This window comes from Cyprinodon tularosa, unplaced genomic scaffold, assembly GCF_016077235.1.
Source record: "Cyprinodon tularosa strain WSP-4 unplaced genomic scaffold, ASM1607723v1 ctg223, whole genome shotgun sequence".
Classification (NCBI taxonomy): Eukaryota; Metazoa; Chordata; class Actinopteri; order Cyprinodontiformes; family Cyprinodontidae; genus Cyprinodon; species Cyprinodon tularosa.
In genome coordinates this window covers 350,761-472,656 of record NW_024038833.1, presented here as the reverse complement: position 1 = coordinate 472,656, position 121,896 = coordinate 350,761, and the positions used below count along the sequence as shown (strand labels likewise).

The 121,896-nt window shown below is 37.4% G+C and overlaps 3 protein-coding genes across 4 annotated transcripts; 1 reads left to right on the top strand and 2 right to left on the bottom strand.

The window, feature by feature from the left end:
• The first annotated feature begins 3,255 nt into the window (after positions 1 to 3,255).
• Positions 3,256 to 7,613, top strand: LOC119784296 (mitochondrial glutamate carrier 1-like). Its single transcript, XM_038286271.1, has 9 exons — positions 3,256 to 3,414; positions 3,810 to 3,935; positions 4,041 to 4,096; positions 6,062 to 6,152; positions 6,244 to 6,362; positions 6,473 to 6,668; positions 6,792 to 6,949; positions 7,081 to 7,156; positions 7,240 to 7,613. The coding sequence occupies exons 1-9, from the start codon at positions 3,392 to 3,394 to the stop codon at positions 7,397 to 7,399; spliced, it is 1,005 nt and encodes a 334-aa protein (XP_038142199.1). The 5' UTR covers positions 3,256 to 3,391; the 3' UTR covers positions 7,400 to 7,613.
• A 6,590-nt stretch (positions 7,614 to 14,203) lies between these two features.
• LOC119784317 (CD9 antigen-like) lies at positions 14,204 to 32,106 on the bottom strand. Its single transcript, XM_038286303.1, has 8 exons — positions 31,920 to 32,106; positions 22,022 to 22,124; positions 17,112 to 17,209; positions 16,963 to 17,037; positions 16,791 to 16,874; positions 16,634 to 16,690; positions 16,439 to 16,522; positions 14,204 to 16,359 (listed from the first exon to the last, which is right to left on the bottom strand). Exons 1-8 carry the CDS (start codon positions 31,986 to 31,988, stop codon positions 16,294 to 16,296), a joined length of 636 nt encoding a protein of 211 aa, XP_038142231.1. The 5' UTR covers positions 31,989 to 32,106; the 3' UTR covers positions 14,204 to 16,293.
• Positions 32,107 to 41,510: 9,404 nt separating this feature from the next.
• Positions 41,511 to 77,106, bottom strand: LOC119784351 (nerve growth factor-like). Of its 2 annotated transcripts, XM_038286358.1 has the most exons (3): positions 76,899 to 77,105; positions 44,147 to 44,254; positions 41,511 to 43,257 (listed from the first exon to the last, which is right to left on the bottom strand). In XM_038286358.1, the coding sequence occupies exon 3, from the start codon at positions 43,244 to 43,246 to the stop codon at positions 42,383 to 42,385; it is 864 nt and encodes a 287-aa protein (XP_038142286.1). In that variant the 5' UTR covers positions 43,247 to 43,257; positions 44,147 to 44,254; positions 76,899 to 77,105; the 3' UTR covers positions 41,511 to 42,382. The 2 variants fall into 2 exon arrangements, with proteins under 2 accessions (XP_038142286.1, XP_038142287.1); XM_038286359.1 differs by lacking the exon at positions 44,147 to 44,254 and having other exon boundaries at positions 76,899 to 77,106.
• Positions 77,107 to 121,896: the final 44,790 nt, after the last annotated feature.

Here is a 121,896-nt window from a genome sequence, read left to right as displayed (position 1 = left end):
TATAACACATTTCACCAAAATTAAATATCAAGGTTTGTAAATATTTTTATTCTGTGTTAATGCTTTGTATTTTACAAATGTTTTTGTTTCCTCTTTCTTACACATTTCTGTATCTCTCTTTATTTAGCATGCTTCTGTTCGTTCTGAAATGCACTCTACTTTTTGCACTCATGGTTGGAGAGGTGCGCACCTGTATGCTGAAGAATCACACCATATGGATTGAGAAGAAAAACTGTTCCCAGTGTGTGGCAATCAACACAACCATCTGCAGTGGCTACTGTTACACAAGAGTAAGAACTGCCTCAGCCCCTAACAGACAGACTAATGTTGTTTTATCATTATTTCTATTGTGTTATTGCAAAAGTGCATTTTTTTAGTATTAGATAAACAGGGGCTGCACTGTTGTGACACAATTGTAACATTTTTGCATGTTGCAGGGAGGTCATGAAATCTTTCTGCATGGCGTTTTTAATGTTCTCCCTCTGAGAGTAAAATAATGCATGACTGTTGGTTTATTTGATTACTCTAAAATGGCACTTAGAGTGTGTGTGAGTGTTTGCTTTACGTCTCTGTTTTGCCCTTTAATGGATTGGCAACCTGTCCAGGATGAACCCAATATCTGCTCTTTCCTGCCATTCTGCAGGAAAGAGCAGATGTTGGGTTAATCAACATCTACTCTGTTGGGTTCATCAATATTTATTGGACTGTGTGATGTTACACAGTCCAATAAATCTTTGAGATACTAGGGAATTTTGTAAGGTTTTTTGAAGTTCTAATTAAAAATGGCTCTATCCATCACAGTCCTTCTTCCTGTGTTCCAGGATACCAATCTTAAGGGCCACTTTGGAAGGGCTTTCATGATTCAGCGGAGCTGTGTGCCTCTCTCTCTGGTGTACCGTCCTGTCTTCATACCTGGTTGTCCTAAGGATGTCGGCTCACAGCTTCATTATCCCTCGGCCCGCTGCTGCAGCTGCAGACGCTGTGACACACGCATGCACCACTGTGTACAACCCAGACCGTATTCATACGATCAGTGCTCCTTAAAACTTGGTGGTGATGAGAAAGAGAAGTCGAAACCCTTGGGAAACCTGACAACATGCTAACAAAGCCAGGCAGCAACATGCTAAGTGGATTTATAGATTGATGAGTAGTGTTTGTGCTAATGTTTCTGTATTTTAACATCGCATGTAATGTTTTCTGTAGTTTGAAAGTGAAACAGTAATAAAACTCTGTTTTGAGCATGTATTAACATCTCTGAATAATACTTCATCAATGGTCATGCTCGTGGTTTTACTTTGTTGATAAAAAACTGATAAAAATGAGATAAAAAACTGAGAGTTACGCTTTGCAGCTCAGGTCTATTTCCACCAGCAGATCAGTGGATCTGACAAATCTGGCAACCATTTTCCAACGTCTTCCCAGCACTATTCATAAACAAGACAGAAAGATAGTTAAACTCATCTTGAGGCAGAGACTGGCTGCTGTCCAGCAGCCCAGACTTTTTAGGAGAGCTTCGAGCAGCGTCATTGTTTAATATTCTTTTACTGTTTTAGACTGAAAGGACAAGGTTTCAGTTTTTAACCTTTGCAGTGATGACATTTTTGGTCCTCACAAGCTATTTTGCCAAGGGTTAGGTTTAGGACTTACGTAGGTGTCAAGTGGGTTAAGGTTAGGTATGTAGTACTGGTAATGGTGGCTGCACTAGTTTAGAAAAGTTATATTTGATAATATTGCTAAACAGAGAGCATATATTAACATGTACAGTGCAAGTTCAAGACATATGGAATATATTTGTAAAAAAAAAATAATTAAGTGCAAACATATCTAAGAGAAACTAACTCAGGCAATAGTTGTGTTTCGGACTGTAGGATGTAGTCATAGTACTAACAAAGAGCATGTGATTACATGGGAAGAACATACGTACTCCATGCAGAAACAATCTTTGGCTTGGATTTGTACTCAGGATGTTCCAGCAAGGTAACAGGCCTAAGAACTGCCATCCACACATTCTACCAAATGTTTCCAAAAGCTAAAGTCTTTGTCTATGAGTGCATTTTCAAACTGTATTTGGAGTATGTTTTCTTCCTTTTTTGTGGTCTTTTTTTCTATGTCGGTATAAGACTTAGCACTGGACTAATGCAACTGTGGTTAATCTCTATTCCAAGCTTCAACCATCACATTCACCGTTGGCCTTTCCCTTCAGTTCTGAGGTTAATAAAGATATTTTAGTACCAAGATATGTTTATCCCTGAAGCGCATACCCCATCTTCTTCCAGAACAGTGTGAAGGATGCTTCCTTAGTTGCCATCCTTGTGTATTGTTTAAACAAATAAATGGGGGCATCCTCAGGCATCTGGAAACCGGAAGCATAACTGCGGCTCATAATTTGTTCACATATATTACAAATAGTATTTTTTTATTATGTCACACTACAAAGAATAATAATCAAGGATAGTTAGCCTAATTTATAACTTTATTTTGATTGCAGTGACAAATAACATTTATGTACAATTAAATTTGCAATGTACAACAGTTGCATTCTGCATTAACCGACCAGTTTGGGAGCAGAATGCAACCTGCAGCGTCCAGGGAGCACTCAAAGGCTCAATGTCTTGCTCAGGGGCCAACAGGCAGTCAGTAGGGTTTGAACCTGATATGTTCAGCCTTCTCATACCCAACAGACTGCCTCCCTGGGTCCCTGAGGAAGAAGGAAGAAGATTGCTTAAAGTGTTGACTTAAAAAAAAAAAAAACATCCAGTGGTAGGCTTCCAATCAGTAATGTTTTCTCATTTAAAATCTGAAAAGCTTATAAAACTGAATCTTTATCTTTTAAGTGTTTTAAAATTATTCAAAGGTATAAAAAAATATAATGTCAACTTCTGAATCTAAACAAACTATGGAAAAAGTTTTCTTATTATTGTTAGCTAAAATAAATGAAGATAATCTTAATACTATCTGACATCAAAGACAAAATGTTTTCTCTGATCTAGTGTGATCAAAACAGCATATGTTAAAGTTGGTTTTAACTGTAAGGAGTATTCCATTTGTTCTTATGTAAGTTTGTTTTATGCTGGAACAGATGAGCTACAGTAGTAACCGGTTGTAAATAAAGTTAGTTCTTACATGGCTGAAAGGTCTATCCTCCAAAGGGGATTTTGCTGAGGTTACAGCTAACTCTGGCTCAGTTTTCTGGCTGTAGGGGATGTAGGTGGAGCTAGATGTGATTTATCCTAAATCCAGCTGGGCTGGGTTTCCCTTCCCTATATATAATCCTGAACATCTTTCAACTCTTGCCTTGCTCTGTGTCTCTCAGGGACTCTCAGCCTGCTCTCCTTCCGTGGCCTGCTTTCTATCTCTGACCAACATTTGCACGCACAAACAACCAAGAACCATGGCCCAGCAGCAACAGATTAGGTATGAACTTTACCAGCATGATATGTTGGCTGTATGCGGATACAATATTTTCTGGACTAAATATTTAAGATGAATAAATATGAATATAAAGTCCTGAGTTTGAGAGGCATTAGATTTTTAATACCAATGTGTAGGATGTATGATTACCCTTGTCAACAAGTTATTTTTAGATGACCGGATTCTCAGAAGCACAGTTAAAATAAAGCATGACACACTATCCATAGACAACACTACAGCACTGTAAAGAAAATACTTCGTATGACTTACTTTTTTTAAATCAATACTTCAGTTTTTTATTTAGCTTAATTAGTATGTTGAACCTTATCCTCCTGTAATAATCAACTATCACCAAGCCACATTACTGTAAACATCAGCTTTGACTTCTCTTTGTACAGCTTACCTGCCAAACTAATCAATGGAGGGATTGCAGGCATAGTTGGAGTCACCTGTGTGTTCCCAATAGACCTGGCCAAGACCCGCCTGCAGAACCAGCGCAGTGGGCAGCAACTGTACAAGAACATGTAAGAAAAAAAAAAACTGCTCAAATAAAGATGGTAAAGTCCTTATGTTGTGTTGATTTGATAATATCAGCCATCATTCACTAATCAGTTTTTGTTTCATTTTAGGATGGATTGCCTTGTTAAAACCGTTAAATCAGAAGGGTACTTTGGCATGTACAGAGGTACGTTCTACAATACCTTGATTGAGACATATTGCAATTATAAGTCTGTTTGAAATGCACATCATTTTATTAACTAGTTTACTGGCTTGTAGCTTAAACTAGCCTTTCTCGTCTCAACAGACACTTTAAAGGGGCATAATAACATTATATGCTTACTCACAAAAACACAAAAAAAAACATTCGATCATGATAATGTAAGGTTATATACACCAAGCATCCATCCTGCTAGTGTTTTCATTCTCTTTTTTTTTTATCCTAAATAGAATTCCATCTGTAGGTTGACTTAAAGGTATTTTGGAGGATTTTCTCACATTTTTTAAAAGACCCTTCCTCTCCAATTTAAAATAAAAATGTGCGTGCAAGAGCATGCACAAACCCATTTCTCCTCTGTTTAAAGGTTGCTGTTCCCATAGCTCATACAATCTTAATGTGTTTGAACGTCTGCCGTAACCCCTAAATCCCTCAATCACTATATAGAGCGGGGACTATATAGTGAACTCAGTCAACTTACTGTTCGGACAAATAATCACTTCTTCGTTGGTCCACTGCGCGATACCTGCACCATCTTTGTTATTAGTCGCCGCTGTTGAGCAGCGACAGCCTATGGCAACAGCGGACTGCTCTGACAGCAAATTTCATAATGCTTTGCGAGGAAAGCTCTCCGTGCATAACATTCCGGGATATATCTGCCTCTTCTGAGGGCTTTCTTTTCTTCTCATACACTTCGTAGACACTTTTTCTCCTATGACCCTCGGCCATTTTCAAAGAACCGCAGTGAGAAAGGTGAGCTTCAATTGTCTGAAACTGTAGCTGACCACAGATATACGCCTGAAAGTGTGCATCCGCAGATAAACATAGCTAACGGGATGAACACGTAGGGCAGCCTTATGCAAACATACCTGCAGAATGATTGACAATTAGGAGGACCATCTATTTAGAAGATTCACCTGGAAATAAAAGATCATCCTCTATACCTTTAAAACAGATGTGGCACCAGGTTTGAAGCCGCCTCTCAATAGATCCTGACCATCCTGTATTGCCTCAAAGTAAAGTGTTAGCTCAAGGTCGTCAAAGACCAACTAATATGAATTGAATTAGCAAATCTATAGCAATTCTAAGTTCTAGTGAATCCTCCTACCTGAACATCATGGAAAAAGAACATTCCCTTTCCTACCAAATGCAAATAGGGTCACAACAGTAATGCAAAAATTGTTTTAAATAAATAAAGTCCTGAGCCGAAGCCTTTTTAATTAATGCAAATTGAATGCATTAAAATTATGTTTCCATTGTAAGTGCATTGTTAAAGGGGACAGGAAACAGCCTTCCCTGTCTTGATTTCAAGAAATCAGTTAGTCTATCTTTAATTTATACTTAGACTGTAGAGACTAAGAATAGCATTTCTCTCACTAGTATCAGTATTACAAAGGATGTTTGCTCTTTACTCATGCATCCATCAACTCCGCAGCAACTGCTTAATACCTACACAGCTTAAGCTTCAGTGGACAACAGTGTTAGTACTGTTAGTACTCTTATCCTTCTTGGAAGTTTTTCTTTGCTCTTTTCCACACTGAATCTTTCATTTTTTAAATTATTTTCATAACATTTGTTGGAAGGTGCTATGGATTAACCCCATTACTCCCTTGTTTACCCATGCGGAAAGTCACAGTATCCTACTTCCAGTCATTCTGCGTTGTTATTGTTAATATACATGAAGGGATTTGTTTAATAACAAATTTAGCAAAAATAAAGCACGAAACACAAAGATAAAAACTCAGTGCCATAAGAACTTTCAGCAAAACTTTGTGTTCAAAGAGAATGAGCTACTGATGTATGCCATTTAAAAATGTGATATAATATGACTAGGCCCTTTTAAAAATCTTGTTTCCTTCTGTTCGGATTATATTAACTGTTATCAAAAATGGTTAGGATTGTAAAACTGCATTTTGTTCTGTAATCACTCTGCAGGTGCTGCAGTAAATCTTACATTAGTAACCCCAGAGAAGGCCATAAAACTAGCTGCTAATGACTTTTTTCGCCACCAACTCAGCAGTGATGTGTAAGTAGATTAAAACAAAATCCTTCTGATATTTGTTTTTGTTAATCAATATTTATTTATTGGATATTACTAAACATGTTAATATCCTTAGTGGAAAGCTCACGGTTTTCAAAGAGATGCTGGCAGGATGTTGTGCAGGAATGTGCCAAGTCATCATCACTACTCCAATGGAGATGCTGAAGATTCAGCTGCAAGATGCAGGCAGGATAGGTAAAAAAATAAATAAGTACATAAAAAAAGCAAAGCAATGCAATCAGTTATGACTCACTTCTTCGAAATGTTTCCTATGTTTAAAGATGCTATGCTTGCTGTTTTTCCAGTGGCCCAGCAGAGAGTGATGCCCGGTGTTGTAACACCATTAAAGATGGGGGGGACCAACACTGTTCTCAGTCGTTCCTACAACACCGCCCCTACACCTCTAGTAAGGCGTATGTCTGCTATAGAAATAACTAGAGAACTGCTGAGGACCAAAGGAGTCGCAGGGTTGTACAGGGGCCTTGGAGCCACACTGATGAGGTGAGTTGAATTTTTCTAGACATTTTCTATATATAATTTATTTTATTTTTCATTTTTAATATATCATTACTTTTGTTACTTAGAATAACAACGCCTTTTTCTTTTTTGTTTGCTTTTTTGTAGGGACATCCCATTCTCTGTTGTGTACTTTCCTCTTTTTGCCCATCTGCAGCAGCTTGGTAAGCATTCATCAGAAGATCCATCTGTGCCTTTCTATTGGTCCTTTACGTCTGGATGCCTGGCTGGATCTATAGCTGCTGTAGCAGTCAGCCCTTGTGATGGTAAGTTTCACGCAGAAATGGTTGAAAATTTAAGTAAAGCATCAAGTCATGGGGGTACTTACGGAAATTTCGAGATGTTTCTAAAACTAGCTATCCCTGCAACAAAATACTTTTTTGCTTATGTTCCTTAGTGGTGAAGACAAGGTTGCAATCGCTCAAGAAAGGACCCAATGAGGAGACCTACAGTGGAGTGGTGGATTGCATTAGGTATTTATTTCTTGATTAGTTAGGTGTATCGTCTGAAATGGGATGAGTTCACTTCAAATTCTGACATTTTTCTCCAATTGCAGAAAGATCCTGAGAAAAGAGGGTCCAGGGGCTTTCCTTAAAGGAGCCAGTTGCCGGGCGTTGGTAATTGCCCCTCTCTTTGGTATTGCCCAGGTTGTTTACTGTGTTGGAGTTGGCGAGTTCCTCCTGGGCTACAACCCCTACAACATCTACTCTACATAAAGACTCTGTTACTGGGACTTTATGAGGGCTTATTCAATTGCAGGTGCTATACTCTGTGTGATGGACCCAGCGCTATACAACTTTCTAGACTTTATTTGTTGGGGTCTAGAGTTCAACACTAAAGGGACCACAAACATGCCATACATCATACATTTAGCTTGACTGTCCTTTACAACTTAAGTCTTAAAAAGATTAACATATGACCTTAAAAAAACTAAAGTTGGGCCTTTTTAGTTTATGGGCTTCATTGTAGCTTTCTGCTTACCTCACAAAGGGCTACTGTATGTTGTATGATGAGGGATTTGCCCTGAAGTAACCAGACCTATCCCTGTGTTTTTAGATTTCAGCCTTACCTCTAAATATACCCCACTTACCCCTTACTGTAACCCTAACCTGCATACCGTATTAGCTTCTTCCTCTTGGCCACTATAGTATGATATCTTGGAACAGGGGAGTGTTGGCCTAGTGGTTAGAGCAGTGCGCTTGTGCTCTGAGATGGTTGCAAATACCTGGTTCAATCCCCACAGCCTGCGCTCTGGGTCCCTGAGCAAGACCTTTAACCCCACTGCTCCCCAGCCTGAGGTAAATTTCTCCAATGTGAGATCAATACAGTTCAATTATTATTATTAAGAGTGCTTAGAAAAAAAAAAACATACAGAAATATTTACTTTAAAACTTTAATCCTCCCATAAATGGTCTATGTAAAATTAAGGTCTGGTGCTTGATCATGCTCTTTGTATATATTGTATATTTCTCTTTCAAGTTTAATACCTTTTTTCATATAACTTCTGCAATTTGTTTCTGTGTTTGTATCCTTAAAATAACCGAACGACGAATGAGGAAAACAGATTGTTTGTGGGGTCAAAGAGTGCAAAGAATTCGGCATCTGGGCACTCTTTTCCTTAGATCACTTTTAACGGTTCTGAGAGCTTTTAAAGAGGTTTGTCCAAAATGATTTCCTGAACTATCTCTCATAGGAGGATTACTGTTATTTTAGGTTTACAAAGACTTTCAGCTGCATACTTTCACTGTGAACTGAGGATCTCAGACTAAAATGTTTTTTTTTCATGTGCAGATAACCCTTTTTTCATGAATGCGATATCTCACAGAAATGACTCGTGTGTCCTGTCTTTTTAATATTCACAGTTTGTGCATCTAAAACTGATGACTACTTCATTTTTTATGTCTAAAATTACATGTGTAAATAAAGTGTCTCGAGCTAAACATATTATGAATCCAGTATTTTGTTGTTGTTTTTTTTTATTGCACAGTATAATACGTTCTAAACATAGATTCTCCTTTTTCCTGATGCAAGCTGGATAGGTGTTACACTAATCCTCTAAGCATGCATCACTCACATGGTTTAGGTTTTGGCATCAAAAGTGCTCATGTTGCAGTGTTAGGAAACTCTAGCCTATGCAATCCTTGAGCCTCTGTTGCATTGCAGACATGGCTGTTCCTTCAACTGAGTTTTTCAGCTGTTCTTGAAACTCAAATGCTGGAAGGTGAACCTATGACATAAAGAGCATTACATTACTACAGGAGATATGAATGGCTTGGTTTTGAATAAGAAACTAAATATTAACTTACAACAGTTCCAAAGCAGGTCTGGAGTAGCTGCATGCCTCCACAGCTCAGGTGGGAGAATTTGCTGTCAGGGCATCTGTTGATTAAACTTTATTGAGAGTTACATTTGCAATAAACCATTGTTTGTTAACTGTAGCTATAGAGAAGGATAATTATGTCAAAGCAGTTCTACAGAAATTTCAGTTTTGGTTGATTTTAGCTTCCCCCAGACAAAAAAAACCAGAATATCCCAATTTCCCGATTGCCTCCAGTTGGACTGAAATAAATTTCTGTTTTCAGTGGCTGTTTGAAAGATGAATACTACTGAGGTAGGAAATCTAACTGTGGTGAAAAAATGTCATAAAAGATGATAGAAAAAAAACAAAAACGTTTAACTTTGTTTTTTTACTGTATTCCTGCAAGTTAAAATATTTATTTGTTTCCGAAGTTAACAGTATAGAGGAGGGCCTCTTATTTCCAGGTGGATCGTCTAAGTGGTCCTCCTAATTGTCAATCATTCTGGTGATATGTTTACGTAAGACCGTCCACGTGCTCGTCCAGTTAGCTATATTTTTCTGCGCATGCTCAATTTCAGGCTTCTATGTGTGGTGAGCTATGGTTTCAGACAGTCATTGAAGCTCAGCTTTTTCACTGCGGTCCTTTGAAAAGGGTCATTAGAGAAAAAGTGTCTACAAATTGTATGAGAAGAAAAGAAAGGCCTCAGAAGAGCCAGATATATCCTGGAATGCTTTGCACGGAGAGCTCTCCTCGCAAAGCATTATGGGATTTTCTGTCACAGTGGCCTGATGTTGCCATAGGCTGTCACTACCCGACAGCGCTGACTAATAACAAAGATGGCGCAGGCACTGCGCAGTTGAGGAGGAGTTATGTGACCAATGGGGAGCAAAAATCAGTGATCATCTGTGTGAACGGTAAGGTTACTGAGTTCACTATAGAGTCCACTATATAGTCCCCGCTCTATATAGTGATTGAGGGCTAAGGGCAGATGTTTAAGCACAGTAAACTTGTATGAGCTATGAGAACAGCAACTTTTAAACAGAATGTGCACAAGGAGTAATGAGCTTGTGCATGCAAATTATTTTTTTTTAATTGGAGAGGGCGGGTCTTTTAAAAAATTAGCGGAAATTCTCCACTATACCTTTAACCTCAAGGAATACATATTATCTCTGTTAGGTTGCCTTAACTGCATGTTTCATAAAATGAATAGAATGGAAATACACTAGCCCTATGTGCTATACTAGCACTAGACAAGAAGGCCTTGATTGGTCTGTGAATATTCTAACAAAACCCAATCAATATGTCTCCGAATATGTTGTTACAGGAGTGGAACCTGTTCCTGTGGATACTGGATTACCTTGCTGGTACTGGTACATACTGAAGACAGCATGTGAAGACACAGGCGTTTTCTCTGCTCTACAGGAAACTTTGCTGACACTCTCTCTGTTCCCCCTCTGCACTGCAACCTTTAGATGTTCTCTCATGACTCTGCCCCAGTCGGTCTCACAGATGAGGATGACTCAGAGTGCAGATGGTAGAAAAAGAGCTTTATAGACTGGTGCCAGCAGAATCATCCAACGCTAAATTCAGGGAAAACAAAAAGAGCTGCTGGTGGATTTTCACAGGCACAGAACCACTTTACTCAAACAGGTGAGTATTCAAGGAACCAATAACATGCTCTTTATCATGCTGTTCTGAACAATAAACTGGAATCCAAACAACAACAAAGAGGGTCAATGTGTTTTGAAGTTTAGGGGCTCTCCTCTGTGAGGAATCATCAATTATGTTGTATACAGAAGCAGCAGCTTATCTGTAGCTGAGCTGAAGAGGCAGAAAAAGCTCATCAGGGAGGCCAGCTCTGTCATATAGGTGTAGGTGGTGGGAACATATTATGTATTTGTTAGTGCTCCTTCTATGATGAGAATCTGTTAGCTCAATCATGCAATAGATATTGTAAATGGCCTGTACTTATATAGCGCTTCTTCAAGTCAGGAGACTTGACCAAAACGCTTTACACTACACTCAGTCATTCACCTATTCACGCACACGCTGATGGTGGCAAGCTACATTGTAGCCATAGCTGCCCTGGAGCTGACTGACAGAAGCGGGGCTGCCGAACACATAGATATATGGGTACTATATGTGTGTTTGAAGTAGATCAAAAATGCTTATACAAACTTTCCTTTTTTTGTTTTCATATACAACATGTCAATCTGACTGGGCTATTCCCAAAATAATTATTTATACCCTCCGCAAATTTCATAGTAATGCTTTTAACTTTTGTGTCTTACAAGCAGAAGTAACACCAATGTTTGGGATAGACCCAGAGGTACTGATTAGAATAGAGAATAGTTGAAGATTGGGTAATGGCAAAGGGAATCAAAGACTCTGAGTCAGTCAAAGAGGAATCTTGAAAAATGCCAGAGGGAAAATCCAAAGAACTGATAGAAAATGAGTAAGAAGGGTTTTATTGCTGTAACTGCCCCACCCCTGAAAAAAAAAAAAAAAAAAAATTACTTTCCACATAATTGTGTGTGGCTTTAATTTTTTTTTTTATGTTATTCCCATAAAAAAAGTAATAACAAAAAGGTAAATGTTTTTTTCCCCCAGAAACTGACACTGAATTTTTTCCCCCACATATTTTGATAGATGACTGTGTTGTTTTCTATCGGAAAAAGAAATTATTTGAAGAAAAATAATTTCATATCTAAGTCTTTAATGTACATGAACATTTTTTTACTTTAACTGGAGATGCATAAAATAATAAAGAACACCTCAAAAGACTTGTGTAGCTGTAACTAGGTTTTTACTGAGGTGGGATTAAAATAAAATGCATCCTGCACTTTCTAGATTACTTAAAGAAACCTTTTTAAAGTAATGTGTTGTGTTCTTTCTATTTCACAACTATGTACTACTATTTGTGCAGACTAAAGTTTGTGGCTCAAAAGGAAAAAACATTAAAAGTATTTTTATGCTTTTTAGCAACAATTTAGCACGATACTGTACTCTGTACAATATCTGGAAGCTGACTCATTACATTTTAACTTCATCACTTTTATTTTTCTATCTATCTATTGTAGTGATATACTTTTCTCTGATAGCTTGTCATTTTCTTCTGATCTTTACAAAACTTGTAATGAACTGCATCATTTTTCATATTAAGATTTTTTTTCCCCTATTCAAAACCAAAACAATCTCCACCCCAGTACTAACAAAACATAACCTCATTTATTTTTAAACCATCAAGAAAAAGACAGAAGACACAGGATTGTGTAAAATATTTATTAAACCTCAGACAACTACGTTCCTGAGAGGCCTAACATTGGACTAAATTAATTGCCAGACAACAATCTATGGGCTTGTGCATACTTTTCATTTTTAAGGGGTCGCATTGTGTCACAGCTCTAAAATTATCGAGAGAAATACAGCAACAGCTTTAGGAGTGAATAGCAGTAAATACTGAAACTCTGCTCAACCAAATGGCATTTTAGTGTCTCTCTTGTGTGTCGCCCGATCGTGAGAGTAAACAGTGCCATCTGGCATCCCAAAATAGGGTGGAAGCTTTTAGTTATTGTTTTTATACTGGAGCCAGTCTTACTTGTATGAAAAAGGCAAAAGACCCCAGTTGATTGGAGCTTTTGCCAAACAACCAATTTGCCAAACAATCAATTTGACCTTGATTAAATTAAATTTTTAATCTTTTTGGGTCAGAATACTTACTTTACAGCTGTAAGAAATCCTTAAACCTTTACAGTTTCATATGAGGGGACAGTGAGGAGTGCAACATTTTAACAACTTATCAAATGTGAGCAACAAGTACTGTGTTAGCAGTCCGACTCTACAAACATATGCACACTTTGCTACATTTATTTGCTACTTACAGACATTACCTGCAGTTCTTTAAATACATGAGGCTTGTGATCAAAGAAAGGCACATCAATATGTTTTGTATCAGTTACTTCTTGTTCCGAATTGCTAAAACTGACATCACAATATCTCTGTACAACTACTTCAAATGTGCCAAAATACATCATGTTAAATAGTCACTACCACATCAGCCACAAATAATTTACAACTAATAAAGTAAAAAACAAAAAAAAACAAAAAAACAAATATATTTACACACTGGAGTCCTGAACCTCGAAATAACCGCAGCAGCAGTTAGAACGCTTTGATTTAAATCAGATAAATGTAAACAATTTCACATTGGTCAAGCTGATTCAATCCTCGAGTACTGGATCTATGAATGAGGGACACATGAACTTAAAAGTTGTTTTCCCTGTTAAATTGTGTGTTTTTGTTTGATAAGTATATTTCTAAGGCACAAAGACAATAATCTGAGATTAGACATTTATTGTTCAAACTGTGAATGAGAGTTATCAGTTAACTAGCTCTGAAAAAATTGTTTAACTTCTGGTTGGAACATTTTTAATCTAGAAAAGTTCTAACTAAAAGAAAACTCCCGGTTCATTAGGGTTGTTTAAACTTTGTTTCTTAGCGCTGGTCCTCAGGGCTCACTGTCCTTTATGTTTTAGATATCTCTACTCCAGCACACCTGATTCAAGTGATTGCATTACCTCCTTGGCAGCTATCAAATGCTAAAAAAGCCTGCTAATCACCTTTTCATTTGGGTCAGGCTCGTAGAGGCAGGAAACACCAAAAACATGTAGGACAGAGGGGCCTCAGGACCAGGGATAAGAAACCCTGCTTCAAATTACCTCTATGTTCTGAATGCATTTCTGAAGCAGTTATTTCCTTTCTAAAACTGTTCATGTGGTCATGTATAAATGTTTTATATCTGTACTTTTACATGCATTATTTCACCAAAGCAAACATATTTTTGCTGTTATTCTAAGTATTAGCCCGTCTTTACATCAGAACAAGACTGTGGCTGGAACAGGACAAAACTGGGATTTCTGGCTCTTTAAACACAGGCATGTACAGAGTCCCTGTACATATAACAGGTTTCTAAATGTCCACTATAAGTTACTTTTAAGAGACCAAGATAAACAGCATAAGAGGATGCAAGTGGGCGGCTTTATGTACAGAGTACTGCACATTACCAAGCATACCATATGGATTTCCCCCTGTGCGCGTAAGAATTTTTTTTTTTTTTTGTGCCTATGTCAGTAAGAGCAGCCATAGTGACAACTGCACATAACCTCAACTATTTGTTTCTATGTATTGGAATCCCACCCTAAAATCTTTTCTTTGCTTTTCCATTTTTCCCCCAATGTTTCATTCCAGTGTTGGTGCAATCTGTTGCTGCCTCAACAGGAGTGAGCTAGAGTGGCACTTATATCAATATTGACCAGTTAGTACAGAAGGGATCAATGTTGCTGTCAGGCCTCTTCAGCCAGTATGTAGAATCATAATCTTAACCGTGATTAACTATTACAATGTCTAAGTGGATATCTTCATCAAATTATTTGATTGTTATGTACAGTTAAATGTAAGCTGACTGCATTGTTTATGCACCCTGGAAATCTCAAGACTACAGACCATCCATGCTCAAAGCAATGCCATTGTCTATTTTCAGAGTAAAGAGGGTCTAGAGGCGATTTCACAACAGAAATTGACTTTTTTATAATCAGTTAATGAGTTTATAAACCTTTTACAGAGAAGAAGTCAAAGCAGGCTAAAACGTGTCACTAAAAACCATTGCAGGTAGATTATGTTTGTTTATTGGTCAGTTAAGTTTGGATCAGAAGTACGTAAGTATACTTTTGATGCTGTGTTCTGAGCTATAACCAAAATGATTTAATCACATCATCTTTTGTTTCTGAGTAATATTTTTAAGCAAAAATATCTGAAATGAATACTGAAAGACTTTGAGAGGAGATCTTGAGGGCTTTATGCTGTTTACCCGCATGTCATAAAGCAAAACAAACCTAGCAACAGGAAGGCGTATGACGCGGCTTTTTGGTGCGTACACCTGCTAGCTATGTCGGATGATAGTCACAAATTCTTCTACAGTTTATATGAAAAAAAAAGTACAGTAGCAGCCATTCAAACTTTCCCCACTTTCCTTGATGGGCCCTTGGCTGGTCCTTGTCTGATTCCTTTTTTAAAGATCAATCTTTGTACTAAAATATTCTTTCTGTCATGATTTGTGGACATCAAGATCTAAAGAGAAGCGCCTTCTCCTTGTAAGACCCTGTAATTCAATGAAAGCGTTGAGTCAGAGTGAAAAAATCTCACTCTAGTGGCTGGAAGTTGGCTGCCATTCGACCGGCGTTTGACTGGGAAGAGCCATTTTGAATGGCTGCTACTGTACCACGCTCCTCCAAACAGTCTCTCTACTGTGTTTTGGTTTTCATCTTAGTGGAACTGTTGTGTGCACATTTACTCAAACGAAACGCACAAAGGGGAAAACAAGCCTGAGTCTGTTTTTAATGGACTAAACACCTTAGGGATAAAGAAATCCACACAGAAGGAAACGACTGCCTAAATGATCTTCTTGGTTAATTTAACACAGTTTTGTCCATAAACATCTATCCATCCGTCAATAGGGGGCAGTGTCTATTTCCAGCAATCTTTGTGTAAAAGGCAGGGGGTCGAGTCCATTCTTTTTTTCCAAATTTAGTAAAAACTTCTAGCACCATTTTGTTTTGTTTTTACATCCATTTACAAGCTTAAATGTCAGACAACAGGGTATGTTTGAACATCAATACTTTTTAACAAAACATCTTTTACAATCCAAATAAATAAAACTCAAAATCAGAAATAATTTCTTTACATTAGGTGTAGTTTGTTAAAAAAAAAAAAAAAAAGAACAGCTGACGGAGTCTGTGTACAGTACGTACTTTTTGACTCACCCATGGTCAGAAAAAGTTTTTTTAAATCAAGGTGGTAACCTCATGTAGTATGACAGTGGTGTGTGGGTTATGTGTACTTCTGTGTCACACATAAGCAAACTTAGACATTTGAACCTCATATGGCTCTCTAAGGCTCCAGTTTCCCACAGGAAAGAGGTCAGTGTCAATGGTGTGTGAAAAAGCACTGACACCGCTGTGACAGTATGTGGTTAAAAAAAATCTAGCAGTGGCCAAATGGTTAAGAGGAAAAAATTGTTTAGGGGATTGTCGAGTAAATATAAAGTTTCCTAACAAAGGTCTATGAACTCTATTATTCTATTTGGTTGTGAGCAGGAATTTAAAAACAGGTCAAAAGGAGGGAGCGGAGTACCAACACTAAGAGGAATTTATGAAACCTGTTCTACGTCTTGGTGTCTGGATGAGTGACAGAAATTGACATCTTATCCAAAGTGCTTTAGGGGATGGAGGGTGTAGATTGTTCAAAGACGGAGCTTAGAGGACCTCCCTGCTGTTGCGGATGGCGCAGCAAAGCACCATGCTGAATATCATCCCAATGATCTGAGAACCAGGGAGCAGAAGTCTGGTTATTTCAGAAGCTTCTTAAAGTATTCCTGACACTTCTCATGCTCTGACTCACCATGACTCCAGCGATGCCAATGCCCACATAACCGATGATGAAGAGTTTACTGTTGAAAAAATCTTCGATTCCTTGTTCACAATTCTAAGGAGCACAGACGAGAACAGTAAGGATTGCGTTTTCTTCAGCATTATTAGGATGTTATGCATTTAATCAGGACTCAATCATTAAAGAGATTGGAGAGGTTTGAGAGACCTTAGTGTTAGTTTCAGCATCATCACATGGGCTTGATGAAGTTCCACAACAGTTCAGCTAGACATGGGAAGTAAATCATAGGAGATAAACAATCAAACATCTTATCAATAAAATAAAACTTTAACTTATCTTAAAAGAATGTTTTTAGAAAACGTACCACTTTGTAGTAGGACAAGATCACTGTACTGTTGCTGTTTTCATTGTAAGTCTTTTTGTAGAAGCTCTGTACATCGTCAATGATCTTTATGAAAGAAGGGAATAAATATTATACACCACTGGCCGCCTGGTAAAGCCCTAAAATAAATGACTAAATCTGTGCTGACTTTTACCTTATCTTTATTTATGAATCCAAATACTCCTGCTGCCACCTCGGCTCCAAAGATGATCAGCAGGCAAGCAAAAAACTGAATGAAATAAAAAAGGGTTATTTATCCAAGCAATAATACGATAACCATATTAATTGTGGAATTGCACTCACTGAACCCAGCAGGCACTGAGATTCTCTAACAGCTCCACAACAGCCAAAAAACCCAACCAGCATTATCAGACTGCCAGCACCAATTAGTATGTACACACCTGGAACAGTAGGAAAAACATTGTTAGGAAAATAGAAACAAGATATTTGATATTGAGGAATATGGTAGCGTATATTAATATAAATAGTAAAGCTAAACATAAACTCATTCGCTACTTTATTAGGTACAACTATTGAACTGCAAAAGTACAACAACAATAGCAAACTATCAAGTTCATTATTCAGGATTTAATGTTGTTTCCAGCTAATTTTCTTACTACAACACTTATATAAATAAATAAATAAATAAATAAATAAATAAATAAATAAATAAATAAGAACATGAAGTTAAGCCAGTCGCAAATATGTTTTTAAGTTTTTTATTTGAAATGTTTATTCCCAGCACATACCTAAAATTAATCCAGACATATCTAAGAAACAAAGCTTGCGTTAATACCTGTAATTAGTTTTCATATTTTCTGGTATATTTTTTGTTTCTTTTGGTTACTTTATTAATTAGACAAACATATAGCAGCATTTTTTGCAGATGTAAACAAACCTTCCTGCAATTGTCAATCTTGATAACAGATGGAAGGATAACTGAATATGAGTTGGATCTGCAAAAATAATAATGTGCTTTGCTGTTATTTAGGCTTGCTAGTGGCTGCTACTGGAGTAACACGCATAAATAAGCTGGCTGATATTTTTTTTTTTCCATTTTTGTGCAACAGTATGTAAGGCATATACATTGCAGCTCGCTCAATTTGCCATCCATTGTTAATGTTTTCTTTGACTTGTTCATAATTGTTTTTTCTTTTAAATTAACACTTGTGTAACATTTGTTTTTATTATTTTATTCTATTATATGAACTGAGAAGGCAGCACAAATAGGGACGGATGTCAAATAATCGGCATCAGCCTAAAAAAGAAACATGTATCTGTTGATCTTTAGCTTTTATGCAAAAAACTGCTTACAATTGCTTCATTCAGTTTAGTAGTAATAATAATAATCATTCTCAGCTCACTATTAGACTGGCAGTCATCAGAGGAAGAACTTTTGAGGTTATTTTTTAAATAACTCTGCTGCTACAGCAAGCCACTGAAAAAAAAGGTAGCAAAAAGGTGGATTGCTGTGAGTTAAGGTCTTTAAGCAACTTAGACTGTGGTGCTGTTGTTGTTTTTGTCAGGTGATCTGGCTGGAGGATTTCAGAAACTGGTAATCTATGGGGATTTCTCTCAGGTTTACAGATAATTCTCGGAAAATAAATATTCTGTGTCTAATAGCTACAATGCCTGTTGCTGCTGACCAAAAATCTCTCAATGTTCCAAACCAAAATTGCCTCCTCTGTTGTTAGGGGATTCCAATCTTAAGATTAATTCAGATCTGCAGGAAAGCAATTCCTAAACCAGTTTGAAATCATGGGACTTAACCTCCATAACTGAATTGAGAAACATGAAAAGAATAGAACACTTTTGACAGAAAAGACTGAAGTCCAGATGTTTATTTTACCTTGTTTTTGAGTTACTATGATCTAGATCACAGCTAATCTTCACCATCACATATTGATTTAAGAAAGCTACCAGCAGATGGCAGCGCAGAGTAAAGAATTTGAGCTAACGACAGTATCTCTAGTTTCAAGAACTGAACCAGGCTTTCAAACTCTCATTAGTCTTTAAGGTGCTTCTCTACCAGATGCCTTTTTAGGACTTTATTCAATTAGAGAACTTTTTAAGAAGTGTCCTTGTAAACAGTCTGATTTGCAGGAGGCTTAATCTGGTCTGTTCATAGCCTTTTGATGCCTTTTAGATTCTCTAATAACCCACTTATTAAATAACAATCATATTAAAGTTATAAATATATCCATATATGAGAGCCTGACAAGAATGAAATGTTAGAGGCTGTTTTGAGACAAAAACTTCACAGAATAGAATAAGGGAAGATAACTGATTGCTTTTTTCTAATACTTTCTTCCATATTTCTGATGCTAAATGATCCAATTTAGGTCTTTTTCTTAACATATAGAAAATATGTTAAAGGCATGCCCATGTTTTAAAAATTGATTTTCGATACAATGTTATGTCACAAAAAAGAGTTCATGGGGAGTATATCACTGAGCCAATGAGGCCTAACAACTGTTAGGGACTCTCAGCTGTGCCTACGAGGACATGCCACTCCCTGTCCAAGCTGGGTGTAACACTACAGTCTGGCAAATCATAATCAGAGCTATACATCTTAGATTAAACTGTTGGGATATCTCTCCCAAAGACAGCAGAGAAGACACACCTTTAAGTTATTATAGGATTCGTAACAAACCTTTTTAGCTAAGTAAGGGTAGTCTACAATTAACGTAAAGAAGCAGTCCTGAAAAAACGATTGAGTTTGTTAGATTGCTGTAATCACTCACATTATTGAGTTGTTTACAAAATGTAAATTGCAGTGCAGTAATTTTTTTTGTCAGTCCAAAACTACTCTAAATATACTTTTCTTTCATTTTCTACCATATTTTCTTTCATTTCTTTTCTTAGCTCTTTATTTGTAGCTAACTTCAGCTTTGCTTTCCCTGCAAAAACTTCTTTCCATGGATACTTTTCAGTGGCTGTTCTGCTGTCTGTCTCTTTCTTTCCATCTGGGCAGAGGCAGCTTTAAAGGTGGTGTGCAGGCCTGTGGTTTTCCCTCATGGATTTTCAGTATGTGTACACCGCTCTCTCTCTCTCTCCATGGTTTCACACTCATCTTTTGAAAAAAAAGTTTAATATTCTAAAACCTTGAAAAGCACATTGGTCAATGGAAAAAACAGGCTTTGCAAAAGAGGAATACTTAATATTTGACTTGATGGGCTGGGTCTGGGTATTTTGCAGTCTCTAAAAAGTTTTCTTCATGAGTTCGTTTATTTAGATTCATCATTTCTTATCCACTCTGAGCAGCTACTTTGTCCACATTAAAAGAAAGAAGCATCCCCACAGCATGACTGTGTGACCACCATGTTTCATTCTTCCTTATTGTGACTCATACATCACAGGTGACAAAGTTTGACAAGGTTCACTGTTGGTTTCTTTCCTAAGTGGCTTTCCTTTCGATGTTATTATGGGCTTCCTGAGTTCTGTGCTGATTAACACTCTTTTTTGGCTTTGGCGGTTTGTAGTTGTTCCACATGTTTGCTTCTTATGCGGTATTATACAGTGCTTTCTGAGATGCTAAGATTATGGGATATTGTCTTACAACTTTTTCCTACTTTAAAGAGATATTATGTACATTTTTACCAAAAACTACCTTTAAAATAGCCTTTTTATTTGAGCCATTATGACTAAATCATCATTTGATGAGCAGACTGACACCTCACTAATTCAGCGGCGATGCATCGGCAGATGTGACGTCAAGCGCGTCCATGTTAATTAGGTCAGAACTAGAAAACAATCAAAGCCTTATATTCAAGATGAATTTTGTGGATACTCAGAAGAGACTGCCATCCAGCCCAACTCAGGCACCAATGGCAGCTCCAGGTAAGTTGAAAGAGTAGACAAAAAGGGGAAGAGTACTGCAGTACTGTATTTTGGCCACAGGTGGTAGTATCATTAGGAAACTCTCATTACTCTTTAAGGGCAGATTATACTTCTGCAACCGCACACATCAGATGTTGTTTGTGTCTGGTCATGAACCAGTTTTGCTGGTATGCTTCTGCAACGTCGGTCTGGGATTTCTAGGGACGCAACAGTTTCCCGCCAAAGCGCTAGGGGAAGCCTATTCAAGAACTCGTAAGAACTTTGGCAGGTGGTCACGAGAACTTCAGCGGCGCCGGTGGGAATGTTTATTTTCCAAAACAACATGTCTGAGGCATCATACAAGTGGTTGTACTTCCGAACCTACTCGATCAACCTTTCGTCGTGGTTATTCGGGGCGACAGTGGCGTTGGATGTAGGAGTTTGCCCTGAAATCGGTTTGACGGTTCAAGCCCTGACTCCGACTTTCAGTGTCCTTGTGTCCTTGGGCAAGACACTTCACCTGCATTGTCTACTGATGGTGGTCAGAGGGCCCGGTGACGCCAGTGTACGGCAGCCGCACTTCTGTCAGTGAGCCCCAGGGCAGCTGTGGCTACAATGTAGCTTGCCACCATCAGTGTGTGTGTGTGAATGGGTGAATGAATGTAGTGTAAAGCGCTTTGGTCAAGTCTCCTGACTTGAATAAAGGCGCTATATAAGTACATGCTATCTATCTATTTTATATTCATTGTTATTATTACTCCTCAGTTTTTAAAAATGGCGTGCTCCAGCACCGAATATAGAAGGACGACCACACAAACAGTCGCAAAGGCATACCAAGGACCAATCACCGCTGCATTTTGTCTTTGCACTTCCGCTTGAGGTCTGCTTGGGTTTGCGACCGTCTGACGCGTAGTCGTCGTCGCGGGGGGCGTGGTCGCACACAGAGACTGCTTTGACGGTTGCAGAGGCTATGTGTCAGAAGTCTAAATTGGCCTTTAGACTTCATGACCTTAAGGAAGGTTCATTTGTCTCAATCAAGATATCTTCTTTTTAGGAGAATTACAATAAATGAGTGAGGAAATATATGTAACCATATAATCTCTGATCTTTATGAAAAAAGAACAATAAAAAACAAAACAAAAGTGGTTATGGATACTGTTTTCCAGGACAATATACACAAATAAGATATTTTAATCATTCAGATTTAGTAAATATAAACAACAGATATTTCATCAGCAAACCGAGGAAGAAAAAATGTAGGTCTGTGGAACAATTTATAATACTAGGGTTTCATAGAGAAGAAACCTTTTCTTTTTTGTACTGTTCAACTTGTAATGAATTAAAGTCGTATTATAAGTAGAGTAGAGTAAGCTAAGGTTTAACTAGGCACTTACCAAGGAAAAATGTATATGGAGCGTCTTTGTCATCAAGAAGAGAAACAGTCTCAGGGTCAAAACGCAGCCAAAGTCCCACTGCCAGAACAAATGAGCCCATTAACTGAAAGGAAAAAGAAACATAGCAGCATCTGTTAAACTGTATAGCATAAACTTTTAAAGAATTATATCTAAACATGTTGTGTTAAAGTATTGAGGTGTTAAATTATAAAAACATCCTTATAAAAAAAGGACACAAGTGGTTCTCTATTTGTTTCTATTTGAACTTTTCTTTTAAATTAGTACTTTACTGTTTTCAGAGTTATAAATTGCTTGTTTTATCCCTGTTCTCCACTTCTTAAAGAAATGTCTTAACTGTCCTCTTGGTTTACTTATCATTTTACAAACATAGCTATGAGTAATAAGACGGGGTGTTCAAATCTGGCGGTCAGATTTTTTGGCCGGTTACATCCTAGTGCAGCGCGGTTGCCTGTCCCGATTCAACAACTCTTGTAAGCGACCGACAAATGCAGCCTTCTTTTCGTCCGGTTGTAAAGATGGGTCCGGTGTATCCTTCGTACCATTGGGGATCCCATGATTCATTGCGAGTCCAAGCAAGCCCACTGCTTCGTGCATGGAAACGGCAAAAAACGGTTTTGAATATTGAAAATACAGTCACATATAATACAAGTATGAAAATAGTTTTGTCTTAAATTAATGAAAATAGTTGTTTTAAATGGTTATTGGGTCATATATGTGATGTATAATGTTTGTTTTATTGAAAGCTTTTATCTGTCCTTTTTGCAATTGGGTTTGGCTGACATTTAAGCACAGATTCCAATATCTGTGCACCGTGGGGTCTATGTATAAATCTTATATTTGCAATGTACTGCTGCTGAAGCTCCACAAAATATAATTAGCATACAGAAAAGTAGTGAGAAGTTTTCATCCATTCTTTGCCTGCTTTTATCTTTAAATGTCACAGTTGCTAGGCGACAGAGTGTATGGGCATAGTGAGGGGCGGTGACAGCCGGAGAAGGCTGGACCTGTTTGAATCTACAGCTGAACTCTTCCGGCCTCCTAATTTTTATGGCCTTCAAAGGACCCAGTCCAGGTAGACCAGGTTCTTCTGAGGATGCAGCCGCCCAAACAGAACACACCAAGAGAGTGTGCACAGGCCAGTTAAAGATGACTTATGATTGGTTGTTTTGGACCAAAACGAAACAGTGTGGATTGGGAGACATAGAAAAACTGAACTAAGGACTCAATTAATTCTGGCAGATGATACCTTAAGTAGCGGGGAAAACAGGTGAAAGCAGTAAAACAAACCAGGAATGAAGGTGAAGAGGATTAACAAATCAAGGAAAAGTTTTCTAACAGGGAAAAACATAAACTGAATTACAAACATAGCTATGAGTAATAAGACGGTGTGTTCAAATCTGGCGGTCAGATTTTTTGGCCGGTTACATCCTAGTGCAGCGCGGTTGCATGTCCCGATTCAACAACTCTTGTAAGCGACAGATAAATGCAGCCTTCTTTTCGTCCGGTTGTAAAGACAGGGACAAACATAAACTGAATTACAAACATAGCTATGTGTAATAAGACGGTGTGTTCAAATCTGGGACAAACATAAACTGAATAGAGTCCGAAAAACCAGGAATCATGACCAGAGAGAGCAAAGACCAAATCAACTAAAATGCACGAAACGAGAAAAAAAAAAAAAAAGAAAAATACACAAGAGAAAGAAGGTACAAGAAGGTTTTAAAAGTCATAAACTGTAACAGTGAATGAGCCGCCTATAGAAATGATGTGTTTGAATGTTGTGGATCAACAGTGTCTTAAGTAAGTAAATTAAGCATTAATTAATCAAGCATTAATCAACCATGTTGTTTGCTTCCATATCAAATTGATAAAAAAGTAAGACCAAAACATCCTATGACTTTTACAGTAGTAGACCTGGGCACACCAATTCATTTAATAGTTTTAAAAGAAAGAGCCCCACATATCCTGAGCTTGTTTATAAGAATACAAAAACTGTAGATAATGTAATCAGAAGGTTCTGCTTATTTTACCTTCTTTTCTAAAACACAGCAAACAAGCAAGACCACTGTTATGTTCCAAATCACACTTCCACAGAAATCAGTCCACTTTGCTTGTCAGTTAAAATGCTGCATGTTTAATTAACTATTGAGCTGGGGAACCGAAATATGTGACGATAAGAATCTTTTTTGGGATTTTTTACAAATACAAAAAAATTTTGGCCATATGGTTTAGCTTCAAAGTTTTGACAGTTGTCTGCTTTGTTTACCAAAAATGAAAAGCAGAAAAAAAGGATAGTAGGGTATAGATTTTAGGGCAAATATATATATATACATATAGTTTTCTTAAAAAGAACATTGGTGTCAAAACAAAAGCTCAAAACCTGTTACCCAGCTTCCCTTGCAATGCATCTTTCTTCTTTCATCAAAAGATCTTAACTTTACAGTTTGACCAAAGGAAAAAAGTGCTTACCGTACATTATCCAATTGTCAAAAATGTCTTTTATTGATCCGAGAAGCTTTCAGTGGCCTCGTAATTAGCTTCATCTCTAAGAGATCAATGTTATGAGGTTTTAGTAATGACTTGACCAACAGCCTCAGAGGACAATTAAGTCTAAGAAACATCCAAACAGCATGTTGCCTTTGTGTGCACAGAGTGGTAACTTGATTTGAAAATGACTATAAATGGAGAGTATTCAGAAGTGCTTGTCACATGATACATCCGTGTCCCAGATACAATATTTAGGTAAACCACTGTTTGGGTGACTGGTTTGAGAGTCATCCAGCCTTTTCAATTCATTTAAGACAAATACAGTCAAGCAAAACTACCAAATTTATTTTCCTTTGACATCACTTGTTTACTCACTGTGCTCTAGCTTGGCCTGATCCTTTAATTTTACTTGTCTATGTTTTGTCTCATGTCTTTCATCTTTTCCTTTCTACAATTCTTTCCCTGCTGCTGATCCAGATCCACAGGTTGTATTTCAAAGCATTTTTCTGAAGTAAAGCCAGTATATTAGCTGTAAAGCATCAGAAGAGGACAGGTGGTGGGAAGCCGGTCCTCCCAAAGTCAGGATTTAGTGTCATGCAAGGTGATGTATGGGAAGGCTGAGCTCTTGGTGCTCCAGGATTACCAGGTCCAAAGTGATAAAGCACAGCGAAGTAAAGGCTGAGGATCTTTAGATTTACAGAGCATGCTGGATTAGCGTAGGGGCAGAGTCTGGATTATTCCAAGAAGATCTGATAGTGAGAAGAATCACTGAGATATTGTAGAGTGTCCATTGTGTTTGTTATAAAGTACATGCGGTTTGTATGTGCTTGGTGAAAAAGCTAAACCAATGCTAATGCAATTGCAATTATTTTTAAAAGCCTATTCAACAGCAAAAGAAGTGATTTACTAAATGCATTCCCAACTCTGGCACTCAGGAGCCTGACTATCCCACAGGTCCCATTAACACCCGCTCTGCTATCAGACCTCACTGCCCCGCCCCACCCCACTTTAACCTCGCGTGGCTCTCCCTCCCTCCTCCATCTCCTGACAACACCACACACCCCCCTTCATCAACCCCATCTTATACAGCCCCTCCTTTTCAATCTCCCCAGAGGACAAAGACCCACTGTTGTCTCTCACTGACTATGCTGTGCCCAATGGAAGTGAAAGAGGCAGACACATTGACAAACAACAGTCATTACAAAGCTCATCATCTTTTTTCCCCATTTGCCTCCAAACACAAGGATCTTTTTACACCAAAACCTAACCTCTGTCCCATTGCATGTCTGAATACTGTATTACAAGGTGGGGGTGTAAATCTTTTAGTTGAAGCTTTATTGAGCCTCTTTTTATAGTTTAAAGCAATGGTTTTAATATGGTAGTTGTGGGTTGTTTTGTTGTGAGGGGAATTTCCATGAGAACATTGGGGTCGGGGGGTGGGTAGCAGAGTTGGGACAGGGTTGTGGTCTTGGTCAAAAACAATCTGTGGCACAAAGTCTGGGGGAAAAAAGAAGCAGCAAGCTTTACTGTAAATTAAGGCAACATGTCTGTAAATATCTTTAAAGCAATCCACGAACAATTTCAGCCTGTCAAAAATATCCCTGTGTTTTTTACATGTGGGGTAAACCAGTAAAGCAGCATATTAAAAAATGATGGGCAGATGGAGAATGTAAATAGAGATGAGATAATTATGGGAGGGGGAGTAAATCCCATTGTAACTGGTGACAGGCAGGGCAAAGTCTCTCATTGAGGCCTCCACCAGGTAGTCCTGCCTGTTTGGAGGGCTGCTCTTGGCTTAGCAACAATTATAATGTCAGTGGGTGAACACTGTCTGCAATTCAATTTATGGTAATTTGATGGGCCAACTATGAGCAAAGACAGTGTTGTGACAGTACAAACTACAGACACTAAAGAAAACATCGTATTTGAATGGAAAGCAGCAGCAGAGTCGTATATTCTGGTTATTGTACCGTATAGTATAAACCTTCAGGCTATTTATTAACTTTTTGTAACAGGTTTGACTTGGTTTAACTACTATGAATCACAAGAGAGGGAAGGATTTGCAGAGTGCAAGAATAACTTTTGAAATTTTTGTTTTGTTAAATATAATAATGTGATGAAAAAACAAGCAGTACTCAAAATCTGCACAGCTGCATCCTTCACTAATTCTGCAGCTTTTATCAGGGCAGCAGTATCAAACCCAGCTAGTCTGTTCCTGTACTTGACATACTGAACGCTGAGGCAAAAAAAATTAATAATAAGAAAAATATGGGTGCACCTTCTAATGAGCTACACACCTATAACATTAAGGAGAGGCTTGTTGTATTTCAGTGCAAGTATTGAATGTTTGAATGGTAAAAAAACAACACAAACTAAAGAAATCTGACAAGTTTGTTGCAACTGATTTTAACACAAAACATCTCAATGCAGTTTAATATTTCACAGACATGGCAGTGTTGAATTAAAACAAAACCAAAAAAATTAAACCAGATGTAAAAACAATTTTGTTTCACTGAACTTTATGAGATTCACAAACAGACTTAAAGAAAAACCTGATTCTGTACATGTAATCCTAATTGGCATATTAAAGACAGAAATTTTAAACATTGGAGTCTGTTAAACAAGTAATTCATCAGTAGTTATTCATCAGACAGCTACTTCTACAGCTTTTGAACAAAATGCACCGAATAAAGTGTCCTTGAACCGTTTACCACACAGGTTTAATTTTTGACTAAAGAAATCAATAAAAGGCGTGCTGTCATTGCAAAAGAGAAAATACTGATGCAAAACAAGTGGTCTGTTTTCCTTTAACAGTTTTTATCACCAGCCTCTATCACAATCTCACAAAAACAGTGCGACAAAGCGAGCGCTATTCTAAAAGGTCATAATAAAGTGAAAATAATCAGTAACCAACACGCTATGTTGACCTTCACCTTTAATTTGTTTTGTTAACAGTCTGGGTTGCTATGTGGCAACAGCTTTCAAAGTCATCAGATTCTACTCTGCATTTATGGTCTCACAAGGTAGTTTAAGCAAAATTGCAATTTTACATACACTTTAAATCACATAAAACAACATCTTATCATCTCTGCCTCTAAATGGGAATGATCTTGTGATCATATACAGATGGTTGTGAAATGAAGGACTTAAGCACAAGATACAAGAAGAGGCTGAATAAATTATTTGCGCTTGTTGCAGTTTTTCATTATAGCCTATTGCCATTTTTTTTTCTTTTATCTTTATCTAAATTATTTCCACTAAAGGAATATGTTGGTTCCCATATTGCTGTGCAATGGGGTCCTTAAAAGATATCATTAAAAACATTTGTTTTTATTTTCTGTAACAAGTTATGAAGCCGAAAACTGTATTGCTGTTAACATCTAGTACCAATTCAGACTGCCTGTGCTATAATCTGTAGTTAGCTTGAAAGGGGTAGAGACTAAAATATAATCTATTGTTCTGTTGATGAAGGTTTACAAAAATGGGTTGGAGGTGGTACAGTATGCCGTATATTTTCTGTTGTTCGTTCACTTTTTTGAACCGGTAGAAAAAGCAGCAACTGTCCAAGCAAGGGCCGGAAACTGTCTGGCAGCACCACAATAAAAAAAAAAAAAGTGCTGACAGCCCAAATGAACCAACAAACCGACACTGCAAGGTGTGTCCCAAGTCAGACTCACCTTGACTGATTGCAGGAAGGTGAACACGTGCTACTGCAATGTCACAATAGGTCAGTCTACTGTGTTTCTACTTTTCTAGAAAAACTGATAAATGCTCCTTATGTTTTGGTGGTTTGCCATAAGTAAGTAAGTTAATTATAATTTGTGCTTAATTAAGCCTATGGTTAAGGCTCCTGATACCAAGGAGAAGATATGATTGACAACATAGTGATACATAGTCCTAATTTTGGGAAATCTAAACATGACAAGTATGCTGTATTCATTTGGCGGAATATTGCACTAAAAATATTACAAAAGAAAGCCAAGTACGTCAATATTAAACCGCTGGGAATATTAAAAGTAAAAAAACTGCAAGCCTCTCTGGAATGTGACTCTGTTATCATACTGATCTGTTTTATCTGTATCTGGGTCAAATTCCAGCCAACTGTCCCTGTTTTCCCAGTGAGCGTGCAAACATGCGCTTAAATATCTCTCTCTCAATCTCCTACTGACCCTCTTTTTTTCTGCCACTATACTTCACTGTCCTCATCCTCTTGATTTTTGTATTGCTTAAAGTCCAACCCCTTTTCAGTCTCACAGTTGTAGATCTATCTCTCCCAGAATGTTGCCTGTATCCACACTTACGTATGATAAACCAAAGATAGCTCTGTGTGGAGATGGAAGAGGCAGAATGACCGCTGGGACACAGCGAGTCCGCTGCATTCATGGATCTGACAGGTGCTGCTGCTGTTAAGCAGAGCTGAGGCAATATATAGAAATTGTGCTATTGTCCTTTGGTCACAATGGATTCATGTTGAGTGTGCACTCAGCCCCTTATCCACTCTGCAGATGCATGTTAGAGAGCCTCCCTCTCACACACATACACAATACACTCAGGTTATGTCACACTATCCTTACCGGGACCTTCCATTGACTTTCATGCATTTCATATTATTTTCTATAACCTAACCCTAATCATTACCAATATGTGCCTAACCCTAAATATAACCTGAACTGAATTTACACGTTAGTCCTAAACTTAAACCCTAACCTAAGAAGGCAAGTTTATTTGTGTAGCACAATTCAGTACAAGTACAATTCTACGGCAGCAACTAACGATTATTTTGCAAATCGATTTAACTGTCGATTATTTTTTAAATTAATTAAGTTAATTAAATACTTGGATAGCCAAAGGTTTCCTAAAGAAGATTTTTTTGAAATTAAAGCAGGTGAAACTAAAACTTTTCCGTTTGAGGGGTTCTAGTGAGCATATTGACTGGCAAAAATATTTTATCTTATCTTAAACGCAAAATGTTTACTTATATATATTTTAGGGGTGGAACAGTTCACAAAATCCACGGTTCGGTTCGGTTCACGGTTTCGTGGTCACGGTTTTCGGTTCGGTTCGGTATATGTTAATTGTTACACCGAAATCCCATAAAAATTAATGAAATTAATGAAAAAATCCAAAAAAAAATTTTAATTGTAATTCTCTTTAATGATCCGCGGAAACCCTGGATCATTTCCGCATGTTTTGCTGCTTTGAATTTAATCATCTCGCGCATGCTCTCTACCATCTCCAAGGAGCTCAGAGCGGAGCGGACGGGAGCCACAGCGGAGGCTGTAGGCTCCGCTGTGGCGGTCTGGAGCGCAGCGGAGCGGAGCAGAGCATGACGGAGTATGTGGGATTTCGGGGTTAGCATGACATGTTGGTCATGTTGCTGTTAGCATAAACAAAACGTGCTGCACAATGCTTGCACACTGTTGCACTTTTATCCACAACTTTCTTTCCGCCGTCATCGTAGGTCACTCTAAATGCAAAGCGGTCCCATACAGCAGACCTATAAAGTGCTGCTGGCGCGTCTTCCAACTCCTGTTCTTTCCCACTCGCCGTACCCACACAATTCTCAACGACAACTGATTTTTTTCTGCTACACCAGGCTACGCTGCTTCGCTTCTTCTTCTTGTTTACTACTGGTGGTTGGCTTTGGTCGCAGTACCGCCACCTTCTGCTCTGGAGTGTACACGCTTCGCCTATGAGAAAAAGGAGCAGCGCATGAACCGAACGAAACACACGCGAATCGAACGAACAGTTCGGACAGTTTTCATAAACCGTTCCATCCCTAATATATATATATATATATATATATTTATTTTTTTTTTTTTACTATTTTGGTACAATAACTACTCTAAGTGAAATGCTAAAAGCATATTTTACAGTCTCTATACTCCATTTATCAATTGATTGATTACTAAATTTGTGTACCTTTATTTCAGTAATCGTTTAATCACGATTTATCCGATTAATTGTCTCAGCCCTAGACAATTCAAAGTGCTTCACATAAATTAAACTCCTTAAGAAGGGAACTTTTACTTATTGGGACCAGTTGAATGGTAACAGATGTAACCCACACCTACATATAAACATAGATGAATTTTTGTATTTAATTTATATTGTCATAATTTTTTTCCTCAATGTCCAGTGAAAAAAAATGCTTTAATGTTCTTTACTGGGATCTTTGGTTTTGATCTTAATGTAGATCAGAATAAAAAGCCTACTGTGTCCCCTATTTTAGCTCCTTCCACAGGTTCTTATGACATTCTCTATTGGACCAATCAGAAATTGTAATACTATCTATAGTATGAGGAAAAATGTTGGATAAAGGAAGAGAATATTGTAGTTATTAATCTACCAGGGGCAGCAATAAACAAATAAGGGCTTATATGCAGCCCAGTAACCAGCATTGAGAATACCGAGGTCATGTCCTCTAAATTTTTTTTTTAATTTTTTAATTTATTTTAGGTTGGTGTAAAGATCAGCATGCATTCTCACTTTTATAATAATAAAGTCCACAATATATTATTGCAACTCATTTGATTAATTTAGTGGGCCATGCATATGCATGTTGACAATAATAATAGTAGTAATAATAATTCAATAATAACAATAACAACAACAACAATAATAATAATGATAGTAATAATAAAAATAATGATAAATCAAATAGCAAATCAAATTATCTAATTTTGGGATTTACCTCTCTTTATTCACGTTTCCAAAAATATATTTTAAAAAGTCACCATATTAGGATGTGTTTTTTTTTTTTTTTGTCAAATAAGATTTATCACAATATTTGAGCTCGATACTTCAAAAATCTTGGTTACGGCCCTGCTTATATGCATACATGATGTTTTATTATTTAGAAATATATTTAAAGGGAGGAAATGATATTATATGGAGAGAAAGCAATGGCTTAGCGTTTATGAACGCACCTGTTTTTGATGAAATAAGTAAAAGTGCGCTCCACCTCGAGCTGCTTCCATTTAAAAGAGGAAGTGTTGCGTTTGCATCGCCACTTTATCAGTTTGTTGCTGAAGCGACGTGGCGCGGAGGAAGCGCAGCAGTTTGTTTTCCATGCCCTGTTTCAGTCTCTCCCTCTGGCTTTTCATTCAGCCTCCCTTTCAGAAACACACTTCCCGGGGAAAAGGAGGGCGGGTTTTTCTTTTCCTCTGTGGAAAATCTGATTTATGCCCGGTGAGCCAAAACTAAAAAAAAACTCAGACTGTCACCGTTTCTGCGCAGCTCAGTGAAACTACAAGAAGCGTTGTTAAAGCATCTTCTGAAACTCTAATCTGATGCTTAAGGTGACTCGATTCTATTGCCACACTGTTGCACTTGCTCAACTCGCATCTCTTTCATCCTACAGCCCAGCAAACATGCGACAATCACTCACCCAGAATATAAAGTTGAAGATGAACAAAAGGTACTTCACGCATTTCATTCCGCCCTCTACCTTCCCCATGTCGGCTGGATGTTGGTATTTATCGGTGCAGAAAGCTCACACTGAGGAACAAACGGTGACAATAAGCTAACGGACCAAACGAAAGCAATGATCTCTCTCTCTCCCCCCTTCTCTCTCACCCACTCTCTCACCCTCCCTCTCTCTCTAATCTTTCCAGACCGCCCCTTTCAATACAAGGCTGCCTGAGGGGGGTTAAAACTACTCAGACCTCGTTCTTGGTTGGCCAACCTACAAAGAGGATTAAGGCAACTGAAAAAAATTTAAAGTTAACAGTTTTTTAAATTTATTTCAGTATAATTTGCGAACAAATTGAGAATTCTGACTGTAATCTCAGATTTCTGACTTTTTTCTTACAATTCTGACTTTAATCTGAGAATTCTGACTTAAATGTCAGAATTCTGACTTTTTTCCCCAGAATTCTGACTTTAAACTCAAAATTCTGACTTTTTGCTCAGAATTCTGATTTTAATCTCAGAATTCTGACTTTAATCTCAGAATTCTGATTATTCTCTGATAATTCAGACTTAAATCTAAGAGTTCTGACTTTTTTATCAGAATTCTGACTTTTTTTCCCTAAGAATTCTGACTTTAATCTCAGAATTCTGACTGAATTCTGACAGCTAACAAACATGTTGGCATCAAGCTGTAGCCATGTCTGTTTTAGAGACTAAACCAGCTCTCTTATTTTAATAACCTTCTACTCTTCCATTAATGAAATAGCATCACTCGGGACCCCTCGGCACGTAAAAAGTTGTGCACATGTACATTAAGATCCAAAATTCTGAGATTAAAGTCAAATTTCTGAGGTTAAAGTTAGAATTCTAAAAAAAAAAGTCAGACTTCTGAGATTAAAGTCAGAATTTAGATTTTTTTACCCATATTAAACTGAAATAATATTTAAAAATGAAAATAATCCCTTTTCCGTACCAAACAACATATTTTCCATTAAAAAAAGCAAACAAAACAGAAAACTCTTTTTAAAGAGCTTTCAAATTGCATCCTTTATACAGACCCCCCAGCAAAAAACAAATTTAATATATATAATGTATTTCTATAATTTAAAAAAATACAAATTTTAATTTCATTTAAATGACATGTCGTAAAGCTTGACCAGGACATAGATGACTAAGAATCTTCACAGATACATTTATCAAAATTGGTTGTTATCTGCATTCAAACTTTTTATTGAATTATAAAAGTGATGGTAAACTGATTGGTTTGCAATCACACATGGAGTACAAGGAAAAGCCGTTTTAATCTTTCCGTCAAAGATAGGCTCTGTGTATGCCCCTTAATGCTCTATCTGTCCGGTTCTTTTCCCTGAAAAGAGATAACTTGGGACAAACTCTTTAAATAACACTTCGTAACTTATATGTATTAAATAACAAGGAGACATGACAACAGATTCTGATAAAAATTGTAATCTTATTTAGATCAGATAAATTGCTTAGAATGTACAGAAGGCAGCTGCTCACCTCTGGGCTCATCTCTCAGGAAGTGGCCCCGATTAAAACAGTTAAAGAAGCATTTTATACATCTCCAGTCTGCCACATCATCTTATTTTACATCACACATGTTAGCAGATGATGAGACATCCATGGCTCCAGCCTTATCAAAATATTACACTTCCTTCTTAACTGAAGGACACCGCTCTCATTCCATTTCCAAATCTTTGCAACATACAGAATGAAGATTAAAACGATATAAACGAATGATTTTTAAAGTTTTCCAGCCAAACAGGGCTGCTTTACAATTAATTTTGACCTTGGTATTGATAAAAGAGAGAGACTTCCTGAGAGAAACATGCATCTAACCCCAGGTAATTCAGTTAAGTCCTGTAATGCAATTGGCTAATAACTGGATTTGCTTTATTTAATTTTGAACAAAAATCCAGTGTGTTCCTTTTTAGTTCTTTTAAGCAACACAGTATTTTCCAGCAATAGCTGTATAGTGCACTGTATACAGTAATCTTAATCTTACTGCTGTCTTAAGACCCATAATAATAATCAATCCAAGACTAACAGGCAGATATAAACCCTAGAATCATTTTAACTCTAACCAACGTGTAAAAAGTAAAGTGAAGCACATTTAAGAAATGCTTCTTACATTTATGTATACATGTGATTAAAAGGGATAGCCTTTCAATATTTATGCAATTTGTGATTTTGTTAAAACTATTTTTACTAAATAGTGTACTGAAATTAATTATTAAATACATTTTTTTTATGAGATAGAGTATATGCTTAAATGTAATACATTTGCACTGAAAAATATACTGTAGTCGGTAATAGTGGACAACTCCAGTCGCTCTGACACCTAAAGAGTAAGCTTTTTTTACTCTACAGAAACAATTTACTGCCTAACTGTCTCAGTTTGTTTTCAGATGTTGAGTGATACTAATCCATTACTTTGCTCTCCGCCTGCGTTGGATTTGACCTTTTTCCATGTCAGTGTTAATGAAGTCTCCAACTTACTCCAATGTAGCAGTTGCTAAGCATGAAGAACATACAAACTAGATGTGCTCCTGCTTACATAAAAAGAGAAGGGACTTTGATGGAGCAGGAAAGTATGTTCAACATAAATATTTTCCACACGGCCACAGAGCACAGAGGGATAAACGTCCGAGGAGGACTGCTGTTTTATTAGTAGCAATTAGACCATGGTTAGAAAATGTCCTTATTGAGTAACAAAGAGCTCTGCCAAGCTGATTGATGGAGGGCGGACATAGTTAGACAGGAATGGCGTGATGGAGAGGGGACAGACAGCAACGCTTGCACAAACAGGCCACTTAATGTTATATTGCACTTGCACTTTTGCACTGTTTCTGCCCCAGAGCTATTTTAGTTACAGTGCAAATTTGTACTCATAGATTTAGTGGAGGGAATTATGGAGGATGGTCAGGGAACAGAGACATTTAGATTGGATGTTGCCCAGAATGAAAGTACAAGCAGATAAGACCAATGAGTCTCAGCTTGTTTGTTGTGCCAGTGGTGGTTCAGTTGCTATGTGATTCTAAATATCTGGGGAAACATACTGTGGGTAAGCCATGGTCTTTATGAGAGTGACTAGATGTAAATAGATTACTTTGTCATTAATAGCACATGTGCCTCGTTACCCTATAAGTTAGAAATAGAATTGTAAATATACTGAGATCATATTTATGATTTTGGATTTCGTTCTTCCACCAGTGCTACTTCTGCTTCTCAGTCACATTATTCTGTAAACTAATAGCAGACCTATGGGACTATTTGGACCAGAGGTAGAAAGTACATCTGTGGCATTGCACCGCCATCTGCTGGTAACTTTAGGGCTTCCCTTTGGCAACCATAGTTCTCAGCTGAAAACATTAGTGGTTTTGGAATAATTTCTGATTGCAAAGCACAGCTTTGATTAGGGATAAGGTATTATAGACTTGTAGTTTGATAATGTTTTTTTTGTGGCAATATGATGATAATGATAAAACTAATTATTAAAACAACTATGTATTACTTCTTTGCAATCGTTTTTAGGTAAGTTTACAGCAATAATGGCATGGCATAGTGTTTAAAGCCTACACAATCCCAAGTGCTGCTTTTGGAAAACAAATTTCTTCAGCACACCAGTTAAATATACTGTGAGTTTTCTATTCCTAAACTCCAAAAAGTAGCTGCATTGAATCTGTTTTAGGTTTTATTTATTAATGCTCTAATGACATAAACAGTGGAAAAAAAGTGAAAAATAAAAATTGTGACAAGCAAGGCATTTTTATTTAGTTTTCAAACTTTATAAATAGTATTTGACTTTGGCCATGATCATTTTTTGAGTAACAAGGAATGTATCAAGCTGACAATAGTACCCTCCCACCCCTGTTTGGTTGCAAAATATTCTGTGCTTCCGTTTCTAGGCTTGTCTTAACAGCTTTTTATGCATTAATTATGGCTTTATCATATGCAGTAGTCTAAAAATAACCCTTCCTTTTTCGTATTTCTTTTTTTTTTACATCAGATAATGATAGCCTGGCTTTATTACAAAAGCAGTTTATAAATAAGTGCTTATTTTTTTAAGGGGAAAAAACAACGGATCTACATGTGAAGAAGTAATTGTTCTCTTAATATGATAACCAGTTCTGGCTTTTTTTATGAGCAACAGCTGCAATCAAGCTTTTAGTATAGCGGCTCCAAGTCTCTTAAATTTTAATTTTCTTACCTGGCAAAAGCCAAATTTATACTGTGTAGAATTCTGATTGAACTACACGTGATGATCTGGAAAGCCCCATGTAGAAAGTGTTTGCAAAAGAGAGGGACATTTAGTACAATTCTTCGAGCTGATTGGTATGTGCCTCGCATGTCAAGTTTTTAGCCAATCACAGCAGCAGTAGCAGCTTGAACGCAAGTGGAGTTAACTGATAAATCACACTTTCTATCCACAAAGGCTAATATTGCGTTCTTAAATGCTTGTTTTTCTAAAACAAAGAGTGTTTTCCCAACACTGCAAAAAATCTAAATCTATCTAAGTCATTTTTTCTTAAAATAAGTGCATTTGTTCTTGAATTGAGGAGGTAAAAGAAACATTTTGCCAATGGAACAAGACAATTTACACTTAAAATAAGAAAACACAATTGCATTGTCTTATTTTAAGTGCATATTATCTAATTATCTTATTTTAAGAGTAAAATTACTCATTCCATTGGCAAACTATCTCATTTACCTACTCAAATTAAGGGTGAATACACTTAATTTAAGAAATTTTTACTTATTTCTAGATCGTTTTTGCAGTGAATAAAACGGGCACAGCCATGTTTGTTTTTCTTCAGCCTTCCTCCTCCGGTTGAGGCAGTAACATCATACACGTCACTGCATTTCTTTGGCTCGAAACATTTCTGCATCAAGGCTATCAAATGTACTGGCCCCTGGAAAAATAACGCGACAATTCATCTTGCTTGAAAAGTAAGGAATTTTCACTCCTTTTCTTGTTTTGTTTTAGTCAAGTTTTAATCAAGCCTCATTTTAGGATTTATCTGCAACGATGTCCTGCTTTATGTCACAGCAATGCATCTGAAAGTTGATTTAAGTCTCTACGTCCTTTCTTTCTTAATTTCTCAGACATTCAGATGTGGAATTTTTGTTCTGCTTCAAATTATTATACAGCCACTGATGTTAGGTGCACCTAGAGATAAATACAGATGTCTTTTATGCGAATAAATTGTGTAAACTGGGCCTCAAGGTTTGCTATCTTTAGGTCACAGTGCAAATTTGTTACTTTTTTCTAGCAACATTTATGTCAAGCATGATACCTTTGCTCACATGGCGAGATATACAGTTAATTCATTCAAGAGTATTATCAGATCAGTATGAGCTATCAGCCAATATGTTTAACCCATGTTTTATGCATTTCTACTCTTAACAATTTATATTAATGGTATGTATTGGAACGGTAGTCAAGCATTTGTTTATTTCTATGCTGATTATTTATTGATAGTCATGTAAACACAATCGGCTGTCATTTTTTTTTTTTTTTATACATCTGTAGGTTATACTTAACATCACTCAGTCATGGTTGTTCCTTTTTAGGTTTAGCATTAAAAATAAATTAAAGGGTTGTTGTTTTCTAATGAAGGAAATCTACTTTCTCTAATCTTTACCTGGATGTAGGTATTAAATGCCAAAAACAAAATAGCTTGACATTCATATTTACATGAATTTTTCTTTGAAGTCAATTTAGGAACTTGAAAAGGGGGGGGGGGGGGGGGGGGGGTAGCTCAATTAGAGCATATTTAAAAAAACAAAAAAAAACAAAAAAAAAACAAAAACAAATCTTTTGTTTTTCATTAAACTTTAAGAAAATAGGCATTACATCCATTTCGTTACCATTAATTGACTTTCAATTTATTGAGCACTGTTTATGATCCTTATCACCAGAAATAAAAACTAGTCAGCCATTATGTTTTATGGATGCCAGTGTGTTTGACTGAATATCTGTTAAAAATAATGTTTAAAAAAATCAGTGGCTATCATTGGGTTGTGATAGATTTGTTTCTTTTAAATTATGATACTTTTGATAATTGTATTCATTGTTTATCAAGACAATCTTTTAACTAACCTGTAAAACTGAAAACAGTGAAAAAGCTCATTAAAAAAGAACATAACATACAACTCATTTTAATTCTGCTTGGCTTTCTTTTTTCATACACATTAATGCCTTTTGCAAAGTCACAGGTGCTGTTGTGGGAGTAAAAGGAAGCAGTGATCTGCCACTAACTTTCATTGCCTGTCTGATGATTCTGCCAAATAGAGAGATTATCTTTAGTTGATTACTGAAAAACAAATAAAAAAACTTTGATCAGACATGCATGGCATAATGAGGCTCTATGATAACACACTGTTATTTTTTGGCTGAGACCAAACGATAGGATAAGAGAGGTGTATGTATCTGTTTACCACCACAAGTGGGCAGTATTGCGCCATCAAAAACTGTGGTTTTTGTGAATGAAAGTAAAATGCTCCTCTGATAAACAGGCTCATCACATTAGATTAAAACATAGCTGAAAAGCAAATTTTTTTATGTTCATTCAAAATGTCTGAATGTGAGTTTCATATATTAGTTAATACTTTAGCTAATTTCTATGATCATGGTTCAGAGCAAAAAAAACCCAAAAAACTATGTCTTAAACACATTCAGATATCAAAAAACGGACTTAAAGTTCTTAAGCTGCTGCCCCCGCGACCCAACCCTGGATAAGCGGAGGAAGATGGATGGATGGATGGATGGATGGATGACTTAAAGTCCATCAGCTTGTGATGCTGCAGGGATCTTGTATAAGCTGAGGTTACCTTAATCTTAGCCTTTATATCATTACCATTATTGAGTATACTGTTCATTTTTTGTTATGTTTCTTCCCTTTTGGACTTGAGTTTTCAGTTATATGTCATTCTGTTTTGTTAATCTTTGATTTATTTTCCATTATATATTACAAATAAAGCCATGCTGCATTTTTTGAGTTAGTCTCCATTGCCCTCTTGAGCCTGTCTCCTTTCCCCTAGCTCCCTTCTAGTTACTTCTATCCACACCTGCTCCATATCAGTTCATTAGTCCTTTCTTTGTTCTGTTCCCCATATAAACCACCACTGCATTGCTGGTTTCTGGTTGTTACTTGCTCCTCATGTATGTTTTCTCTGACCCTTCCTGTTTTGCTTTTGCTGCATTTTGTTTTTGGACTTTACCTTCTGTTTCCTTTGGTTCTACATTAAATCAGCAAAAATGAATGTCTGCCTCTTTCTGTCTCTGCATTTGGGTCCTCAACCAAAGTCTGCCCAACTATGACACTCCTAATTTTTCATTAGTCCATACATGTTCTGCTGAGATCCATCAAGATGAATAAACTAAGTATTTGGATCTGAACAATACATAGGTGTCCAGCCCTGTTGGAAATTGAAATCAGCATCTTCTAATAGCTTATCAGTGGAGGGAATTTTAAAAAGTTGAGCCATTAAGCAACAGTAGAATAGGAAATGTATTTAGGAGCCTTACTTGATTATGACCTTTTAAATGTACCTATAAATTAATGGAATAAAAAAAAATAATCTTTTAACCAATGAATGCATTACATTGTCAAAATTATGTTTATATTTCTCTTCATAATTTCTAGTAATGTGTCCTTGAACTTTTTAGCTTGTCACAAATATTTGGTGTTTGCTGAACTATTATCCTCCTGTAGATTTCAGTGTTCCTAAATTATTATCTAGTCTTCCCTCTTTACTTTAAAATGCTCAGCCCAAGTTCCTCTGGTATGTTTCAAAAACAACTGTGTCCAGATGTTCCACTGTTTACCTTTGAGATAAGGTCAAGTCTGTCTCTGATTTCATTTCATATAAACCCTCCAAAAAAAGTGTATCAGCTACTCTGCTTACTAACCTTGCTGCCTACAGATGAAAAATTTAAACTAAAGGCAGCTTCCACATTTTACAGACCTTAAAGGAATCTATTCTAAAAGATTTTCCATTTGTAGGAGACACTTTATAGAGTGCCGATGCCCACATTTGTAGTGCTTTTTACGCTGGTCTTTAGGCCTCAGATTTATTTTATTTAAATTCTGTCATTCTGTCAAAAAGATCAGCCACGTTTCTGTTTATATTTTAGTATGTTCAGTAGGCTTGGAGTGTCTATTGCAGTTGGGTTTTTGAGATCTTTTCTATGTATAAAAGTATTTAAATATATACATTTGCATGCAGTTCACGTTCATTTTGGCACTGAAGTGGTTATAGTTGGTAAATAAGGTGAAATGATACCTTGCAGAGAACTGTAAAATATCCGTAATTATTGGAAATTTATGTTTGTAATCTTTGCTTTCATGCTTGTAACCAAGGTAGCTTATCAAATCAAAGAGGAAGCTATTCTTGAAAAACTGTGTATACCTCTACTAAACTGGGCTTTGCTACTGACTCCATGTGATTGTTTTCATTTTGGGAAAAAATAACCCTATAAAAGGTTGTAAAAAGGCATGTAAAAAGGCATGTAAAAAGTGAAAGAAAACTTTATGTTGCATAAAAAAATTAAGAGAAAAGAGAGCTAAAAGAAAACATAACTACCAAGAGATATACATCTCTTCAAGCCATTCCCAACTATTTTTCTTTGTGCTTTTTTTGAAGCTAAACTTTGAGGCCTCTATGCTTGAGTTTACACCATTTGATCTTTTATCACCAGCTTGTGCTGTGAAAAGAGAAATACAGATCTTTATAACCTTAGAAAGATGAAGTGTTGGTAGAAAGGAGGTGTTTAAATATTTCAAAGTACAGCAAAAAAATTTTTAAACATATTTCTTCAATTTTCATGCATTTGGTTCACTTGAATATTAGCTACATCATCCAAAAATAGTAATTTTAGAAAAGGATAACCCATATGAGAAAGAAAAGTTTTTAACATATAATTTAATTTTGCAATACAAAAAAATACCTCTACAAATAAATTGACCCTGTGTTAAAACCTAATTATCCAATATTAAAGTATGAAATGTATTTACCATACCTTTCTGTTTATTTTATCAGCAACACACAGGCCTCACTACCATACCTTTAGGGACAAGAATTTACAGATTGCACAGAAGCTGACTGACCGCAGTAAACATGGTTGCATAAATATATATCACAAACTGTAGAAAAGCAGTACTAGATGAGATGAGAAACTTAGTTATAGAGATCCATCAGTCTGGGGAGGAGCAGAAAGACATATCTAAGACTTTTGGCCTAGGGTGACTCTTGTTAAGAGCCTTTACTCCAAATGGAGAGCAACCTTACTACAGGATCACATTTAATAAACATCCAGGATATCTACAAACAAAACAACAAGGAACAAAAAGGAACCTTTATTTTGCATTTTGCATGTATTAGTAATATTTATTTTTCTAATTTCTTATTTTTAAGTTTAGGCATTTAAGTGCAAGATAAGCAGAAAAAGATGGAATCTGCTCTGTAAAGCAAGCGAGTGATGATTCTAAAAGAAAAATATCCCAAAGTCCAAAAGGGATCAAAAAGGCACAACCAGGCAGGCAAGTACTTAAGTGTTTAATAAATAAAGAGATGGACAGCACAACAACAAAAATAATAACAACATTAAACAACTCAGAATCACTTTTTATGTATGAACATACACTTATAAACCATAAATATGTGGCCCTTATAACTTAAAACTGGTAGCACTTCTTTGACTGAGGTAGGGTCAGGAATAAAAAGCAACTAAATAAAGAAATGTATTTATATGTGTGTTTGTATGTTTGTTGAATGCTGTTATCAGTGGAACTGTATGTTGGAAGTATGTTGGCAAGGAAGCTGCAGGACCAGGTAGTGGAGGCAGCAGTCTTAGCAGAGATGCCTGGACTTCCCTCTTCCCAAACACTGTCTCCATCTCCTCTTGGGGAAGCCCAAGGTCTTCCAGGGCCAGGAAAGAGATATAGTCCCTCCAGAATGTCCAGATTTCATGGTCATAGGTGAGGGTAGGGATGTAGACTGAACGATAAATTGAGAGCTTCTCCTTTTGGCTCAGCTCTGTCTTTACCATAACAGTCCAGTGAAGCATCCGCATTACGGGGAAGCCGCACCGATCCATCTGTCCATCTACTGCTCCATTATCCCCTCACTTGTGAACAGGAACTCAAGATGCATGAACTGTTCCACTTTCGCCAGGAGCTCCTTTCTTCAAGAGGGCAAGCTTTTTTTTCGTCCACGAACCATAGACTCAGACTTGTAGGGGCTGATCTTCATGCTTGCTGAAAACCATAACCAGTACATGCTCTAGGTCTTGGCTAGAGGGAACCAACAAAATCAAGTCATCTGCAAAAAGCAAAGGGGGAAATCTACCAGTGCTGTTGCAATGGGTGTTTAGTAGAAATGTGTTTGCTTTTATAGGCCAGTGCTCTCCTTCAGTCAATGCCTCAGTCTTCCTGCCCAAGACTTCCGGCTGATAACACACACACATGCAGCGTTGATACGGATGAAACGCCAGGCTGTCTGTTCCTTGAAGACGGTCAGGGCGCTAACAAATATGTGTGTGTTGGTGCAGTAGGAGTTCCAGTGGCGGCTGTCAATGCCGAGACAACCTGAACTGCCTGACTTGGAGCTTTGCTTTCCACCCCGCACTCCAGGCCTTCCACCACTCATGATTGCAGAGCCCCTGTGTGTTGGGGATCTACAGGTGGTCTCATAAAAAAGCTGTTTCTTTACTTTGTTGTTGATTGTAACATTGGAGAGTACTGTCACTTCATTTCCAGATATGTCTGTGGCTCGTGTCTTGTTTTTCACCCAGGTATTAATGCTGTCACACACTGAGTACTCTCCTCGATGCATGGTGTGTGAACTTGCCCTTCGTCTTACCCTCACCCCCCTAATCCCTTCAATGTCATAATCTTCATCATCCAGAACATCATGCGAGGGGGTTACCTCACTAAAAACAACACGGGGTGATGGGCGATAATGTCTCTTTGAGAAGAGCTTCGGGTCCACCACTGGACTAGAGGGGTCTGGAGAGGAACCTGCTGCAGAGTGGCCAATAATGGGGCTTCTGCTGTGCATGTGTGAAGCTGAACGATGTAGCCTCTTGGTCCTGTGATGGGTGGTCCTATGATTCTGCTGTGAAGTTTTGCCCTGAGAAAGATGTCCCCTGGCTGCCACTGTGTCCTTCTGCCCTGCTCTGTGACTGGCTGCTCCAGGGCTCCGGTCCAATCCCACTCCCATATTCAGTACAGCCTGGACGCCAATCAGGAGGAGCAGGACCAGTGGTGACGACCTCATGGGCACAAGTCCTGTTTCAAAGATACAAAAATGTATAATCATTAATATTAAAATGTGATTTTTTTTTTCAGCTTTATTAGATATATTTTATCAAAAAGATTAAAGCCACACTGTGTAACTTTTAACTACTAGGAGACACCTGTAAATTCTGTTTTAGGCCTCCTGAAAACAGCTGGTGACTCTTTTGCTAAATTAAACAACCTTCTTCTGTGTTTTGGAATCTGATAGCAGACCACTTTTGACCAGCAGATTCAGAAGTCATGGAGTTATTTGGGAAGACATGGTCACATTTACCCCATCATTCCGTGATGGGTCGGACCCTCTCAAGTTACATAGGAAGGTTTTTTAAAAGCGACGCCCATAAAGAGAATGGATATGCACCATTTGCCATTTATTGGCCAAAAAGATAATTTCATACATCGCAAATTAGGCAATAATTGGGTCAAAAGATATTCAGGGTTGCTTTAAATTGATCAATTATAAGTATTATTTCATTTAAACCATATTATATTATCCCTTATTATTATTAGCACAGTAAATGTAACAGCAGGCACACCTTTAGAAGCTAAAAATGGAGCAACTTCCCTTGTGAAAACAATTTGACGACCCTTTATAGTTTTTGTTCATTTAAGAGCCGACTAGCATTTTGTCTAAGTACATTATATGAAATTCCAATAGACTTCATCCAATTTTGGTTTTGTAACATGATATAATGTAGAAAGGTTCCAGGAGTGAGAATACTTGTTCAAGAAACTTAAACTACACCAAACGGAAATTATTTAATTACATAATACAGAAAAAGAAAGATGATGCAGTTTTTAATAAGGTAGGTTATCCCTCACCAATTCTTTCCCTGCTTTTTTTCTTTTTTCATGGATTGCTTTGCTAGGTTTTAAGTACCTGTGGAATGTGTCCAGCTGAAGTAGAGAGTCCTGTAGACTTTAAAGCCAAACTCCAACAAAGACTGGGCCCCTCATACCTGCCACCTGGACCCTCTGAACCACAGCTCTGTGATACACATGGAGAGTACAAAGACTAGTTATAATTAAATTTCATATTCAATTTATTCATATAGTATAATAGTAAGACAAATTATGTTATGTCTTATATCTTCAGAGAAAAGCAAAAGGTATCATGGAAAAGTAACATGGTCATCACTTTAATCAACGTTTAAACCTCAAAAAAACAAGCTGTCAAGAGCTAGCTAGACAGTATAAAGAAAAAAATCAAAAGCACTTTTTCTGTACATTTGATTTGCCAATGCAAATTATGTAAAACAATAAAAAAAAAAACTGTACCGTAGGACATATAGATATCAATATCTGTGGCATTCCACAGCTCATTAAATATAAAATACCACCTTTATTGTGCAGACATCAAGCTTGCACCACTCAAAGAATATGAACACATGTATTCAAATGTAGTATTACTTCCACCAACATATATCCAATGCATGTGTATGTGATCTGATTGTTCGAATGGTTTGCATAGTTAGATACCAAGTTGTCTATGAACATATTTCTTCCAGACATGCAAACCTTTAGGGGGTCAGGGAGGTGAGTTGAAGCTGACCTGTCAGTATTTATTTACAATGCTTTGTTGCATCTTGTTGTTACAGTGGTAGTATTGGACTGCCACAAAGTTTATGGGTGTTGCAAATATTTACCTCTGCAAGTTTAATGTTATTGTCTTGCTGTGAAGGTTGGACCCTCGTGGTTGGATATAGCTAAGCTCAGGAAGCAGTTAGTGGTCAATGGTATATTTTTTTGCAAAAACACTACCGCCTCTGTATTTAATTTTACCTTTTGAGGCACCAAAGTCCTCTGGAAAATCTTTTGCAATGTAGTAAGATCCATTAGGAGACAGTACTCCTAGCACTGTATACACCAGCTTGCAAGGACAAGCAGCTGAGACATATCAAAATGTCATTGGCTGTCTTCCCCTCAGAAATCATAACTGGGCCACAGAGGGGAGATTTTGCATTTTGAATTCCTGCTCAGGTATTTTCCCACAAGCTAGTTCAAGGCTATGATTATATTTGCTATAAACTACAAATTCCACATTTGGTAATGTCCAAGGCAGTTTTAACATACAAGGCAAAAGTTTTAATAAAACTTCAACCTTTTCAGATCCTGTTTATTTTTCTTCGATTTTGATTTGTTTTTGGAAATTGAAAAGCAATCAATCTTTGTCTAAGTTCTGTTTTATGTGCTGAATATGATAAATGGCTCTATGCTGCAAGCTTCAGTGCATGTTGACTGAATGTCACATTAGATCAACATACTTTCTTAATAAACGTTGGAATAAGGTCAGTTGCATTCATTTACACCCCTTGAATGAATAATTTTCAACCATTTTCAATGTAATTAAAGCATAAGTATATTTAAAGTAAGTTTTTACCAGCGTTACACATTTATACACAAAAGTATTTAGCCAATTCCTTAAAATTAGAAAACACATAGACAATACATGCTCAAGGCCATTTTTCCTTTCCTTCCAAAACCACAGAAAAGAACACTACTGTTGCACAGAGAGATCATGTGAGGTCAACCCAGCAACATGAAGCAAAGAGGCATATGCAAGTTACAGAGGTAGGTTGAGCTACAACATCACTGCAAAATAAAGCATGCAAGCTTGTCTATACACACTGATACATTAAACCGGCATTCTCAGATTTTTCTATTGTAGAACCTGATATCCAAAATAATAGTTTATCCTCTCGCAAAACACTGCTCAGTTTAAACAACAAAATCTACATAAAATCTCATCTTGATCTGGGCTGATAGATATAAATCTGGATATTTAACCAAGACCATTCTATCATAGTCTTGCCCCAATGATCAGGGTCATTTTCTGCTTATGGCACCAAAGTTTGTAGCAGCTTTTACATGTTGTTCCTCTGAGATTACTTTTCATTTAGCTGCATCCATCTTCCTATTTACGCTGAATAGATTTCATGCCCTTCAAAAAGAGCGGTCTCTTTACAGCATGATGTCAGGTGGCATGATGCTTCCACCAAAATATCTGACTGTGGGCATGCTAATAGTAATGTGCAGAGTTAGTGTGCTGCCACATAGAGCATTTGCAGTTTTGTTTCATCTGACCAGACCATCATCTTCCACATTTTTACCTAAATAGGGCTTGAGCCAAATTTTTGCCAATTTCTGTAGATGATTGATTCAGTCTTGCACAGGGAGATGTTAAAAACCTGGGGTATTGTCTCATAGCCAAACCCCACATAAAACTATCAATAACTTCATATATTAATAAATAAAGTTCAGGAGGTGTTTGCACTGGATTGTATTTAGATGTTTTAGAACCAAGTGGGCTTAATTCTAATTCTTGATACACTTCTTAGACATTTATTTTTAAAATGACATTTATTTAAAGTCCAAAAATGACATTACTTTCTCTTCCATTTCCAAACTATGAAAAGATGTGCAATGGTCTTTTACACAAAGTCTCAATAAAATATGTTTAAGTTTCTGATAGTAATGTGAGAAATTGCAGCAAGGTGAAGTGGTATGAATATTTATTTCGAGAACTGTATATGAAGCAATAACATATGTGGTTGTTAATGTAGTAGAGCTGTATTTCATTTTAGGGAAAATATAAACGTTCTTGAGTTTTAATTCATTATCGTACTGGTTCCATTATGAGCGAAAAAAATACTTTTTAGTCCTATGTGATAAGTTAGTGGTCAAACCTTAAATTGCAGACTATGACTTTTACATCCTGTTGCTTTTGTTTGGAAATATTGTCCAGTTTTTTCCTAGAGAATAAAAAATAATGCAATGATTCCTTTAGCAGAATCCTTTCCTGCTCTGTAACTGTATTTAGCAAATCAAATATAAACTGAAGCTCCAGGGAAGGATTAGTTTTGCATTTTATCTGCAAAACAATCAAGTAATCTTGGGTGATGCAGAGAGCTATTGTTTTGACAAACTGATTAAAAATTTATATCTTTTAACTTTACTAAACACAATCAAACACACTTAGGTTCACATATACTGAGCAGGAGGTGGTCCAAACATGCAGTAAACTGACTGATCCAGGCTGACGGGCAGCCGACTATTTACACAGCCCGAGGTGAGCCTGGAGGATCTTAATGTTAAAAATATGTGGCGTGTGTTTAATGCCGGTGGAGCCAGCGTAAACATTGGATCCCAGGAGCACAGGGGTCAGAGAGGTTTAGAGAACACCTATGAGTTATAGGATTACCTCAATACTTACTCAAAATCTCTCTGACTATGCATCTGAACCTCTCCCAATAACACTTTATACAGGCTAACAAACATGCACATCACAGAAATGTATGACATTATTCTTTAATGCAGAAAAGATACAGATGTGTTCTTATTTTTTTTATTTGTTTGCATTTATAAACTTAAAATAACATTGGACTTTGGGAAGGTGAACAAAACAGCAACATTTCCTTGCTTCCGAATCCAAAGGAAGCATTCTCTGTTATAAACTGTTGTAAAAACAGGTCACTTTGCAGCATAAACACGTAGCGTAGATAAAAACAAATGGTGCAAAAGTCAAAATTGCTAAATGTTACATCTCAGATAAGATTCTGGTTACTTTTCTGCAACAATTAAAATCTGTGTTTTACATCTCTCTCTCCCTACTTTAGGAATGAAACATTTTTCTATTTTGTGCAAAGGCATCACTTATTTGCATATTACATGACAAGAAATATCTGAAATAACAAAAGCTTGAACGGGATGACTTTGTGTCCAAATAATGACAAAGAAAATCCATAGTCCTTACAGTAACAGAAATAGCAGACAGTGTCTGAGTCACGTTTTAGCACAGTGATGCAAATAAAACAATTAAATAATAAACTCTTATGAATCATGCAATAAGAAAATGACTCCAAGGATAATTCCTATGGTGGCAGACTTTGCAGAAGCTGCCCTGCGTAGTTTACTGGAAAGTGAGGAGATTTCCCTTTTCCCAGTAAGCTTTGTGTAATGCTTTGCCAACTAGTGAATGAAAAACATTTTGATTGTGCAATTTCTCCTTTTCAAATGCCATGATGGCACAAGCATGACAAAGCACTAACAGGATAAACAAATCCTTGTTCAGGCAGGGAAACGTTACTGTAATGCCTACAATGTAAACAAGAGAAGGGAAGTTACATGTTGCCTAGCTGCTGTTATAGAAAAACATCTCCTGGACACATGAGATCAAAGCTTTTCAGATACAGACGTATCGCTTTGTCATTGGAATTGAAGCTCAGTCAGTTACTGGTACTGACAACAAATTTCTTTGGCCAGCAGGAAAGTTTCGTCAGGCAGCTAGCTATAATAATGTACTAAGCAGACTTTAGTAGCATTGACATGCAACATTACTACACTTGGCTGTAGCAAACGGTGAAGGAAACACATGTGGCTCAAACCCTGAAATGTGAGCATCACTTTCCATCATGACGAGGTTAGTTTACAGTAACTTCTCCCATCCAGGGGATGCATTAGTCATTAGTTACAAGTCCCTGTTAAAAGATGAACAGGAGCATCATGTCAACACTTCTCTCAAACAAACACAAACATCTGTCGGTGTGATGAAAACTGCATCAGATTATAAGCGGGTGAGGAGAGACTGACAGCAGCAGAGGCGGAGGTAGGTAGAGCAAAGAAAATGAAGGGGGGGTGGTGGCGCAGGGGAAAAACTGAGAAAGACAAACAGTTTTCCTGAGTCTCTCAACAGCTCAGTGTAGTGCATTTCCTCCCGCTGTCAACCACTGGTAATAATTATTGAGCGGGATGACAGCCAGGTCAGCTTGCTCCCTTACACATAAATGAGACTGACTTGTGGAGATTGTTTTACTGGGAAAGAAATCCTACTGTTTGAATATAAAATATTTCAATTATTATTCGTTCATTGCATCTTTCACTTTTTATAATGAAACTTTTCTTCTCTGCAAATAGTGTTAATATTTCAGCTGAATAAAAAGATATATGAACTGAGTTCAGCCATCAACATGCTGCCATAAACTCAGTTTTTCTCATAAATTTTATCATATTGTCTGTATCGATTTAAGAGCCTGGTGCCTGGTGAGAGGTTGTCATTAAAAGCACCTAGATGTTTCAAAAATCTTAATATTCCATAATTATAGGTTCCCTATGATTACATTAAGTTAACATAAAAAAAATCAAGCAAGGTGAAAAATATATTGCTAAATGTTAGGTGAAATCATACATTTCAACTTAAATTATAAACATATGATTACATCACACTTTGTATTGACTTGGCAATTCGCTCCAATCGATAGGAACACATCTGATCCACATTTTCAACATCTTAGCTCAAAATAAGCACATAATTTGGAAACACAGCTAAATGCATGTTTCCTCTTGTTTGAGTGAAGACTCGGAGTATGGTACATATTGTCGTACTGGTCGTCTTCTGCTTTATCTGGGACTGAGTTATTGGGGAAGCAGTCTCAGTAGAGACTCCCATACTTCCCTTTCCCAAGACATCAGGCCAGTGAAGAGACATAGTCCCTCCAGAGTGTCCTGGTTCATCCCTCGGGCCACCTCATGGTGGGATGTGCCTAAAATTCCTCCGGAGGGAGGTACATCAGACAAAGATGTCTGAGCCATCACAGCTTACTCCTCTTGATGTGAAGAACAACTAACTCTACTACGAGCCTATCCCAAATGACTGAGCTCCTCAACCCACCTCAAAGTGATTACCCAGCCACTCTGCGGAAAAGTCTGATTTAGTATCTCAATCTTTCACATACGATACAGATTTTTATGATCATCGCTGTGGGTAGGAACTTAGACCGACTGGTAAATTGAGAGATTTACCTTTTCTCTCAGCTTTCTCCTCAAGCCCAATAGTTTGGTTCAACAGTTTAATTATAGCAGCAGCTGCAGTGATGGGTCTATCAATCTCCCACTCCATTCTCCTCTAAGCCTGCACAAAACCCGAGGACAATTGAACTTCTCCACTTGAGGCAGGTACTCTCATCCAACCTGAACTGGAAAAGCCACCTTTTTCTAGTGGGGAACAATTGCCTCTGAGTTGGAGGAGCTAATTCTCCTCCCATCCGGTTACCACTTAGCTCCGACCCACCCCAGTGCCTCCTGTAGGTCTTTGCAGGAGGGACCGAATATAACCACATCATCCACAAAAAGCAGGGACCATAACCGCTGGTCCCAAAACCAGACCCACTCCAGCCCTGGGCCAAACATAGGAATCCTGTCCATAAAGGTTATGAACAGGACCTGTGACAGAGGGCAGCACTGTCAGAGTACAAAATGCGCCAAGAACAGGTCCAACTTAATGCCAGCAATGCGGACTAAACTCTTGCTCCACTTGTACAGACACTGGATAGCCCCTAGTAAAGGATCCTGACTCCGTACTCTTTGAGCGCCCCTCACAGGGAACCATGAGGCACACAGTTAGATGTCAACTCCGGGTCGACAAGATGTTCTTGAATCTTTCATTGTGGACTTTTATGTTCATCCCTTTAAAATGTGTACATTAATTGATGCTCTAGCTACATCTGATTATCTAATAACATTGATGAGTTTACTGTGAATCAAACTCAGAAGTGCAGATAAGCATGCATTGCCAGTTTAGACGATACTTTCAATCAAGAGCCTGTGTGTACTGCATAATGAATATGTTGAGGTCATGAGAGTTCATGCAAAAGGATACCAGTAAAGTAACATGTCTAGCACATTATGTAAAGTAAAGTTATATACAGTATTAAATATTGGACTTCAGGCAGTGGTATTTCGTTAAGAAATGCCAATTAAGTTTTTAATCCGTTGTAAAGGCAGATATTCTACCCAGATTTTACATGATAACCTCTATGTTGACCCAGCTGAGGTACATTTCTTTTGGACTGATTGATTTTAATGTTTTTAGTTCACATGAATGGATTTTCAAAACACCATGATTCTTGCAACTCAAATCCAAGCTAGATATTTCTAGGAACAGAAGAAATGCTTTATATGCACAAACATCTACATGTCAGAATTGATTGGAGATATGCCATGCCCTTTTGACACAACAGTCCCAGCTGTATATTCTAAAAGCACTTACAACCTTGTAACCTTAATGGATTGACATGTATGATCCTCAAAGGTGGGTTAATAGTTGTATGTTTATTTTGGAACTGTGATCTAGATGAGTCTCATATTTTTTTCTACTGAGTGTTCTTTGTTGTTCCTGTGATGGACTGCCAACCTATCATTTGTTATGTTCCCAGTTTATCGCCTGATGACAGCTGACATAGACTCTAGACCCTTACGACCCTGAACAAGACAAAGGAAGTTTGGAAAAAACTGTAGGAAGATGGATGGACTAAAGAACTTGGGCAAAAAGTCGTCTAAATTTAGCCACAGGCTTCAATGGCTAAATGACAACAGCCAACAGACAGAACAAGTATGTCTCCTACTCAATAGTTAAACCTTAAAAGTGTATGAAAGTTTCTATGATCTCGAAAATAGACCTTAATTGGTCTTTTTGAACAGAGACAGCTAAGAATACTCTTAGAATAAACCTCAATCTTACTTCCGCAACCATTAGTCTTTATTTAAAAAGTTACTTGGGATTTCTTTGACTGAAAATGGCCTTGTGTCATTTTTGCTTGATATGAACAGTTGTAGTAGAATACTGATGGTTACAGTTTCTCTCTCATTTGATTCCTTTGAATTATGGCTTTATTGTTGAAGTCTTCCAGTTTGAGGTATACATATCTGTCTGCATAGCCTAGCTTTCTCACACCAGGTAAAAGGCCCACATCCTGTTAAAACGAGAGGAAATGTCCTATATCTCATAGTAAATTCGCATGCTCTATTTTAAATCAATGCAGTTGGTTTGTGTAACCTTTTTTATAAACACTGCAGAATCTTATTAAAACCTTTGATGGAAATATAGGGGGATTATTATGTTGTGATCTATGGGTAAAGAAGGATTAAGTAGATTATCTATGATTGGGATAATCAAGTGTAGAAAAGTACAAGTGTCTTAAACAAAAGCCCTTCGAGCTGGCTTTATCTGTGTACCCCACCAGGTTTAATATCTGACATAAAACTAAAAGTCAACAGCAAAATAAAGTTACAAATGAAGCATGACAGACATGCAGCAGCAGATACAGAGGAACAAGGTAGCATCGGTTTCCAGAGCCAACCACAACTTCTCCGCAGGCTAATATGTTAATGTCAGCTAGTAAGCTTTTCCTTATTAATTATGTGGAATCTGACATGCAGGATATAGTAACTCCAAAAAGGTAAACAACACCAACAACCACCAGGACCTGTTCAAGTCTAGGGCAAAAAGAAAGGTAACTAACATCTCTGCTGACCGAACATATCCTGGTCAGGAGCTGTTAAAACAAACTCACTAACAAAGTCATGGGCAGTTTTCTTTCTCGGTCTGTCGCTGTGGTGAAAACAGTAAGTACAAAGTAAGTAAAAAAAAAAATTATATTAATTATAAAAAAATTTAAAAAAGAAAGAAAAGAAAACAGTAAGTACATCACAGCTAAGGTAGTCAGATTGTCAGCTAGAACAATAAGGGTTTATTTTCACTAGGAAGGTGATCACAACCTGACTTCTTGCTTTTTTTCTAACAAAAAATGCAGGCTTGTAAATACTGCTATTATCCTGTTTTTATTATGTCATTTATCCCATGTCCTTTGTGCTGTGGATTGCTGTCTTATTTTTGATGCACAAACACAAGGCACTCTTACATTTTGCTGAAGCACTTTATTCCCCAGTATATTATCAGTTGATTGGAGATATGCTACACAAAACCACCTTCACTATTACAAGGGTTGCAGAGGTCAAAATCAAAGGAATTTTATTTCCTTAACTTGCTTTAACTAGATGTATTTAGTTAAAGCATAGGGGGAACTTCAACCATCCTTAACTTTGTAGCCCACATGTAAGGATTTTAAAACTTCAGATTTATTTTTAATTAAACATCAAAAAGATTGGTCTTTCTGGGATTGTCTGCTGACAGAAACATTTAGATATGGTGCCTATGTATTAATTTTTCCCTGGTGGATTCCTATTTCAGCAGTATTCTGCTCATATACTTCTGAGGTAAGTTAACCAATTCCAGTAAAAAAAAGTCTTAAGAATGATGTGACTCTAATTATTAGGTCAGCAATGAATGTAATGAGCGTATACAGACAGATCATTTTCAGCAGATGTTTTTTCCATTAGTTCTGGGAAAACGAACAAGAGGTGAATCAAAGTAGCCTTGGTGCATGTGGAAAATTAAAGCAACAAACTGAGGCAGATGTTTGAGTAAAGAACTCGGTCTGTCTTGTTATATTTTGTCCTTGTTTACTTCTTTTTCCTGTCTGTATTTTATTTATCTGTATCTTCACTTTTTGCTTCTGGAATCTGACCTACTGCTATCATTTATAAGCCAAAGGTTACTTCCTGAGTACATAACAAAATCTGTGTCTAACAGAGAACAGATTTCAGAACCATGCAAGTTCATGTCTGCAGGTGGAGAGCGGTGGGTTTAAGTACCATTGTCTTGACTCAGAGAAAATTTACCTTGTTACTGTTCTGATAGTAATTTGCAAATATTTTGATATGAGACAAGACTGTAAGTCTGTATTCTATAAGAATATACCAAACATTTGCATTGTTGAAAACACACTTGTTGCTGCAAGTACCTTCAATCATGTTAAAACACATGATTTCCATAGATAAAAAGTATGTGAAAGGGATGACCTTTACACCAGGTTCACACTAGCTATGGTGCAGCTGCAGTGCACCCAAGGAACCCAAATCTTTAGAATTTCTGTGTACACTCAATGGAAGGATTCAACAAGGAAGGACACTGGATCAAGCTCTTGAGCTTTACGAGCCAAACAGGAAAAGTGAGGCACCTAGGATGGAGGGTTCCATTGAAATTCAAAATAAAATAAACCAACCAACAAATGCTTTTTTTCCTAGTGAAAATAAAATGACAAAATAGAAACATGAATAGAAAGAAGGGCTATTGGAGGATTAAAATATATATTTATGTACAGGGATCATCAGTTTTGCCCAAAACTCCTGGAAAGATCATGAGCTCATTTGGACTTCTGTTCTTGCAAGTCCGGTTCCTCCAATTGGTGCTATACTGTAGGTGGGCCAGGCTCTGTCTGTGAGTGTAAGAGTGTCTGTTTGCCTTAAATTGCACTAAATTCCAGACTGCAACCTGTCAGCATGAGCCCAGCGTTATTCAGAATTTAAAAAAATTTGAATGATCCCTTTTTTCTTTTTGCAAAAATCAAATAGCACATCTGCTTGATATAGCAAAGATCAACCATCACACTCTACTTACAGCTACAGAAAACCCTTATCTAAAGTAAGCAATTGTAAAGTATGAGTTGAGTTGAATGCGCACTTTCATCTGGTTTGGTCTGCCGCGGTTTCCGTAGACTCGTGAACGAGCTTTTAGGAAATCCTATACACTACTGTTTATGCTCTAAAAACATTCTAAATGACTTCGTTTCGAGTAAATTATGGACGCTACCCACTCAGGACACTTGGAATACATTGGACGAGCAGTATGGAGGAATATTGACACGTTTTTTGTGGACTTTTATGGACCTTTCTGCCTTGGGCACCATAGACAGCAAGAAGCCTCCCAGATCTCCAGATGCATTTGAGATATCAAAAAAGTACTCCAGAGTGTTGTTCAGCATGGGGATGAGTAGAAAATGAAGGCTAATCATGTTTTGGGTGTACTATTCCTTTAAGGGCCGGATTTATCAGGATCCAATTTTGCGTGCAGTAATTTGCGCTCGCAAACTGGAATTTTGCGCGAGGGGCTGAACCATGGTTTGCGGGTGATTTAACAAGAGAGATTGCGTAGCTGGTGGCAGGTGCAAAACTGTTGGAGACGCCCTATTTAAATGATGGTTTTGCGCGTTTTGTGGTTTGCGGCAAAGTAGTTTGTACAAACTAGTGCATTAAGAAATTTAAATCTTACAGTGACCCCCAACAAAAAAAAAAAAAAAAAAAAAAAGAATATATATATATATATATATATATATATATATATATATATATATATACAGGTGCTGGTCATAAAATTAGAATATCATGAAAAAGTAGATTGATTTCAGTAATTCCATTTAAAAAGTGAAACTTGTATATTATATTCATACATTACATACAAACTCATATATTTCAGATGTTTATTTTGTTTAATTTTGATGATTACAAATGACAACAAATGAAAATCTCAAATTCATCATATCAGAAAATTAGAATATTACTGAAGACCAATAAAAACAAAGGATTTATAGAAATGTTGGCCAACTGAAAAGTATGAACAGAAAACTATGAGCATGTACAGCACTCAGTATTTAGTTGGGCCTCCTTTGGCCTGTATTACTGCAGCAATGCGGCGTGGCATGGAGTCGATCAGTCTGTGGCACTGCTCAGGTGTTATGATAGCCCAGGTTGCTCTAATAGTGGCTTTTAGCTCTTCTGAATTGTTGGGTCTGGTGTATTGCATCTTCTTCTTCACAATACCCCATAGATTTTCTATGGGGTTAAGGTCAGGAGAGTTTGCTGGCCAATTAAGAACAGGGATACCATGGTCCTTCAACCAGGTACTGGTAGCTTTGGCACTGTGTGCAGGTGCCAAGTCCTGTTGGAAAATGAAATCTGCATCTCCAAAAAGTTGGTCAGCTGCAGGAAGCATGAAGTGCTCTAAAACTTCCTGGTATGTGGCTGCGTTGACCCTGGACCTCAGAAAACACAATGGACCAACACCAGCAGATGACATGGCACCCCAAACCATCACTGACTGTGGAAACTTTACACTGGACTTCAAGCAACGTGGATGAAGTGCCTCTCTTCTTTTCCTCCAGACTCTGGGACCTTGATTTCCAAAGGAAATGCAAAATTTACTTTCATCAGAGAACATGACTTTGGACCACTCACCAGCAGTCCAGTCCTGTTTCTCTTTAGCCCAGGCAAGACGCTTCTGACGCTGTCTGTGGTTCAAGAGTGGCTTGACACAAGGAATGCGACAGCAGAAACCCATGTCTTTCATACGTCTGTGTGTGGTGGTTCTTGAAGCACTCACTCCAGCTGCAGTCCACTCTTTGTGAATCTCCCCCACATTTTTGAATGGGTTTTGTTTCACAATCCTCTCCAGGGTGCGGTTATCTCTCTTGCTTGTACACTTTTTTCGACCACATCTTTTCCTTCCCTTCGCCTCTCTATTAATGTGCTTGGACACTGAGCTCTGTGAACAGCCAGCCTCTTTAGCGATGACCTTTTGTGTCTTGCCCTCCTTGTGCAAGGTGTCGATGGTCGTCTTTTGGACAACTGTCAAGTCAGCAGTCTTCCCCATGATTGTGTAGCCTATAGAACTAGACTGAAAGACCATTTAAAGGCTTTTGCAGGTGGTTTGAGTTAATTAGCTGATTAGAGTGTGGCACCAGGGGCCATCAATTTTGAACCTTTTCACAATATTCTAATTTTCTGATATGATGAATTTGAGATTTTCATTTGTTGTCATTTGTAATCATCAAAATTAAACAAAATAAACATCTGAAATATATGAGTTTGTATGTAATGTATGAATATAATATACAAGTTTCACTTTTTAAATGGAATTACTGAAATCAATCTACTTTTTCATGATATTCTAATTTTATGACCAGCACCTGTATATATATATATAGAAAAAACTTTGGCAACCTTTATTCCCTAAGGTGGTATGTGGCTGAATTTCTACTTCACTGCAGTAAAAAAAAAAAAAAAAAATTGGTGTTTTGTATTGGCCTGCAGAGAATTGCACATACTAAATGGCTCACAAGAAGTGACTGTGGATGAGATTACGCATCCCCGTAGCATTGGTATGTTGCTCCGCAGGCACAGGGGGGAGGTCTGGTTTCTCCATTAGGGCGTCAGTGCGACATGGCATTTAGAACGTCAGACAGCACTTCTGAAAAACTAGATTGGGAGATCCAATGTTGCAAGGAGTTTTGTGATATCTGGTATTGCGTGGATCCTCCTTGTGGCTGGCTCCAAATCCATTCGGAGTTCCCCCAACAGCTCCAAAATGGCAATGCTGGATAAACGAAATGTTTTGATGATCGTTTCCTCGTTCATTCCAAAAATATTCACACAGAGTGAAAAAATGCGTTCTCTACGTCTCCTTGCTTCATTACGATGTCTCCTTCTTGCAACAATAACCGCTGCCATGTGTGCGCAATTACGCATACAGACCATTTGCACCTTCTTTTGAAACGTGTTAAATATAGAGTCAGATACCGTTAGCAAAATTGCTTTCAGGTTTAATAAATCACTTTGCGAGTGCTAAATTAATATATTTACATATTCTCCTCCCACAAGACGCACTTTTGCGTGTAAACACCCCATATTGCATATTCATTGCAGAAAAAGTACTAAATGGATAAGAGGCGCTATTTAGCACGTTTTAAAGACCAAATCCTTTTAGCACACTGTTGATAGATCAGTTTGTACATTTTTTAGCGTGCGCAGTGAAATAGCTCACGTTTTTATAAAAGCTAACCTTTGATAGATCCAGCCCTAAGTGATTTCATGATAAATATAAAATTATTATTACCCCTGCAATACTAATATAATATATATTTTTTAATTCTGATTTTAATTAATAAACTGAAAAGTTAAGAAGAGATTTTAAAGAGCAAATGAAAGTATAAGAAGGATAGTCAATGGCTTCAATTCAAAGAAAGTATCAGTGGCTTAACACAAACTCTAATTATTAGCTTAATAATTATGGTTTGAATTGGGTGTTACAACTTTATTTTCAACCCCATGACTCTTTGTGTTTTCTCCTTATAAGACATGCTGGTAAGCATTTGAAAGGTTTTTTCATATATAAGTAAGAAAAAAATCATTATTAGTCCTACTTTTGCTATGCAACAATTTACAGGAAGATAAATTTAAACCTTAGAAAGAAAATATCTGTAATTCATTTTGGAATTTTAAAACAAACTTTTTAAAACATTTTCAGACCTTGATCTTACTAATCATTCCATACTTAAGACTGTGTTACTGAACAACATCTTAGAAGGCACTAATCTTTGATGGGGAGTGTCATGGTAAATATCATAGCAATAGGGGATTCTATTTGAAAACATACAAATATCCTTCCATAAATCTCTAAGTCACTTTGCCCAGGAAATCCTTTTTTTTTTTTTTTCCATCTGCTATTCTGATATATACTACTACTCCAGAGCTGTGGGTTTTTATACAGCAATGCTGGTTCCAAGTAGACACAAGAAATAGCTCCAGGCCGTGTCTTACAGTAAGCTGAACAATGAATCACTAACATTAAAATTGGATTTTTGTCATATTCATGAAGGGATCCAAAACAAACATAGCTGCATCACATTGTGGTATCCATGAAGAACTGCAAAAATAAACATTTGTCCAGACCTTCATTTTAGCAGTAATTGCATTTGAATGAAGTACAAACAATGAGGGAATTATATTTGCTAAAGTTAAGTATTTTTCTCATTATGGGTTTAAGACCATTTGAAGTTTATTTTAAAAACCAGCTGTAATTTATATGAAGAAAATGTGTTTTGCTTTTTTTAAAAAAAAGCAAAAGTTGTTTAACAGGCTAAAAGTTGAATTTATCAGTAGAGTATTTTGGGGAGGAAAACAAACCTCATTTCTATTTTTTTATTTTTTTATTTCACCACAAAAACTACTTTGCCTCAATCTTAGAATCTCCCTTAAAATATTTTTCAGAACACAAACACTACAATTGGGCTGCCAGTTGTTTTTTATGGCGGATAAACATGTCATCAAACCTGCTTGTCAGAAGCAAGAAGAGTCTTTTGTATTGTTAAACCAAAATGAAAAATTTCGTTCTTTAAACAATGGAATGATGTATACCTGCTAATTGCCGAAGAGGAAATAATTAAAATATTCTCTTTAAAGCATGGAACAGCTGAAAGTTGTCTGTTCTCAGTAAATCTGTACTCCAAATTTCAAAGCTACTGCTGATTATGAGGATTTTTTTTTAGTGCAAGATGTGTCCTCTTACCATGCTTTCATTTTTGATGCATGCTCTGTTAGTAGAAAATGCCTGCAGATAATTCACAGAGTTTTATCTGTATTGTTTGAGGCAAATAAGCAACTGGATAACATTGTTCTAACCTTCGGAGGCGGGTAGTAACTAGAACATTATCTCAGCTGCATTCACTTGGGTAACTTCACTAAATAACTAACAGGCTTGTTTTAAACAAAGGTACTTCATATAAAGAGTAGCTGATTTTGTACACAAGCTTACTTGTATTTTATATCTGGTGAACCTATCATAATATTTGGATGTCAAGGTAGTATACTGTGAGGAATAAATATTGTTACTTGAGGTAATTCAGAAAGTTTTAAAAGGTATACCTGATCTACTGTCAGGATTGGTTTTATTTAGTTTAATGTTAAAAAGAAAACTGATCTGGAATATTTTTTTTTTCTTAAGTACCAGGATTTGCACATCATTTTAAATTTGGTCTGTTTTAATATACACTTTTAAATGTTACTTAAGTTACTTTTATTGGACAAATGACATGGCACAGCAAAAATTAGACTCTGGCCAGAACCACAGTAGAAATTACAATTTGTTCATCGGCTGGGAAACTTTGTTTTATTTTTTAGAAGTAGTCACCTGTTTCTGGGGCAAATTTTAGGCAGCCTGTGTTTGTTGTAGGGCCCTTTTAAACAGCTGCTTAGGATGCCAGTTTTTCAGCTTTATTACTTCCTTTTATTGACAATTGTCCTGAATTCTGCGCTCTCACTGGATAAAAATAAGTTATTTCTATATAAACTCCGATTTAATCTACACACACTTTAACTATTTAAATCATGGCTGCTTTGTTATGCATAGATCCACAAGTTTAGCATTTTTAACAAAATTTTATTTAATACTTTTAAAACCATGAAAAGCGATAGGAATTAATAAAACTATTATGAACCATAAGCCATAAACAGCTTAAACTCATAACGGAATAATCATAAAATGTTAACACCTAAAAGGCAATTAAGTTTAATGATATATTGTCTGTCACCATTGCTTCCTGTGGTGAGCAACCAACTACACCTAAGATGTCTGATGGATGTGTAGATCATGTCTATAACTGGTCCGTCAGTCAATTACCTATTATGAATAGGTAGAATGGTAGGACATTACACATTGTGCAGATAATGTCCTACTAAGGGATCAAACCTCTAGATCCCTTTCATCATATACAAACACTTAAAACACTTCACCAGGGGGACTACATTTACTATAAGCTTGCGCTGAAAGCTGGGTTGTTTCGAGACTTGAGTTTCAGTCTCACAACAAGTCAATCTCGAAAGACTCCTGCTAATATGTTCATCTCGTAACAACCAGCAAGTCGGACCACAAACGTGCCAGCAGTGTTTTTTGAGGCGGGCCATGTAGGAATGACGAGAAAACAGAAGGGCCTTGCATTACAAACATGGCTACGTTGGAGGACTCACCTGTCATACCACAATTGACTTGGTTTTAGCTAAAAAAGTGACAATTTTTCATTTTAAAAAAGGAGCAAAGAGAAAGACTGTGCGTTTGTAGATGGGAAAAATGTGCTTTTCTTCCGACAGTATTTAAATGAATATTTGATGATCACCAGATTTTAGATGCGTACAAATAAATATTAACAAAATATTATCATTAAAACTTATTAAATAAAACTGAATAATGATATCAAAACTAAAGAAACCAAGGTTTTTAATTAAGTTAAACCCACACATATATTTACTGCAGGACTATATGTTGATAAAGGTTTTTTTTTCCCTCCCTCCATTAACAGAACAAAGTACAACCCCTGCAGTATGGCCAGTCTCAATAATTGGCACTACACAGATACACTGCAGATAAGGTCTTGGATATGCAGACTCCAAGCGTGAACACAGTGGGGAATTGTGACAGTTAGTGCTTGTAAGTAAGTGCGACTATGTGTCATTATGGACAAATTAGAAATGATGGGACTTGTCCCTCTTTTTTCAGTCTTACTGCTAAAAATGATTTCAAAACTGCAGCAAGAAATTATTTAGCATTCCCACACGTATAGTTTTTTTTACTTATAAGTAAACAAGAAATGTACCCATGTACATGGTATATTGTAAGTGAGGAGAGGGTACAAAAATACAATTTAAATAAATATAAAGGAATAACTTTATTTCAGACAATCCAATAAAAGTACAAATTTAGCTCATACAAACATTTTGAGTAATCATTATATGCATAATTACATTATATGCATAATTTAAGGCTTATGTCCAAGAAAGGAACATGAATAAGTAAAACAAATGTATTAATTCCCTTTCTTCTCCCTAAAGTCCTTAACACTGAGAATCTTTCTTCATTATAAAGCAAATAAATAAATCCACAAACACATTACCATACATATACAAACTCCCACATACCTGTACACATCTTCATTCATACAGTTTTCATCCATATAACAACCATTTAGTCCCTGTACATGTAGCCATTGATGATGATGAACATATATGGGGGGACTAAGTAGAAATAGACCAAAAGGTCTCGCAAAAAGACCTTAAAATAAATCCATTTAGAATTTGAAAAGCAGTCGGAGAGCCCAGTCCTCCGCCAAGCAGCAAATTAACCCCCTAATTGTGACTTACACATACAGCTAAAACTCATATAGGATCTGGATCATTACCAAATTTTAATGAATTGTTCTTTGGACTGCACCTCTGGTAAAAATGTCATTATAATCTGTACACAGACAAACAAACACACACATCCACACGCACACACACAAACTCAACTAAAAACATAACCTGCCTCAAATTTTAATCCCTTCTTTAAAATGTATCAACATAGTATGTTTAGAAAGATATTTAAAATAAAATTTCTTTTACTTTTAGGGAAATGGGCCATTTAATAAATATAAAGTGGGTACAATTGTACCTTAACCATTGTGTGAAAAAGTGTTTACTTCTACTTACATGCATGGATTTGCGTACTAGCTGCAACTCTCTCTACTTTTCTGTGTGGCGACAAATCCACTAAAAGTGTTTTACACCCACCTGAAGGGCTGGAGGGAAAATTCAGAGCCTTACTCTTGTTAAATATAGTGCGATTAAAAATTGCTGTTGTTAAATTGCGATTATATTATAAATTCAATTAATTGCCAAGCCTCCGTTCTTCTTATTTAATTGTATTTTGGCTTTCTTGTCCTTTATTATCTAAATCTGGCTGGGCCAGTATGAATATCTGTGTTTGAAACATGAACCCTTTTGGTAGCTCTGTTACATCTTGCTGCACTTTTGCAATAATGCAGAATTATTACCTACAGGTGCTGGTCATAAAATTAGAATATCATGAAAAAGTAGATTGATTTCAGTAATTCCATTTAAAAAGTGAAACTTGTATATTATATTCATACATTACATACAAACTCATATATTTCAGATGTTTATTTTGTTTAATTTTGATGATTACAAATGACAACAAATGAAAATCTCAAATTCATCATATCAGAAAATTAGAATATTGTGAAAAGGTTCAAAATTGATGGCCCCTGGTGCCACACTCTAATCAACTAATTAACTCAAACCACCTGCAAAAGCCTTTAAATGGTCTTTCAGTCTAGTTCTATAGGCTACACAATCATGGGGAAGACTGCTGACTTGACAGTTGTCCAAAAGACGACCATCGACACCTTGCACAAGGAGGGCAAGACACAAAAGGTCATCGCTAAAGAGGCTGGCTGTTCACAGAGCTCAGTGTCCAAGCACATTAATAGAGAGGCGAAGGGAAGGAAAAGATGTGGTCGAAAAAAGTGTACAAGCAAGAGAGATAACCGCACCCTGGAGAGGATTGTGAAACAAAACCCATTCAAAAATGTGGGGGAGATTCACAAAGAGTGGACTGCAGCTGGAGTGAGTGCTTCAAGAACCACCACACACAGACGTATGAAAGACATGGGTTTCTGCTGTCGCATTCCTTGTGTCAAGCCACTCTTGAACCACAGACAGCGTCAGAAGCGTCTTGCCTGGGCTAAAGAGAAACAGTACTGGACTGCTGGTGAGTGGTCCAAAGTCATGTTCTCTGATGAAAGTAAATTTTGCATTTCCTTTGGAAATCAAGGTCCCAGAGTCTGGAGGAAAAGAAGAGAGGCACTTCATCCACGTTGCTTGAAGTCCAGTGTAAAGTTTCCACAGTCAGTGATGGTTTGGGGTGCCATGTCATCTGCTGGTGTTGGTCCATTGTGTTTTCTGAGGTCCAGGGTCAACGCAGCCACATACCAGGAAGTTTTAGAGCACTTCATGCTTCCTGCAGCTGACCAACTTTTTGGAGATGCAGATTTCATTTTCCAACAGGACTTGGCACCTGCACACAGTGCCAAAGCTACCAGTACCTGGTTGAAGGACCATGGTATCCCTGTTCTTAATTGGCCAGCAAACTCTCCTGACCTTAACCCCATAGAAAATCTATGGGGTATTGTGAAGAAGAAGATGCAATACACCAGACCCAACAATTCAGAAGAGCTAAAAGCCACTATTAGAACAACCTGGGCTATCATAACACCTGAGCAGTGCCACAGACTGATCGAGTCCATGCCACGCCGCATTGCTGCAGTAATACAGGCCAAAGGAGGCCCAACTAAATACTGAGTGCTGTACATGCTCATACTTTTCATGTTCATACTTTTCAGTTGGCCAACATTTCTATAAATCCTTTGTTTTTATTGGTCTTCAGTAATATTCTAATTTTCTGATATGATGAATTTGAGATTTTCATTTGTTGTCATTTGTAATCATCAAAATTAAACAAAATAAACATCTGAAATATATGAGTTTGTATGTAATGTATGAATATAATATACAAGTTTCACTTTTTAAATGGAATTACTGAAATCAATCTACTTTTTCATGATATTCTAATTTTATGACCAGCACCTGTATATTAAGGCCCGAGAATCAAAGCACTTCAAATCCTATTGTAATAACTTTTATTTGTGCTTATGCTCCAATAAATGCTCCTATAAAATGAACCCCCAGTGACACAATTTTTTTGTTTTTTCTTGAATGTCTTTGCGTATCACTAACTTGTTTTCTGCAAAAGCAGATGCAATCATGAGTGATGATGGTGCAGCAATGAAAGCTTGCCTGAGAAAATTCACGCTGTAAGGCATCCAAATCATTTACCATTACAGAAAGATGTAAGCTTTAACTGAAAAATATCTTTGAAATATCCCTTCAATTTGACCCTTTATGACTAAAACATTGATTGATGAGCAGACTGACACCTCAGTAGATCAGAGCCGATGCATCAATAAGCCTGCTGCCAATTTTTTTGAATTTACTTTTTGTTTGGAAGTTCCAGCGCTGTTTGGCAGATGTGACATCAAGCGTGTCCATATTGAATGAGTCAGACCTAGTAAACAACCTAAGTACTATAATCAAGATGGATACACAGAAGCGACCGGCATTCAGCCTATCTAAGACACCAATGGAAACTCCATTTAAGGTGAAAAGAGTAATAAAAAAAACTTGTCAAATATGAGTGCCAGCTATGAAACCGAGCAGAAGATTACTGCAGTTCTGTGTTTTGGCCACAGTAGGCAGTATCGTTAGAAAACACTGTAATCCCTCTTTTTTTAAAAGCAGAGGTGGAGGACTCACAATCACCTAGGAATGATAAGCCACTTAAGTACTTAGGGAATGTGTAGTGTCATATACACTATATTGCCAAAAGTATTTGCTCACCTGCCTTGACTCACATATGAGCTTAAGTGACATCCCGTTCCTAATCCATAGGGTTCAATATGACGTCGGTCCACCCTTTGCAGCTAGAACAGCTTCAACTCTTCTGGGAAGGCTGTCCACAAGGTTTAGGAGTGTGTTTATGGGAATTTTTGACCATTCTTCCAGAAGCGCATTTGTGAGGTCGCACACTGATGTTGGACGAGAAGGCCTGGCTCTCAGTCTCCGCTCTAATTCATCCCAAAGGTGTTCTATCGGGTTGAGGTCAGGACTCTGTGCAGGCCAGTCAAGTTCATCCACACCAGACTCTGTCATCCATGTCTTTATGGACCTTGCTTTGTGTACTGGTGCACAGTCATGTTGGAAGAGGAAGGGGCCAGCTCCAAACTGTTCCCACAAAGTTGGGAGCATGGAATTGTCCAAAATGTCTTGGTATGCTGAAGCATTCAGAGTTCCTTTCACTGGAACTAAGGGGCCAAGCCCAGCTCCTGAAAAACAACCTCACACCATAATCCCCCCTCCACCAAACTTTACACTTGGCACAATGCAGTCAGACAAGTACCGTTCTCCTGGCAACCGCCAAACCCAGACCCGTCCATCAGATTGCCAGATGGAGAAGCGCGATTCGTCACTCCAGAGAACGCGTCTCCACTGCTCTAGAGTCCAGTGGCGGCGTGCTTTACACCACCGCATCCGACGCTTTGCATTGCACTTGGTGATGTATGGCTTGGATGCAGCTGCTCGACCATGGAAACCCATTCCATGAAGCTCTCTGCGCACTGTTCTTGAGCTAATCTGAAGGCCACATGAAGTTTGGAGGTCTGTAGTGATTGACTCTGCAGAAAGTTGGCGACCTCTTCGCACTATGCGCGTCAGCATCCGCTGACCCCGCTCCGTCAGTTTACGTGGCCTACCACTTCGTGGCTGAGTTGCTGTCGTTCCCAAACACTTCCATTTTCTTATAATACAGCTGACAGTTGACTGTGGAATATTTAGGAGCGAGGAAATTTCACGACTGGATTTGTTGCACAGGTGGCATCCTATCACAGTTCCACGCTGGAATTCACTGAGCTCCTGAGAGCGACCCATTCTTTCACAAATGTTTGTAAAAACAGTCTGCATGCCTAGGTGCTTGAATTTATACACCTGTGGCCATGGAAGTGATTGGAACACCTGATTCCAATAATTTGGATGGGTGAGCAAATACTTTTGGCAATATAGTGTATATCTTAAATGTTAATATGCAGTATATTTAAATGTTTTAAGTGGACAGTGGTTAAAACCACATCTTAAGCAACCCAGTTGAATAAGGAAAATGTCACCCATCCCACTAAAATTGGGCCTGCCCCAGTAAACCCAACTTCTCCCTGAAGTGGACCCACATGGGAGTCCAGACCTCCAGGCCTTGAAGGCAGGATGAACATCTTGATTAACATGTTTTCCAGACCCCTAGCTTTTATAACCTTGACATTTAACTATCTTCTCATGGCAAGTGCTTAATCTTTTAGCTTAGTTTTAGCAATAACTCCCCCTTCCTGGCAAGAATCTTAATTCCCACAGCAAGAGAGAAGAAAGCCAGATGCAAGAATTCCTGTTGGCTATGGACAAGGATAAAGATGGAGGAACAGATACAAGAGACATCAAGACCCGGAGAGAGGCAACAAGTTGTAATGGTGGATAGAGAACAGGAATAAGGTATGAGATTTGAATAGTGTAAATAAAACCTGAATAGGTAAAAACAAGTAAAACAAAGAATGAATTAAAATTCAAAGGAAAAATTAACTAGCCTAATGAGGAGTTTAAAAGCACTCATTGATGGTGAGGAGATTTAAGATTTAGTATGTTTCTTTATGACAAGTTTTAATTAGAAATGTCTAAGAAGTCTTGTTTAATCTAACAATGTCCTGTAATTTGAAAATCATTACAGTTTGGAATTAGTTTATCCATCATTAATTCCCATGAAGAAACTCTGCAAGTATGTGATGTGACTAAACTTAATAACCCTTATTACATGAACTAAATCTTGGCTTTGTTTCTGATATGGATCACTGACTAAGGGTGAGTCATGCGCCTAACTGCCCAATTTGAACTTGACTCATTTTTCTGCATATCGCTGCTTTGATGACATCTCACAGCTTCCACTGCTGAGACGCACAGATGCATACATTATTGTGGCGCTCATGACTCTGCGGTGCAGTAGGCAAAACAGTGAGACGATCGAAAGCACGCTGCCTGGTTAAATTTGCATGACGTGAAACGTGGGTGTAAAGAGATTTATGTACTGTCAGACAACCAAAAATTTCCATTGTGCCCTTCTCATGCTAAGTTTTTGTCCTGGTGCCATGAGCATTGGTTTGCTGCCGTTCACAAACAACCATAAATATATATATATATATATATATATATATATATATATATATATATATATATATATATATATATATATGCTTATACGGAGCACCATAACCAAGTGTCTGGAATAGTATACAGGAACATCTGTGCAGAGTATGGGCTGGAAACCCTAAGGTCAAATTTGGAAACGCCTCCAAAAACGGTAGAGAATGATCGAGCTAAGATCCTGTGAAACTTCCAGATACATACGGACAGAATGGTAATGGCAAACCAACCGGGCATTGTGGTTGTGGACAAAAAGCAGAGGAAAGCCGTTGTGGTTGATATAGCAATACCAAGTAACTGCAGCATCAGGAAAAAGAACATGAGAAACTAGAGAAATACCGTGGGGCTTACAGAAGAGCTGGAGAAAACCTGGAAGGTCAAGGCATCAGTGGTGCCCGTGGTCATTGGGGCACTCGGGGCAATGAACCACAAACTTGAAGAGCGGTTACAGCAGATCCCTGGAAATACATCAGACATCTCAGTCCAGAAGAGAGCAGGTCTAGGAAAAGCAAAGATACTGCGCTGAACCCTCAAGCTCCCAGGCCTCTGGTAGAGCACTAGAACTTGGAGAAAAAAACGGGGGGAAGACCACCCGCAATGGCTGAGGAAAAGTTTTATATATATATAGATATATATATATATATATATACACATACACTGAATACTGCAGGGTCGATGTGCTGCCAAAAGTCTCACTCTATGTGCTGCGACCAGAGAGAAAAGAAAATCACATGGGCCGACAAAGCAGATTGGATGCATATGAGTATAAAAAGGCTATGTAATTCACGATGTCTAAATAACTTCGCCAGACAGTCAAACATTTTCATATCTTAATAGAAATAATGAATGGATATGGTGATTTACAATGGATACTATATTTCATTTATTTAATGTAAATGTATATAAATCCATTTTTTTGTCCCACAATGGGGAATTTCACTCTCTGCTTTTTAACCCATCCCCTTGGGCAGCAGTGTGCTGCCATTGTTTGGCGCCGATGGAGCAGTGTGGGGTTAAGGGTCTTGCTCAGGAACCCAGAGTGGAGGCTGTGGAGATTGAACCAGCATACATACTATATATATATATATATATATATATATATATATATATATATATATATATATATATATATATATATATATATATATATATATATATAAACCTTCAATATATGTAGGCATTAAAACTGGATACATTGATTAGATAAAAATTTTTGACAGTGTTTTGTGTTAGAGGACAAACATATCTGTCTTCACTCATTTAGCTCAGTGTGTAGTCAGACAGCTGTGACAGAGGAGGATTTATTATCCTTTTGGTTGTAAATCATGGTTGCCATTGCATAACTGGTATTTCTTATGATGTAAAAAGATTTTTGTTCTTCTGTGATATCGAGGAACGGTCTTTCTCTGAGTGCACTTCGTATTCATTTAAATGCCTGATTATATTATTACCACGTTTTCAATTGTGCATTTTTTCTGAAGGTTAGACTACTTTTAAAAGGGACAATTTTATTCGTTTGAACCATGACTAAAAATAGACATAACTGACTGGTCTATAAATACTTTAATGTTTAATCAGGGCTAAAGTTCCTGACATCTAGAATGTCAAACATTCAGTGTTTAATGTGCCGCTCAATGATCTCACTATAATTGTGTTGTTATAATAAATAATCCAATTTCTCACCTTTGCTTTGACAAAAACTTTTCTTTTTTTTTTTACGGTTATAGATGTGGTTAATATATATCATTACATTTCCAAATGTTGCTCATTAGACTGTTAAAGAAAATAACATAACAAAACAAAAACAAAATTAAAAAAGTTTCTTGGGGACAAATAAAATAACTGAAATCTAATTACATTACATGTATTGTGTGTTTGTGTTAGTATCATAGATTCTTCCATTTTCACAGAAACCAAATGCAGAAAACAGTTTCCCAGTGAAAGGTCAGTATTATAGATATTAACGTTTACTTTCTGGTAGTATGTGTTAACTTTTTTTATTTCCGGGAGCAACCAACCAAAACGAAAAAGTGAAGAAAATCTAAAGTTGTTTCCCCCATTGCTTGTCAGTTTGCAGTCACAAAGCTTACTAAAGACTTGACCCAACCGTTTTCTGTTCTGTGTGGTCTCTACATCACTCTGTCATCACTCTCTCTCTCTGTACGTCTGTGTATCTCTGCCCCTCCTCCCTCCCCTCCAGCTGATGTCAACCACCTGTCCGTGTGGGACCCCCCAGGCCCATCCTCTGTCTGCATGCAGCATGCCATGTTAAGTGTGTGAGTAGGCTATGGTGAAAGAGATAAAGTTTCTGCTTTTCAGTTCAGTTGCTTGTGTTTTCCTAGTTGTGCATCTGATCTTTGACAGATCCAGAATACTCCAAGAGCTCTCTGTATGTTACCAGAAAAATCCTGAACGTTCAGTAAAAAGTTGTGCCCTTATATTTTAGATGACTGTTTTATAAAAGGATTCACTGGTAGAAAGGTGCTTTTAAAGTCTTAGCGACTTAGCGATCCTCTATGGCTGATACAACTGCAAGCACAGTCGGCATTTTAATTCGGTCTACTGGCTGAGAGCAGTCTGTAACAACTAGCCAGTGGCTCATCCTTCTGCATTCTGTGCATTCTCCAATTGGAACAATCCAAATAAGCACACAGTGAGTGGCTTCACTTCGGTCCTTGGGGCTAAGGTGTGTGCAAGTGTTTTTATACGTATCCAACACACATAAATACGCATGTGTGCAAAAACTTATACACCTGCTAAAATAATAGCATGCCTTTTTATGCGTCTATTACATTTGGTTGGCTTCTGGCAGGAAATGTACAAGAGAACAATTATGAATTAGTTTCATATATGGAAAATTGAAAAAAATGCAACTTGCACTATCGACACGATTTTATAAATGAAGTGAAATATGTATAGTAGCGAGTGTTTCACCATAATGATTGCAACAAGGTAGAGGTTCATGTCCAGACAAGCTGCAGCCAAGCTACCATTGGGGATAAAGGGAAAGGGAGAAGGAGCAGAAGACAGCGTTATCAAAACAATCCAAATGTACATACAGACACACACACATACATACAAACATTAAAAGGAATTGCAGTGAAACAGTTTACAATAGGAGACATGCACTAAGTCAATAGATTAGCACCAAAACACTGTTGTTCTTGCTCTGCAAAAGGTTTCAGCATATAGATGATTTATCAGCTACTTTGTTTGCACATGCACAAAATAGACAGCAACCCATAGCTAAGCATCAGAAAGGCATTTAATGCAGAATGAGCAGACATGTCCGCACACTTAGTAGTCACTGTTTGAAGTATATACTGTGCACATGTATGCATGCACAGACTCAATAAAAGAGGTTTCCCAGAAGCAGACAGGAACTTTAGAAGCAGCACCTGTCAAAAATCAGATCTTCAACAGTCAAACTCTGACTCACAGTAACAGCCCTTAGTTCAATTTTTTGTTTGGAAAAATCTAAACAAAAGAGTGTGTTATTTAGTTTTTTTGTAAGGAGGGAAGAGGCGGAAAAACAGGTCTGGATGAAGAAACTTCACATGTGAGACAACTTGTCTGTCCAAACAGAGTCTTAAATTTTAAATAATCTTAGTGCTGGTATAAACAATCGTAACCTTTACTGTTATAAATTGTAAAACTAATTTACTTTGACAAGTAAATATATATATATATATATATATATATATATATATATATATATATATATATATATATATATATATATATATATATATATATATATATATAGTAAATATAACATTACAGTATGATAATAATAATATCATACTGTAATGTTTCTTCATGAAAGTCTGCAGTTTATGAAACACTCTCTCCCTTTTTGACACAAGTTAAAGCAACAGGTTAGATTAATATCTTTTAGCTTAAATAAAAATTTAAAAGAAATCACAGAAAAGACCGGTATTCGGTTTTCATTATTTAAGTTTGATCTTATTTCTAATTTTCCACCCTGGTCTCCCAGCTCCCGTGTTTATCATTTTACATTCTGACCTGTCTTGACCACCAGAGGCCCATTCCCCTCCATAGGCTTAGATGTGAAATCCCTGGGAGGAACTCTGACCTTTTGCCTTCCAAATGATTTCAGACATCCCATATAAGCGGTTGCTTTTCACCAGATGCACTTCTACAAACCTGTCCATTGAACAAAATGATAACATAAGGACTTCATTTACATTTGCAGCCATGAATGATCACCTCCTTTAACTCTGGTAAATAGATGTTTTCCTGTATACATTCAAACATCCTTTTTTTTTTTTTTTTACAGACAGAGAGATGGAGGATTCCCACTTGCTAAATTACATGTTTTGCTTGTAGAGTAAACTTTGGTGCAATCTAAGTTTGGTCAGCCTGAAAATGTTTTGGTTGCAGAATGTCAACTGTAAAGTATCATTAGTAAAAAACAAACAAAAAAACAGTCAAACATTTTGAAAATAGAGTTAAAAAATATTTTATGCAAATGCTGACTTTTTTCAACTGCTCTAAAACTAAAGAAACATCAGTTAAACTGAAACACATTCCTTATCCCAGTATCAGTGTTTGCAAAATTGCAATTGCAATATATTCCTTCCATGCAGTTTTGATTTTATATTATATCTTAAAGGCCCTGCATTGACAAGATGCACACTCAGATAGGTGGATTCTAGCTCCCCTTAAACCATAAGAAGATATATGTTTTTTATGCTAAAGCTTGCAGTAAATAGTGTGAACATTGTAAAGGTAGTAAAAACACCTCATGGTGTTCAGGATTTTAATAAGAGGCAATCTGCTGTTTTCAGGAAAATATATATTTGTTGTACAATTAAGTAATAGGAAACATTCTAATGTAAAAAATAATATATATAATGTTGAGACACTTGAAGATTATTTTTACGGTAGCAGACATTAGGAGGGCAGAGTACAGTAGAGAGCAACTGTTCTATGATTTTGATCTTTCGAACTGAACAGCTGTGATTTACAAATGTGTGCAGCCTTTTGTAAATCTCAGCGTTAGAATAGGAAACTGTGTCTATATTCATATATATTCTGAGTCCTTTCAGAGATCTCTCATCTTAGCCTAAAGGTTCTTGCCAAGGACTTTTAGCTCATGACTAATTCAGATAGTTGCACAGAGCAACTCTAAGTGCCATAACTCCCTATCTTGGTGAGAATGTGGAGTTGAGCCTGTTGCTAGGTGGGACACTGTCTTCTAAGAACTCCTATCTGTTGACACAAGAAACAAATAAACAAAAAAGAAACAAACACAGATGCACACCTAGTTGTCAATGGAGAGAAACTGACAGCTATGAAATTTAGACTGAAGATAGAAATGTGACCATATTAAGTCACACAACATCAAAAGCTTGAACATACATTTTGGCAAATATTAATATGATTTTAACTTATTTATATGTTGACCTGTCATACTGAAAAGAGAAAAGAAAAGTGTTGAAAAGGTAGATTGGTTCCGGGGTCACGGTGCAATGAGGCATACTTTAAAGCACAGAGCCATTGGAAAGCTGGGTAAAGTCGGTGCTGGCTGGTTGGCTGATTCAATCTTTAATTGAACTGATACAACAGGTGCATTAAACATTTTACCCTTTTGGGATGCTACAGTTTATCTTATTTCAGTATTAATAATTTTAAGATTATTAAAGAAAGTTTATGTGCTCTTTTAATAAACTATCCTGCTATTGAATCAGCCAAACAGCTGTCTCTGTTTCCTCATTCTTGTCAGTTTAAGACACTCTTAGGTTTGCTTAAAGTCCTACTTGATACCGGCTTAAGGCTCAGGGCCCTTAGGGTTAGTGCATCTCTATAATAATATACCTATTTATTATTAATAGTAATATTGTTATTTTATGGCAAAAAGCTATATATCTTGGATTATTACCACGGAGCTGTTTAGTTTATTTCTATATATTCAAAACTGGGTTGCAAAAACTATCAGGAAAATAGTTTTAGAATCAGTTCGTCCAGAATGAATAATTTGCTTCTCTAAATGTTTGTTCTTAAACTTATCAGGTTATGATTGAATGTAAAAAAAATGTTGTCGTAATAAAAATGTACTGATTAATGTGGGAAAAAACACATTTACAAATGTACATAGTCATAGAAAACTTTGTGTCTGCATACAATTGCTGTGATGTTTCATTATTATATAAATAATACAAGGATGAGCTATGTTAGAATGTTTTCTTATTCCAGTTTCATAGCAGTCTAGATGATTAAAGAGCATGTATACTATACACATAATAAAAAAAAATATATATTTTTTTCTATTTAGATGGTTAAAGAAAGTTTGAAATTGTCCAAGGTTATCATACATCTTTCCCATTTTAGATTGTGTTTAAGGTGAAACTAAACAGATGCCATCATTGATAGAAGATACACATCTAGACGCTTTTAAATGTTCTTTGCCTGCAGTGTTTTCACTTTCATACAATTTCAATATAATATAAACATTTAAACAGCATATAAACAGGGTGACACGATTAGGAGATCCTCCCCTTATGCAAGACTAAAAAGGACTGAACTGGGAATATGCATTAATACAACTTGTCTAACGAAATCCATGTATTGTGTATGTTTGCCTTTGGGTGTAGACAGGTTGTTAATCCACACATTATGCTGAGCCCCAGGTGTGCAGTCCCAACCAAGCCCCTTACCAGGAGTGGTATACAATACTAATCACCCTAGACAGCTCACATCATTCCATGTAGTCTGTAAAGGGCAGGATATGTCAGTCCAACTTCGCTTGGGGTCTGCCTGCGCGTTGTAATTGAGGCATTAAGCTATTTATCGGCGGAGGCAGGAGACAGAAGGCAGGTGAACATGAATGTAAGTTAAAACCAGGGAGAAAAGATTTGTTCAAGCATTAATGAAATAATAAAGCTTTGCTCTTCAAAATGATAATAAATTAAAACATTTCAAATTACATTTCTGAAATTTTCTTCTTCCTTTTTGATGAATGAAAATTGTCTGAAGTCTCTTTTTTCATGCCTATATGTGGCTTTGGTGACATTCACAAGCTTTTCCATTGTGGCATTTTGACAGGTGACATCTTTGCTTTTATTAAACTCCTGAAGGTGGGTGCTGTGGATTGGGGTTTTGTTCAACTTTAGAATTAAAGAAGGGTGAATTTTCTCTTTCCCTTGACCATTAGTTATCTTTCTCTTGAACTGGTCACCGGTGACAACTTTTAATACATACTAATAGCCATAAATTATTACTTTCCCTGAACAAACAACAGTCAGTTAAAACAATTAATAATATAACACTAAAAGTGTTTTTGAGCCTCCAAACATTTAAGATATTAATTTTTAAATATTATGTTATGTATATGTTGCTAAAGATTTGTCGCATATTATATTTAGAATGATGAGATGTGCATGTAACATGCATTTAGATGCATATGATATGACTGTAAATGTTTTTTTTCTTTTTCAGAAATCAGAATAGTCAAATAGTTATTTATTGTATAATAAAATTATACAGTACAGCCCTTAAAAAAAACATCTCCCTTGTTTTTTTTTTTGTTGAATGTATTCTTTAGTTAATATTAAATAAATAACTAAATAAATTGAAGAAAATAAGGGAGATCTCAAAGCCTTTTCCCTGAGTGTATAGTACTAACTGCATGGTTTTTATCCACTCTGATGTATTATAATTTTGTTTCTTTTAAATCTTACCTTCCGTTTCATACAAAACATAATTTTATCATAACTTAAACTCAAAAGTCTCAATTAAATTTTTTCCTCAAATTGTATATAAGCTCTGAATAACCCAGCATACATCTTTTTTTTTTCTACTATAAGGCAGTATATGCAGCATCTAGTGGACCTCATTCCAGAGTTCTTTATGGCTCTTTCTCTCTTTTTAAAATATAGTTGACACACAGAAATACATGCATAAACAGTGTACACAGAAATATACGGTGGTGCTAACACAGAGAAAGCAGTAGCTCAACTTCAAAGGGAAACCTGAGAGGGTCATGAATAATCACAGACATCTTTGTCTGCAGCGGGAAAACAGCACTGCCCTCCATACACGTAGGAACAAAAGTTCATATGGCTGAAGCTGTTTTTAGCTCAGGCACCAGTTACACATTTTATTTTGTGGACTGACAATTGAATTTTAATTAAGTTTTTGGGAAAAAAGAAGAATAAAAAAAACATTGAGAGAATATGTAACACTTATTCATTTACAACACAGACATTCATGCCAGTTGGCTGCGGCCATGATGCACTACTAATAGAAGAATTACACCACGTCATTCACTTATTATTATGCTGCAGTTTCCACTGGATTGTAAACAAACCTTTCTCACAGAACAACTTCTGTTTTTGACCTCTTAGACGAAGAAAATGAATATGTTCTATTTATAAAAACATTTTTTTATGGATTTAAAAAGTTTGAAAACCTGATTATTACACTTGTTTTTTTTTTGTCCTGAATAAAAACATTAACAATATTCATCTGTAATATGGGATTACAAAAGCAGCAAAAATTATATATGATTTCTCTGACTTTAAGTTTGAAGCTTGGGTTTGTTACTTTTTTATAATCCTATAAGCTAACTGCATAGATACAGTGCAGTTACTGCAAAAACCAATTAATAGTTATTGTGTTGTCTGTATAACAAACCCTGAAAATATTCTTGGCAGGTGGGAGATGGCTTAGGACGACTTACTACTAAATCTTTTGTTATTTAATGTTAGTTTGTGTGGGGTAAATGTTTGTTCGTCATGACATTCCTCCCTTGTCAAAGCCCGAAAAGAATTCCATGTAGGAGTGGCAGGCATAACTTCTGAGTTTAACTCACAAACTTGCTTTGAAACAGAAAAACACAATCTCTCATATCAAACACTGTGCAAAAAAAAGGGGTTCAAAGATTACACCCATACATGCAAAAGGCCCCACCCACAGATAACCTCGGTAACTTCATGTTAGACATTGGAGCTCATCAGAATCTACAAGTCTTTTGAGGGTTGTGTAACATGAGTGTAGAGAAAGACAGATAGAAAAAAGAGGTGGGGAGGGGGCTAAGGTAACCTGATGTCCCAGGAGTTTACTGAGGAGTAAATTACTTCCCATTGAAGTTTGGAGAACCCCCTTTTTTTCCCCTTTAATCTTCACTTCTGTTCTCTTGGCTCTTCCAAACCTCAAGCAATTCCTCCCCTTTTGCTGTCTGAGCAACAGACGCACAAAAAGAAAAAAAAAACAGTATGATGCAAAAATGCTGACAGCACATGGCACCAAAACATTAGCAGCATTATCTTGTAAAACATTTTTATGGCACCTCCTGTGAGCTGTTTCCAGCTGGATTTTTCCTCCCCAGCAATGCATGCTCCTTAACCTAATCCTAACTCAGAGGGGTTCACTTTCACTAAAAAGCAGGTAAAAGAAAAAAAAAAAAAAGAGTCCTTCATAAAACGTCACAAATACTCCCCATTTTTATACTTGAACTCCAAATTCAGAAGAACACAACTCACCAGCCTATAACGCTCCTTTTCCTCTTTCCACACTTGAATAAAACCTAAGATAGGAAGTCAGTAATTCCTCTTCACTTTTTCCTCAGACCTACAGAAGAATTATCTCACAGTCAAAATCCCGCTCCTGCTTTAAAAATATCTGCATCCAGGTCCTGGGCCATCCACTTAAGTCTGTGTGCCTCCTGCAGTCTGTGGTGATCTAAAGTTTAGTGAGACTCCCAATGCTGTTCCCTCCCTTCAGGTCCTAGTGCTGGTGTTGTTCACATCCTCCTTCCTTTTTTTTCATCTGTGGGATTTTCTCTCAACCAAAAACAATTTTAATTGATTCAGGCTGTTTAGGATCCCTGATAGTTTTCTTCAGATAACCTTGGATAAATGTCTGAATGCAAGTGGCTGACCACTGAAATATTGAAGCTTAGTAGAACATTTTCAATCCATACTGTGAAATTCTAAGAGTTGACTTTGAAAATTTGCACATCCCTGGACGGTGTAAAACAGGTTAATTTGTACAGTCAAATGCTATGCTTGCATTTACAGGAACAAAGGTTTGATTGTCTGGTGAAGCCAGGAATTTATTCAGTTCTGCTACTTGTCAATGGCAGAGAATTGAAAAAGAGCAAAGATAAACAGCAAAGCAAGCAACTGGGATAGCCCCTTACCCTGATAGCTGCCCGCCACACCCTGTATTCAAAAGACTCCCCATGCTCTGGTATCGCAACACATCTCACACTTTTCCGTTTCTGAATATATTAGTGTTATAATGTCTTGGACATGCCTTTGCACAGTTTTTTCTGGTTTTTCTTCTCTTTCACGGCTTCCCCGTGACCTGAACCGTATCATTGTCAGAGCCCCTGGCGCTAAACATTCAGATATCCCACCCATGCCAACCAACAGGGAAGAAAAACGAAACAAAATAGAGAAAGAAATGTGAGGGATTAAGTGTCAGTGTCATCACTTTTTATACATACTGGGAAGGTTAAATATATTGTAGTGTATGTATAAAAAAACTGAGAACTAATTCATTATTTGAAATCTATATTACTTATAAATGAGCTTTGAAAGGAACTCCAGTAAAGTTCTAAGAGGACTTTTAACGTTTAAGAGTTTTGACCCCATGGGGTTGACTTCAAACCCAAGCAAACATTGTTCTCTTTCAGACATCCACCAGTATGCATGGATGCTTGTGTGTCTTTGGCTGGGCGTATAAGGCTGTCGCTGTCAAAGCTGCCTCTGTCGTTGTTATCACGTCTCTGAAAGGGGAAACCCCAGATATTGAACTATGGCCCTGCACCCCGCACAGTGGTTGGTTAAGGGGCGAGAAAAGCTGGGGAGGTTGAGCATTTTGACCAAGGGGCTGCTGAGGAGGTCAAGAGTACGCTGATGTCCTCATAATCACGGCATCTTAAGTGAAGGGACTTCTGCAATGTATCTTTTCATCAGTTTGATTGTGCTTTAGGCCAAAATCGTGAATCAAATGTTATATGCCATTTGTCTAAGCTGCATTTATCAATGTATAAGAAAACTTTTGTAAGAGATTTTTACTGCAATTAAAGATTGGCAAAAGGTTTTCTGCAAGGGGGCCATACAAAATATTAATACATTCTTTAAAATGCCTTGAAAGGCTCTAGTGCTTGTTCTGCACAATAAAAACAAGAACATGTGTGCCACACAATGACATTTAATATTTGCATACTCAACATGATTTCCATCTGCAGGTTACCACATAGACACAGCAACAAGAAAAATCTAGACCTAAACACTACTAATAGTTTTCATACAAGCACTTAACAACACCTTAGTCATACAGTAGTCAATAACTTCCGAATGATAAATAAGGAAAGTAGTTGGACAAGTTTCTCCATGGCAAAAATACTGTTGTTTATAGACAGATGTGCAACGCATTGCATGCAACAGAAGCTGCTCACATAAATTCTAAGTAGTCATGTTTCTTTGAACTTCAACGTCTCATACCTGAATTTTGTTTTCAATAGAATTACTGTACATTTCCAAGTAAAAGGGGGTTGTAATTAGTTGTGTTTTATTATGTAATACAAGACCAACTTTAACAGTTCAATCATGTCTGGCCAACGTGACTATCACTGACTACAGATGAAAAATGTTCTATTGTTTTGAAGACACTAGTTTAGTAAACATATTGTTTGTTTTTAAGAATTGAATAGATTTAAATGTTATTGTCATTACACTGTCACAAGTACAAAGCAAAGAAATTCACTCTCTGCATTTAACCCATCCCCTTGGGGAGCAGTGGGCTGCCACTGTGCGGCGCCTGGGGAGCAGTGTGGGGTTAAGGGCATCGGCGTCGCCAGACCCCATTTACTGGGGCACGTGCCCCAGTATAAATGAGCTGTGCCCCAGTATAAATCTCATGAATATTTGCAACAGTATTACATTTTTTTAATGCATCAATTTAGATAATTCCAACGGAAGGAGACGTATATTTCTACTCAAATGCGCAGCAAGTGTGTTGGTAACTCCAAATTGAGGATGTATTAGCGCCCCCACGTCAGCGCATGTCACTGCATGAACTGCAGGTAAACTAACACGCTGCTCTGCTCTCAACTGAGTTGGATGGGACACTGTGCGGCCGCAACGCATTTTTAGTTCTGGTAACGTTTCTTACCTGTCAATTTTATCCCAGTGAAACCACATGATTTATAGGCTACTAACTGAAAATTACTGCATTGATGTGTAGATGGATATCAGGAAATTCCTCACACGAAGCAGAGACAGGGAAGCAGTAAAACAAGATGAGAGAGAGGGAGGTAAGGTCCCGTAATGAATTAGTGATTTAAGCTAAGCAGTTACATTAGGGACGTTATAAGCAGTATGATTGATATTTACATAATTATAAATTTACGTTTTTTTTATGTTTGCTGTAGAGAATGAGAATGAAGGTGCTGGAGTAGGAAAGGGAGGAGGAGGCGAGACTGACAGGCAAGAGACAGGTGAGAGACAGGAGAGACAGGACCATGAAGGTGATGAGGGAGCAACAACCAGCTTCCACAAACAAGAAGGGGACATTAGTGACTTAGGGGGAAAGCATGATGGTCCGAAACAAGTGAAGTTGTCCCACTATCCCCAGCACAAATTTGGAGTAAAAAAACGTTCATTTAATTCAAAATGGTTTGAAAGCTTTTCCTGGTTGATAAAGAAAGCCTTGTCATCAAGAATATGCAGTGTGTTTTCAACTTGCTTGATAACATCATATTCCCCACACTAACGCAGGTCATCCAGATCTCCCTCACAATCCCAGTCTACAGCTGGAGTTGTGAAAGGTCATTCAGTGTGTTGAGAAGGATCCACACTTGGCTGAGGTGCACAATGGGACAAGACAGGCTCCATCATCTTGCTATTTTATCAGTTGAAAAGGAAGAACTTTCTAAGCTGAGTCACAAGTGATTGACCACTTTGCAAAAATGATAAATAGGAGGTACACTTTAATGCTCAAAAAATAAAAGGAAAACTTAGCTCAGGATGAGTTAAAATTTCCCCCGAACTAAAACTCTGTAACCTAGGAATTAATGATTACTTCAGAATGTGTATAAGGAAACTTTTTATTTGTCAAAGTTGTTGATGTCTTATTTTTTATAGCTGCAATGTTGAAAATGTTCATGTTTGTTAAAACACATATGCTACTCATTAATATCTCAACTGGTAATTTTGGTAGGAATGTATCAGGGTTGGGCAGTGTGCTTGTCTGTATTTATGTTTGGAAGGAGGGGCATATGCACTAGAGGCCAGTGCCCCAGTAAAGCTTTGTGCCTAGCAACGCCCCTGGTTAAGGGTCTTGCTCAGGGACCCAGAGTGGCAGTCCGTGGGAATGGGGCTTGAACTCAGCACATCTGGGACCCAAGCACAATGCCCTAACCACTAGACCAGCACTCCATCTTTTTAAAGAATAGAATAGCAGTAGTAAAGTCTTAAAGACAGAGCAGACCATCGGAAAGGTGTCAACAAAAAATAATCTTTAGTATATTTTCTTTAGCATTTCAGTTTCTCTCATTGTGTTTGGTTTGGTTCAAATTATAAACTGATTTGCTAAGCAACAACAAAAAAAAAAAAAAAACACACATCAAAAACAAGATAGGTATAAATTCAGTAGACATGTAATCCATGCCAAGAAGGAAATCAAAACCGAATAAACTCAGAGATTAACTTATTTGTAACAATATTTAAATAGACAGGACAAATTATTGAACACATTTAATACTGTTCAAATACTTTGTACTCCTGTATGAAGAAACTAGTCCCATGCATTGCTCAGGTGGGATTTTAGTGTATATGAACTTTGATATTAAGTTCTTTCCATAGTTTTTTTCCCCCGATTGGAATCAGGTTAGGTGATGGACTGGTTCAACAGAGACCAAACATTCACCCAGTGGAATGACATAAGTAGAGCATGTAATCCCTGTTGTCTCTGTAAAAAAAGAAAAAAAAAGAAAAACATGAATATTGTTTACCCCATTGATGCGTCTGTAAAATCATCCAGAAAGCTGGCATGCTGTCCGAAAAACTATTTGTATTAATAAAAATGAAAAAAAAAAAAATTCCCAGAGAGTACTGTTTGATACTTAGAAGCTGCTATCTGATAAAAAGGGATTTCAGTATAATAGCAAAGAAAAAAATACCGAAAATATACAAGGCATGCACAAACCCAGTACTGAGGCTATCCTCCAAGACACTATGGTACTATCTATTTAATATGTTTAGTTTACTATAAAGTACATGATTTAATGTATAGCAAGCTTCTAAAGAAGTGTCAGAATATTACAGGGTCGACATGCACTGTCTTCCAAATCTATGATGTTTTTTATTACCTGTTCTTTTTCAGAAACTTCCATGAATTTTATTAGTTTTCAGTCTTTGGTCCCAGATACTTATTTCATAGATAGTGTATATAAACTTTCCTTCTTGTCTCTGCTGAAAGACCAGGGATGATAGTTCCTGCTTGGTCAAAGAAGGCTTGCTGTTATTCGTGCAAACTGGAATCATCACAAACCTCTCGAGATTTAACCTTAATGATTGCGTGCATCCCTCTAAAGACAGTGGTTTCCGCTCCTGACTTTTATGCTCTTAGATTTTTCCTGACTGCCCAAAAGTTTGCAATCGTTCTATTTTTAGAAAATGAAAGACCTATGTTCTCTAAAATCTTGCAATTTCCTAATAAGCCACAATTGCTTGAAAGGATATCCTCCCATCTATTGAAGCCAAAATGTACCCTCTTGCCAATATATACTCATCTTATTCCTGCAATGTAGGTCATATTAATGAAAACTATCATCTGCATTTAACAATCTTTTAGAGAGCAGTGCGCTGCCACTGTGCAAAGCCCAGGGGCATTCTGGGACTAACGGCCTTTCTCAGGATTCTGTGGGATTCAAACTAAACTGCAGCCTTCCCAGGATGGGTGCACTCTGCTCTGACCACTAGGAGGAGTCTACAGGAGTTATGAAGCTATCTAGTTTATTCAAACCATATTTATATATACTCACTCTACCAAGTTGGTTTAATGCTTCACAGTTGATGTTTGAAAAAATAAGCAATTCTTGTATTTGATCAATGAAGATAAGGAATTAGCTTGGCTTTTGTCTGTGTCAGAAAATGTTTAAACATAATTTCATGAGAAAACAATTAAAAAGTTGAATGTATGCAACGTTTTCTGTACTGGCTGTAAAGTAAATAAAAATGACCTCTTACAACAACATTGTTAGAGTTTTTTTTACTTTTACACAACGGCTTTTGAATCATGGACAGTCTGTGAATTAGAATAACATCTGTGACAGTCTCATGACATTTTCATAACATAATTTCTTCTAGTCTCTAGATGACACCTTCAGAAATTCAATAATTGTGGCTCTTTGTCCCATGTGTCTATATGTCACAATAGACGCTAAGGGACATACTAATTACACCTGTACTTTTTGTTATATCTATGTATGCCTGTTGTCTTATGATGTGAGTGAATAGCTGTTCCTCTGAACATTATATAGTTCATCCTCCTACACCCTCATCATGGCCTTATGCTGACGCACCCCAGAAGCCTCTTCACTCATTGACTCTTCTGTCTCCTTCCACCCACAGTCTCGTTATACAGAATTCAGCTATTGTGCCGCCAAGGACGGACACAGAAGGGAAAACAGCCAGACTTACACTGATGCACATCATGCAGAGTATGCACAGATGGATCTGGAAAAACTTCTGAGCATATATTTTACAAAAAAAAAGTTTAATAGAATATTTTGTGTTAAATCCAAAATGATTTCACAATTTAAATACCTTTCTAGTTCTTTCCACAGCTGTCCTCCAAGTCTAATCGTCTCTCAGTGGAAATCAAGAGCTTTATTAAACGCCAACCCTCTGAGTGTGCTTATGTGTTGCTGTGTCTCTTTGTGTGTACACTGAGAAAGTGAATGTAGAAACCTTTAGCCTCTCTCACCATTGTGTCTATGATATTCCCAACTGCCTCTAAAACACATCTTATCCATGAACATCTTGTGTTGATTTCACAGCTGGGTCTGTGCCATAGTCAAGGGATCTATTGAGATCATGTGTTGCTGAATCTTGCATAATCAAGTGATTATTTCATTCTTTAGCCTTCTAACCACTAAAGTTTGCATACTGATATCTATATCTAAACAGCCAAAATATTATTTTTATATATTATTTTTGTTTTTCTACATTCTTAACTTCCCTTTGGGATACTTTTTTTTTTTGCGAAATAACAGATCTGTCAGTATTATAATTTTGTGTCTGCAGAGTCTTGTTTCATGGTAAATGGCCTCTTTCTAAGTTTCACTTTATTAATCCAATAACTTTACTTTCACTATCCACTTTAACCTACATCGAGTCATTCACTTAAACAGTGATGAAGAAAGACTAATTTGCTTCTTTGTGTCAGTAAAACTTTCTAATTCCTATTTTTTTATCTATGTGAATCTCTACAGGTTGAAATTCTTTCTTTAAAGTCATAAAAATGCATAAGCAGATATTATCTACGGGCAGGAAATCTCTTGACTGTTGCACTTACCAAAATTGCATAATCTCATTGTGGTTAAACCAAAAGCAAAGCCAAAATTCAAAGAGGATAACTTTATCTTTCTCATCATCTTTACCCTAAATCTAATTTGCACACAGTTTTTCCCATGATTTTCTGGTCTGACTTGTACTGCTTTTAGAAAAGCAATAAAACATAGTATGTTTTTACAGGAATTTCATACGTACTAGATACACAGTCTGACTGTAATGTGACCCACTCAACCGCAGCACATGTAAGAGCATATTCTCAACATGTTACAAGGGACTTAAAAATCATTCCTCTCAATTTGTTAAAGAATTTCTTTCCCATTCACTTGTCATTAACCCCACATGGCTGAGCAATGGGCAAGCACAGACAGGTTTCTGTTGATTTGTGGTGTTGCCAACAAACATTTGGGATCTTCCACAATTAAACATCACATCAACAAAACAGACCATAGAATAATAAAATTATAATATTGTTTATGTCTTGCTACCTGACAAGAATTACTGTATTCAATTACATGAAATAATTACAGAATTTAAGTACATACAGTATTTACGTTTTATGGCCTAACCCAACTCTTATCCTAACCCTAAGTCTTTACCAACATATCTAACCTCAAACTAACCCCAAACCCAAGAAGATAAAAGGTGTGACCAAATGAGTGATCCCCACAAGTACATGTACTGCAAGTCTAGAAGCATTTTCCTAGGAGAATAGAATAGAATAGAAAATCAATTTATCCTCCCACAATGGGGAAATTCTGGTGTTTACAGCGGAAAAAAAAATTATGGAAAATTTTGTCACACAAATGTGGACCTTAGAAAAATGTATAAGAACAGCGTAATTGTGATGCGTTAAAAGATTAAAAATAAAATACTGTACAGTAAAGTTTTTTAACAAGATAAAAATCTGCACCTGAATGAAAGAAAGAATAAATACCTACTATACAGCTATGAACATTTTTAACGTAATGGATATTTGAAAATATCAGCAACATCAGAAATGTGCAAAATGACAGCAGCATGTTAATTTGAAGGACTAAGGTAGAAACTGTGCAAAATCAGCATGAATGTAACAACTTATTGAGGTTGTTGGGAACAGTGATGGTTATAAAGTCTTACAGCTGCTGGGGGGAAGGATCTGTGAAAATGCTCCCTGGTGCATTTAGGGTGCAGTAGTCTGTAACTGAAGGAGCTTTCTAGTTTTGCAACAGCTTCATGATTGGAGTTTGAGACAAGATCAAACAGACATGTTAATTTAGTTCCTTTTATTCCCCACCTCCTGTACTGAGTCCAGAGGGCATCCAATCACAGAGCTAGCCTTCCTGATCAGCAAATCCAGCCGCTTTCTCAAGAGTGCTCTGACTTTTCTTATACAGAGACTCAGTGTTGTGAGTCAAGTCCAGTTTGTTATTCAGATGAACACATAGGTACTTATAAAAGTCCACTATCTCAATGTCGTTCCCTGGATGTTCACCTGAGTCAGTGGGGTGGTCTGTTTTTGTAAAAGTCCACCATAAGCTCCTTGATTTTCCCTGCATTAATCAGAAGGTAGTTCTGCTGGTGCCAGACAATAAAGAGAGTGGTCTCTATGATGTGAAAGATACAACTACCCAAAGGATTAACTTTCTGACTTTGGGGACAGTCCGTACCAATGATTTAAACACTTGATTTCCTTTCCGCTCATTTAATTTAGCCATCAGAAACTTAGGATACTGTAGGCACAGCTGTCTGTGATAATAGCGTTTTCAGCCAAAGTTTTTTTCTCTATCTCTCACAGCTCCAGAGTCTCACTTACTGGTGTAACATCGCTGGGTCCTTTGTTTGGGAAAATCCTAACTTTACGGCTTGGGATCTGTGAGATATAATACGATAGACTGTGGCTCCTCACTGTGTGCAAGGTGGTGATGGGATGAGATACAGCACACAGAAGCAGTAAATTTAAACCCACAGCTACTTCACAAATTTTTTGAATTAAGAGTTAGGAGATGGGTGGGTTGACAAAAAAACAAAAACAAAACAAAAAATGAATGTCACAAAAAAGGGTTAGAAATATGTACCTTTACAGCAAAAAAAAAAAAAAAAAAAAAAAAAAAAAAAAAGAGCAACAGAGTGCTTATACTAGCCAGGTTAGTATAGCAATGCGTTACATTTGACAAAACATGTTTTAATGTTGTGTTCCTCTTTACTAGTGAAAAAAGCAATTCAGCTTGGCTCCCTGAGAACCATGACTCATAGTTCCAGGTAAAAACTTACTCCTATTTGTTGATTTCTTATTGAAGAGACATCAGACTAGAGAATTCAGAATTGCTGAGATTTTAAAGTCATGCATGTGTGACTTGTCCAAAGACAGTTCAGGCGTACCGTTCAGACAGGAATAGGCAGGGTCAGTGGTTGAGAGGCAGAACAGGTCAGGATCAGGTAATCAGAAACATTAGGTAATGCTAAACACACTCTCTGTCATGATTTTACTAAAGTTCAGACCCAAATGCAGAAGACCAAACAGGGAGACCAGGGGAAAAGGTTTAACAGGTTTTATTGAAGAGATAATGCAGAGATAAGTGTTGCTCTGAACACTGCTCAACCGGAACTGAAAAGTGAGGGGAAGGCACAGCGATTAGTTCATGCTCTGTGGGAAAATAGTTTTTGTGAACTTGGAGAAGAGGATTTGGTTGCTGACTCACGTTTCCAGAGAAGTTGTTGAATCTTTGACTCCAGTCTGTATGCTGTAGTTCCAGTGTTTGTCTGATTCGATGGAGGGCGGAACAGGGTTTACCCAGAAAGCTGTTGTTTGTAGGTGAATGGAGAAACCTACTGACAATTGCTTTCCCAGCAAATTAGGGAGCTGTAGAGGCAGACTGGCTATCAAGAGAGACTTCAAATTGAAAAACAAGAAACCTACGAGACTTAAACCCTAAACGATATAGAAAAAATCAGTAATCAATGCTTTTGTCATGATCTTGGCACTGATGACTGGTTTAATGGTTCATTCTATTTGCCAACCTAGCTCCACCCAGTTTTACATTACTGCTCTTATGCACCTGCTCCTACCTCTATTTAAGCTGCTTGCCCCCAGTTGTCAATGCCAGATTATTTAAGTTGTTGGTGAGATTTCTATAGCATATGCTGTGTGTTGTTTTGATTGCCTGATCCTGACTTGTTTCTGCCTTTGGACCTCTGAACCTGCCTGCCCCTGTTGTGATCTGTTTGCCTGACCTGTCTTTGGATTTCTTCTGGATTCTGCCTGCTTATGATCCTGGAAATGTCTCTTGACCCCAACTTGGATTTCCCTTCAGTACCTCCTCCAAACTCTGATTGTCTAGCCTTGACTCCTATTTGCCTCATCGACACCAGCTTTGGTTTCGCCTTCTGAAAACTCCTGCTTTCCCTCGTCTGCTTGCTTGTGCTTATCAGCCAGTTCAGCAGCTTTCTTGGTTTCAGCTCCTGGAACTCCGTGGGAGGCGTCCGCCATGTGCTGTGGGAAATCATCTGGCTGGATTCCTCTCCCTCCTCTGGGCTGAACTCCATAACCAGGTTAGTGACCCCCATGCTCATAATTGTCCTCCGTCAGATTAATGCGGTCACTAACCTGCGCACTAACCCGAGGGATTCAGGCATTTTTTTCATCCTACTGAGTGGCAGATTTGCCATGTAGTCAAACGCTATTGTAAATCATATTAGTGTAACGACCTCAGAAAGTTGGATATATATATTCAGACAGACAGTTCAGGACGGTTTACAACAAGCTTTATTTATAGCAAATAACTGAACGATCAGCTGATCTTCAGTGGGGCAGATAACTGGATTCACTGCAGAGGTAGAAAACACAGGTCAGTGACTGGTATATCAGGCTAATCATGACAAGGAGCAAAAGTCACTGACCTGGTTCAAAGTCCTGTCTGATGCCAGACGAAAGGGAGATTGTTAGCAGCCATAACCGTTTCCAGCGCTCCGAATGATGATGAGCTGACGACAGCTGACGGCGAGGGTGCAACAGTGTCCTTAAGAGAATCTAAGCCGAGGTCAGAGAAAAAGTCCAGGTTCAGTAACCAGCAGGATCCAGGAAAACAGTTCAAAAACACAGCAAGCAGAGCAGACAGGGGAAAGGCAAAAAAATCCAAAACAGAAAACAGGTCAGAATCGGGATAACAGGCAGACTTATTTGAAGGCTAGAGTTACTCTAACAACAGCTTGAATAATCTGGCACTGGTGGCTTACAACAAACAGCATATATAGGAGCTGGAAACAGGTGGATAAGATAACTGGTAATGAGAAACTGGGCAGCGTTAAACAGGTGAGTGGAATGAGCAATCAAGCCAACCACCAGTGCCAGGATAATGTCTCCTGTCTCCATGAAATTCTGAGTACAAAGTTCTGAGTTCTCACAGCTTTTAAATAGAGTCAAAGATAAACTTTAAATTAGGGAAAAAAACTCTAAATTAGATTTAGCAGTTCAATTCAATTTAGTTTATTTATATAACACCAATTTACAACACATGTCATCTCAAGGCACTTTACAGTTCACCAGATCATACAGTCAAATCGAGTCAAGGAAAGTCGATTTGACTGCAAGCAAAAAAAAAAAAAAGAACATTATTGAAAATAAAAATTATATTTATCAGCCGTTACTATTAGATTTTTTTTAATTATATCAATTTTTTAAAAATTCATATTGCTGAAGATGAAGGAGGCACTAAAAGGTATCTGTCTATCTGTAATTATAAATATTAATGTATTTTGTTACTGTTGCATTTTCAGTGATAGGAAAGCATTAAATAAATAAAAGCCGTCAGGTCCTGTAACCGCAGGTGCATCAGCATGCACCTTTATGTAGGGTCCCCAGCAACTTTCATTAAAAAGTGATACCCTTGTACAAGTACAAGTACAACCCCCTCCCACCCCATCCATTTAGATCCTGTTTCTGAATTATCACATACAATATGCAATCAATGTTTTGTCTTCATTACCTGCAAGCAAAAAAATAAAAAAATAATTAAAAATAATAATTAGAATTATGATATTGTAGTTGACATCAAACGTAATCTTTTATGTGACATCAAACATAATCTTTTTGCAACTGGTCATAAGTTCTGATATTTATAGAAAATGGCAATTGGAAATGCTGGGATTTACAAAATGAAACACATTTTAGACTTTGACTATTTATTGTCCTTTTGTATGCACAGAGTATACGAAAAACATGGTGTATTGCTGGCTTTGGTTACCAACTTGTGCTAGAAAATTTTTTGTCAACAAAATAGAAATTATCGAGATACCTAAACTGCAATTTCAGTAACAAATTGAACTTGACCGCATTGTTTGATAACTTGAAACAATTTGGAAAGGGTTAAACTTTCCGCTATATACATGAACTGAATTAAATTTAAACAGAATCTAGAATCAAAGTAAAGTAAAGTTGGTGAAAAAGGAACTCTGTTTGCATGACCTTTAACATTTTGGATTATTTGCATAGGTGGATGTGTTTGACTGTGTGTCTAAACGTTGTGACCTTGAGGTGAAGAGTTTCTAGAATGTTGTAAAGGGGCAGATTGACTGCAACCCTCAATGACCAAAAGCAGCAAAGGGCAAGAATCTTTCCTGATGTCTTAAGTATCCCAAGTTAGACTGACATCTGGGAAGCCCATAAGACAGGTATTAGTCTGACACAAAGGTAGATCAGCACCAAATCGCAGGAGCTGCACACAGGGAGAGATCTAGGGTACCAAACTCCCACACCAATTACTTATGTCACATCCTTCAGTGGAGTCAAAGCCAGAATACTGGGCTCCTTGTGGCAAGAAAAGAGATCAAGCCTCACCAAAAAGCCATTACAGAATACACACATATCCTCTGTCATGCACACAAAGCAAAATTAAAGGAATAGTACACCCAAAACATGATTAGCCTTCATTTTCTACTCACCCCCATGCTGAACAACACCCTGGAGTACTTTTTTGATATCTCAAATGCATCTGGAGATCTGGGAGGCTTCTTGCTGTCTGCTGCCATTCAAATAATGGAGGTCTATGGTGCCCGAGACAGAAAGGTCCATAAAAGTCCACAAAAAACGTGTCAATATTCCTCCATACTGCTCGTCCAATGTATTCCAAGTGTCCTGAGTGGGTAGTATCCAGAATTTACTCGAAACGAAGTCATTTAGAATGTTTTTAGAGCATAAACAGTAGTGTATAGGATTTCCTGAAAGCGCGCACCTGCGCGATCACGACGCTACGGAAGCCGGCAGACCAAACCAGATGAAAGTGCGCATTCAGCGTCTGCTCTGCCAATAATGCAAGCGTAGAAGAAGAAATGTGCTGTTTACCTGTGCAAAGAAAGAAACAACGAAAGAAAAATGTCTGAGGACTTCAGTGTTGAGGAAGAGCATGAGTTCTTTGCCGAGCTGAATGCGCTGGTTTGGTCTGCCAGCTTCCGTAGCGTCGTGATCGTGCACGTGCGCGCTTTCAGGAAATCCTATACACTACTATTTATTCTCTAAAAACATTCTAAATGACTTCGTTTCGAGTAAATTCTGGATGCTACCCACTCAGGACACTTGGAATACATTGGACGAGCAGTATGGAGGAATATTGAAACGTTTTTTGTGGACTTTTATGGACCTTTCTGCCTCGGGCGCTGGGCACCTCCATTATTTGAATGTCAGCAGACAGCAAGAAGCCTCCCAGATCTCCAGATGCATTTGAGATATCAAAAAAGTACTCCAGAGTGTTGTTCAGCATGGGGGTGAGTAGAAAATGAAGGCTAATCATGTTTTGGGTGTACTATTCCTTTAAGTTTGCATAAAAAGAGTATGCTATTGTGTTTAGCTTTGCACAAATCACTGTTCCATCTGACCTGGCTGTGTCCAATATTGGAAGTAACAGTTTTACATAAAAACAGCTTCGTTTCGTTATTTTTTTAATCAAAAGGTAATTGACTAATCTTCACATATTAATACACCCGTTACCTTTCATGCAATCTAATACAGTTCATTACTACAACTCTATCAATGAGAGCGACCATTGTAAGCGGACATTGTATGCACCAGGGAGAGTTTTTTTATTACATTTTTACAGCAGAGAAGGGTAGGTGAAATAGAGGCATACCTTACACACTTGAGCTGATTGGCAGAATGCATGCACATCTTACAATCTTACTAGTGTTTTTGTTTATTCAGTTTTTTTTTTGTGATGTTGTAAATTGACTAAATGGCATTATTTTTCACCATTATACCTAAATCATAGCCAGTTGATGCCTGCCAACCTGTATAGATATTACGTTCTTAAACATCTAGTATGCTTTATTGTTCTTTTACTATAACTATTAAAAATAATAATCTGATCTACATAAATATAATGCAATAAGTGTCCAGTCTCGTCCAACTACAGACAAAACATGTTTTTGATTAGTATACAATGCTGTTAGATATGTTGTCCTTTTCATTAATGAATGAATTAGCTCATTTAGTATTTAATATTTTGCATGTTAAATTCATGGTTGCATTTAAAGTTCTGGTAACAGAAAAACTGTGTATATTCATCAACATTTTAGATCATAGAGATTTGCCTAGTACTGTGACTAGCTACTTAGATTGTGCAGTCACTGGAGTAACTATAGTAGTAAGTAATTAAGTAATTATTTAAGTAGTAACTATAACTAGTGACACTTACAGTAAGTAATGTGTCTAACACTGCCAGTGCCAAAGTTGATCAATTTTTGCTCCCTAAATACTGGCTAGCTCTCTTATTCCAACACTTTGCTTTTTATATATTAATTAATTATGTAGACTTGAGATAAGTACTCATTATTTTTCTTCTAGTCAGTAGTGATGGAATTAATAATTTTTATGGTAGACTGTATATGGCTTACTTATTTGATTGAACCTTTGGAAAAAAAATGTAACAGTAAAAATATGGGTAATTATTTTATTGTGGAAGCTCAACCTAGACCTTATTGAGCTAACTACCCTATGAGTTTGCAGAGGCCACAACACATTTTTAAAATCTGAAACATATATCAATATATCATACACTGTATATCATGATTTGATTAACCAAAGCAAATAGTTAGTTTACAAATATGTATTAGGGATTCAAGGACTCTACTCAGCACAGATAGACAGATTGTTTGTGCAAGGAAAAGGTTAGAAATGTGAGTTAGTTTTTGGGTCTGCATAAAAAAAACACCTGGTATCCAAACAAAGCTGCAGCTGTTTTGGCTTTACCCCTTGAAAACCCCAGAGAGCGTCTTTGAAAAGGGTTAAACTGGGTCAACATGCACACTCGTGCACATACCCTCTCACATACCAACAAGAAGGCAGTCATACACATGTAGACTCACACAGGTCCAAACACAACCTGTCAAGTGAGTAGCTGCGTTTCCTTTGGTTTAAATGAAGAAGGTTGATTGTTTCTTAAACATGTCATGTTTACACTGAGTTGCAACCAATGTAAAATGTATTTATGGAAATAGTACAGAACCTGTTGAAACTGGGCTAAGTTAACAGTTGATCCTATTATTTACCAGTTTTTTATTTAAAAACAGGATATAAATAACTTATTGTTACGACATGATGCTCCGTGACGTAAAGTTTAAATTTAACAAACATACATTTTTTAACCTTTTGTATGACGCTTAAGAGATTCCAGGGTGTTTCCAATTATGACTAACCTGAATAGCCTAGCAACCAGGTGAGGGCATGTAAAAACCCCAAAGGTAATTACTGTATGTGATTGGAATGCATGGGAGTGAAACTTCAGCGGTATATGTAGTTAAAGATTATACTTTTTAGGAAAACCACAATTACCACATTACACACATAATAATTTAGAGCTGACACCCACGTATAACGAACGATTTAAACACAGTCTTTACTGTTACTGTTGTATCAAGACACCTGTTTCAAAGTCAGTGCACAGTAGCCTGTTCGTGAAATTTGCTTTACTTCATTAGTATCTGCTATGCTCCTGAAACCACATCCAAAATGCTTCTGCTTTAAAAATATTGTTAGAAAAGGAATAAAATGTTCCCTTTTAATGATCTTCAATCTAAAAGAATTACACATATTTCAGCAAGGACTTGAATATCTATTATTGTTTAATTGGATATCTTGAAACATCTTTTTCTCTCATAATTTTAAGTTATAAGACTAATTTATGCTAGGCAGACATTTAATGCGGAAACTGAATGAAGGGTGACAGTATGAGGATATATATTCGATATATGCCTAAATTTGATGTTTGTTTACTTTACAAAGCATTAATTTAATTTGTTGTAAAAGACAAAAAGAAGGATGTTTTCTCATGGCAACACCAGATGTGGTCCACACTGAGAACATTGTTTTTTTTGTACATCTTGCTTCTATGGTCTATGTTTCAAAAGGGTAAAGTAAGGAGCAGAAATGCAATTACGGTACACCCTTTTAAAACTGTCTGTCTGAAATTTAAATCTGGCTGAGGTTAAATTTCCTAAGCATTAAGATAAAATGACTTATCTTATGGTTTTGTTAAATGTCCCCGTCCCTTGCAGTGAATTATTTAGGTTCTGTGTCTACTATCTGTCCCTCCACAGTAAACATTGCAGCTCATCCTTCGACTGTTGTAGAAGAACCACAGGCGTCACATAACTTTAGTCTTGAAATATTTTGTTTCTGTCTGTTATTGCATTGGTCTATGATCTATCCCTATCTTACCTACATGATCTCCTTTTCATTTTAAACAGGAGGCAAATAATTTTTAATGTATCAAATCACTTAATTTACTTTTAACATTGTGACACACCTCCACACCAGCACAGTGTATTGTGGATAGGGATGTGATCAATTCATCCAGCAGCAATGCTTAGTACAGTAATTGGTGGCAAATCAGAATACAATTTGTTTGCATCATCAATCACTAAGTGAAGATTTCCAAATTATATTTCAAAATCACATGCACAGGACTGCTGCTTTGCCGTGCGCTGGTGAGTCTCTCATGTGCTCTTGTCAACTTGAGATGAACGAGATGAAACTTTCCACATTGAGACAAAGAATCAGATGCCTCTCTGCCACTTTGTAGCCTTCCCCCGGATCTCATCTTAGTGGAGCCGCTGGCTATGTTCCTTTAGCCATTCTTTGGTCACCAGGAATAAATTACTTAGAAGTCAATATGCAGACAGTGAAACATTTACTTATTCTCTGTTGTCAGCTTCAAGGGATCTTTCTTTTAAACTTGTCCACATTTGGAAAAAGAGTCTGATAGAATTATAGAACTTTTCTCCTGACATCCCACATCATGAAGGTCTGAGGGACACTTCTGTTTGTTCAGAACCAAACCAAAAAGCAGTAATCAGGCCCCCCTGCAGTTTACTTATCGTTGTGGAGTTAATGATGTCATCATACAGCTGTTTCAACAAACCCGCTGTCATTTAAACAAAACAGACAGCACCGTACAGATCATGTTCTTTGTGTCTGCAGTGCATTTAAGACAATTAAGCCTGACTTACCTTGTGACAAAAAATCAGAGTTATTATTTGTGGCCACATACTCTAGGTCTGTGTTTAATTGGTTTTCATCAGGAGGACAAAGAACTCACATCGGGTTGACAAATGCAGTTTAGAGAAATAAAAATGTGCACACTATAATGCCACCTTTACGTTTGCTGTCAATTTCCTGTAGAACTACTTGTAAAGGTACATTGGACATTTAAAGATCTTATTTGACAGTAAGAAAAACCAATAAAGTTAAAATCACCCATGAGTCACATGTCAAGATTTGTGACTTGAACTTACTCATTTGAAACTAATGTTTGATCCAATAGTTTTATTGGCTTTTAGGCTTCTTCATCTGCTGCTCTCTGAACTAGGCCTTAAATTCTAAATAATGGATGACATTAAGAATACAGACAAATGTACCAGTGTACTTTAGAGCCAACAAGGGCTTAGAGGGATTTAGCACATACAAGTGAAACTAATACACCCACCACAGCTAGTGTTTCCGAGAATCTGAGTCTTAATCAAAGCACAGAGTTCACTGGAAGAGCCCTGGACACAATAAATGATTAAAATAAACATCTGGATGACAAACACATAAATAAGACTTCTTCCAAACTCACTGGCTACTTATAGGGGCTCTTTTGAAAACATTCAGTGGTTTAAAGAATTAAATTAATAAACCTTAATTGCACTATATTCCAGATTTCTTCCACTAAACATTTAGAAGCGCTGTGAATTTAGATTAAACATTTGTCATTCCTGGGATATCAGGTGGAAGATAGTTTAAAAGTGTTTCAGACAGAAATACACAATAACTGCTTTTGCAAGTTTGAGGTGAGAAACAACCTGCAACCTGTCTACATTTTTATCTAATGTTACTTATTTTCACAGCATATTTACTGTGTTAGTTGTGGCAATGTCTCTTAGTGTCATTTCAGAAAGACATTTAAATGTACTCCTAATTTCCTGTATAAGCTTAGAAGGTTATGCTGTGGTGTTCAGGTTGCCAATATTGTCAGGGTTCTGTACAATGTTTAAGTTTATTTTTAGTTTCTTTATATGTGTAGTAGTTTTCTAGCAGTTTTGTTCTTGAGTTAAGCTCTGCTGCCCCCTTGTGTTTGTTTACTTTCCCCTTGGCTTCCTTCTAGATGCTTCCATCCACACCTGTTCCTTGTCAGCTCATTAATCCAGTCTTTGTTCTGTCTCCTATATAAACTCTCCCTGCGCAGTTCCTCAGTGCTGATTCCTCATCTTTTCCTGGCTCCTCATGTATGCTTTCCCTGATGTGTCCTAGATTCTGTTTTTTTTCTGTATTTGTTTTTTTTTTTTGGATTATTTGATTTCTGCCTCAGTTGCTTCATTAAATCCACCAAACTCACCTTTGCCTCCCCAACTCTACATTTAGGTCCTCAAAAACCTCAACCCAACCATGACAAATACAGCTTTAATAGTGAATCTTATTTGAATTATCGAGTATGGATTTTCACATCTTCATAATAATAATAATAATACCTAATATTTTTTGTGTAGGGTTTAGGTCAAGCAAGATTGTCAACTAATAAGTCTTAATAATACCATTGACATCATGGACATGTACAAAGTTAGGCTTAAAAATAAAACTGCCCACTGAATAAATCCTATCAGCAGAGGAAAGAATGAACAGCAAATTTCTTGATGGCTAAGGTTGTACATACACTGTATGATATTTTCAGTCATTATACTCAGCTCAAACTGTACGATGAAATCGCAGGGTTTAAAAGTTCACCGCTCATGATGCATTTTCTTACACTGTACAGCTCAACGCTCTACCTGCTCACACTGCATGTCCCACACGTCGTACTCGGCGCAGAGAGATTGCGCTCATCAGAGTCATCAATCTGGAAAAGAAGAAGAACTCCCTTGTTTGCACATGCGCCATGCTTGAGGTTCTGGAAAATCAGGTCGTAGACGTTCGTAGCTATGCTTTAAGAGCAGGATTTGCACATAAACACAACTTACAAGGGCTGACTGAATTTCCAACATTTTTGATTTTCTCCTGACCTTACAATTACTGATTGGGAGGTGGTCCTGAGAGGCTGATCGTTGTCCCCTGTATTCTACACGAGGTGGACACATGATGAGCCTGAAACTTGGCCAAATGGAAAAAAATCTTGCGCGACTGTACAGTCTAATCATACAGTGTATGCCCAGCCTAAGTGTGCTAACCATAAACCAAAATATATTGGGCCAGCTCAAGGTGTGGACTCACATGACTCTGGAGATTATGTACCTCTCTACCCTTTGTACACACTATGGGACCTTAATTTCAGAATAAAAAGACTAAAATACTTAGCACCTTGGATCGCAGAGGAATAGTCCACTTCTAGTTTGGACTCAGGTTGTAATTAATGATTCCTTTCTGTTCCTACCTGAGAGGCTGCTGTGTCAGTCCTAGATGTCAAACCGACTTCACGCATACTTCTTCCAGTGTCAGCTGCATCATCCTCCACAAAAAGTTGCTTACAGCAGTCCTCACTTGATGTGTGCAGGATAAGTCTGTGCATTGGCTTATATATTGAAAATTTACTGGATCTGCTTCACTCTCCCCATGTCTGTCTTCCTGTGCAGGTCATCTGGTTTTTAGATAACAAGAAATTTTGTTCCACCACCTGTTGTTTTTTTGACCTCCTGATCTTGACCTATCACGTTCCTGTTTTCTCCTGCCTGCCTGGCCCCTGTCGAAAACTCTTGTGGACGTTTGATCTCTAGACATCAACCTCTTGCTTGCCTTATGACCAAGTCTGTTTGTGTCTGCCCATGTCTGGATTGTTCTGTCAATCGTGTATGACCCAAGCCTGAAACTCAGATCTACCTCCTGCCTTTCACCTTCTGGAAACCTCTGCTTGTCAGTGTGCCTCCTGTAACCAATTCTTTCCTGGATTCTAGGATTCTCTTTCGTCTAGCCCAGGGGTCGGCAACCCAAACTGCTTAAAGAGCCATATTGGACCAAAAAAACGGGCTCTAAGTGTATTATCCCACTGTAGAAAATGACTATGTGGCCTTAAATATATAATAAGCATTCATGATTAAATGTTTATCCTGGAGCAAATGTCACATAGCAGCATGAGTTGAGGAATGAACACTGAATGCTCTCACCATCCGCTGCTTCACCGCCCTTCACCGCGCGGTTTAGGTTTTGTTGCATTGATGAAATTATAGAAACATGATAAAGAAATATTTCCATGGTGGACATGTTTCTGTTAAGAGGACTTGATTGATTCATTAGGAACCAAGCAGGAACTGACATCCATCAGAGCAGTGTTCTCTAAACCTGATATCCCACATCCTCCCTCACCAGCGTTCCTTGGTGTTTTTGTATTTTTAGGATTTGGGGAAAAAATGGAATAAAGTTCACATCCCTGCATCAGAGCGCTACCTGTTTGATCTGTGGACGGTTTTCCACCGTTGCAACCAAACTAGCAGCAATAGTGGAGTTTGGAGATGCAAACCACTTCCTAAATCTATCTTTTTGCTCCTCTAGTTTATCCAGAAGTCCTGCAATCAAACTTTTTCTCTCACTCCCAACTTGGTGATCCGCTGCAAATTTAGCATGCCTTCCCTGGAAATGCCTTTCCAAATTGTTCTTTTTTTTTTGACAAGCTCTCATTACAAAGCAAAAATGAAGACAATCCTTCTACATTGATAATGAAAACAAATTATTTGGTAAATTTTTGAATCCTCCTTTTTTCATTAGCTATCTTCCTTTTTTCCCTTTGGGATCCATGATCCAAGACACACCCACTGCTTTGTTTGCCTGCCACTGCACCTTGCTGGTTGCAAGTTATGACCACTGATCTCTATGGCTATCACGCAAATTATTGTTTAAATATATTTATTATACAAATGTTTACAGCATTGGAAAACATAATTAATTTTTGTTGGACCTCCTGCACACCATATTAAAACAAACAAAAAAAATTAGATTTTCATATATTTTTGAAAAAGCTCCAGGGAGCAGCAAGGGGACGCTAAAGAGCCGCATGCGGCTCCGAAGCTGTGGGTTGCCGACCCCTGGTCTAGCTCCTCTGGAAACCTCTGTCCCATAGACTTACTAAAGCCGGGCGTACACTGTGCAATTTTTTTTCAGTCGTTGCACACAGATACTGCTCACACTGTATGACTAAACCACAGGGTTTAGTCGTACAATGTGAGTTCACAGCTCACGATGGTCATGAGAGTCTGATCGCCCCTTGTTACCCCCTGTACACTACATGACTCGTGACACACAATCAGGCTAAAAGTCGGCCCAATCGAAAGATTCTCGCACGACTGGAAAGTCGCACAGTGTACGCCCGACTTAACACTGCGCCACCAGCCTTAGACCTGTTTGACAACATCCAGATTTGCATCAGTCATTCAGTAATTTGAATCTGGGATCCATCATCAGGGCTAGAACAACCAGCTTGCTTCGAAGCAACACAAGAGTTGTTCTCCTCCGCACAGTGATTCCATTTCCAGTCAGCTCCTATGCCTGCAATAATAATTTGCTTTAAAAACAGTTATTTGATTGCTAACTATAATTGTCAGCTGAATTATGTGGTCTTTTGATTCATTTTTGGCATTACACAGATGGAAGACATTCAATATTAAACAGGTTTGTACAATTTCCTTTCATCTTTGGAATATTGCAAAGTTTAGAAATATCATGTCCAAGGGTGATGTTGAGAATTTAGTCCATGTGTCGCTATCACAAGGATGTGCTATTGTAACTATTGACTCTTAAGAAGTCTACTAAATGTAGTTCACATCATTCAGCTGACCCAAAATGCTGCAGCCAGAGTTCTGATATAATTACAGATATATCACATTTCTCCTGTTATAGTTTCCCCTTTCTGGCTTCCTGTTAAATGCAGAATCAAATTTTCTATAGTCTTGAATAAAGCTTTAAATAACCAAGCACCTTAAAGATCAAATTTTTCCTTATGTTCCTATCAGAGCACTTCACTATCAATCTGCAGGTTTACTGGTGGCTCCTAGAATTTCAAAAAGTAGCATGGCAGATCTTTAAGTTATCAGGCTCCTTTTCTGTGGAACCAACTTCCAGTTTTAGTCTGTTGGGCAGCGTTTGACTAAGGCTATGGTTAATACTTTTTGGTAAAGTTTATAGGGCTTATACAGTGGATCAATTTATCCTGAGCTATGTCTATAGATATGCTGCCATAGGCTTAGGCCGCTGGAGGACATAGGGACCTCTTTTCATCCCTGTTTCATTCTACTTCTCCAAATTTGCCATATGTTGGATAAAACCCTGACCTTATGTTTTCTCGTGGCCACCAATAACTTAAATTTTAGATTATAGTGTTGGGCCTTTTTTCGCATTCATCCTCTTTCTCCACTAGACATTGCTATATGGTCAACTTTTACTATGACAAACTGTATGTGCTGTCTTTCATCCCTTTTGACATGAAAACTGACTCATACTGTAGCTCATCAACTTAGCTGTTTGTTTCCTAGACAGGGCCCCATATGGAGCTAATGTACCATTACCTTTTCTTACATAGTAACTATGTAATCATTGCTTCTATGTAAGTTTTGCATGTCTGCTTCTATTTCCTTGAACTCCCGCTTGGCCTTGGCAGAGCGTCAATCACACTGGTTCTTTTGAACATTTCTTCCTGCTAAAATTTATATTTTTCATCTCCGCTATCACTGTCAATGACAGAATTCAAGCAGCTGCTACATGCTCATCCAAGAGAAGCAAATCGTTGAAAGTCAGTGATTTGATGCAATCAGCTGGGTTTCATTAGATAGAAAACTATCAACCAGTTTGAGTGTATGTCTCAAATTAATTTTCTTTGTAAAGTACCTCAACTGAAAATAAAATAAATAAACTACAGATATATTTTCTTGGTGCTCCTTATAGCTTTATCTGTGTGGTGGCATCTCAAACAAGCTCATTGATTAGTGTTGCTTTACAATTCTCTCATGGCTGCAGTAGTACCTGTTGCTGAATCTCTCTTTTTAACCACATTTTCACCTCTACTTACTCCACTGTTAAATAGATCCAACAGATGTCAGAATTCAGTGTATATCTGCTATGATACAGAAAACATCGGACTTAACAGTTGTCAAATGGCAGGGTTATTGATACCCTATTTTAATACAAGAAAGCACCAAACAGCAATAGTTTAAGATGTTGGGTGTTCAAAAAGGTGCGTATTTAAACACATAAACAGTAGAAACTTTCATCCATCGTTTTTTTTTGTTTAATAACTTGGCAATGAAATAGTTTTATTTGCATAACAAACAATTTTTTTTTCAAATGCATATTTAAAAGTCTTTTATGAGAGGATGAATTTAAGCTATTGGCCCAAACTATTGAAACTAGGATGTAGATTTGAATTTCCATCTGGATTTTTTACTTGTCAACACTGATAGAAGTTCCAGTACCTGGTTTGATGTTTATGGCACTGCTGCTTAACTAGCCAGCAACCTTGCGTAACCTAATTTTTTACGCAAGGTAGAAGCATAGAATTTTGTTTGCAATAAAGACATATATCTGTTCAATCTGGAAAACCTTTTTTTTTTATTGAACTGCCAGAATTATTTTGTTCAATTATTTGATTTTCAGTGTCCGATTTATTAAGACATTCAGTTCCCCCTATTTTTCAACACTCTTTCCACATATGGAGCTTTCACACGGATATTTATGGAGGAACTCTCTAACATAGGGACTTAAAATGCTTGGGATCTGCAAGAGATTATGGTAAGTAGTTATGGGGATGGATAAATAAATAAAAATAATTAGCTTATTATTCTTAAATCTTCCCCACCCGCAGTTCCTCAGTGTGTGGCAGTCTACAGTACATATTTGACAGACATCAGGCCTGAGTCAACACACACAGTTTAGTCATAGTCATAAACAACATCCAGAACATGGGACACATCTGCTTCCACAAAGTAGCTCCATTCTGCTTCATGACAGCATATGGTACACCAATTGTTTTAGAGCTCCTCGTGAATAAGATAAATTAAAAAGAGGCTAAATAGACATTGGAACAATGGAAAAATATAGAAATGTATTCAAGAGACAAAGGCACATAAAGAAAAAATTATGGCCAAGCTAACACTTCACAAATCTAGCATCACTTTTGTTTGGTTCATTTGCAAAATGTCTGAGCAAGTGAGCCCTTCTTTTGCTTATAAGATTATATTGTTGGGTTACCACTGGTTTCAGTAAATTAACATGTTTTATGGTAAAATGTAGATGTAACATACAAAAGATAACACTGAACACAAGGAGAAATAAGGGTTAAATATTCTATAAAAAAAAAAAAAACTTTCTTTAAAATCAGAGTTGCTATTCAAATGTCCCACCTTCTCATCTCAGATGATAACTCACCTTTTGGTCATTAAAGTAACTCAGCCAAAACCTAATGGAATCAAGTACCAAATTGGTCCTGAATGACTGGAAATGACGATTAGTCTAAACTCCCTACAATCCACCCCTCTTTTTGGTATGAATGTTGCAAATCGTGAGAACTATTTCCGGTGACTCAACGTCTAAAACTGCAGCTTCAAAAAAGAACTTCTGCTTAAGTATGTGCATGTGTGGATGAATGCATGCCTGTACCACTGTTCCTGGGTGGTTAGAGGTTGGCAGACACACCCTGCCGCCATGCCAGACACTTCTATAATCAACACAGGTCAATGAATCTAGATAACAGCACCCTAAGCCTCTCTAACTGGGAAAAGATGTTGTGGCTTGACTCTTCATTCTACTCAGAGTGAAGAATAGATTTCTTCCAAAACTTTGGGACTGTTCCATAATCATTCCATGATGGTGCCTAAAGTGATTTCAAATATCCTGTGTCTGCATAGTGAATTTAAAACTGCTTACTGTTTATCACAATCTGCTGCAGACGTCAATGTGAGCTTAGGTTCTATGAATCATTTCATTTTCAAAATCAAATGAGTTTTTTTTTGTTTTTTCTTTTATCTTAGGAAGACCTTTTATATTCAAAGTGTTATTGTTTAACCCCATTTCCCACTCAGTTTTTCCGGGTTAAACCTGCAGAAGAAGTTTTACCCTGTTTATGTGGGTCATCAACTGGCAACAAGCAGTAGTATAAACCCAATATAAGTTGAAAATTAATTTGAGGGTCAACAATGATTCTTTAAAGTCAAAAGGTCAAGCACACACTCTCCTTTGTCAGTTTAGGTGTACTAGCTATTACAGTTCTGTAAAAATATATGTTTTTGTAACTGCAGGTGAAGAAACATGCAAACTTTACACAGAAAACATTTATATGCCCCTGTGGGGTCCTCAGTTTGGACCCCTCAGGGCCAGAAGGCCTAGGCCCGACCCAGTAGCTACCAGGAATGAGACAGCACCCCACAAAGTACCCAACTCGGCACCTAGAGAACCATCAGTGTGTCAGCAGACACAGGAACCTATCATTGTGTGCATATCCCCCCCAAAAAAGAAAAAAGAAATCATGACATCGATCATTTATAAAAGCCTAATTTTGAATGTTCTTGATTCAAAAAACTTTCACAAACAAATGGTTTTCTGTTGGGGAATATATTACAAATACATTTCAGAAGTTTCTCCATTGAACACATTTATGAATAAATCTGAGGTAAAGTTTCTGATCTAAAGAAAAAATATGCAAACAAGTTTCAAATATGACTGATGTTTTCTGGTTCTGAGCTCATCTATGCAAGGAGAAGGGAATTTGGAAGTTGACCAAGTGTTTGATGAATTAAAATGTGAAATCATCTTCTTAAATAAAAGTGTCAAATTGTATAACAATGTTTTTCTTGAACCGCACACCATGCCCCTTAAGCATATTTCAGTTAATGATTTATACTGTCCATCTGTGGTGTTTGATGCGAACAAACTTATGTCAGCGCTTAAAGGACAACCATTTCATATACCTACTGATGATAAATCTTGGTTTGGTGTGCACCCATATGGAGCAAGTCTAAACTTTTCTAAAATGAAACAAACTTAGAATTAATATAGCTATTCAAAGGCCTGGAAAGGATTTATATCCAAATAACTTCAGGATATGTTTATTCTGTCCAGAATATACAGGTCCAGGCTTGAACTCATGTCATGTCAAAGTTTAATCAGCTGTTATTTTAATAGTTTTGGTACTTGATTTGTTGAATGCTTACACAATCTTTTAGCGCCCTGATAAGTTTGAAATAGATGAATGGGGCAGTATTCATTTGTGTACAAAAACACTGGATGAATGCCTAGATTCTTTCAAAGGTTGATGTCCATTCAAGCAGGACAGAGAAATTTGTTCCATGTGTTTAGCTCAAGTCAGAATAGTAACAGGTTTCTAAAAGGAGTGAACAAAAATTTAATAATTAGTTATCTAGTAAAGCATGTCAAACAAAAGTGGGGCAATTATATATCTAAATAAATAGGATATTTTAAGTTGGAGTTTCCGATTAGGTTTTTGACCCTCAGGCAACAAACGGAACCAAAGGAAATTCATGCTTGAATGAAAAGTATACATGTTCAAGTTGCAATTGTAAAAAAAAAAAAAACAGTGGAAATTAGGTGGCACCAGGACAAAAAAGGAATGTGACAAATGCACTAATTGTGTTTTCTGCTGCAACATTTGACTGATGTCTTTGAGTCTTAATGTGCAAAAAAAGGACCTACATAACACATTGATGATGGTGTGCAGTACAATAAACTCCCTTAGCAGATGTAATTTGTTAACAGTTGCTTCTTTTAGTAGCTGTTGTCGCAACAGGTTATTTGTGTTGTGTTGGCATTTGAAACAAGGTCTGGTTTACATCCTGAAAGGGAAACATAAAAAATATAAGGCAATAAATAAAAGGAGTCCTGGTCTGAGAACCCGAAGGAAGTAATTTGTCCTTGAATTTTTATTTTTATATATGTCACGACACATAAAATGCCACACGAATATAAAAAACTTAGAGTAAAGCATTTAATCAACTTAGATTTAATTATAAATGACCATTCCCAATCATAGTTAGTTAGTTTTATGCTTGTAAAACAGCATTTTTTGTTTCCTTAATAAATAATTTAAACGAAGACCGTATGAGAGGGACCAAGTTAAAAGCACAAAGAGCCGGAGAAATTCTACAAAAATGCTGGACATCTATATTATAGAAATACATTTTAAAAAAAAACAAACAGACAAAAGATCCAACCGAAAAAACAAAAAAGGTTACTAGCTCATGAAAGGGGTCAAGTAAACAAAATAACTTTGCAAAACAAACATAATTGACTCACTCAGAGCATAGTTAAAGAATATATATATATATATATATATATATATATATATATATATATATATATATATATATATATAAACTATTTTCTCTGGTATGTGTCATCCTCAAGCTTGGGTCCTCTACCAGAGGCCTGGGAGTTTGAGGGTTCTGCACAGTATCTTAGCTGTTCCTAGGACTGCACTCTTCTGGACAGAGACCTCTGATGTTTTACCTGGAATCTGCTGTAGCCAATCTCCCAGTTTGGGGGTCACAGCCCCCAGTGATCCAATTACCACTGGCACCACTGCTGCTCTTACTTTCTACATCTTTTCTAGCTCCTCTTTCCGCCATTGGTATTTCTCAAGCTTGATCGACAAACAGCAGAAGGCAGTAGTGATAGATGTGGCAATCCCAAGCGACAGCAACATCAAGAGTAAAGAACACAAGAAGCTTGAGAAGATATATATATATATACACTCACCGGCCACTTTATTAGGTACACCTGTCCAACTGCTCGTTAACACTTAATTTCTAAGCAGCCAATCACATGGCGGCAACTCAGTGCATTTAGGCATGTAGACATGGTCAAGACAATCTCCTGCAGTTCAAACCGAGCATCAGTATGGGGAAGAAAGGTGATTTGAGTGACTTTGAACTTGGCATGATTGTTGGTGCCAGAAGGGCTGGTCTGAGTATTTCAGAAACTGCTGATCTACTGGGATTTTCACGCACAACCATCTCTAGGGTTTACAGAGAATGGTCCGAAAAAGAAAAAACATCCAGTGAGCGGCAGTTCTGTGGGCGGAAATGCCTTGTTGATGCCAGAGGTCAGAGGAGAATGGCCAGACTGGTTCGAGCTGATAGAAGGGCAACAGTGACTCAAATAACCACCCGTTACAACCAAGGTGGGCAGAAGAGCATCTCTGAACGCACAGTACGTCAAACTTTGAGGCAGATGGGCTACAGCAGCAGAAGACCATACCGGGTGCCACTCCTTTCAGCTAAGAACAGGAAACTGAGGCTACAATTTGCACAAGCTCATCCAAATTGGACAATAGAAGATTGGAAAAACGTTGCCTGGTCTGATGAGTCTCGATTTCTGCTGCGACATTCGGATGGTAGGGTCAGATTTTGGCGTCTACAACGTGGAAGCATGGATCCATCCTGCCTTGTATCAACGGTTCAGGCTGGTGGTGGTGGTGTCATGGTGTGGGGAATATTTTCTTGGCACTCTTTGGGCCCCTTGGGACCAATTGAGCATTGTTGCAACGCCACAGCCTACCTGAGTATTGTTGCTGACCATGTCCATCCCTTTATGACCACAATGTACCCAACTTCTGATGGCTACTTTCAGCAGGATAATGGCCATGTCATAAAGCTGGAATCATCTCAGACTGGTTTCTTGAACATGACAATAAGTTCACTGTACTCAAATGGCCTCCACAGTCACCAGATCTCAATCCAATAGAGCATCTTTGGGATGTGGTGGAACAGGAGATTCGCATCATGGATGTGCAGCCGACAAATCTGCGGCAACTGTGTGATGCCATCATGTTAATATGGACCAAACTCCCTGAGGAATGCTTCCAGCATCTTGTAGAATCTATGCCACGAAGAATTGAGGCAGTTCTGAAGGCAAAAGGGGGTCCAACCCGTTACTAGCATCATGGGGTACCTAATAAAGTGGCCGATGAGTGTATATATATATATATATATATAAACAAGAGGCTAACCGACAGACAGAAAGATGGATATTAGCTGGCTGATCCGTGTTCTGAGGCCTGGCACTATCTTTGCAATTAAGATAGTGCCGGGGATCGCCAGGGATCACGGAGGGTAAGACGTAAAGGTGTGGCCATGGTTTTCAGCATCATACCTTATATGTAATTACTTAAAAACGAACAAACAAAACCAAAAACTCTGTTACATGTAACAAAAAATTTTATTTTATGAGACTTGCAAAATTACTTTATCTTTTGCAATTAATGTTGTTTGGATAAATTGGATAAAACTATGAAAGTTTGCTCAGAATCACAGAAATCTCTCTTGTTCTACGTGTCAGTTTCATGTTTTTGCAGTCCTGAAGGAAAGGTGTCCTGAATTCTATAGATAATTATAATGACTTGGTCATTGGTTCGCTCTTTAAGGATTAAGTGAGCAATATGCTGTATTGGTGTGTAACACTTTGGAAGGATTCTAGTGAAAGTGTCAGACATTATCACTTCCTATGATAACATGCTGGCACAGAGTTTTTGATCCACTTTTCAAAGTTTGGTTGAGAAAGTAGACCAAACCAAATAAAGGTGAGAATCTTCTTTTTTTTTTTTTTTTTTTTTTTTTAGTAAGACAGGAAGTGTGATGTTTCAGTATTTTGGTGCGGTGTTCACTGATTATTGGAGTAGGGATCATGTGGTAAAAATATTGTTTAGGCCTTAATTAATTGTATAAGATGAAGACAGAGGGTCTTATTTATAAAAGAGGTGTAAGAGGTGTACAAAACATGGGTTAAAAACGAATTTAACTAGAAAATGTGTGGTGCTCTGAACTCTGAACCATATGTTTTCTTCTTGGATGAGGGGGAAGCTGGTAACTGGTAAAAATAAAGCCCATTGCATCATGATTCCTGTCAAACATTATATTTCATTTCATAAATCTTAGATTTGCTTTAGCCTAAGCATTGAAAGCTAGCGTTAATAATGCTTAAACTTTTCTCACCATTAGATTCCTCTCCCAGATGATCACTATCTGTGGTACACTATCTGTGTAACTCAGTGGAAATCACATTGATTTCAATGCTTAAGAACCAATGTGACACTTGTGGGTAATACTGCACGTTGAATGCACTGCCATTGCTAGAGTACCTTGCAAATAATAACATTAGGAAGAAAAGCATTTTTTATGGATCTATTAGGTTTATAGACTATATTAATTAGGCTATGTATGCTTCCAAAAAAAAGAAAGTTGCACCATCCCCCTTCTTTTTTTTTTTACAACTACACTACTGGGTTTGTGTTTAACATAACTGACAATTACCTAACTCTGCCTAAAGTCACCTTTTGAAACAATATAATTCTGTGAAATTTTTCAAAGGTATAGTATATTGCATCTAGCGCTAGGCCACTACTGTGGTAGCCAAAAACTATATGTTTTCGGCTCTCCACCTAACTCATCAAAATATAAATTTCATCCACTGTAGAATTTCTTCCTTTCTCTTTTGTCGATGAGGTCCTTTGCATTCAGCACACTGCATGAAAAGTGGGATTTTCGTCAATATACTGTAGATTGTCGTGGAACTTCAGGTTAGCGGCAGTTTACGACAATTTGCAGGCTTCGCCGAAAACTCCCGTAAATTGTCAGAAATTGACGTGGACTTTCTAAGGCAGTGTTCCCCCCATGCCTCCCCCCCATGGAATTCTAGGGGAGACTTTAACATGTAAATGAACATGCTGTGAGCTATACAAATGCAAATCAGAGTTGCAGGGGGGGTTTTACTCCAAGTGACATTTTTCTAAAAGGTAAGAAAATCTCTGATACAAAAAGATCAGGCTCAGTATAGCCTCTTACATTTTAGCTTGAATTGATTTATTTAATTAAAGTATAGAGACCAAAACAGATCTTTAGCTGACAGAGCAATACATTTAGAGCAGTAATTATAAAAAAAAAAAAAAAATTGCATTTAAGATAAAAAATAAAATGTTGTCTGTCAATATGCTCAATTCACAATAACTTCAGGGGAAAAGTTTCAAGAAATGAGTCTGAGATGATTCACTTTATAACATGGCGCATTATCCTGTTGGAAGTAGCCATCAGAAGATTGGTACACTGTGGTCATAAGGTCCGGCCAGGTCAAGATCCGCAATTGCAATCGCACCAAACAGGAAAAAGAACATTGACAAATTCCGGTTCGTCAAATTAAAATATAGCAGCAACAGATCGGTGACTAGAAATTATAGCACAATTCTTATATATTAAAAAAAATAAAAAAAATAAAAAAAATAACACTGTTTATTTAAATGATTGGATCCAAACTATTGGTTATTCACCAACCAGGAAGCAGATTTCTCATCTCCATCAAAATATTTATTTTATACCGAGGGACTTAAACTTTAATCAAATCCATTCAAAATAAACTTCTTATTACAGGAATGAAAAGAGATGTTTGGGAGAAGAGAACAAGTTCATTAAAAAAAAGCAGTTTTGAATTATCCTTATCCCCGTTACAAAAATCTACAAAAATATAAATATATATTTGGGCAGAAACTGAACATATGCTGGATGATGGTGGGATTTTTTTAATATGTCATATTAAATTAAGCGCTCACAGGGTTCATACAGGAATGAGTGACTCTAATCTAATGCTATTTGAAATGATTTTAATGCCATCAACAAGAACCATGTACACAAGTTATTAGTGTACATGAAATATGAAGGAGCTGCAAGCACAGTTCCATGACTCCTGTATGTATGTAAACACACACACACACATATATACGTATATATATATCCTCTAGCTTTTTCTCCGCCTGGAGCGATATAATATATCTGACGAAATTGTTTTTATAAGCATTTTTTATTAAAGAATTATAAATACTTCGATAAACATATTTAAATAATTTTAGTGCCAATTAAGGCCTTGATTAAAAAAAAAAAAGAATGATTTTTTAATTATTTTTATTGATCCGCGGAAACCCTGGTTCATCTCGCGCATGCTCTTTACGATCTCCAAGAAACTCAGAGCGTAGCTAATTGTCATTTTTACATGGGTTCCATCTCATATAGGAGTAATAGGAAATGAATTGGCAGACAGATATGCAAAACAAGCTTCAAAAAACAGTTGCATTGAGATACTGATTCCATTTAGTAAAGAGGAGATAAAATCTATTATAAAACAAAAGGTTAAGCAAAGATGGCAGAAGCAGTGGGAGGAGGAAAAAACTGGTAGATGGCTTTATAGCATTCAAAGGAAAGTTGGGGTAATGAGGGGAACAGGAAGAAGTAGAAAAGAAGATAATATCATATCCAGGTTACGTTTTGGTCATACAGGTTTAAACAGTACATTATTTATAATGGGAAGACATCCATCAGAAAATAGTGAATTTTGTTTTCAAGAAGAGACAGTAGAACATGTTTTGTTGTTTTGTCCAAAGTACTCTGAGGAGAGAAGGAAATTAGAATATCGACTTCTAAAGAATAAGTTACAATTAAAAATATCAGATATGTTGGGATATTGCTCCTCTTCTGAATAATTACGTCATCACAATTACGTCATTTATTAAGATTTCTTAAGAAAACTAAACTGATAGAAAGGATTTAGTTTTTTTTTTTGTTTTTTGTTTTTTTTAAGTTGCGTCCTGATCCACACTCCTTACCAGTAGGTGGCGGTAATGCACACCAATAAGTTGCTTGTCAACCGCCATTAAACAAGAAGAAAGAAAGAAAGAAACAGAGCGTAGCGGTCTGGTGCCACATCTGAGGATGTATGCTTTGCTTTGTGCAGGCGGTCTGGAGCGTCTGGATTTCGGGGTAAAACTCCTCTTGGACGCGATGGCGACTCTGCATCGAACAAGACGAACTCAAAGAAGAGATGCTAGCGGTAAATATATGTTCGATTACTGCCTGCTAGGCTAAAAGCAGCCTAGCCTAAGCTACGGCTAATAGCAGCCTAGCCTAAAGCTACTGCTAATAGTAGCCTTGCAAGAACAAGCTTTATTAAAGTGTATTTTTTGTGATTCACAGGAAGCAGTACGCCGTCTTCACAACTCGGAGACTAATTGCAGGCGCTATGAACCGGAGCAAGGGTAAGATTTAAAGAATATGCTTTCATTCTGCGGTAAAAGGCAATGGATACGGATAGATACCGATCATAGCTTTACATTTTGTTTTCACAGACTACTGTCACCTCACAATGAGGCGGAGACCTCCTATTTGCTCGGAGCCATATCAGCAAGTCCAGATTTGCACGATGTTGATAAAGACGACATTGTGTGTAAGTGACTTGTTTTAATGTTTTCTCCTTCCTTGTTACTGTGACTTGCGTTTAATTTTTTATTCATATCACTCTCATTTTATTGTTTTCCAGCTGCCTGTAAGACGTATTTTCAGACGGTACGCAGGAGCTTCAGATATACGCAGCCAGCCACACGCTGTGTGCGGAGGCAATCTGCTCGGAGTCGGGCCAGAAGAAAGAGGGTAAGACTTTATTTGGTGACTATTTTTCAGGTGCATTAATAGATGTGTTGTGTCCATACGCAGTGCGCTGATTCATTGTTTTTTTTTTCAGCTGCTGAAAGCGAGGCAGAGTGTGCTAGCAGATGAGGAAGTGGAACTCTGGAAGTCCGCCTTCGTCGGCGGTGTCTCTGGATGGATTGTACGGTCGCCGCCATTTCGTAGGCCGGATCTCACTGAACTATGTGTTAAGCTGCAGTCCCGGTTAGAAGCGATGCCGAAGTACAGGGCCGCGCACAGTAGGCGTCTGCACATCGGACCTGCCTCGGAGGGAATGCTGCCAGTTACCTCCAACCCCGAGGAAGCAAACGGACCGTTCACGGACTTTTAATTTTTAGAAACGCATGTGTTTGGATACGCGTTGTATATAGTTGTGTGTGTTTCAATAAAGCTCTTTCCTTGCATAAACAGCTTCCTGGCAAATGTTCATTTCCTGTATAAATTCATTCATGTCCTTGATGGTAGCATAATAATTGTGTAGTAGTGTAGGATAACATAAATACACACCATATGAATGAATAAATATATGAATGAATAAATATATATATATATATATATATATATATATATATATATATATATATATATATATATATATATATATATATATATATGTAAATTTATATGTAAATATATATATATATGCCAACCAATCACGAGCGACTTTACTTGTTTAAAAAGAAGTGGTTCTGTTCAATACTCAGTAAGAAAATTAAAGCCTGGCGTGGCCACGTGTGGTTTTGCTGCCAATCACGAGCGATTTCATTTGTTTGAGAATAGTGGTTTCAGCCAATACTGAGTAGGTTATTCAAGCCAGACCTGGCCAGCCGCGCGGGTTTGCTGCATTCATATGCTAATTAGGGCCATTAGTACAGCTGATCGCTCTCCACATACGTCAGAGTCCGTTTCCGACAATTTGTGGCACGACAAACGCGGACAAGCACGGGTTGCAAATTGTCGGAAACTGACGAAAATCAGGCAGATCTGCGGGAGTTTACGGGGGTTTACGGGGACGAAAATCTCACTTTTCATGCAGTGGCATTTATGGTTTAATGTGCATATTTAGAGGGAAAAATATAGGGCAAATCTTTATAAGCAAATGTTGAGGTGCAGTATATTGGAGGGACTAAGTTCATTTTTTGATTCAAATTGTCATGATCTTGCCACTGATGACTGGATTATTGGTTTATTCCAGCCACCTTCCTAGCTCTGCCCAGTTTTCATTACCATTCATCAGATCTACCTGTTCCAGGTCCCTTTTACACAGTTTGATCCCAGCCATCACTGCCAGATTATTCGAGCAGTAGTTGAGAGTTCTCTTGCGTACCCAGTTGGTTATTCTGATTGATCCTTACTAGTTTTCTGCTCCCTCTGAGCCTGCCTGTCCCTGTTCTGACCTGTTTGCCTGACCTGTCTTCGGACTCCTGCTGGATTCTGCTTGTTTACGTCCTTGGATCTGTCTCCCGACCCCGGCTTGGATTTCCCTATGGTACCTCTTCGGATCTCTGATCTTCTGGACTGGACTTCTCTTTTCTCTTCAACACCAGCTTTGGCTTCTCCTTCCCTAAACTCCTGCTTTTCCTCATCTGCTGGCTTCTTCTCATCTGTCTGCTCTGCAGCCTCTTTGGCTTCAGCTCCTGGAACTGTCTGGGCAGCGACTGCCATGTGCCGTGGAAAATCATACGGCTGGATTCCACTTCTTCCTCTGGGCTCGGACTGAATTATATTACCAGGTTGGTGAGTCACACGCGCGTAATTATCCTCCGTCAGAGTTACGTGGTCAATAACCTGTGTTTTTCCCTCTACAGAGATTCCAGCAATTTAGTCATAGCTGCTGAGCCGCAGACCTTACAGGCAGTTAATAGACATGTTTATAAATCATTTCAGTCTGTCTTCCTAAATTCCAGGTCCAATGTTCTGAGTCCTGACAATTAGAACAAGTAGAACTGTCACTACAGTTCTTTTAGTGGACGTGAGATGAAACTCTGGATAGATGGATACATTCTTGGATACAAATACAAAGTCACAGGAAAAACTTTTTTTTTTTTTTTTTACCTGGGAATACAGAAGCAAATACACTAAGTGCAATGCAGATAATATAGACCGTGCTTAATACTACAAGAACTATACAAGAAAGAAAACAGGCTGCTGAAGAACATTGTGCTTATCCTTGACGTTGAATAGTTTTACATGTAGAATGACATCTCCACCCAAAAATGGGCTTTGTCTTTTTTTAAATCCAAAGATTTGCATCTTGTGCTTAATAGCTTTTGAATTTTTAACTTCAAGTATTGTGGAGGATTCTTGAATTTTTTTTAAAAGACCCCCCTTCTCCACTTTAAAAAATGCACATGAACAACCCTGTACCCGGTCCAAAGAGGGAATGCCAATTAAATGCGTGGGAGAGCATGCACGAGCCCATTTTTCCTCATGCACGCTCTGTTTAAAAGTTGCTGTACTCATAGCTCATACAAGCTTACTGCGCCTGAATGTCCGCCCTAATCCGTAAATCCCTCAATCACTATATAGAGTGGGGACTATATAGTGGACTCTATAGCGAACTCAGTTAACTTACCATTCGGCGAGATGATCACTGCTTTTTGCAGTGCCACTGCCAATACTGACACCCAATGGCGACAGCAGCCGCTGTGACAGCAGGTGAGGTGAGCTTCAATTACTTTCTGAAACCATAGCTCACCACAGTTATATGCCTTAAAGTGTGCATGCGCAGAAAAATATAGCTAACGGGACAAGCACCTAGAACGGCCTTACGTAAACATATCACCAGAATTATTGACATTTGGAGGACCACTTATTTTGATGATCCACCCGAAAATAAAAGATCGTTCTCTGTAGCTTTAAGCTCTAAAGTTGATTCTACAAATATCCTTAACAAATCTAAAAGGAGTAGATGTTTTATACTTTCTTATTTTTTCTAAGATTTAACATTCCATGGATTTAAATCAGGTAGTGCCCTTAAATAGCTCATGATTCCTTATTTATAGGTATTTGAAGTTGAAACTGTTGTTTGACACATGGGGTCAATCCCATATTGTACATGCACAGGGCAGCTATTAAGCACATATTACCTTTCAGTCTTTAGCAATTGTCATTAACGTTTGAGTTAACATGACACAGTCATTATCACTAATAAATGAATGCTTGTCAAGCTGCAGAGGTGGGTTCAACAGACAGATGTGAGCGGTTTGAAGGTGCCTATTCTTGATTAGAGTGACTGCATCACACTTTGTGAAGTCCATTTGGTCTTTCTCTGTGTTTTGCCAGTTTCTCCTCACTTAAGAGGCTATGATTTTAACCCCTGGCCCTGACTGATTGTCACCAGCTGCCTTCAATAGTTTGTCTGCAAGAAGGATTAAGTGTGTGTGTGTGTGTGTGTGTGTGTGGGTGTGTGTGTGTGTGTGTGTGTGTGTGTATAAGAGTGTGTGCCTGTACACATATCTGGATGAATCACAAGGACTAGAGAGAACAGCAAGAAAAAACTTTTCTATCTTTCACTACATTTACTGTTAAAGATACAGATATAATCTGGACTGTCTGTGGTTGTACTGTATGTGATTGGATGTCTGTCTTCCTGCTTTTTTTAGGAGTGTTTTCTCTAAAACACTCCCAAAACACTAAAACACTAAAGTATTCACAGGTGTCTAGGATCATTAGCATGTGTTTATAGCTATGTGTTAGATTTTTAGTATCTGGGCTCCTTCTTGATGTCTTAAAGGAAACCATGGGAAACCTGTCCTGCATTGTCCCAGGAGGCAATTGCCTAATACTTGGGTTATGTGTAAAACAAAAAGATGCCAATAATTTAATCAGTGCAATAATAATACTAATACTAATAATAATACTACAAATGGAGGGTTAATTACATAAAACAGCCTAAAAACTCCTTACAACACATATGTTTCCAAGTAAAAATATTTGAAATAGTGTGGGAAACTCATGGTTCTGTTATGGTTTTCCATTTGCTAATTTTATAAAAAATAAAGCCTTAACATCCATACATCTTTACAGATCTTGTATCAGTTTAATAAACTGAAAAGAAAAAAAAATGTTAAACATACACTCACACCAAAAATCTATTTCAAACCAGCCAATTTATTACTGAAAAGGATAACTTACGGAGCCAGATGAACAGATTTTAATACATAAACAGTGTGTTCAAGTTTAACTTGTTTCCCTCGCAAGCCAAGATCCTGATTTCTAAAGTCATCAACTCCATTTTCCTTATATATTCTTTATGAGGACTTTGCAAATATGAAACCCTTTACAATGTTTAGCTTAAGCTTTCACCATCCATTATAGCTGCAGCTGGGCCTCTGATGCTAAAGAGAAAACATAGGATGCCAGAAATTATCATGTGAACAACTGTATGAAATGCCATTAATTCCTTCCTGGTTTAAGAAGTTTTATAAATATTTAATTCTGGGGTAGTGTTAAAGCTGGCTTTGCTGTTAACTAGACATTTTATGCCTTCAGGCCCCAGAATTCTTTTACAACTATAGACATCATTATGTGGCCCCTTTAAATGATAAACATTTTTAAAAGACTGCATAGCCAGAGATAGCATTTCTTCTTGGTGAAAAGTGCCAAACTACAAACCTGGAACGCTCAAAGTGTTTACATCTAGAATTAATGGAGCACAACTCTTGCAGGTGCAGCATTTATTAGTTACAACCTCTCTTCCAAAATCTTCCCTCGAAGAAGGCAGACTTTACTTTGGAAATAAATCAAAGGTGTGGACTTGTGATGTGAAAATTGATTCAGATTCATGCTTGAACTTGAAACCTTAGAACTAAATAAATGTCATAATCAAAATGAAAGAAAAGCACTGAACGCCCAAAATGAAACATTCTTTGCTGCATCAGCTATGTGGCCATTGTGTTAGGTGAAAGACCTTGAAACCTTCTAGAGTCAAAATAACCATGATGCCTTGCTGTAATCATAGTGGAAACCTTTTTTTTTGTGTTAAAGAAAATATGTATTTATAAAAAAAAAGCAGAAATGTATATATTTTATTAAACAAGAGCGTTTTTTTGTTTTTATTAAAAGTTTCAGGAATATAATGCCTACAGTACAATATTTCCAGTGTTATAGTGAGATCTACTGCCACTATTATATTAAAATATATTGTTCTTTTTTTCTTCACGCAAATTTCAAAAATGCAGTTTCCCTTTATACATATATTTTTATTCCAATGATCAGTTATATTAAGCAAACCAGTGGAATCAGTTATAGTTAAATTACTTCCAAGCCAATGTTTGTAGTGAAGTAGTGCATGTTTATATTTTTTTCATTGTTCACATATGGTCAAAATGCTTACTGTTGCAAAAAATCCCCAAAAACTGCTCTGCACTTCACTATATGTCCACATATCAACAAATCTGAAACATACCGTGTTCTAAACAGTGAAAAGTAGTGCACATATGACTTACTAAATCTCACATAACCAAGAAATAAATGCTAAAAACTTTTAGACTTAGGATTTTTGACTACAGCGATGGGATTAATAGCCATTATGAATTAAAACATTTGATATGATGTTGCCCCGAATATATGATGTCATTCAAATTAGAATTTCACAACTCTAAGAAGAAGATTTTTGCATTCCTCTACAAGTTGAATACACTATTAGGTCAGTATTCAGGGTTAAACACAAAGAGATGTCAATTTTAACACAATGTTGACCTAAGTGCTTTACATAAAGGTTAATACAATACAATGAAATAAAATCTAAATATAGCCATAAACCCAACAAATACAATAGAAAATTAAATATGGACATAAAGAAAGCTAAATAATGAAAACAACATATTCTTATTGACGGTACAGACTCTGCATAACAAATAGGTTCTGCAGAGTCTGCAAAGGCCCCATCCCTTCTATGCTGGAGGATTTGGGTGCTCTTTTGGGGTTATAAAACATAAGAAGAAAAGTGAAACACAGGAAGAGCAATGATGAACAAAAGAGCAAAGGATATCAGGAGACTTGCTGAGACAAGTACATTCATTCAAACAAAAGAATTACAGTTTTTTTTTTTTTTAGTTTAGGGTCAGACAATTTTGAAATAACCAGCCCTTGACATCTTGTAGAAATTTAAAGAGAGGCTGCGGTGGGTTCCCCAGAGAAGCAAAACAGCCCTCTCATAAAATTATATTTTTTAGCTGTGTAAGAACTGATCTTTTGAAACCAAAAGTAAGTTCAAGCCCCAAAGAAAAAATACTGTGACTGTATCAAAAACAGCTGTTAAATCTGAAAATAATCCATGGTGGAGCATTCTAATAAAGAAATGTGCTTGTCAATAAGTCTTTGACAGGCTGGTTTGGAAAGCTTCACTACTTCACAATCAATTTGGAGTTTGGTAAGAAACTCATAAACTCCCTGATCACATAGCAAGAGATGAAATAATTGCTGCTCTGAATATTCTGGTCAATAAGTTGTGGAAAAAGGTGCCTATGAGTAACAATGAAACATTGCCTGAGCTTGAATTTGTATTTTTTTTTTCTTTTATTTGCAGCAAGCGTTGGGGAACTATTTTAATAACAAACCAATTATTTGCATATTTATGTATCTATTGTTGTATATTTTCCAAGAAAAATCATAACATAAAAAAGTTGCTTAATGCATAGTATTTTAGAAAGGTTAAGCTTGAATAAATGACCCAAACAAAGGCCATGTACTTAGGGAAGACTGCAGATGAGCAAGACTCTAATAGGTGGTAATTGCCATGTTTCCCGTTTATTTTTAATGCTGTCAGGGCTATTACAACAGAGCCATTCAGGGCAGTGGTTTCAGGTTGCCACTGTTTGTCTTTTTGTTCAGAGGAGTGTGACTACAGGCAGTGACATCTGCTGAATAAAATATTATCCTCATATGGATATTCAGACCCTGCTTGCACCTAATAAAATAAAGCAAAAACACAGCATAAATGTTGGTATAGACAAAAATCATTGGTCACATTTGTGGTCACCTAAGCATTTTTAAGCATTTTTGACTGATGTTCCTTCCAACAGCGGCTGTATGTCCTACTAGTATACATACACATACACTTGAGCACTTTGACACATGCTAAATAAAAGATTGGAGCATAGTAAACCAATCCTACTCGCATATGCTGAGCACAGCGCCACTGTATGACATTCTGCAAGATAGGGTTTCAGTTTGCAAGCCACAACACAGGTCAGAGTTGAGTCAAGTGAGGTTGGACTAGGTGATTATTTTCCCAGCTAATCAAATTCACATGCACTTAAAAATGAAACTAAACGTTTTGCCAGAAAAACTAATTTTTACAGAAAAAACAACAGAGAAACCGAGAAGAGTAAAGAGATAATGCCAAGACCTTTAGATGCTGAGACCAAGACAAGATCATGATATTTAAAGACATAGACTGTCAGGTTGGGTGAAAGTTGATTGAGGACTCACATTTAGAGATGAGGAAGCAGAGATGAGGTTTACACATTTAATTAATAAAGAAGGCAACAGAAGCAAAACTCCAAGGACAATTACAGGAAAACAAAAACCAGGAGACATCAGGGGAAAACATACACGTGGAGCAAAGCAATAATGAGAAACCAGCAATGAGGAACTGCACAGGAGGTGTATATATGGGGAACAGAACAATTAATGGGCCAATCAGCTGATATGGAGCAGTTGAGGGTAGAAGCAACTAGAAGGGTGCAGGAGAAAAGAGACTGGAACAAGGGAGCACCAGAAAGCAATACAAAAATACAACACTGCCAGAAAACAACTACAGTGCACAAAATTACAGTGAAACAAAAAAATTAAAAAGAAATCTATACAAAGAGTAGAACCCTGACATAGACCAAGTGCATATGGTCTTGACCTTACCAACCTGCATGCCTGCTTTGGCCTTTAAAGGTCTTGGCCATGTCTCTTGTCTCAGTGCTCTTTAAATACAATGCTAATGCATAGAGACAGAAGGCATAGGAATGTCTTGCACTGTGGAAGTCACGTAGACAACAGAATTCACCGAAACCGCAGTGTTCTAGTTGCTTCAGGGGGGAACAGGTTGATCTGCATTTTTACTCCTTGTGTGAGCTTTTCCCTGTTTAATGACAAATAATTATCTAAGCTTTCGAGAAGTGGCGTCATTAAAGGGGAAATGTAAGTATGCGTAAGGGGCTTGCCTGCCTGTGTGCATATAAATGCAGCAATCCCACAAAGAAGCAGCTGACTGCTGCCCATAATGAGATGTTGCGTGTTTCATTAGTTCATTCTATAAAGTATAGAGGAGACCACAACTGATCTTTCCTTTTGGTTTTATGTGAGTAAGCCAGACTCTTTAATCTGTTACATTCTCATTAGGTATTCTTGGGTATGCTGAGTTACATTCACTCGTTGGATAAGTCTAGATGAGCTTGCCTTACTGTACCTCGCCATTGGGATTTTTGCCTATTCCTCAAGGAAAAACTGCTACAGCTCCTTTATTTTTGATATTTTGAATGGTGATCTTCAAGTCTAACCACGAATTGTGGAGGTCTGGACTTTTACTACACTATTCAAACACATTTAAATGTTTTCCCTTAAAGGGAAACAAAGTTTTTTGTTGTTTTTTTTTTACATTGGGCCATGATTTTACATTATTACATCATGTTCTACTCACCCATATGAGTTTAGTGTCATTTGGAGCTGTTCTGAAGATATTCGGGAGGTTATATCCAAGTAACGTCTTCCTATGGAAAACGAGTTGAAGGCACAAACTAAACTTTTCATAATATATTCTTTATAGGACGCCAGCATTCATAACATGTAGGCGAATCACTGTCCCCCAGACATCCGCAGTTATATTTTTTATATTTATATCTCTTTAAAACAAAGCAGAGTGTGTATGACGTTTAAAGGTGTTTCCCTTTAAATCATTTGTAAGTTTTTTTAGCTGTATGCAACAGGGCCTTGTCCAGCTAGAAGTTAGGACCTTCACCCCGGTTTCAGATCAATGGTAAAAACAAAACAACCACTGGACTTTGTTTCCAAGTTTGAAGACTTTCACTTCCCATCCATGAACGTTTTTTAATTCAAAATGTCAGAAATAGCATTGAGTTCAAGGCTTTGGTCCACTCTATAAATTGCGCATTTTATATACAAGAGGAATGGTAATGAATTTATTATCAATAATTTCAAAATCTATTCCATATCCAAAAAGATTTAGAAAACCCAATTTGTAAATCTCATAAATACCATTTCTAAACACACATTTAAAATTCCTTATTACATTTCATTTTTTTCACCTTGCCTTTTTTTTCAACCAATAGCAGTTATGCCTCAGACATATCTCATTGGGTAGACTGCTGTAGCCTGACGTAGTCCTACTCAATTCTACTGTAGTCAGAATATGAGTCTGATACTGCTCCATAGAGCTGTGATTATGGGGCGTGTTTCGAACGAACCAGGAAAAAAAAATGCCTCTGCACTCAATTGGATAGACCTACAACCAATAAGAGCAACGGAGTGCGTGACGTATGTTAAGCGAGGCATAGTTGTTGTCCACAAAAATCAAAGCGTGCAGTTGCACGCCTATAATAAGAAGATGAGCCTTGATCGTGTTTCTCTGTTCCTCTTTTAAAATTAATTTGCTGTCGATATCTTCTAGAACAGACCTAATAGCAGAATCTACTCACCTAAACTCTCCAGCGGCAGCCATTATTGTTGTCACCCAAGCGCGCATTGGTCACGTGGTTGATTACGTTACTGTTGGTCATCTGTCCATCATCGTATAAAGCCCGCCCTGACAATTTGATTGGATCGCCTGACAGTGGGCGATAATACTCGCGCTACTATGGAGCAGAGCCAGACCGAACTTCCCGACCTTAGCGGGACTAAGTTCGGAATGGCACCCAGGCTAAGACTGCTGCACTTTGTTAGCAAAATAAACTATAAGAGAGCAGGTTATAAGTGAAGAGCATCTGTGATTGATTTGCTGTTTTTTTTGTGTGGTTTGGATGGTTTGGAGCAGAAAGGTAACAGATTAGGTAAATAAGAGGGGGGAAAGTAAAAAGAAAATACATAGCAAAGAAACAAAAAGAAATGGAATAAGGAATTACCTTTTTTAATGTGTAATTATGAAAGGTATTTATATTCAGATTTATGAATCTTTTTTTCTATCTTCATTTCGAAAAAAGAGTTGAAAATAATTTTTTTAATTCAGGTATTTAATTATGGAATAATAAATACATTACAATTCCTCTTTGAAATTACATTTAAAATGTGCAATTAGAACATGCTTTTTAAATTGTATGATTTAAATGAAGCCTAGAAGTTCAATTGAAGAAACTAAATCTCTTTACCCTCATCATCAGAGGCTCGTCTGCCTCCGACGCAACCCAATCAGCTTTAAACCGCACCTCCCCAAAGCTCAATCAACATCCAGAGTTCATCTGAAAAGGTCTTCAAATCAACGACTCAGCCTGCTACCCAGCCAAAGTGCTAGCAGCGGTTGCGCTATGTCTGATTTTGACTCAGATGACCCAGCTTCAACCCGACTCCATCCCCTTCTCCCCCATCGTAGCTCAGGTCCCTCTGGCTTTTCCATGGTGCTTCTTGAACCTCGTCCCTATCGGAGTGTAATTGCTCTCGGACTCTTACTGGTCCTGCAGAACACCGCCATGTTGAGCCCGGTTCTGACAGAGGTTTCTTCCCAAAGGGGAGTTTTTTTCCTTTCTACTGTCGCTTCATGCTTGCTCATCATGAACAGGTTCATGCAAACCTATTTTTATCCAAGCTAGACATTAATATTTCCAGGTACTCTGGGTGAAACACTAGTATCAGCTCACTTAGTCTACTGGATCTCACCAACACACCTCCAGCAGACCATCTTGCAAACCAGCAGTCTATGGACTGAACCAACTTCATCTATCTCCACTCCACCACCAGTTTTGGGCCAGGGGGAAACCTCCCTGTTCTCATACACCTGCCTATGCATATTATCGTAAAATTTAGCACTAATGTTTCGTCCCGAGGTCTGAGCACCAAAGTTTTAAAATAAGTGTAT

Coding starts and splice junctions, on each gene's coding strand:
- LOC119784317 (XM_038286303.1), bottom strand. CDS start 31,988: ATGGGGAAGGTAGAGGGCGGAATGAAATGCGTGAAGTACCTTTTGTTC. Junction 17,210..22,021: donor TCCATATACATTTTTCCTTG/GTAAGTGCCTAG, acceptor CTACTGTTCCAG/GTGTGTACATACTAATTGGT. Junction 16,360..16,438: donor TTGGCATCGCTGGAGTCATG/GTGAGTCAGAGC, acceptor CCTGGTTCTCAG/ATCATTGGGATGATATTCAG.
- LOC119784351 (XM_038286359.1), bottom strand. CDS start 43,246: ATGAGGTCGTCACCACTGGTCCTGCTCCTCCTGATTGGCGTCCAGGCT.
- LOC119784296 (XM_038286271.1), top strand. CDS start 3,392: ATGGCCCAGCAGCAACAGATTAG. Junction 6,669..6,791: donor CTTGGAGCCACACTGATGAG/GTGAGTTGAATT, acceptor GCTTTTTTGTAG/GGACATCCCATTCTCTGTTG. Junction 6,950..7,080: donor AGCAGTCAGCCCTTGTGATG/GTAAGTTTCACG, acceptor TATGTTCCTTAG/TGGTGAAGACAAGGTTGCAA.